The 144179-nt window shown below is 40.9% G+C and overlaps 2 protein-coding genes across 2 annotated transcripts in view; one reads left to right on the forward strand and one right to left on the reverse strand.

Annotated features, from left to right (window-relative positions):
- Window positions 1-9627: 9627 nt before the first annotated feature.
- On the forward strand, window positions 9628-95638 carry suclg2 (succinate-CoA ligase GDP-forming subunit beta). The gene is made up of 11 exons (XM_018680100.2): window positions 9628-9768; window positions 28014-28155; window positions 44535-44634; window positions 45719-45809; window positions 47507-47659; window positions 48745-48834; window positions 50400-50496; window positions 53820-53981; window positions 55253-55395; window positions 85735-85855; window positions 94465-95638. Exons 1-11 carry the CDS (start codon window positions 9685-9687, stop codon window positions 94575-94577), a joined length of 1296 nt encoding a protein of 431 aa, XP_018535616.1. The 5' UTR covers window positions 9628-9684; the 3' UTR covers window positions 94578-95638.
- A 41113-nt stretch (window positions 95639-136751) lies between these two features.
- The window catches only part of LOC108885657 (monocarboxylate transporter 2-like), a 16546-nt gene continuing 9118 nt past the window's right edge, over window positions 136752-144179 (reverse strand). Inside the window, 3 exon segments of the mRNA XM_018680101.2 lie at window positions 136752-137593; window positions 142185-142734; window positions 142736-143001. Of these exon segments, the coding sequence (XP_018535617.1) occupies window positions 137307-137593; window positions 142185-142734; window positions 142736-143001 (1103 nt within the window). The 3' untranslated portion in view covers window positions 136752-137306.

Below are 144179 nucleotides of genomic sequence, written 5' to 3' on the forward strand. Positions count from 1 at the left end.
TGTTGGCTGTTTCCAGCGAATAGAGAGAGAGAGAGAGGGGGAGAGCTGGGCAAGAAGAGGGAGAAAGTGAGCGTAATCCATTTGAGATTCTGGAATGGACTCAGTCCTCCCTGTCACTCGTCCATCCTTCCCAGGAAACACAAAGAGCATTATGCATGAAGCCCAGAAGGTCTCTGAGCACGCACCATGCTGTCGCCCCGCTCCTCCATACAGAGCCACTCCGACACCATTTCTCTTGGAATTCACAGTGCTGCATAACACAATAAAATATGTTCAAATCAATGAGAGGTTAAGGGGTGATAAATCTTACAGCTTTCAGCCTTGACCACCTCCTCGCTGCCCCTATTGAAGTGTGACTAACAGCCAGTCACCTTTCAGATATGACATCTCTTTCCCTGCGGGTGGAGGTTGAATAAAATATGGCATGCGGGAGTTATAAAAGATATTCAAATGCATTGTGTCCTTTTCTTTTGAAGTCTCAAAGTGCTGTCTTTTTCAGATTTTTGTGGATTTTCTCTTGGGTAGGGGAGCAAAACTTCCTTATTCTGCTATAAAGTTTAGTGAAGGGATGCAAGATACAGATGTGGCAACCACCCAAACATTGTGCAGGTGTGTTTTGCAGATAAAGTTGGAGTAAAACACACTGTGGGGGGGTGGATAAAAACCTGAATCAGATCATACACAGAAGGAGTTATGTGATGGCATGTCCCGATAAAGAGCTGGTGAGACAGAGCCACAATCACCTTTGTATGCATTTTTTTTTATATAAACACAACTACCGGCACAAATCCCAGCGTGTCAAGCAGTCTGAGATAAAACCAGTCAAAGATCTCTACCTCACCTGCTTGCAGACATGCATGTTTATGCTGACAGTTTTCAAATCTTCGAGGGACATATTTTATCTCCTTTTCCTGTTTTCATGTGCACAACTCAAGATTTCTTCTCATAATTTCTTTACTCTGCTGTTAAACATTACCTGAAATACATATCACGATGTAGTCTTGATACTGATGATTTATTCAGTATGTTTTACGGTATTAGTTTGCAATCAATACATTTGCAACTTAAAAGGGGGTGAGTCAGGGCCTTTAGACTGACTGACCTTAGACTGACTGATCAGAATACTGTTCATAATTTTCTTTCTGAATACCCTTAGCACCTTTAGAACATCTTGAGCTGCAAAGTCATTCATTTTATTATTGTCTTTCATGTACAGAGATTTTCTGTTTAGTTTATTAATATCACTCAGGGACTTGAGAATTTGTCAGAGTTCTGCTGCCTTTACTACTCCAGCCACCTCAACATGGTCCGTATGGGGTTACATATATACAGACAGGTGACGAATTAAAGGAAGAACATGAAAAATGAGTGACGAAAAGGGATGAAAATTCCCCCATCCATAGAGCACAGGGGGTCACTAAATGGTTTGATGAGTATGAAAATGATGTGAATCATATGCTATTGCCCTCACAGTCACCAGATTTTGACCCAGTTGAAAACCTATGGGAGATTTTGGACCAACGTGTTGGACAGTGCTCTCCTCCACCAGCATCAAAACACAAAATGAGGGAATATCTTTTGGGAGAACTGTGTTCTCCCCTTCCAGTAGAGTTCCAGAGACTTGTAGGATCAATGACAAGATGCATTGAAGCTGTTCTGACGGCATGTGGTGGCCCAACACCTTACTAAGACACTAAGATGTTGGTTTTTCCTCTGATTTGTCACCCCTCTGTATATTCCACACTGGAAATGAGGACTATATGGGCTGTTTTTGGAATGTGTACTATGTGGACCCTGACTCTCAGGGTTTAAGAAGACACCGTTCACCAACCACAAAAAACAGAGATTTAAATCAAAGGGATGTACCGGTCCCAACGGACTCCACTTGCAAAATGCAATTTACATAATACCACATTGAAATGTGTGCAAATTAGGCTGGGGAAAGATGCATTCATCCATTTTGGTTAAGAAGTTTCAGTACGTAGGCTCGAGCCCTATTCTGTGCAAGTGCTCAATAGTTAGCACTTTCCTCTCACAGCAAGATGATGTTCAGTTTCTTTCCCAGTATGGGAAAACATGCTCCCCCTGTGTTCACACTGGTTTCCCTCCACAGTCCAGACATGCAGGTCAGGAGAATTAATGAATCCAAGTTGCCTGTAGGTCTGAAGGTGAGAATGTTTTTTGCTGTCTGTGTTACTCCTATGTTGGACTGTAATCGATCATGGTTTTTCCCTGCCCTTCCCAGTGAATCCTTAAGTGAGCTTCATGCCTCTGTGACTTAGTACACCAAATGTGCACCATATTACTGTTGTAAAACCAGCCCTGGCAAAAGTACATGCAGATGCTATGTGGTCTTCTCCAATAAAAATATGTCTTTATGATACACATTCTGTTTACAGGTGTTCACAAGAGCACCATTTCCTCTCATAATAGGGCTGCCAAGAAAAATGCCATGTGATAACTGAGCTTTGTGAGGGGCTAAAACACACGTGTCACTTAGAATTCAGCTGTGTCACACCCTGGACCAAGCCAGTGCAGACAAATATTGGTTTTGTGTCAAAAAGCTACTTGAAAGTTGGATGTGATAATCTTCCTGCTAATGGCCTGGCAAAGGCCTCCTTATTATTCTGGCCCCAGCCTCCCTCTACTGAGGGTGTCTCCACAAGGTTAATTAGTGGAGGGTCCCCTGAGGTTCCCCACGCGATGTAGGCTTAGGATAGTGGAGGTGCCTCTACACAAACAAGGTTAATGGAGCCTCAGATAACTCCCTCCTTCTCTTTCCCTCATCCGCATGCATCCACATGGAGACTGTTACTGTGCCTTAGTTATTCGTCAGCCTTTAAGGTGGAAGGGCTTGCTGCCTTGGGAGTTAAAACTGTAGGTATTAGCTATTGAGATGACATTCACATCTGCTTGCGGTCATTGCATTATTTAAGTAATACTTCGGCTGGCAATGGGAAATGGCAGTATGGTAAACAACCAACTGCTATTTCCAGCTATATTATGTGATGAAAACCAAGATGTTTAATCATCATGTGTCAGTGTGCAGAAACAGCAACAACAGAAAACATTTTCGCTACTAAAAAATGCATTTGGATATCATTTCGCCTGGAAAACCATTTTTGGAACTATCATCCATCAATGATCTTGCAGTGTAGCAGCTTTTCTGATATAGGCAATAATGTCCTATTGAGCTAATCTTGAGCCCATGAGTGTATCTGTCATCATTTCCCGAGAGAGAGAGAGAGAGAGAGAGAGAGAGAGAGAGAGAGAAGCAGTAACACAAGGCTTAAATCAAAGAAACACACAGAGAGAACAGGGCCCTCCGAAGGTCACAGTGTCACAAATGATTTTGCATCAGGAGTCACACTCTGGATCGCACCCTTGAATAAAGTGTGTCTTCAAGCCACTCCTGAGGCGTGTGGCTGAGCAAGCTGCACCTTGGCATTCACACCCCTCTTCCTACCCCACCTGCCCACACCCTCCTCCCCCTCCCCCCACCCCTGCGACCTCCATCAGGAACAACATGATTTATCACACCAATATCCCCTTCAGCACCATCCTGATTGCTTTGATTTCTCTATTGACATTTCCTACCATCCCACCTGCATGCATTTTTCATGCTTGTCCTGGGATGGTGAGCATGCATCCACAGATGATAGTCATGAAAACACTCAAAGAAAGATGCCTCATCTGTCACAGTGTGCCTGGAGCTCTATGTGCAACAATCATGTTTACTTTATGTTCCATGGGTACAGAGGCTGGCCAATACAGCTCTGTCTGCCTCTGCACACCATCTTGTCCATGTGAAGATATCACCTTCAGAGAGAAGGGGATGAGAGGCATCCTGCTGCTTCTTCGAGGTCACAGGCAAGGGGGATGCTGATATGCTAGAGGTTTGTGAGGGGAATGAAAGGCAGGAGAGAAGCGGCTAAAAGTTTTAAAGCCTGACCCAGTCCCCCTTTGGTGACGAAGGTGGCACAGCGTGTGCTGAGAGGCTTGTGAAGAAATCTGGCTCCTCTTACTCTCTCATATGCACATCTAAGCATTTTCCCAGCCTCTGCTGGCCTCACCACTGTGTTTCTGAGTGTGTGTGTGTGTGGTGTGGGGGTGGGGGGGGGGGGGGGGGGGGGGGGTGTTGGTGGGCGTTCGCGCGTGTTTGTGTGTTTATCAGGTGCAGTGTTTGGTTTTGTTTGGGCTATGAATTCCATGCTCCCCAGTGCAGTGAGCCACGCTGTGTGATACTGAAGCCTGAAATAAAACAGGGCGATCTATTGAAGCCAGCATTTCAGATGTCACCTCTCCATGCAGTTGAAGTTTGTCAGCATTAGTTTTCCATTGTGGGAAATACACAAGAAAGCTGCCATAGCCCTTTCCTCTGCAGTGCAGCAAAAGCCTTTAATGCATATGATCTGCATGGTATCTCCACTGTAGTATAGATGTTCTGGGAAGCCCAGCAATGTTCGTTCCTGCATCCACTCACATACATACATGATTAACAGATCAATCACCTCCGCGAGTGCTTCTCTCATGTGATATCATAATATTATGTCTCTCCTGCTTTGATCCAAGCTGGTTATTTCCATCCAGGGAACTACTGCAAAACCTGCAGGAACATCACACACTACTAGACCCAACATTTCACAAGCTCTGTTTGATGGTTCTGTCTCCAAGCATGGAGACCCACTGACTATGTTATTCCACAGCACATTAATGGAGGGCCTCCAGCTGAGCGTGGCTGACAGACATCTGGGGGAGAGAGATAGCTAAGATGTGGCAGCTCCTGTCGCTGTATTGATTCACTCTCCAGCACTGACATTCAGAGCAGACACAAGCCAGGCTTTGGCAATCTTATGTTCTTGGGCTGTTATGGATTTTACGGTAGAAAAGTGAAAGTTATTGTGGGTGATGCTGAGGTATGGCAGTCAGCACTGGGGGGGTGGAGAGTCTGCCCTGCTCTTCTACTGGAGTGAAAAATGTTTACTGTGTCATAATCTGTCCAAACTCTTTGGGAGCAAATGGAAGGATGAAAGGAAGGGCTCGAGCTCATACATATGCATGACCGTGACATTGTGAACTCCGAGGGTTAGCACAGAAAATGATGACTAATTATGTTTGCCGTCTGTCATATCAAAAGATGTGCTGAGCACGGGGTGGCAATGACCGTCCCCTCCTCCGCCCATCTCTTTCACTTTCTGTCTGTGTCCGATCTCTGTCTCTCTGGTGTCTTGGTAGCATCTTTCTCGACTATTTTAATTTGCCTGTCAGGCGGCCTGCTTGCTGTCTGTGTGACTAAGCTGCTAGATTCCTTGCTTGTTGACTCAGCAGTTAAGTGCATTAATTCCCCATCTCTCTCTCACTCATTTGGTATTCTGTCGGATAAAAAACAAAACTGTTCTCTGGCTAGCTAATGCCACATAAATCTATATGTAAACAGATAGTAAAACACAGTCTAAAACTCAAGCTTTGAGTAGGATCACCACACTGTTACAAAGCTGAATAGCTACTTTCAGAACTTGTATGCACTGATTTGCCCTTATTCTTGTATGCACTATGTTCTTCTAGCCTCAGTGCGTCATATACATATATTCACAGAGGTCAAACCCAGTAAGTTGATTCTTGCCCATGCCTGCTTTTCTTAAAGTCTGATAGGCATAGTGTAGAGTGCAGTTTGAATAAAATGAAATGGACCTATCTGCATTCAGTCAGAGAAAGGGTCATTAAAGTGTCCAGACCCTGTCTAAGTGTGAGAGAGTGTGAGGCAGACAGAAAAAGCAAAACCTTTCAAATGCTTGCGGATTCTTCTTTCTTTCTCTGGTGATCTGCTATGCTATGCTGTCCAGCCAGTCATGTTAATGAGATGGGCAGAGCGTTGCTGTAACTGTCTCATTGACTTTTGAAGAGAGCCCTGCAGTCAGGAGGACTGTGCAGAATTCTCTTTTGAACCTACATCTGGGAAATGTGGTTAACAGGCAGGTCAGAGAGCGGAGGACGCACACAGAGGAAGAGGAGGAGAGAGAGTAGAGGCAAAGAGACACAAGGAGAACAACAGAGGGTGAGCAAAGAGTGGAACTAAGGGCAGCAAGTGGAAACAGAGAAAGAGGGAGACACCTGACACTGAAGTGGAAAAGAGAAGAGGATTGGCAGATAAACAGAGATCGACAGTGTGGTCCAGACCCTGGGTGTCAACTCCTAGCTGCGAGCCCTGCGGGTTGTTGGCCAAGCACTCCCGCTGCTATTTGAGTGTGAGGAACGGGTCAGACCTGACCACACAGCCTGTTGGGAGCTGTGGTTCTCCATCTCTGGTACTCTGACAGCTTGCAGCCCACTGAGTGGAAAGTGACGATAGATTATTGAGGGAAACCGCAAATTAGTTGCTCTGCCTCCACATTTGCTCTCATTCCTCAGGGGAGAGGAGCAGAGAGAGGAAAAGATGGGACAAGAAAGACTGGAACATTATAATTACCCACAGGACAACTAAGAATTGTTACAACAGGGAAAATAGTTAGAAAGTATGATGAAAATTCTAGCTTTTCACTTTTAGCGACTGAAATCAAGCATCTGAATTTTCACAGTTGCACACATCTACTCTGTATGCTGTATCTACCCACATACACTGTTTGTCTTTTCCAGTGTTAGTCTTAGCATTATTACTAAGACCTTAAATACTGTATTATTTAAATTCAGTGCATTAGATTTGCTTCTATATCCATGTTCTCTGTTGCATGATAACTGTAAAAACAATGCTGTTTTTTTTCTCTATTAAAGGTTTTGCTTATGCTTTGGGTTTTTTTTTCACAACTCCAATGATGAATACCTGACTCAGAGACATTTATAGAGATATACAATATGTTGGCATTTTATTTTTGCATCATTTGAATTAAGCTTTTTAATTATTCAGGGCCGAAAAGAAAAAAAAAACATACACTAAGAAGAAATGCAACATGTAAAATCATCTTATGTAATCCATGGCTTAGTGTGTTGGCTTTTATTCTTTGATTTGATTTCTGTTTTAATTAAGCCTTTAATGCAAGCACAAGAGCTAAATATCCTGCTTTTGTAGTGGTGTGTTTTACCAAGTGTATGGTTTGTTTTCCGCATTTTATTAATTCTGAAAGTGAGCGTGCATCTGAAGAAGCAATTATGAATGTTTGGATGAGATAATATAAAAATATAAGAGATATTACTGTGGCTTCTTTGTAGCTTTGTGAAATACCCATTGAACTGAAAATCCAAAATTTGTCATAGATTTAAGATGGTTTGTAAACAAGAAAAAGCAGCACTGGTTGCTTTGTATTCTGGGAGAATGATGACATGATTGCGATCACGCTGCAGAATAAAAACAGAGTTTTTGTTCTGCGAGACAGGACAACATCCCAAATGAGAAAAGTTGAATTGCATTAGTGAGGGCCATTGATATTCTGACAGTCCTGTCTGAATATCAATTCCCTGGTGAGGAAAAAAAAAAAAGTCTCTGGTGAGACAAAGAAAAAAAGAAACAAGAGCCTGAAAATGTTCAAGTGAATCATCTTTTAGTCACCCTGCTTGGTTTTGGCTCTTAGTGAATTTTTAGACTTAAGTTGAGTATGCCACTCTTCACTGGCACAAAGAGACAAGAGCAGGCGTTTTATGCATTCAGCAGGATTTGTTGACATACTGAGATATTATGCCAGAGCAGCACTTTTCACTTCATTTGTGCTCTTACTGTGGTTACGTTAAGAAGGCCAGCGACCAAAGAATATTTCCCTGTGTGGAATATGGATCAATGACTGTCAAAAGCTCTCACCCAAAAAAAGGGGGGTTAAGAACAAAAAAATCAAATAAACATGAGGCAAATTCTCTCCCAGTTGACATTAAAGTGGTTCACATTTGCACATTTTAAAAGTTTTTTTTTTTCAAGGTTTTCAGTATTTGACCATAGTAGGGCTTAGAGAAAGATTGCTTGGTTGTAGCTGTTCATCATCCTCTCCTCCCCTCTGTCTTGTCCTCTCTAGCTTGCTGACACTGATGGTTTCTAAGTGAGTATCTCATCCCTTTCTCTCTCCCTGTGTCATAATCACTGCTCTTTATGATCGGTTTGCCCTCTCTGCCCTTTCAAGATGCAGCATGTAATGAGGGCTCTGGAGGAATCTGTGAGTGGGCTATTTAGCTATTCAGACAAGATCAGCTCACACATCCCACGCTCTCTAACTCGACTCCCTACCAATACCCCTCAGCTGAGCACAGTGCTTGTTTGTCCCTCTCACAAGGTCACATATGCCGGATGGAGCTGTGGCTCAGACATGTTGGGCCTTTCTGTGTCTAATTAGTTCATGTAAATCACATGGTTAAAGTGAACTCCAATCCACTGACAGATACAAAGAGTTGAATAGCTGCAAAGACAAGTTATTAGAATCAGTTCCCCCAGATTACAAAAAAAGGAAAAAAAAAAAAAGATTTTATTTCTGTGTTTACTTTTTTATGGGATCCATCCCTTGTAGGTTCTTTAGAGCCTACCTATCTATCATTTTACAGCACAACAGCACAATATTCATTGCCTGGCAAACATCAATGTTTACTTTGGACTTACACTTTAAGTGTACAGAATAATGCCATAAATATGAATAAATAAATAATAAATAAGAATCTATGGAGGATGTACACTTGAACTTGAACTTTCCCATATGGGATTATTCAGACACATTACTCAGCAACAAACTAAAATCTCTATATTTATCTATACCCATTAACATCTTACAGCACAGCAATAAAGAAAAATAACACACTGGCCTTATGAATGTTTAAACATATACAGGCAACCTGCTTCTATAAAACCCCAAAAGATCTCCAACAATGGGATTTGAATAAATACATGCACACATCCCTGTGCATGTATTCATACATTCTTGCATGAATCCAAACATACATAACTAAAATACAAAAAAGCAAAGCCTATATGCACCAGTTAATCTAAAGTATCACTTTATGAGCTCAATTCAAGTCACACATATTGTAATTGTAATACACAATTAAATCAATTTCAGTTATAATGCTTTTCTCTGCCGTAATTTAGCTGTAATTTAGCCTGTTAAGTGTCCTGAATAACCAGGAAATTGTTTCTAGAGCACATACACCCCATCCCCACCCCCACTCACCCACCCCCTTATTGATTTACTTGTTAGATGTGTTTTAACAGTACCTCCTTCTCTGAACGGTTTAAGAAAGCCAAAGGTTTTGACTCTAAGAAATCCAAAATTTACCATGTGGAATATTTCAAATTTCATCACACAATATTGAAAACATGACCTTGATGTCATGGTAGCTTTGACCTGCCAGGGGAGGATTTTTCTTTTTAATTTGGGTGAAAAATCAAACTTTTTTTTAGACTGATCATTCAAAGAAAAACAGAAAAGATGAATATCATGCATTGGACAACATTTTGTAAGAGAAGTGGATTATTTGTGGAATGAAATAAAAAGTCCAGACACTGAATCAAGTACTTAAATTTCAAACTCTACCGCTGAACACGCTGACTGCACTGTGCAGTAAAATATGAACACACTGTACAGACACTTGAACTTGGGACCATGAGAGCCTGTGGCTCTTTCTGAAGCACCGCCCACATCTGCCTGTTGACCTATGAACGGCTCCTCCTTAACGCGCACATGCTCCCGACGTCATCTCTCTTTGATTTTCCGTGTCAACATGGCGGCATCCATGGCATCTCAGGCTGCAGCAAGAGGACTGAGGACAGCCACCTCAAAGAACATTCTTCTTGACAAACTCAAGGTACCGTTACTGGCCACATCACCGAGAATGCATTTCCCTCCTCTCACGGGTTGGCTCTGCAGTTTTGTGTCTGTTGTCATTGTCTTTCGGGGCTGTTCGTGTGGCTGCCTTGCTAGCAGGTTAGCATGTCAGGGCGCAGAGAGGTTTGACAGATCAAAGTTGAAGAGTGTGGCGGTCCTCCTGCCGATGTAACGCCACTCTCTTCACTGTAACCTACAAGTGCTGTAATAATAACTGTAATCATACATGTTCAGGAATAAGTGCCGTTCCTTAAAATTAGTTATTTGAAAGAAGCTTTTCTGAGGAAAACTTCAGTAAACCGGTTACTTATGCAGTCCTGTCTGATTGCTACAAAATGCTAAGTACAGCTTTTATCTGTCACTCAGGCTTGTGTCAAGTTTAAAGGTTTGAGATAATTTAAACGTTAAATTCTACCTGTACAGTGGGCTGTATGAGCACTTAGTTCATCATTAACATTGCACACACAGTACATGTTCACAGTGTAGTTATAAAGTCAGCTCAAGGTGATATACTGTGCCTGAAGTTTCTGACTGTAGCAGCATTTCAGATAAGACCACAGTGAAAAGGTTAACTCTTGCACTTTGATCCTCCAGTATTTGTGAGCTGGGAACAACAGCTGGCAGAATGCGTTCAATTTGCTTTGTCTGTGTATACACAATGGCAAATGATTGCAGTTACATCGTCATCCGTTTTGCAAACAAAGCATTAGACCTAATGATCACAAGCAGAATGCTGCCAAAGCCACAAAAAAGATACTGGAAATAAATCTCCCTGCCTTGTATTGACTAATGAACAAATGCACTCCTACAGAGAAGAAAGCAGAGTTGTGTTTTTGCTGATTTAATTTCAAAGCTTCAGGACAAGGGGATAAATAAATCAGCACGTTCTTCTACAAGCTGCGTCTCAGTGTGATATTTTTATTTTCAGTCAGTGGGAGAGAGTTTTATATAAATGTTTGTAACACCAATGTGGACATCCTGGATAGAAGGACAGCACAGGAGCCTGTTGATACTGTAAACACTGGCCCAGTCAAGTAGGCACACTCTGTTTGGCACTGTGTTAACAGTACAGTTAGACTTTGGCAATCTCATGTCATATTTACTTCTTCATATCTGCTTTTCCCGTTTTGCTATGATAGATTCTGGTACTGATGGAGCCTTTTATCTTGACACTTGAAACAGGTTTTACCTCAGTATAATAGGGTGTTTTTGATAGCTGGGGTTGAGTGTGAGTGCCATGGTTTCCTAAATGTATTATGTTTTATACAGCCAATACCAGCCAATTAAAAAATGCCTAGATAACACCACATCAGGGCAGCTAGAGATAATGCTAATTACAATGTTAGAACAGTGATTGGCGAGCAGCCTATTAATTAATCTTTCAGTTACTTCTTCCAATTAGTCAATTCATTTTTCAATCTATAAAATAATGATGAATGGCCAATGTCAGGGATTCTCAATCATTGTTAAATGCAGCACCTAAACATTCTTGCACAGCACCTATGAGCAGAGAAAACTATGCTCTCCACCACCATGAGAAGATACCACATTGGTATGAATATAATATGATATTTTTTCCAAAATTCGGTTCTAAAAAGTTGGTGTCATCTTATATTTGAGCTCAAGACAATTTCGTTTTTATTAGATCATATTTTCTTATTGAATGGGGAGAGTACATGTAGCAAGACTGTTGCATAATTGGTGTTTGTAGACTTTATACTGCTAGGCTAATGAGCATTTTCAAGTCCATCTATAATGAGTCTTTCAGAGTTAGTCAGCCCTTAAAGTGTTTATTCTGCAGAAGGTTACAATTAAAAACGAGTTAATAGCGTCGACTTGCTACAGTAATTCAGTCAGCTGCCTATACCCACTGAGAAAGTGACCTGACTACAGACGTTTGACTCAACAGAAATTTTGGTAAGGTGCCAAGTGCTGTTTCACTGTCAAATGGCTATGGGAGGATGAGGAAATTTCAGAACAAATCCATGCACTATAAGCCTTGTTTGACCAATGTGCGCCTAGGCCCTCCAGAAAGAAATTGTTTCTTCCAATTGCTTATTTGCCTGAATGACCTTTGTTTGTACTGGAGAAGGAACCAACAAATGTTTGGCATTTTTACAGAAATTTTTATCATGTTGATTAATTTTTTGTCAATTGAACAATTGTGTAATCTGCTAATTGTTTCAGCACTGCTAATGTCAGTGATGCACAATGTTCAGTGACTGATATACAAATGTAAAGGTCTGTCCAAATGAATGATGATTTGATTGTTTCGATAGTTAGTTTTTAAATGTGACCTTTTGCTGATTTAACCATGCACCAAAGACAAATTTTACTAGGGTTTGGCACTTAACCATTTTTTAATTTCCAACCCTGATGTAATATGTAGCAGATTTCCCTGTAGATCACTCCTCAAACAACTGAGAAATGTCTTATTGGAGAATGATTCAGTATCCTTGGAAACACTCTGTACACTGTATAATACAGAAAGCTGCTCTGAAGGCAAAGAGCAACCCAGTTAGGTATTTAAGTATGTGGCTGTTAACAAATAAGATTAAAATGAATATATTTAAATAGAAATTGCAAGAAATATCTAGAGGGTAGGGGTTCTGTCAAATTTAGACCAAACTTTCAAGTTCTTACACACACCCACTCTTTTAGAAATGATATCTTTATTATCCATCCAAAATTATCTGAATTTAATATTGAACATTTAAACAGGGAGGAGGATAATAACAAACACTAATACCCAATATAGTTATCATAATTTTATTATTGTTTAATTTTCCTCTTGAATGTTTCAGGATGTGATTTGCCACTGCATGCTAGGGCATACCCTTAGAAAGTAAACTCATGAAAAATCTGTAATGTAACTCTTACTGGCAGTTGTACCTGCTTCCCTTCTACTACTTCTGCTTATGTTTCTTTCTTCCTTCATTTCTTTTTTCTTTCTTTCGTTCTTTCTCTCTCTCTCTCTCTCTCTCTCTCTCTCTCAGGCCAGGTGATAAGAGTAATGTTCAGGGATTCTTTCTAGTCTGTAGCACAATATCACAGCCAGAATTGATTGACAACTAGGAATATCTACAATTGAATCAAATCAGCTATGACAGTATGTCAGCTAAGCTGAGGAATTCAATTTGTGATGATTTGTGGACAACAATGCTGAGGATATCACAATATTCAGATGGTTAGGCTGAATGCTTTTAAAGGGGAGTGGGATGTTGTGTGTGTGTTTTTTTTTTTTTTTCCACTGCCCTCTCTCTCACTCTCCCTCTCTCTCATAAATCAAATCTCCTGAATCCTTGTCTGCACAGCGAGATAATCCTCAGGCTGTTTTTCACTGTCGCTGCACAGTGGTGAATTTGTAAACGTTTGCTAAGTTTTTTATTTTTTTGTAAGGTGTTCCTGCTCAGTAATAACCTAGCGGTGTTGAAGCCCAGCGTGGTTTGTAGGGAAACACGGGGAAGAGAGGTGGCTCAATGAGACTCAGTCCTGAATATTTTACAGAGGGGGGTGGAGAGCCCTCTGCTTGCAACGACTTCTTTTGCTGGAACTTCAAACGACGGGCGGCTTCCCCATCTGTCTCAGCAAGAACACATTTACATTTCCTCCCCGCAAGGGATACTGGAGGACAAAGTTAGCTCTAACTGGATTTGAATATCGCTTCACCAAGGTTAATAGCCATTTCTGTAGCTGGTGAGGTGCTTAGGCTTTTTCAATAATTTAGAAGGGCTGCAGTCATTAGGAAATGTTGGCAGCCTCTGAAATGGGGAATGCAATGAGTGAATGCACTCATATCAGCTTAACTTCTGCTGTTGTTCCAGTGTAGATAATGAGGGAGAAGTGGGAGTGATGCTGAAAATTAGTTGAGAAAACAGTGTCAGTGATTGCTGACAGCTGTAATTCATTAAAAGTGCAGTGTGTTGAAGATTATGTTCAGCTGCCATACTATCTTATCCATCATCTTTGAAATTAGACCTTCAAACATATCATAAGTGTGATTTGGATTTCATAATTGAATTTGCCTGGGGCCACTCCCTGTAAATTTTCTTTTTTTCAAGTCATGCAGACCTGACTTGTCCTCATCAATGCAAGGAAATTTGGACTGGGTCAATCTGGTCACCTGATAAAGACAGTGATGGCACTGTTACTGTGTAAGTGAACACACTGTGTTATAGAGCAACTTGACCGCTGCCAGTGGCAATTAAGACACCAATAGCGAAGCTACCCAAAAATAATAAATTGGCTCCACACAACCAGCGGTTATTAGGCTTATAAAGCTCGGCATAGATGCTATGATTGTTATTGAAGTGCTGAAAACATATCACGTTAAAGGCATTTGGCTCTTTTTTGTAACATGAACTAGACAGGTATCAGCAAATTACTTTTTAAGCATGAGTGGATTGCCATTGTTGCCATAGTGATTCATGAGTTGTGGCTCCAAATAGATGTGGACCTGCATGTATATGGGACTGAACTTTAACTTAGTTGTGCATCCTTGTATTGCCGCCTTCTTATTACTCTGTTATCTTCCCCTTAAGACTTAACACCTTTCAATATGACTCCGTACACCCTCTCTTATTAACTATGCTAATTACTGAAATCCCTATCTGTAGAGACACAACAGTCAGGTTTTATTTTCTTAAGCCTGTCTGCAGGAGATTAGACCTGCCCTGCCTAAAGACCTGCCAATGATGCAAATCTCACTGATCTAAATCCTGGAGCCATGCTCTACTGCTCCCGCCTCTGTCTCGGCTCCTCTGTTCTGTTCCTGGATCTCTAACAGACAGATGTCATTTCTCTCTTTAATGGTCTGGGCATGACCTTAGCTTTTAAGAGGCAAGGACACAGAAATCTACAAGTGGATTGGAGGCAGTAATGAGAGCAAATCTTTTGGATTGTATGTACGACCATATATAATTTGTCCTTCTTGAGCTTTGCAGCTGAATGGTCAAGAGTGAGAGAGAGAGAGTTTAAAGCACCGTTCTGTAGGAGCAGACAAAAAGTATAGGCTAGTTAATCTGAATACCTTTACATACTTGAAAGTTTAAGTGCAATCACATACACAAGCCATCATGCTTTTGGTAAACAAAATGGCAAAGTGCCTTAGGTTTTACCAGTATTACATCCCTACTACTCGTGCCATTGCTTTTCATCCAAATCTACAGAGGCACTGCCAAAGCTGAGGACGGAGAGGGGAACTTCTGCCATCAGCACTCACGTACTTTATTAATTAAAGGAGACCAGGCTAAATGGCTTTCTGAATTAGCCCACTAATGCTTCATGACGCATGCTCCTGCTACATGGCTGGCTTTAAGTGGAAAAATGCCTGTGCTTCACACTGGCCTCTTTATGCAGAAAATCCACATCAACTCCGCTTCTTTGCCTCCTCCGTTTCCTTTACTGTGTGTCACCTCTATCATGGCTTACTACACAGTGCTTGCCTAATTGCAAGACAGCCTGTATTTATGAGTAGCAACTAAGTAACAAACTGCCACCTCATTAGCAGAAAAACATTCTACTGCAATCAGTACGGCAATGATTTTGATAGGCGCTCTGAGTACTGCTCTCTCTGATGTAGCCTGTGCTCATGGAAGTGGACACTATAAAATTCCTCTTTAAATTCTTCCCGGATGGTTAGCTAAATGGATGGGGAAAAGAGACGAGTTCATAACCTGAATGGGAACAAATCAATTACATAGAATTGGTGAACTGGCAATCTGTTAATTTCTTAAACATTTGATAATGCCCCTTAAGGAGCATTCTGGTTAATTAACTCTGCAGTCATTTGTCGTCACTAATTAGGCAGTGTCATTTCAAAGGGGTTAGGGTCTAGCCATGACAAGTAATGAGGATTTTAACCTCACCAGACATCTGGGGATACCGCTTCATCATATGAGATATTCAGTGCCTCTGGAAACTCCACTTGTCCCCCTCGCTGTAGTTAGCAGTTTAGAACAGAGTGCATAGTTTTGTACAGGGATTTTGTTTGAACAGGGGGAAAAAAAAATGCATGTTTGCTAAAAGGCCTGTTTTGTCTCATTCTTACTATTGTTTTTCTACTTCACTATTTTTCTGTGCTGTTTTTTTTTTTTTTTTGGCTATTTCAGGAAAAAATCCACTAAGACAGGCCATCTCAGATTTTGAAAGGCGGGGAATACCCTGTGGTTACTTGAACAACAGTCACTATGAGGACATTCAAAGTCCTAAAATGATCTCACAGGCCCTTTTGGAAACACCCATGATTGAAGTGCTGCAAGTTTCTCTTCTTGTTCTTAGTGGAGTGTCATGCAGGCCACATCAATGCAGATTTTCAGTGTCCTCATGAATATGCCTACTTAATATTGTGCCTTAGCTTCAGTAGTGTTGAAAGCAATAGCCTGTCTTTATTTTTGCACAGACTCTCTTAGGAATCAATCTGTTATTGACATATTGAAAATCCCTCCTAATGGAGCTGCACTATGTTTAGCCTTTGAGACTTGTTAATGATGATAGCCTCTGTGTGAGTGGGATGGTGTCTTGTGCTCAAGGTATACTCTGAATCCCTGCCATTCTTTACTTCCTTAATGCAGCTCTTCATGGTGCATATAAAAGCTTCATCTACATTCATAATTTATAAACGGCTGAAATAAAATGCCATAAGGTAATTTGTTACTTTTTTTATTGACTTCTGAAGGGTGGTGAGTGATGAAGGCTCTTGTTCAGGTGTCCTATTAGGTATCGATTGGCTCATACAGCAGCAACCACTTTGCGTGTGTCTTCCACATCATCAATCATAGTAGTCTTTCAACATGTCTGCTGCTGTTCTTCTTCTAGCAGAGCACTGAGCACTGGGTACCAGGACTTTAACTTTTTATTTGAAATTTGAACATTTGTCAGAACATGGGGGGGAAAAAAATAAATATTCAGACTGCAATGTTTGATTTCAAAATTTACAGTCTATAGATGCATCTGAGCTTTTGAAGTAGTTTCCATTAGGGTCCAGCAGATGATGATTAAAAATTTCTGGTTGACCTATTGCTGCCAATTGACCTACCAGTAAACTTAGCTAATAGATGAAAGTCGAGGAGGACGCTAGGTGTGAGTGGGAATGTGAATGGTTTTCTGTATCTATGCATCAATGTGTTGCATTTAATTACAAATGATTGATTGGTCTGTAAAATGCCAGCAAATAGTGAGTTTCCAGAGCTCATGGGAACATCTTCAGATGTCTTATTTTGTCTAACCAGTCCAAAACCCTTAAAATACATAGATTGCTATTAAAGAAGACAAAGAAAACCAGTTAATATTAACTTTTATTTTAAAAACTATTCAAATCATTAATTCATTATAAATATTGTTGCAGATTAATTGAATGTTAATGGATACACCAACTAATCATTTCAGCTCTACATGTAGGTCTGATATTGTGTCCTAGCCCTGTTTTTACATATTGAAAAAATAGTTGAGCTTTACATCACAATCATTTTAAAGATTTTATTAGATATTAACATATATATTACAAAATGCCTTACATGTGCATATTCCCATGCTGAGCAATCAAATTAATCTATACTTTTCATCTAATATGAATGTAATGATGTATTTGTAATTTACTACTATAGAAAGTAACCATGGCACTGCATTCTTATGTGTGAATTTTGTGGTATAACTTAAAGGCAGCCTGGGCTGTATTGTGAAAGCCACAGTGCTAACGTCCTCTGTTAGATAAATAGCCTGTGTTCAGAGATAATGTTCCCTTAGTGTTACAACTGCCAGGGCAGAATCACATCTTCACTCACTATTCACTGGATCCTGTCTAGCTTCACTTCCATTCAAGAAACAAATGCGTTTTTTGACCTGCGATGTCAACCCTTTGAATTTTTGAGTGACAGATTGACGAGCAGCGCAGCATTGACTGGCTGCTGTTTATGGGCTTGATCAAAGGTGATTGCCTGCTTTGTAACCTTCCCCTGTAAATTAAGGCTTATGGCTCTAATAAATTTCCAAGGGAGCCAGAACTACTCTGTCAGATGGTGACTTTTTGACATTGTTCCACTCTCTCACAGTGATAAAGACAACTGCTTTAAATTAGCCCTAGGATATTGACTCCTTAAGTTTAACAGAAGGGCAAACGACAAAGTAGTGGCATGTCTCGAAATGACTTTGCAAAGTGCCAAGATCAGACATCCCCTCACTGTGATGACACTTCTCACAATAAGTGTGGTTTGACATTGTGCATGTTGCTCTCAACCAAACATGAGGCTGCACAATTTTGTGCCTCTTAGGAGGAGTCCTGATGTTGCATGATGCTGTGCTGAATACCATATGGACAAGCCAAAGAAGTGTTGCTCGAGTATCGTTGACGATACCAAGATTTTGTCCTTCAATGCCACTCGTGGGTTAGCACAGCTGAGACGAGGACTTGGCAACCTGATGCAGTTGCTGCCATAGCACTGTCTGTCCTCTGTGTGTCTTTGTGTGAGGGTGACGCCACTCTGAGTGCTCTGTGAAGAGAGTGGCCGTATGGTGACATAGTTTATTCAGCACATTTCAACGTTCCAATGATTCCTTTGTTCTTTTTTTAACCTACACATGTCAACACAATTTAGTTTTTGTAAAGGTCTGTATGAGTTGTTGTGTTTAAGTTTGTTTACCAACTTTTCTGCTAGATTCTTTGTATTTATCTTAACATTAGTCCACAAATTTTATCCAGTATTATATGCTGCATAATTTTTAATGTTGGATTTTGTTTAACACTGTTCAAGGTGTGCAAGTAAACATCACAACTTTTTCAAGTGTAACCCCCTTTAAAAAAAAAAAAAAAAAAAAAAAATACTATAAATTTGTAAGTTTTTAAAAAACTTTTTCAATTAATTAATTTTGCTAACTTAATTGCTTAAGTGTTTTAAAACAAAACGCAATTTAGGCTATTAAATATCAGTTCAAGAAGAAAATACAAGCATATATTAATGATAGACTGCAAATTTCATAGGTTGCATGAATTTTGTGTGTCTTGTATCCAAAGACTTTTTTTCTTCAGCAAAAAGAAGTTTATTTAATTTGTTGCATCCTTGCAATGACTTAAATCTTTTATTGATTCAATTTTGTTTAATGTCATAATTCTGTCTCTTTTTATTTCGCCTTTGTATCTCATGATATAGTAAGTGTTGAACAAATTACAGCATATTTATATGATTTGGAGACTTCAGTTTTATTTTGAGCTAGTAATCAAATAGAAATCCATCAAGATAAAAATACAATGCACAAATGCGCTCCAATACACCATACTTTATTTATTCAATGTTGTCTCTGGTTTACTGGAAATGATTTCAGACAACCTCAGACAACAGCCTGTTAAATTTTGTAGGACCTGAAACTCCCACTGATCTGCACCTCACTGTGTGAGCATTCCCAGACTTAGGAACTTTGATCAAAACATTAATCAAAAGCACCATTAAGATCTGACTGAAAGAAGGACTTTTGTTTTTGGCTTTAAACAAAAAACCCTTTTCCAGGAGAGAAAAAAAAGTCAGTATTCACCTCTGCTACAGTGAATTGCCGTGACATTTTGTGATCATTCGCTGAATGTCAAGACTCTTGCTGCAAGCCTGCTGAAAGCAAAATTCTTCCACGGCATAAGTGCTTCCTCAATATGACTTCAGCTCCTTTCTCCTCTGCCAAGTTAGGATTTTGTAATAAAGGTTTTTGCCATGCCTTCGCATCAAAAAGGAACCGCATTTACAAGAGTGTAAAACATAATGGAGACCATGGTGGCTATTATTAGAGTGGTGTCCCATTAATACTGTATATCTTCATAGGTTGAGCCAAGGCATATTTTTACCTCCTGGAAATTCATGTATCCCTGACCTAAAGGAAAAACCAGGTACATATTTTGTCAGCCCTTTTGGAACCTACCTCTGATGTTTTGAAAGTGAGCCAAGTTCTTTGTCAGAGTGGCGGATTTTAACAAAAGCAGGAAAGTGGAAGGACACATAGTTTTGCTTGTTAATTCATAAGGCCTAATGACTAAAGGGAACGATTGCATTTCCAGTTTCTAACTTGCAGTTATTTTCTGTTAGTGTGATGATGATGATGTTAGTGCTCCCGAAAAATCCTATTTTGATTTGCAGAATGAATGAGTGTCTTCTTTGCCTTGTTTCTCCTCAACCCCATATATAAATAGAGAGTATTGCTGTTTATCATTGTCACCACTCCCTCCTGCCAACTGTGTCCCACTTCTTTTCACTTGGATACATTCATGAGAAAGATCTTGAGTGCTTTTGTGTGTAGAAGAGTTTGCTGTGAATACTTTATCCCATCTAGGACCCATGTCAGGCCATACAACTTTGTTTGTGCCATAGTGTGCACAGCCCATCCCATGTGTGCCTATTCTTGTCGTCTTTGTGTGTGTGTGTGTGTGTGTGAGTGTGTGTGTATTAAGAATAAGTAGAGCAGTAGTTAGGCAGAAGGATTGGGTAGGGTTGTCTCTAGAGAGCTGCTGATGATAATTACTGTAGAGAGAGTGTCTCAAGGGACTGGAGGCCAGCTGCCTGCTTGCCTGCCTTGCTGCCACACTGCCATCCGCCACTTAATACTTTCTTCCAGGGCAGACGTGTAGCACTTGGATTATTCCTCTCCTGTCAAGACCTCAGCAGTGTCATGATTTGACTATCTGATAGCATTAAGCAGAACCAGGAGTGACTGAAACCATAATTGTGGTCATGATTAGTCAGAGGAGGATTTTGAAATTGTGTTTTCTACAAGAGGGACATGGAGGGGAACTCTTTACACTATCTTGCTTCTTAAGGTGGAAAATTGATCTGTATAATTATTCTGTAAGTCCAGAATTGCACAATTGGAGGAGCTACTGGGTGTGAAAGTATTTTGTAACACTATACATTCCCATTTGAAACTTTTTTTTTTTCCTAGTGCTATCCTGTTCCTTTATTTATTTTCCTCAACACCTCAACATTTCTCCTTGATAATTTCTAATACTATTTGTTTGTGTTTTGCCAGTTTTATTTTGTTTCATTTTGTTCATCAATTTAATGTAGCAGTTTGGCTGTGCTTAATATGGAACCCCTGAGTCGTAGCTGACATTGATTAAGCCAAACCAGAGCCATAACAAATTCGAAATGGTTGGTCATTGCAAAAAGTTGCAAAGAAATTTTTGATTTCTACTAGCCCAGAGTCTGAAATTGGATTGATTGTTTTATGAGGTCTCTACAATGTGTAATCAGATCACTTCAGATCACCATTAGTTGTATATGAAACAGAATTTGAAGCTTTGTGGTTGGATATTTCTCACCACAATGCCCAGTGGGAATCAGAGTTAACTTCTCTCCTCACATTTTTATGTCCACAGGCTCGTACCTTTTTATCAAAGAACTTTTCTCTTTGTTTGAAGCATTTTATATTCTGGGCATTTTATGCCTTTATTTGGAAGTCGGAAGGAGAATGGTGATAGGATTTGGAAAAGATGTTCAACAAAGGTCCCTGGCTAGAATCCAACTGAGAATGTTGTAGTCATTGTATTTTGTATGTGTCTTAGCTACAAATCTACCACAACACCCCAGAACTAGAGATGTCCTAACACAGTTGTTTATCTTTTTTTTTTTTTTACTGATTAATGTAATGATAATCTTATACTGTCTCTTTAGAAATGAAAATAATCTTTACCTTATAAACCCTGGATGCCTGAAATACCTCCTCACAAATCAAATCTATAACATTTCAGTACTTTGAATGATATTTTTAGTAAGAGTTTTCTGTTAATTAGAGAAGCAGTGTGTTGCACTGTTTGGTGAAATAAGTTCTATTTTTATAAATAATGAGACCATCTCCTCTAGAATATATTGGCACGTAAAGCAACAGGTTTCCCTTCCGTTTTGATACTTAGTGTTTACTTCTAAATGGTGTTGAACCAGATGTGCCTTTATGCTGGTTTTATTGCAGCATTGCTTGACTTTGCTATGACAGATTTCATAAACAGCTGTGGCAATATCAAGCCTCACTTCATCTTTTTAATTAGGATTTCCAGCAGTTGAGAATACCTGCACATGTCAAAAAGTCTTTGTAGAACACTAGGAGAGTAGGAAACAATATAAAAATGGAACTGCTGTTGTGATTCACTGCTCGTTAATAACTGCGTTTCTGGCATCAGGCTGTCATCAGAGTATAATGAAGAAATATTCCACATGAATAAGTGATTCACACATAGGTGGAGTTCAAGTTCATTAAAACACCTATTTACATGGCATTATTCAGATAATCAATAATGGCACCCTTTTTTTTTTGTTTGTTTTTTTAAAAAAAAGGATCATTATATTATCATTATCCATATTTGATTTTGCTTTTCATCTGGTAATATAACCTGCATGCGCACAAATGTACAATTGTGTTATGTAAATGTGTTGTTCCAATCAAGTGCCATTTTATGCACTTTGAATGAAGTCCAAAAAAAAAAAACAATTACATGCCTCAAAAATGCTCACTATAAATATTGATTCTGAAGTTATTATGGTGTATTAAAAATAATCTAGTAAAAAATTGCACTTTGTTTCTGATTAGATTTTTCTCTTGCATCGGCAATCCATTCACACTGTAGTCTATACCTGCCAACCTAGTGTGGCATTATGATTTGCTTAAGTTAGTTAGTTGGGTAGCCCAGTTGTCACCAATGTGGAAAATTGTCTTCAGCTTCAGTGCTCACACTATAAATTAAAAACAAGAAATTGGAAACTTAAATATAATAAATGTAAGTGCATTAAAACATACCAATATTTAGACAACGTCTAATTATAAGTAAAGAATTCAATGTAAAATATAATAATAATCTAATTACATCTAGCACTGAGTCTGGTACACATTGCTTATAGAGTTTCTTTAAAGGTGAAGTGTCTCTTCAAAAGATGGGAGGTATTTCTACACATAATCTGAACAGCATTATTCTTTATATTTGATATGAATTACTTGCTCAGCTGATAATTCATTTGAGGTAATAGATGAGATGGTAAGGTAACAAGCATTGCATGTCTATAGGAAGTAAATTACTCACAGTAGCCTACACTGGCTACCATGGTCATAAACAGAACTACAAGTTACATAATGAACGAGTTATTTGTCAATCAGGCCACATTTCTAAATTTCTCTTTTAGTCACATTTGATAATTTATGTCTGACTTGTTTATTATTATTGATATATCATCATGGTTATGTCCACTTATAGGCAACATTGTGGGCAAGACTTCAACATCAGCATAGCATTGCGAAATAAAGATACATTACTAGATGACTAGCACCATGCAGCCTACATATCATTATACAGTGGCTTCAGAAATTATTCACATCCCTTCACTTTTGCACATTTTATTGTGTGCAGATTTAATTTTAAATTGATAAAAATGCCATTTTTTGCCCATCAGGCTACACTCAATAACCTGTGTTTAGATTTTATTTCAGTGTCATTAACAGTAACAATTATTTATCCTTAAGATGTGTGTAAAACTCTCTGTAGATCTTTCTAATGGTGAGGCACAGATCAGGGCACCATTTCTGAAGCTTTAAGTGTTCCCGTTAGTACAGTGGCCTCAGTAATTGTGAAATGGAAGAAGTTTGAAAACACCAGCATTCTACCTAGAGTTGATGACCAGCCAAACAGAGGAACTGGGCAAGAAGAGTCTTGGTCATGGTGGTGACCAAGAACCCCTGCGGTCACTCTAACAGAGCCTCTGCTAGAAGAATGACCATCTCAGTAGCACTCCATCTATCAGACCTTTATGTTGGAGTTGCGAGATGGAAATCAACTTGAAGCTTTTGGGCAGAACTCCAAACACTTTGTCTGTTGAACACCAGGCTCTGCTCATCACCTGGCTAATAACATGCCTATGGTGAAGCATTGTGGTGACAGCATCATGTTATGGGGGTACTTTTTAATGGCAGCGATAGGGAGACTGGATGGAATTGAGGGAAGGATGAATGCAGCCAAAGTACTGACTTAAGGGTTGAATACTTTTGTACAGGAGAGATTTCAGTTTTTGATTTTTAATAAATTTTCAGACATTTTTTCCACTTTGTTATAATATGTTACTGAGTTTAGGTTGATGGGTAGTAATTTTACTCATTTACAATTAAACCTACAATGCACTAAATTGTGCAAAAAGTGTAGGGGTCAGAATACTAATATGACGTGACTGTATAGTAGAGTGCCAAATAATAGCACATCTTTGATACAGATTATCTATGAGTCTGGTACATACTAAAATTGCCCTGGGTTCCTTTCCATTCTCTGGTGTCTTGCCCAAGGTAGCTGTCAGTGCCTGGAGGGACACCTCCAGCCCCACTTGACTTCTCCTGTAAGCAGCAACTGTTATTTTGGGAGGCTTCTTTCTGCCCTTATTGTCACTCCTCCTTTATTTGGGTGACAGAGGAAACATTTCAGTTGAGGTATGATGTATTTGCATTAGTTCCTACTTAGCTGTTTTGGTAAGGTTCACAGCATGCATGACTTTTCCTTCTTTCTCTACAAATGTGTGTCCTAATTTTGGCAGGAAGCAAGAATATTGTGTCAGTTCAAGTCACATTATTGTCATCCACCAGTAGATTTAGAAGTAGATTCCCCCTTGTTTGTCCATGTTTTTCTTATGACTCTGTGTATTGCAACAGAGCCCCTTTATCTAAAAGGCAGTCAATATTTCCTGTATTTTCAACTTTATTAGAACTTTCCTATATTGGCAAACATGGTTCAAATGAAAATGATCTTTTGTGATCAGATATGCCAGATTTACTGTTGTACTTTTGAGAATTTCATTTTAACTCAGTTTTCAGATCACATTAATATTTTCAGGCATTGTTATAAATAATTATTGGATAAAATTAATAATGCTGAAGACTACAGCCGGCATAGGGATTTATGTTGCTATTGTTATCTCGAACCTCCCAGTTCTCTAAAAGTGAAGCCAAAAGTGACAATAAAGTGTCGTCACTGCTTGGATTTGTTTCTCCAACGCCATGTTGTCATATGAGTTTCACATAGAAAAGCTTGGACCAGGAGAGTTGAGATTTGAGAGTGGCATTGCTGATATTGCCTATAGCTTTATCTGAGTAGTTAGACGTGTTAGTTAGTATGTCTCAGTGTGATCTGATATGTCCTTTTGAACATGTGTGTAATCTGGTCCTGTGACAGGCACTCATCTGCCATTTTCTTTAGTCAAATGTACACTAAAGGATGGACTGACATATGGAGACATGCACCCTGGCAGGAATGCTGATCCTCCCAAAAACAACTGTTTGAATGGCAAGGGAAGAGGATGTTTTAAGAGACGAAGCCCTGCAGGTACCTGACAGCAGTCAAATGAGTCCGCCAAACAGAGAAAACCTGTTCTGCAGCCTGGCTTGTTAAGGCTGTGTAGATCGGTTCTGCTAAAATGGGCATGCAGGCATAAGCGACAGGCAGAAAAAGAGCGAATGCTTTAAGTCTTATACAAGAAAGACGGACAGATCCATTTTGTCACGATTCATTTTAATTTTTCCTAAATTCTTTTTTTCTTAGATTTATTCTTATGTTATTCATATTGCTTTTCAGGTCTTTATGCAGTTCTACAGGTCATATATTGCCCTGCCCATGAACCCAGATTGTTGTGAGAGAGTCATATCATCAGTATTGGCTGTTATACATACAAACTACAATAACTGAAACATATGAACATAGTATCACAGCTGAAACTGCAGAGGTGCCCTTTGATGCCTGTCATTACTGTATTCAGCTATGTGAGAGAAAAGGATCAACATGTACTGTTCTCACAGAAAACAACCCATTTTGGCTCTAATGAAGTCTCTTGACAGGGTCTCACGAGGGTTGGAGTGGACAAAGCATGCTAATACAGTGTGCTATGGCAGAGAGAGGGTTGGTTTTGGCATGAATTGGGGATTACCAGTGATGCGGTTTCCTTTTCAGTCGAGGCCCATTGACAGTTGTGCTTAGTTTTAGATTATGTAAGGTTTGACTTGGCTGTTCCCTATTAGAGCAGCCATTTCTAGCTCATTAGCCTTTAATCGCTATTAACCACTAGGGTTAGCGGGGGTTACATTTCACTCCCTCCGTCATATAATGGTTGAGACATGCTGAACAAATACACTCCTTTCCGACACCCTCTAACACTTGAGTTCCCAGTCTTTTCCCCTCATGAATGATGGAGTGATGGAGAGTGGCCCCGTCATGCCCCATGCATCACTGAATCACGTTGCTGCCTAAGAATGCATGAATACTTTTTTTGGATTCCTACTGTAGTAGGAAACTTAAATAAAATGTTTGATTTGTTTGATCAGTTCCTCTATCTTTGTTGCTCTTGAGTCCATCCTTCATTATTCTTTCATTATCTACGCTGTGCTTTTAGAAGCTTTGTGATATGTTGGAGCTCATACATACATATAAAGGTAATCTTGTGGTATCTTCATATTTCAGTATAAATTATTATGCATGTTTTTTTGTATATCTATTTATTTATACAAAAATTGACACATTTTACATAATATGTTGTAGGAAAATACTTCATGTAAACAACAAAAACTATTGTCAGAGATGGTCAACTGTGTGTCCAAGCATCTGAAGACCATTTCTCTGTGGCTCCCTTCTACTTGAAGCTGTAAGCAATCCAGTTACCTAGCATTAAACCTATTGACTCTTGGTCATTCATGAAACATGCTCTGAATGCTGAATGTTACAGGTACATGCAGTTTAGTGTTCACATATCCAAAAGGAGACATGTAATTTTGCCAGGTGTAAAATTCACTGCTATGAGTGAACATCATGAAGAGAATTCATACTTATTTAGCTCTCTTGAAATAACTGTGTTTCTTGTGTTATCAATGACATCTGTGATCATGGTGAAAATGTTGCTGTTGACTGTGGAAGTCATTGATCCAGATTACACTGTATGCTAAGTTCATCTGAATATTCACACTAACGCAGGGAAGCCATTTTCATCTTAACCTTTGGTCACACCCAGCCTGTACGTCCATCTTCACAGGGTGTTAGAGCAGAATCATTCCAATTCCATCTGCCGTAATTTTCGTCAGTCAGTTCAGAAGGATCCCGATTCAATTTCAAGGTGTGGTGCGCCGCTTGATGCTTGAGTTCTGTATTTGTCCCCACAGTAATGTATTTTCTCCTACTGTCAAGCATAGAACCAACCTGAAAGCACTTCTTTAAAAAACTGTTGATGATTGTTAAGAGGGGCATATCGACTGCGCAGACTTAAGCACAGCTGGTGTGATGGAGCATTTGATTTTGCTGAATTGAACTAGCATTGACAGTGTATTAACAATATTATGGTAATATATAATAATGGTGAGATATGCCCACAACGCACTATACAGCAACATTTTAACAGTGTCACAAGATGTTATTATCTATTACATTATAATATGCACATGTGCCCCTTCTGTTCATGCAGACATCCTCAAATAACCAATGTCTTATGTAGCTGTAACAGATGAACAGTCAATTATAGCTTTGGTTAGTTTAACTTAACGTGGTAAGCAACATAATGTAGTGCAATCCTGATGTTAATATGTTAGTTTAACCCTCACTGGATAAGAAAATACACACACTGAAGCATCATTTACATGCTGAACCATAATTTACCTCAGCAATCCTTGTTTTCACTTTACTTTATAATGGCATTTCTCTTCTTAATGACTCCCTGAAGATCTTTCTTGTGAAAACATTTGCATGCATGCACACACACCCATACACGTAGTAGTGTGTGCTGGTACAGAGGGATTCTAACTCTAACACAGCCTGTGTCTCTCCGTCACATTAAAAAGCCAATTTCTTTTTAATAGCAACAACAGCTGGAGCTGACAGGGCCTGTGTCTGCTGATGGAGCAAACAGCTCCTGAGCTGCAGCTCAGGCCAGGCTGCTTGCCTCATTACAGGAGAAGGAGAGAGAGAGAGAAAGACTGTAGGAGAAGGTGGGGTGGGTGGGGCAAGGAGGAGGGAGGATGTAGCCTGTGTACTCCGTGGCAGGTGTTAGACATGTTTTGGTGTTGTATAATGTAAAACACCTCAGCAAAGAGTGCGCAAGCTTGGGGAGATGTTGAGCTGAAGAGGAAAAACTTTTACCATTAGGACATGATGGAACCCTTGAGATGGGTACCTTATAGCGCTGTGTTAACTCTCTTTTACTTATAAAGTCAGACTTTCTCACTCTGCCTCCATCCTTCCCTTCCCTTCCTTCCCAGTGCACCTGGTTGAGTCCCAGGAGATGGCTGAATCTGCAAGAGTACCAGAGCAAGAAGCTGATGCAAGAGAGTGGCGTGGCTGTCCAGCGCTTCTATGTGGCCGACACAGCTTCTGAAGCACTGGAGGCTGCAAAGAGACTGAGTGAGTAGGATAAACACACACAAAGAGCCATGCACTTTTGTCTGCAGAGAGAGGAGCAGCTTTCCTTAATAGGACTAGAAACTGATTGATACTGTTATGATAGAGATCTTTCATTAATAAGTCAATAAGTCAAGCTACTGATACTTAAGACATACCTTCCATTAATGCATTGCATTGCATTGCAGAATATTTATTTTGAGGAAATCCTTGTTTTCTTTTGTTTTATCCTTTTTGTTTATATGGTATAGTGTTGCCTCCAGGTAACATACCCATTGTTGGCCTTTCACACTCACACAATACATCCTCACTTATGATGCAATACATGAAGATGCAGGGCCCCAAAGAAACAAAAAGCAGTTTTTTAATTTGTCTCGTCTCTCTGTAGGCCATGTTGAATGCTTTTTTTTTTCTTCCTTCGTCACAGGTTTCAACTCCATCATGTCACCAAAATGGTGTGAAAACATCATTTTCCATCTTTCTTTTTTTGGTATTGTGTATTTAGGTTTATATATAGTACTTTTCAAAAACATAGCAGTAATTATAATTTTCCGTCATTTCTACAAATCAGCCTCAGTGATGCAGACACACATTTGACAGGTAACGCACATGGGAAACACACAGTTAACACACAGAGAAAACACACAGGTAACACACGTGCTTCAGAACTAATGAGAAATGCTTCCTGAATTCCCATAAGCAGTGTACCAAAGGTAGCAGCAACACAACAGATGTGGCAACCTAAGTCTGAAAAGACACCTCACTAAACTGAATAAAAGTATTTAAATGTAACACTGAAATGTGACTCACTGACCTTTGGAGGTTTATAATGGTTTGGTTTGACAATTTTATGGTGTAAAGTTTGCTGAAATATGCTTACACTCCACACACATTTCCACAAAAGCAGAATATTGTCTGAGGGCATTGTTCAGACAAACAAACTTATGAAAAGAGTTAATTTTTAATGTTTTTCAAAAATGGCATGAATTTTAAACTCATTTTCAGATGAGTGCTGTAATAGCTTTTGTTCAGATTTTAAGAAATGACTCCTTTTTTCATTCCTTACTGTTACAGTGCTTTGTTAATTGCACTATATGCAACAAGCTCTTGCTCCAGCAACACAAGGCTTGTTGAAATACATATCATCAGTTTATACCTTAAACATGTGGCCACAACATTGCTTCACAGCACAAGTATTTTCATGTTGCATAGTTACAAATAAGCTAATTCTTTCTCACTTTAGTGCTGATAATGAGTTAGATTTTGGGTTGTGTAAACTGTGATTTGGATGTAATTGCTGTGTAATTGTACTGCTACACACTGTGAAACCTCAACAGTCTCATTTGTGCAGCGTTGCGCTTCGACCCTGCTGCAGGACATGCAAATGGCTGTGTGTTAATAAGGGCTGAAGTTTTATCAAGTTTAATCGCATCTTTATGTGTTTGCTTATGTGTGGAAGCCTGTGTTTTTTGAGCTTAGTGGTTGTGCCTGCTCAGTTTTTCATCACGGCACTCATCCGCGCTAATTTGTTTCACAACCACTCGTGTTCAGTTTCTCACACTTTGGTTGTTGTTTTTTTTTTTCTCTCTCTTTTTTTCTTGTGTTTTAATTTATTTATTTTTAATCCTTGCTTACAAGTTGGGGTTTTTGCCCCCAGACACTCGCTCAAAGCCATGTGAGGTAGTGACTGGAACTCGTAATTTTGTTCTTGAAGCACAAATCTTCACAAATGCATATTATGCGCATGAACAAAGATGATTTAACACACATTTGTATGCACCCACACATAGCTTTCTCCTCCATCCGCTACCTTCCCTGTTCTACTTTCTTCCCACACACCTAAACTGCCCAACGCATACAGTGTATATTTCCACCCTCGAGCTTTATATTTTATTCAGCATCCTCTCCAACTACAGCAGTGGCTTTCTGATAGTGTATCCAGGTTGGTTGTCAGCCAGTGAGATGCCACTCTTGCTGCTTTCCTTTGGGCTACAGCTCCTGGGGCTCTGCTTTCAGTGGCCCTGGTTACGATGCAGACAAAGATAAACTGAATAGGAGGAAGAGGATATATATTTTCATGACAGTACCTATATTGTTTGGTAGGGAAAGAAATGGAGAGTCAGAAAACTTGGGACAGAGTAGTTAGAAGGGAATAGACAGCTTAATAAAACCCAGAATACCAGACGATTTACTTATGACTCAGGATTTTCTGTGTTTTTTTTTAGATGCTAACAAGTCAGATTTGTCCATAGTTATGACAACAATATGGTGCTGTGTAGACATTTTGCACTAGCAACAGAGAAGTGTCTCCACAAAAAATTGCACATATGGCTTATTGTAATATGCATCTTAGTACATTTCTGTGTTGAACAAAATAAATTGTGCAGAGGTGCAGAGGGAAAGGAGCTTGATGACTGAAAGTGATTTATCATTGCAGATTGTTCAGTGCAGCAGGGCTAACTGCATGACTGCAGTTCTTAAATATTTTTATTGGTCTCTTCAACCAATATTTCAAGGCCAGTAGCACAAAAGTTAAACTTTGTTTTGCGCTTCAGAGCTTTCCAGAAATGGACAAGACACGTGTTAAAACGCCAAGCATCCGGTCTTAATTAGTTGCAGCATGCTCAAGTTAACTCGACTGCGGCTGTGACCACTTATTTCACGAGTGTTAGTAAATTCCCAACTAAATGGAAAACAAGTGCCAACGCACATTTTTGCAGCTCTGACAGTAATTTGTGGTCGGCTTAGTAAATCAACCCCACGGTGTACTTCACAGCTACTTTGTCTTCTCATCTCCATCTATGCATTCAGTTTTGGTCAGTGTCCTTTTACTTGGTTGTACATTTCTCACACTTTTTGTATCCTCTTACTATTGCTGGCTCACTATTAAAGCATGCAAGAGAGCGTATCCTGACGCTTCATTTCATCAGAAACACAACGTGTCTGTGTGTGGCATACTCTTGGGTTATGTGAGATCATACACGAATGTGATAGAGAGTGAGATAAAGAGGGGGATCAGTCACCTCTGAGCTGAAATGCAAACTGAGACTGCCAAGCTCTGAATCCCAGGGGGCAAGGGGGAGGAAGGGTGTGAAGCCAGCTCTGGATGGAGCTCTGTTTCATGGCTTTCCGCCGTAGAGGACACTGGGTATGGCTGTGTACAGGGGATGCAGATGGTTGGGGTATCTGAGCTTACGGGGAGCGACTCAAATGGATTTCTGCGTGGTGCTGATATCCTGCTGTGAGCTCCTGATTCCCCGCATACACAATAGAGTGAACCAGTCAAGCATGGAAGCACAGACACAGATGAATGACATGCATAGAGTGAGCTAGCCCATATAAGCACACAAACACATAGATACTCTCACTCACATTCACACCAATCAGTGCTCTCCTCTCCGCTACACTCACTTAACCATGAAGTGGTTAAGTTGACAGTTCAATTGCAGCTGTGCTATATAGAAACTCCTCTCACTCCTCTCATGTGCTGTGGAGTGGTCCAACTCTCCTAAAGTGGACACAGATTGATTTGTTCTATTGCTGCTGAGGACAAATAGCTTAAAATCTTTCTCCTCCTCTATCAAAACATAAAAATAAAATATCCGACATGGACCATTGATTCCCTTTAACTTGAATGACAACTCTTGGTGGGGCAGTTTACATTGTGGCAGATGGGTGACTCACAACCAGCTAATGGCTCATGGAAAGTAGGGTTTGATTTCTGTGGCCCCATACTGGGTGAGCTGCACAGGGAGTTTTCAGAAAGTCCAAAGTTTTTGTAATGTGTGCTCCACTGGGACACTGAGAGAATGGCACACTAACTCCTGCTGTCTGTCCAAAACCAATGACCCAGATCCACAAGTCTCATATCCAAGTTTTTAATTCTGCTGTTGAGTTTGTGTGTGTGTGTGTGTGTGTGTACATCTGTAGGTTTGAAAAATAAACTTTTTGGACTTTGAAGTTACATAGCATAACTTTAATATTTAACTGTTGTGATTCACAATATTAAAGATTCTTGTTGGTGGATCATTGCTGTCTCTCAACAGATTTTAGCCATTTAGATTCCCAGTTCTTTCTGGATATAGAGGTATGAGAATAATTATTCATGCTGCCAAAAGTGTGTTATGCTGTTCAGGAGTAAATGAGAAAAGTACAAGTAGATGTCTATCTGGCAGAATCAATAATTAATGTGTAATGTGATGCTGCAGTCAAGTTTCAGCAGTACTTCTATTTCCGTTCTTCCTAAAATGTGACCTGAAAGAAGTAAAAAAAAAAAAAAAAAAAGACAACTATGCCACAGTTCTTTGTAGTGGTAACCCAACACTGTTCCTCCTTTAAATCTTCTTTTCACTAAGACTTCACATACACACACACACACTCACACACACACACACCACTAGTACTTGGCAGCACACACAAACACATACAATACATATACAATATATAGATGTGCGTGAGTTTGTGTGCAGGCTTTTAACAAAGGCCTCGTTGCTAGCAGTCTTGAGACATCAGAGCAACTCCAGTAATGAATATAGATTTTGTGTTTGCCTTCGAAGCAGATATCCACAGCCATGCACATGCACATGAATATACAGATACATATACACATACCTGTGCCCTGCCATAGCCAAAGAGAATGTGATTATGCAGTCCACTTTTTGTGTCGCCACCCGTTTGACAGATGCATCTGTTGAGCAAATCTTGATGGATTTTCAGTCTGAATTCTAAATCAAAACCACATTTTCCCTCCCCTTCCTTGCTTCGAAAGCCCTTCATGTCTGCCATGCCTCCTGCCTCCCCCAGCAATCATTCATTGACAAAGCGGTGATGGAAGAAAACATTGCTTTGGATTCTTATCTTCACCGCATGGTGAGCCTGTGTGATGAATGGGAACAACATATATTCATTTATATATATATACACTTCATATCAGATGAGTTAGGAATATGTTGTCCTCTTTACTGTTGTCATCTTCCAGGCTTTCCTTTGACAAATTTTGCTGCAATCTGTATCTTTCTGTTTTTGTTCTCTGTCTTGTTTTCAATTCTTAGTTACCTAATTTCTCCCACTCCTCATTCACCTCAGTCTGCCTCTGCTGCTCTTTTTCACTTCTTTGTGCTTAGCACAGCCTCACTGCCAGAATGACAATTAACAGAGGTAGGAATCATTTTAATTTATTTCACTGGGCTATGAATATTCAGTGTAAACAGAGCAGTTTTTATGCATGGCTGTCAAATCTCATGTGTGCTTATTAGAGGCATAGTTAGTTTGATATGTTCGCTTACTGAAAATAGTGAGCTACCTTGACATTAGCCAGGTCTTTGATGAGGCAGGTATGTGTGCGTGTATGTAGGCGTGCAGATTTTGTTGTGGTTTTGTGATGGATTGTTAGGGAGAGGGAAAGAAAGACATCTATGGGATCCACTCATCTCACAAACATGTGTTTATCAGTTTCAGTCTGCCTAGGTATTGCTGTTTTAAGTTGATACGCCTGTAAACACTCAGAAATATAGTTGGCTGAGGTAAGTATTACTTTCCTGCATCGAAAAACATAAAACATTTCGCTGACCATGCCCTATGTAGTGGTTTATTTTTTCCAGAAAGTATAAAGGCTTTTTCTTTGGTTACTGGGGAATTCCAAGAACCCTTAAGTCAAGTGAATGAGGCTCATACTGTGCCTTAGATGATGTGTAAATACAAGTACCTCAAGGCCAAGGACACTGTTGTTGTGTGTATCTTTAAAGTGATTGTTTTCAATCTACTCATTTAGTTGTTTGCTCTCTGTGGCAGCTCAGACCCCCTCTATGCCTCTGGCCTATGATCTGCAAATTGAGACTGATCTCACTGTAAACCAGGAGCTAGCATCTTTTCACACAATGCTGGCTTAAAGTGCATTGTGCTATGCTTGCTGTTGTTAATGCCAGTCTTCCCAGAGAAACTTTAGTTTCAGATACAATGCTCTATCAGATTATTTAACCATTATGTTGGCCAAGCAGGCAGCCTCTAACAGCATCAGAGGATCCAGCAGCCTCATTGCAGCCATCCTAGTGTGTGGCAGGTTTTGGTGTTGGCCTCTGGGTCAAATGTATGTAAAGAAATATTGGTGGACAGTTTACTAAAAAATTATATTTGATTCTCACATCAATAAGATGTGAGATGAGAGCATCTGAGGAATGACTGCATGCACTAGCAACCAAGGATGGGTGATATAATTTTATCTTTCTCAATGGAATCTAGTAGTTTGGGTTTTCTATTGTGCACTGAAGTGTGGAGGAGGCTCCCTGTGCAGCAGCCTGCCCTGGATGGACTCCCAGACTTATCCACTGCGTTTCCCCATCCCTAACAGTGTGGAGAGACATGGAATACACCAGACACAGAGCCAAGGGCATGTTGGAAGGACCCAGTGGTGTAGAGGGCTAGGGCAGCTGTAACTGTGATAGGACAGACAGGAGGTTCCCAGGCCATAAAACCCTGCATATTTACACCTTTGGTGTGGACAGGAAGGTACACCAGTATATTTCAATTCCTTCCTTACTAGCGGAAGTGGAACGAGGTGCACGGCAGGCACTGTATCTGCATGTCAATGTATTGCATTTGTGGTTCTCATTTGACCACAGATGTATGGAGATTAGCCACTGACCAGACATGAATGGTCAAACACAGTGTGTGCAGTGCATTTAAAGGCATTTCTGTATGTCATTACCTTTCTGCAGTTGGGAAATAAATGTGAGAAAAGATAGAAATTGTATGCATGAGAAAAAAGGTTAATTTTAACATTTGGATTCAGTGTTTGCATGTAATAAACATTCTAAGAAGTATATCCCTGAAAAAGGTTAGGTTAGGTTCTCTGTGGTGGTGGTACATCACACTTGTTTATTAGTGAGGATGAGAAATACGAAAATCACATGAGATATGCCATAACACCCATGCTCACACTTTGTGTGCTTCCATATTTTTTCTTTTTGCTGGGCATATCAACGGTTCCACTTTCTCTGGCAGGGTGCAGAGAAGCATTTACACCTCTGACTGGGCCTGGCGCTTATGTGTGAGATCATCTAGAGAGTACCATATGCTTCTCCACAAACCCAACACACTGCCTAGCCTGTACCATCTGTCACAGAAACGCTCCTCCCCACCGTGGGTATCACCAGAAGCCGTACGGAGGACTTCGTTATCCATGTGTGTCTTTTGCATCTTACTCGAATCCTCCCTCATACTTCCCTCTCTCCCACTGGCCAGTTGGGATTCTCTGCTACACTTTCTCACTTCTCTTTCTCTTATCTGCTTTTGTTTTAATGCATTTTTTCCACATTAGCAGGTTTGAGGTTAATTCAGTATAACAACCGGAAGGCCCCACCTGTTTGCTGTGGATGGAGACATTTTTAAGCTCTGATGTCTAACACTACTTCAGGGTAGACTTATTCTGTAATGAACATGTTTGGGGCTGTTGGTGAGACAACATGAAATGTGAAGATGCTGTTTTCCTGTGCACACAAAAGATTTATATGATACAAAGATGTGCAGTTTTACTTGATTATAAATGATGTAAGTGATTTGTACTGAACATTTGCTGTAATAGTTCCTATGCTGAAATGTTATCAAATGCCTCCCTACATGTAGTTATAAGATGTACAATGTAGAAGGACATCACAAATCAGTGTTGAGTAGTGATATGCTACTGTGGTACATTAGCATCATTCATGCTTCAGTTCATCTTTTATGTCATTGTGTTGCAACACTTGCTCAGTGATAGAGTCATTATCCTGATAATACTGGTCCTAAATTGCATGTTTTATTAAGGCTATTCCATGCTTCATAGAGCAGTGAATTTGTAAGAAGCAAACCAGTGATATTTTTCCCCATTGCTTCCCATCTGTGTGCCTTTTCCTCAATTTTTGCCTGTCTAAATTTGGATAGTGTTGTATAAGGCTTAGGTCCTTTGTCATAAAATTTTATTATGCTCAGCTGTCTGTGTGTGATACCAGTCCTGTCTCACCAATGACTTAGGAAAATGTTCTGAAACTATCACGTTAATAAATGACAGTCAAAGTATTGCTATACACCTTATGGACACGCGGGACTTGCTTCCTTTTCAACAAGGGACAGACAAATATATTACTGTCAAACAGGGTTAAAACATGGAACATGGCCAGACCTCTCCTCACTGCACATACCCTCTCTTCTCATTCACACTGTCCCCACTGGAGCCGCCTCGTGCGCTTCAACATTTCAAGCGCCTTTTAAGACCACTTTCATCTTCCCCCTTCAGAAAATGAGGCAGAGTCTCTGGTGAAAAGCGCTGACAGTAGCAGTTAGTGCTGAGAAGAGTTGGCTCAACCATGGCCCTTTCACTTCTGTCTGTGTCTGAAGTGGTGAGGGGTAAGACGACCCTCCTAGAGCTTTGTGTTTGTGTGCATATGTATACCAGCTGGAGCCCATGTCATGTCCTCCTCTCGTTGGTCTACTGGACAGAGGCCACTGAAGAAGCTACTCATCTATCGAGGCAACCGATCTTACAATGGGTTCTTGAACTTCAAAAGAATATGCAGTCTCAGTGTTATAGGACATTGCACTTGTATCTTTGCAATTCCCCATGCTCTTACAGCCATTGAATTTCCATCCATTGCTACCTTCACTGCTTCCACTATGAATGCTGTGGTAGCAAGGCTGTGCTAGAAACAGTGACAAGAAAAAAAGAGGGTTTGTTTAACGTGTTAATTTCAAATGGGTTTGCTTGTGAGTCATTGTGGGAGGGGAGGTTTATCTGGAAACATGATGGCCAAAGGACCACGTACTGTATATAGTGTCAGTTGGATGAGAGAGTGTTTGGTGGTTCCATCTTAGAAGACTTTAAGCTATGTGTACTTACAAACTCAGTAACTCTGGTGGTCCAATGGACATCCTTAGTCCCAAACACACTTGTCATATAACACATCGTATGATGCCACATCCAATCATCAAAATGACACATACAGCATATGTAGCTTAATACACAATAGATACAGTTAAGTGAATTTTGATTTCAGCTGTAGAATCAGGGAGTTTTTAGTGGGTACTCATCGCTTGACTACTCACCTGAAGAACCATCTCCCAAGCAACGGCTTGCCAGTCAATTTCTTGTTAAATATTATCTTCATAATTCCATGACTGGGGGTTATGGAGGTCAGGATATTGTTATAGCTCAACAATATGATTCTCTCCATCCATCCATTTTGACAGCTTTGAGATCACAGATATTCTCTCACTTCACAAGAGAAGTCAATATACAGCAGTCAGAATGTACCAGCATAGGGGTCAAGAAAGAAATTAGCATTGACCGGTGTCCAATCTGGAAAGCAGAACAGTGGCGTTGGCGCTATGTGTGGGTCTACTTACCGTTTTAGTGAAATTCATGATGTCTTTGTTGCTAAGATGCAGCAACATGAGCGACAACATTGTGTTGTGTTCCACACACATGCCCCTGTGTGAAAGAGACTTGTATTTGGATTTGATTGGTTCATGTCTTGAGCATTTGGCCTCTACTTAAACTGAGATGACTTATTTTTTACACTACTGACATTTGACTGATTTGTATTTGACCACTTGGTACTCAGTATATACTGTGTCTTTGAGTCAAATGTACACTGCAAGTGTGCACTTTGCAAAAGAACAAAATTATACATAATTCTAGAATAACAGATTGTTTGACTTCACATTGCTGCTGCTTGTTCATTTTTGAGGAATATTTGGCTATTATCGTTGGAGCTTATATATGCTTATGAGACTGATCTGGTCTGTGCACACTAATAAAAGAAATTCACTTGACAAATTTACAACCATTAACCATGCTGCTGCTGTTTACGTGGACAGAGTTTGAAACAAGTATTATGTTAATAACGTCTACGTAAATGGGTTGAGGTTCATTTACATAGCTATTAACTGGTAATGTCAAGTCAAAACAACATTGCTCTTCTTCTCCTGCATTTTACCCACACATTCTGACCTTTCCCTTCTCCTGTGCTTTACTCCTGTCTCTTTTTAGCCCTCTCATCTCTTATCTCTGTTCACTCACTCAGGTTTTTTTTTCTTTCAGTCATTTTACTTCAGTCTGTTGTTGCTGTCTCCCGCTTATCCTGTGTCTGTCGCTCTCTCTGTCTTTGTCTGTATTTCCCTGGCACCCCTCAATTGATGCCCAACCGTCCCTTAAAATAAACGTAGTACTACAGCGGTACCTCAGTGTCCTTGTTTGCCACTTTGATCACATTGTAGGGGAAATAAATGAGTGCGGGGAGCTAGCTGGAGCGAGCTGCAGGTATTCTCTGCCCCACCTCCCCACCCCCTCCCTGCAGGGCTCCCGCTGATGGACGGAACATCTCTCGTCCCTTCAGAGGGCTGGCCTGTCACGCAGGAAGACAGATGTTTGTCTGCAGTTTTCCTGTCTCTACTAGCTGCCAAGATAACACACACCCGCGGAGGGGAGAAGATGGGGAGGGGCTGGTTTGAGGCAGAAGGTTATTAACATGGGCACAGTGGCCCACAGACAGACACAGTACCAGCTTCATTCAGAAACACATTCTAAGCACAAACACTTGCATACATAGAAATTTTGACAATCTGCAAAAGCACACTTGAGCACATGAACAATGCAAGAGCCTGGACACAGATTTCTCTGGCCTCTCCGAGGACCTTTTGTCACCCCATACATTAGCTTGGCTCTTAGGTCTTTCGTTTGATGAGAAGAAGCCATGCGTCTGAAATTGTCTTAACAGCTGTAAATAGGCTTTGCAGGGTAAAGCAGCCTGTCTCTCAAAGAGCTGATTTCTGTAAGCAGCTTACTGTTTCCACCTCCTCATTACGCACCCTAACCTATTCATGTTGTGGGTGAGACGTGGAATTATTTCTCACACATCCCCTCTATCATATTAGGATGATACTAATGTGCCAGAAGAAGTGAACATGTCGCCTATTATTTGTTGTCAGAGTGCTTTGCATAAATGCAGCCTACCTAACTGGTGTTAGCATGAATTGGAGTTAAGAGTTAAGTCAGAAATGTACAAACGCCATTGTGCTTTGTTGTAGGGAGCTCCAACCATCAGGCACGCTTCATTACTCATCAGTGGAAATGGCTTTGCAACTAGTCCTCATCTGCTACTGTGGATGATGAGCTGATGAAAACTGCTCAGTCAATAATGACTGAATAATAATGAGAAGTGAGCAGCTCATGTTTGTGCACACTCTTAGTCACTCATTTAAACATTTTTATGGAAGATTTTGTTATATATAGCTCTGTGCTGTCTGTAACCAAAGTTGCGTTTTCGCTCTCATGATGTGGCTTCATTCAAGTAAATTCCTTTGCAGAGGCTTCATTCCGAGACAAATGATTCTCCCTACAGATATCCCCACGGTCATTTGGCACCCATCGTTCCACAACATCATTATCATTACCGTCACCCCTCTGGTTGTACGGCAATGAAAAACTCTCCGCCAGAGGTTTGAACTGCACCTCTCTGTCACCGGGAGGAGACCAGGGCCATCTCAGGATGTCATTAGAAGTGCTGTCTATGTCTGAAAGCCAGGTGGACTTGTCCTCTAATGAGGACTCAGCCGTCACGCAAGCAATGACTGGAGGAGGTGTCACACAGAGGTGCCACTGTCAGTCCGGGACGCTGATATTCTCCTCCGCTGAGTAACACTGAGATGGCATCATTAGAGGCAGAGATGGACACAGGGACAGGGGGATTAACCAGGCAAGACAGTGAGATGGTAATGATATATTTAGTTTTAGGGAACAAAGAAGTCAAATTGTTGTTATATTTGACTTTTTTTTTTTTTTTTTTTTTTGGTTTGACCCTTGTATAAGTCCCAACATTTGTTTTACGGACATGCCACAAGCAAGGTGGCTTTATAGAGCATGGGTAGGATTTATTAGTGTTTGTTGACTTTTCAACCTCAACTGAACAGGCAAACATATTAAGCTTTTAGAATTCCAAGGCCATTATATGTCAAGGTAGATGGAAATCTTTCCTTCTGGTTCACCTGCCATCACTGCATGAATGAAGAGCCATTTTCTAGCTGACCTTTTTGCAGCCTGGCAAAATTGGAAATGGTAAAAGTTTTATGGAAAGCTGAACTTGTCCAAGATAATATCAGCTTTACCACTGTGGTTAAACAAAATCATCACACAAGGACCAGTTCCATTTGCTAGCCCTGCCGGTGCCAAAGTGTAATCAAAACATAATGTGTTGGCAAGGCTTTTACACTGGATATTGTACAGAAATAAGCCTTGGCCTAACTTGAACTTTTTTATATGCACAAGGTGAAACAACATGCACATATTCAGTTCTCTTCTAATACAATTAGTAAAGCTTATCTGATAGCTCTGTTTTAAGTCATTAATATCCTGCCTTGCCCATGGTGCTTTTTGCTACAGTAGGTTATGAGTCCATTGTTCTCAATATCAGTGAGCCATGGATGTGACACAGCAAAAAGCCCTGTGGCGAAGTGAGTCAAAAGCTAGAGCTGCTCCAATAGCTTCCTGTAGCTATCAATATGCAGTTGACAACATAATTGAGGTTATTTAATGACACACCATGTGCCACTAGAGGGAAGCAAATGGAATCACAGATTGTTGTGCTTTCTACTTATAGTCCTGGAATGCCTCTGAATTATAAATTATATTTCAGATGCTGAGGACAATTTCCAAAAAGTACTGGGAGAAGAATAATTACGCCTACATTATTTTGTTTTAATGGTCTTAGAGACTGACATTTAGGACCTTTTTTGTTTTTCTAAAGACTTATTTCCACCTGTTTGGCAGTACTCTCCAGCATCATAACCAGGAGGTGCACTGTCATGATGAGCACAGATGCTGGAAGTTAAGAGGTCTTTGGGTTTTTTCTGTTTCTTTTTGCCTCTAGTGTTAATGGCGTTTATCCATAGGAAGTCTCATTCTCTCTCTGGTGTTTGATTGTGGCTGTGTGCGCTTGTGTTTGTTTTTGCCTCTCTCCCAAGAGTTTGATTAGTCTTCTCCATTTAGCCGCCACATTACTTTCATTACAGCACACATGCACACTGGGGAGGGCCTCCCTGATCTTTTTCTCTCTCCATGCAGATGGTAGCCACATCTTACTCTCTCTGGATTGGCGCACAGCCTACATCTGTCCCTTACCAGCCAGCATCCCCCTCATGGCACAGCCTCGAAGGCTTAATTAAATATCAGACCAATGCTAACTCTGCTGCTGGCCAGCCATGGGCTACATGGAAAAGGGAGAGGGAGGGAGAAGAGAATGGGGGACATATCAAAAATGCACAGAAGGAAAGAGGGTGAAAGAGACACTGACTGTAGAAGTAACATCCTCTTTGCCAGCTGCTGTCACTGGCAAGCAGACTGGGAGTTGATTTGCACTCATTACTGGGAAATGAGTAGGGCCCGAGGATGATGACCGCATTACTCCGATTGCATGTGATGTGATTGGAGATGTTGTGCAATGTTAATCTCCTCCCGTGTGTCCCCAAGATATAGAAAATAAATGGAGATGAAAATCTTTCTCCGCATCTCCACAGTGGGTCGTGTATGATATAAATGGAAGTAGAGAACTGATTATGCAACAGTGTCTCCCTCCCTCCAAGAAAAGCGTTTTCACTCTGCTAATAAACTAAACCATTTTCTGGAGGAGGTTTTTCTAATTGTTGTGGTTGCAACAAGTAAAGGAATGATTTATGTATCTAGTACATTTGTACTCTGTGTATTGCATACTCACAGTAATGAAACATACATTAAGGAAGTGTCTTGGACAAAATGTACAATATGTTGCTCTCTTATGTGTGTCACCCTTTCATTAGTGTGACCTCTCAGTTTACAGGTTTAATATTACATTTTTCCAGTGACTCTTTAACCGTGCTTGCTGGTGTCTTCACTGATTAACTTCAGACATGTGCCCTTCTTTCCCCTTGTTCATCACAGTGTCTGGGTTGAACATAAAAGCATGACTTGTCTCTCGTTTTACATACTACTACTACTACTTTTCCATCCACTCTCCACTTTGCTCAGCACTCATTAGGGACCAACCTTTTGTCTGAATGTTAGAGGCCACCTCGTGTCTGTCATACTACCAGATAATGGTCGCCCTGCTCTTTACCATGCACCATGTTCACTATGATCTTTGAGGACATCATTATCCTCTCCATGTACTCCAGCAGAGAGTAGTGTTTCAGTGTTAACCAGAGAATTTGGCATGATTATACAGGGATGTATTTTTTCTGTGAGAATGATATACTTTATTCATGATACAGTCTTTGAGATGCAGTGTGAATGCATTTTATCACAACACAATCTTGCTGTTCTCTACGGTTTGTCTCTTCTTTTATAAAGTTTCCTCTTATTATCAGCACATTGTTCCTTCAGTGCCCATTCATAATTGCTGATATTGCTACAATATCTTGTTGTGTGCCGCATAATAAGCAGGTTTTCTATCAATTACTAGTGCAGCAGGAATGAACACCTGCCTCGTTCTCACCCCATTACCTTCCCTGGCACATTACATGCCTTTTAATATATTTAATATGTCCTCACTTTAAAACTGTGCTTTTTTTAAGGTCCTCATCAATTTGTCAATACTCTTCCCTTTGTCCACGCCTCAAACAATGCAATCTTCCTTTTGGACCACATCTTTATTCTTCCACTTGTTTCTATTTTTTTCTTCTTTTAAAGCAAAAGTCATTTCCTCTGCACCGTCCCTCTCTGCTGCACATGCCCGCAGGACACTATTTCATCTTGCTTTGAACTCTTTTTAATTTTGCGCAGTAGCAGTTTTTTATTAACATATTTATTCATTTATGACTCCTCTCAAAGCCCTTTGCATAAGAGCACACCTTTATTCTCTAATTCTCTCTCTCTCCTTCTCCCCTCTCAGTTCTCCACAGAGATCGGGCCTCACTAATGCAGTGTTAGTTTAATCCCTGCCACCCTGTCAGAGGCTATTTTCTTGGGGTCCTTTTTCTTACTAAAGCAGCAGTGAGCACATTCTGAGTTCTTCTTAGGCTCTCTCAGCTCTCCAGCTCCTGTCTAGACATTCTCCACCCTGCTTCTAGAGTTCTGTGTTGTTTTTTTGTTTTGTTTTTTTGTTTTTTTTGTAACGCAGTCAAGGGAGGCACTCCAGCCCCCAAGGTCAAGGTGTCTTTCCAGCCAATGCACGGCAGATCATTCCCTTCCACTCTCCCCACCACCCACTTCCCACCCTGATGGCAGCCACCTGTCAATGGCTGAACTCCCCCACCTAGATAATAATAACCTAGCCAGAGACCATCTTTCATCACGTGTCCTCACTCCATTTAAATACAGGGAGATTGTGGGCAGGATGCTGAATAGACAGCGGAGCGGCCTGCTCCTGATGTGAGAGTCCTTGCAAGGTGGCAGTGACAGCAAAGGAGATGTAGGGTGGTTATATAATTGGAGCAAGGTCGAGAAGTTTTCCAGCAGTTATGCAGTTGCTTCTTGCACGCAGATTGTGTTCTCAGATGCCAGCTGTATTAGGAAACAGACAGTGGAACAGTTTAAGTGGATATTGTATGTGCATGGTATTTATTTTTCGCTGTTCTAGCAGTGTGGTTCTAGAGATGGCAACGCAGATTTGGCAATCGGTCAACAGTGATCCAAACTCAAATATCTCTACAACTATTGGATGGATTACCACCATGACTCTAATGATTTTTCCTGTAGTGACATTTTTGGATTTTCTGGAATTATCACATGGCTTGCCATGAAATTTGGAACAGATACCAATATTGTCCAGAGGATTTTGGGTGATCCTGTTACTTTTCTTCTGGCACAAAATTGTAAATTTTGTGTCCTATCCTATTGTTCAGTACACTAATTAGCAAATGTTAGCATGTAGCATGCTAAACTATGATGGTATAACATGGTAAATATTAAACCTGCTGAACAACAGCACCTTAGGATTGACACTGTGAGCATGTTAGTAAACTGATGTTGACAAGGCACCACAGTGCCAAAGAATATTTTGAGAGACTCTATGTCCATTGTATGTTAAAAGATCCTCTATGTCCATTTCAATATGGGTGGTTCTATACTACACTGTAATCAGCAGTGTGAGGGTAATTTTCCTTATGGATGTAAGCTGACCCCTGATGTGTACACTTTTTTTCTTCCCTACATAATCCCTAATCTTTTCACACATCACACTCACCCCTATTTTTTTTTTTTTTTTTTTTTTACTCTTTCCCCCTTTTTTCTTCCCTCAATCAGATAGACAGATGAAGTGGCATACTCAAGAGGGCATTCAAGGTGCTGAGCCTATATCTTAAGTGTTTTGTCTCACTTTCTCTCTCTTTCTTTCCCTCTTTTTGTCTCTCTCTCTCTATCTGTCCCTCTCTTTGTCTCTCAGATGCCAAGGAGATCGTGTTGAAAGCTCAGATTCTGGCGGGCGGCAGAGGCAAGGGTGTGTTTGACAGTGGCCTTAAAGGTGGAGTGCACTTGACTAAGGAGTAAGTATGCCCCCATGTGCATTTCACACTGTGAGTTACTGTATGAGATAGATTCATATTATTTTCTCCTACGACAGCGGCTTTTAGAGTGAGGAGGCTCAAAGAGCTCTCTGAAGATGTTCCCTAGGCGCAAAGACGCAGTCAGGATTACTTGTGCTGCAAATAAACAGTTTTTCTTTCTTCCAATGTCTTGTTTTGGAGCAACTACCCTCAATTAAATGTTGAAAAAGGGATTTTAAGGTCGGCAGAAGCGTTATGCACCCCATACTGAGCTTTCCTCTCTCAGGTTGATTGGGTTTTGTGCCGCTGCTGAGGTTCATTTTGTTGTAGCTTAGAATTACAAAGTGTGATAGCTGCATTCCTCCAATGAGGGCTGACTCAGAAATCTTCTGCATTTTTCAAAAGGCTAAACAACACATTGAAAGAGCTCAGGTGCTGCATTCCCCTCCACCAAGTTTCTGTGTGCTAGAACAATGCTATCTTTTTAGTAAAGGTATCTTCCACTTACTACCGCCTTAAAGGCAAAAGGGTGATTTATGACAGTTGTCCTAGACATGTATCATCGTCACCCTACTTCAGGGTTTGGAATGGCCGGAAACTTTTTCAAAGAGAGATATGCTGAAGTTCATCGTCCCCAGACAGTGACATGAGCACACAGTTCACCTTCCTCTCATCTATCAAAGGATGAGTACAACCCCTGGCTTCATTTGTATTCACTTACAAAACCAGAGCAGGCTTACAGAAGCAGACTCGGCATGCAGGCTGCTTTTAAACAGAGAGAATAAGTAGAGGCTCATTCACAGTGATGTGTAGATGTACCAAAGTGTCTCCAAAAGCTGTGCTTTGTCAGAATATGTTACATTAATGCCCAGAAAGTGCTGAGGCATATCTCTCTTCAACTGAACAAAGCTCTGGAGAGATAAAGAAATACTTATTCATCTGTCAGTTCACCTGCTTTTCTCATCTTTCATTTTGTAAGTGTATGATTTTCAGTGATTCTTTATATGTATATATATTTATATATCCGAGACTGATGTTTGAAAAAAAAAAAGGATATTGTTTGACCTAAACCTCTGTCCTTCAGTCCTGCAGTGGTTGGCGAGCTGGCCAATAAGATGCTGGGTTTCAACCTGACAACCAAGCAGACACCTAAAGATGGAGTGAAAGTGAAAACGGTGAGCCACTGCGCAGACTGAAGGGAAGAAAGATATACTTTCTTGTTGTTTTCTGACCTCATTTCAAGGCATTTTGAGTCCAGTAATGCAGTTCTGTAAAATTAATGACTGTGAAGGCAGACTGGCTCTATGTTTTTTTTTTTTTTTTGGCTGGGTTTAAATAGTAGCTGTCCACTGTTGTTTACTGTGGGCCTGTGCTGTCTGGTGTTATGGCTCATTGCATAAATTGAACTGGGCCCACTGTGAATTGAAAGTGTTTGGTAAACAACTGTTTCTATGTGCCACTAACAAGCAGGAATATCATTTTCTCTACTTGCATGCTGCATGCAGTACCTACTCAAAACAGACATTTCCAGGTGATGAAGCTTTCTCAGTCTGCGTCTTGCTTGTGGGTCCTGCACTTTTTCTTTGTCTCTCCCCATCTTTGTTTACCACTGCTACTCCCCACAGGAGCCCCTTCTCCTGCTCCTGCTCCTATTGTAGAGTTTGGGTGAAATCAAATGAGTGTCACACTTTTGAGTGTCAGACTTTTTTATTCATTTTTATAGAATTAACCTTTGGTAACCGACATTCAGGAGCTGTGAATTAATTCCATGTCTTGGAAGCGGAAGGGAAAACAAACAAAGTTACTAAACAAAAGTTAATTTGAACCATGAAAGACATGACTCCAAATTGGCCATTTAATTGTCTTGGCAAGAACATCCTCTACTGCCTGCAGCACTGAAGTCAGACCTGGCAAGAACAGCTGTTGACTGACCTGAGGGATCAAGTACCATCACAGTGTAGTCAGAACCTGGTCTGTCAGATGACAGCCAGACCTTCAGCTGTCAACCTGCCAATGGAATCTGCATCAATCGTTTTCCCATACTGCACCACAGAGCAGTGAAAACCAAAGAATCAGGGGCACCACTATTACATCTACATAGATTTGCTGTCATGCTACTGGTAGAGGGGTGCTGAGAGAAGATAAGGAAAGATTTGAGACATGGTTGTGGGAGAAGACTGAGAGACAAGAGCAGGGGTTTGAGGGGAGAAAGGAATAACAGGACAATAGGAATAGAATATGTGATATAGTGTGAATGAAGATTCAGGCTGCAAGTTAAATGACAAGGAAACTTAGGAGAAGGTTTGAGTGACTGGTGAAGACAACATTTGGACAAGGAGATAGGAGTGTTGTCTGTTAACATGGAGCGTAGAGAAGGCTATTCATCCTCATTCTCTGGGCGATAGGGTGGAAGCAGAACACAAGGGCTGTGTACGTTCAAACAAACACTCCATCTAGAAAACTCGCAGCCCATTAACCACCACACAACTGATAGTTTCCCGTCAATTTTTTTCCCCTTTCTTTGCCAAATGAGCCTCTTGCTTGCTTCCTCTCTCTGCTTATCTGTCTGATTCTCAGCATAAAGTTCCTCTCTATTTACCTTTCTCTCTCTCATTCACAATATATGAGATTTCCCCAAAGAGATGCTTCATACATTCTGTCCCTGCTTATTTGCCTGTGTGTTCTATCCACTATTAAATGTGACTTTTAAAGATGCACTGTAATGTAAAAATGCTAAATTTGTAAATACTAAGGGAAGTAAAGAATAGCCAACAGACAACAGTTGGTACACTTTACGTAATCACTAACTCACCCTGTTATTGTCGTGGCATTCCTCCATCAACCCCTTTTACTCCTGCTGTGCCATATCCAGGTGATGGTTGCAGAGGCCCTGGACATTAGCAGGGAGACGTACTTTGCCATCTTAATGGACCGGTCCTGTAATGGTCCTGTCATGGTTGGAAGCCCCCAGGGAGGTATGGATATCGAGGAGGTGGCCGCCAGCACCCCAGAACTCATCTTTAAGGTATATAATTTGTGGTTCATACCCATCACTACAATATCAAATGAGATGAATAAGATAATGATATTTATCTGCTTCAGAAACAGTACAAGAGTTGGAATTGATCAATCTTGTCTGGCACAGTGGAGCTCTTTAAAGATTGCAAACCCCTCGCTGTCTTTGCTCATAGATCTCATTCCTAAATTGACAAAAGTTTTATTTGACTTGAAATCATGCCAGACTGGTTTACCCAGTGGGTCTGACAGATGGAAGCTGTGCTCTGTTCGTATTTTCTGCTAATTCAATTAAATGTATCGTCCTGTCTGCGCACACACAGCAGCAGCTGAACAAAGCGCACGCACGCACAAACACACTGGAGCTTAGCATGAACAAATACACACAGACACACATGAAGAAGCCCTCTATGCATCATATTGCTGTTTATTAAGGTTTCATTTACAGAGCATGATTCACTGCAGTCACGTTGTTACTTGTCAGCGGGTCATTGTTAACAGATGTATGATTTAAGCATTGCAGATGGAGAAGTTCTGCATTTACAATTGTTTTATATCTTTGTTTTGTTGTAGTATACAGATGTTAGAGCAGATTGTAAAGATCCAGCTGAGATTTATATCATTCATTATTTCCACTGAAGATTATCCGTGGCGTTGCTATCTAACGCACATGATACCACAGTACACCCGTCACTCATTTCATCAAAATCTATATGGTACAGTAGTTTATACAGATTTGGTCCATAACAGCTTGCAACAGTTGCGGTTTTATCCTTTTGTTTCCTTCCCCACTGTGCACCCTGAAATGCTTCATCCATTTTTGTATCGATGGAAAAAAGTTACGCGAGCTTCTCACTATCTGAAAGTCAAAGATACGAGCTCTATGATCATAAATCCACTGTTTCAGTCCCAACTGCCGATTTGCTCCATGTCTGGCAGCTTGCCACTACTTAATTATAGTGTCTGCAGTTTAATATGAACATCCGCTTTGTGTCAAATTATAGCCCAGTGTTTGAGCCCGCCCGTTCTCTGTCTCCCCCTTTCTCCACTTATTTCTCTCACTCTCTTCTTTCGCTTTCACTGTGGATCTTATAGGAAGCCATAGATATATTTGAAGGAGTGCGAGACGACCAGGCGCTCCGCATGGCAGCTAATTTGGGTTTCAAAGGACCTCTGCAGAGACAGGTAATGGGTGTGGAGGGCTTTAAAGTCACAATGCAAAGAAGAAGTCAGAAAGATCTACAGTGCGCACACACACACACACACACATACACACATACACATACACAGACAGATGTGTGCTCATTCACAAACAAACCAAACTTTGGCTATTATTAGTTTTCCAGAGGCAAGTTGTGAAGTGTCATTACACGAGACTCACTTGCCAGGTGGTCTATTGTCATGTCTGGCAGTGACGCACAGCACTGTGCCAGGCTGAGGGAGCCGGCATTACTAATGATGCCATTTTTTGATAGAACATGCTGCACATAGATTTTGTGAGTGAATCATGCAGTAAGAAACACCCAATCTCAACGGACAGCCTATGATTTTGAGGACTGTGAAACAAACATTTTTTTCTTATCACCTTAAATTTTACAAGTCATGTTCAGGCAGCATTAGCCGGTAACACGAAACCAAGGAAAAACAGCACAGTGACACCCCCCGAGTTCAAATTCAGAATAGGTATGTGAGCTTAGATGCAGAGTTCATTTTAAAGCCATTTGTCTCTTGGCATCAGATCACTAATTTGTTTTCTTTTCCACAGGCTCCATGGCATGAGAAATCAGATTAGCTCAGAATCTTTGATACAAATGGAATACATATAAATGAGCCAAATTAATCTGCTTCAGAGACACAAACTGAGAGTCGAAGATGTTTTGAGCTTTGGTTGCATCCCATTGTATGTGATCCTTTTTTGCAGGATACTGAATGGGCATTGATTTTAAACGGGCAAGGAGAGAAATAGAAAGTGATTGGTTAAGTGTCTGCATTGTCAGTATGCTTTTCCTTGGTTGCTGCGAGTCAGCTGCCAGACTGTTTAATTCAGAGATAATTACAGCTCTTCTAAAATACCTTTACTGTCTTGAATGAGCTCTTGGATGACAGAATCTTTGTGTCGAAGCAAGTGTGTGTGCATGCCTATACTGGTGTGTGTATGTGTGACAAAAAAAATTTAAGTGAGATTGGTGGAGTGTGTGTGGAATTGTGCATTGAGAAGCCCTAAATGCTTTGTGAAACTGCCATCATAATTGAAGAAAAGTTGCCACAACAGAGATATCAATTTAAATCCTGTTTTTAAATGGGGATTTTGACAGTGATGCTTTAAGTATTGTGTCATTTCTGTGTTGCTGTATTTATTGGCCATTTTCATCTTTTGCCCCTTTAAATATCAATTCTGCATGAAAACAGACAACCAAAAAAAAAATGTACGGATATCCCCACCATATGAAATCTACTGAACTGTGTTTTATAATCTTACATTTATATTCAACCACATTCAGATGAAAGTGTGCTGGTCTGTGTTTTAATCTGTGTCGTATTTGCTTATTGTCACACCCTTTGAAACAAGTGAATTAAATTTTCACCTCAGACACTCGCACAGACTCATGCAAAACAAACCCAGACAATGTGATGTTGAAGGTGATTTGCCATGTTTTATGTAGCCTGTGTGGGAGGCTGAGTGGCCTTGGCGGGGCCGGCTGCTCTGAGCTGAACCATCAGGTAATTACTGTTCTCTGTGGACCACGCAGGCAGCAGATCAGATTAAGAGGCTCTATGATCTGTTCCTGAAAGTCGACGCCACTCAAGTCGAAGTCAATCCTCTCGGAGAGACTCCCGAAGGACAAGGTACCTTGTATCATAGAAAGTGCTTGTTTTGTGTATGTGTGTGTGTGTGTGTGTGTGTGTTGCGTCTCGTGTGCATTATGTGTGTCTATGCATCCATTTATGTTTTCTCCCTGTCAAAAACTGTCCCTAAATCACATTAAAGCTTTGCAATATTTAAACACTTTAAATAAAGAATTCAACTTGCAGCCACCTACTTATCACTAGCTCTGAGTTAAAGGCACACTATCTCCTCGGGTCTGAATGCATTTAAGAATGCGAAGTGTAATTGCAGCACACTGACGTCACCTTCTTGTCTGGATGACTTTTCTCGATCAAAATCCAAGTGGCCTCAGGGAGCAGAGCTTTCCATATTCATAACATGTTGGTGTTTGTTGGTATTTCCTAGTAACTGATGATTAACTAAATGAAGATTGAAGAGCTACAACTTACAGCAGTGGTTGCAGGCACATCCCTAATGTATAACCTCATACAATATCCATATATTGTGTGTATATGAAGGAAAACACACACACACACTTCTTAGTATCATACAAGGAGTCAGCAGGTCCTTAAAATAACTTAAATTCAGTTTTACGTCCTGTATATCAAGCCTTAAAAGTCATTATTAAATTTGCACTGAGATTTTACTACAGTGCAAACATTTTCAACATCAAATGTATTTTAATAATTTATTCTTTCTTTGTTTCGTTAATAGTTGAATTCTTCAGCAGCAAAATCTCTTTTTATCTGAGAATCAGATTAATATGAAAATATAATAGCATTTGCCCATAAAGCCTAATTGAGAAATAATTGTAAGACTATCAAATTTTTCACTTACCGCTTTCTTTTACTATTATTTAACAATGCACTGACCCAAAATTCTATTACTTACATTACTTACCTACACTGAACTGTCCTTGTGTGTAATGTCTTTGAATGGATCAAAGGGAGATTCTAACAAAAGGTTAAGACATTATAAGTCTCAGTACTTTACACATTCAGTGTGAAATCAAATTGAAATTAACTTTAAGTAATTAGGTTTAAATTTATTGTCGATTAGAGCAATAAATAATGTCTCTTTTGTCAGTCAGCTCCTTTGTATAATAGAAATTGTCAGGCTGAGAATGAAGTCCAAATTCATCTCATCATTGTTATACTGTGAAGGCTGTGTGAAATAGTGGTACTAATGTTAGATTAATGGAGCTTTAAATTGGCAGTTGGCCCTCTTCAACGAGTGACAGTGTCTGTGTTGTACAACACTAAAAACAATCCCAGAATTGCCCCTTCTTTTGTCACTTGTCAACTGACATCTCCCCACACAATTTGTTCAAAACATCAGATTTTTATTGTGTCTGGGCTCAGAAAGGTCTTTAAAAGTTCTAAAAAAAGGACTGATCTCTGCAGACGCCCCTCGAAGACAGCATAGCAGAGTACTTTTGTGTCAAATAATAGTTTGCATAGAGATTTTAATCACTATTTAGCTGTGTGTCTAGGTGCAAATCATGGGCCCAGAGTGTGCCTCAGTTCACTGTCTATAGCCTCGGCATAAGTTTTATTCTCTCCCGTTCTTAAGCGTTATCTGGCTGATGAAAAGGCTTTAATTCATATGTGTAAGTTACAGTCCCCTTGTTGCCACTTGACAGCAACTGGAGATTAAAAAGTTAACATCTCAAGTGCTCTCCATGCAGGTGAGAAAGCCATTATACGTAGTCACAACGCAAATCGTATTTCGTAGCTGCTGTGATGCTGCTTACGTTGAACTTGTACTGAACTTTGTTTTTCTCCCAAAGAAATAAAGAGTGATTGTCTTGTCGGTGGAACTGAACACAGATTGACTATGATGTGTCCTATCGAGACGTATTACAACACACTGGAGATGCATCACTTCTTTGATGTTATTTAGTCTCCTCAAAACAGATTCTTGTTCAAAGTATGCTTTATCAAAGATTGACAAAAGAAGTTTGTTGTTTCATGATTTCTTATGAATATTAATGAGTAAAATGACTCCTTTCCAAAGGTGGATTTATATTGAGAGGTACGAGTTTCCTCTTCTACCAGCAGGGAGAAGCAGTGGCTGTGACTGAGGCAGGCTTTGTAGACAAGCTTCACATTAAAATCAACTCATTCTGTGGTTCGATTTGTTCGCGTCACAAGGGAGCGCCGCTATTTTCCGGCAGGCATTCCACAGATGTGTATCGGGAAGGAAAATTTCTTGAGGGTGGAAAATTTGTATTTTTGTGTCTCATTTGGTAAAACTGAATTCATTTTGTAGATGGACTGCAATAATGGATGTGTGGGAGATCTACTTTACCTGGAGGACACAGTGTGTCTACTCCCAAATCCCTACAGAGTCTGCCTACTGCATGTTGTGCGTGTCTGTTTTGTTTATGTTTCTTTGTCTGTATGTCAATCCTTAAGTCAATTCCCATGCTTCTATATTTTGTTTCCTTTTCACACTATTACATGTGGTTTATCTAGCTTTCTCTGTTTGCCTGAATTTTTTTTTTACTGATGGTTACCAAGGCTACCATTACCACAGTTCTTCTTAAAACCATGATAGTTATATCATTAATAGTGGAAAGTTTACATGTAGCTCTTTAGTCAAAGCGTATAAAGAAATGTGTGCACAAGCAAATAACATTACACCGTACTATCGTCCTCTTGAAAACCACAACTTGTTTTTACACTGTTGTTTACATTGTTTTAACAATTAAGTTAATTAGTGAGTGTTAGGAGTGCTGGTGGGCAGAATTTCTTACTATTGAACAGAGCCAGGCTGTTTTTCCCCATTTCCAGTCCCACTAAGCTAACCACTGCTGGCTCCAGCTACCTACTTACCAAACAGGCATGAGAGTGGTGGCAAGCTCCTCATTTAAGAGAAAGCAAATAAGGGTAATATTGAAATATTCCTTTAAGTTAAAGGCAGTCTTAAGTGCAGTTGTGTTCACAGAAAGCCCTTCAACCACTTTATTAAATTTCTTGCCATATATTTTTCCAGGTAGCTTCATGAGTGTGCTTTGAAATGCTAATGCTTTGAAGTGTAAAGGAAATGTCCATTCACTATAATGGTCTGTCCCTTAGAGGCAGTGTCAAAAACACACGCCTTAGTGAGCCAACCTCTGAAGTAATTAAGACCAGTAGGCCGAGGGGACAACCCTCAGTTCATTAATTTCAGGTTTTAGAAATGATAATTAGTGGGTTTTTTATGTCTGAAATCCTCCTTCTCTTCCCTTTTCCCTTGCCTGCAATTTTCCTCTGTCTCACTTTTGTGCCTCCTCTCTTGCTGTCTTTATTCCTAACTCTCGTCTTTGTTATCTCCACATTCCTCCATGTCGTTGCCCCAGTGGTTTGCTTTGATGCCAAGATCAACTTCGACGACAACGCTGAGTTCCGTCAGAAGGCCGTGTTTGCCATGGACGACATGACTGAGAGCGACCCCACAGAAATGCAGGCAGCCAAGTGGGACCTCAAATATATTGGACTTGATGGAAACATTGCCTGTTTTGGTACGGAAACAAAACCGGAACAAAACAGAACAGGCTCATTCTTGCACACAGAAACAAAGTCATACACCAACAAGCGAACCCCTCCTGGCGTAAGTCTTAAATGTGTCTCTTATGTCACGTAAGTGAAAAGCTCGGACACAGTTAAAACTTAGTCAAAGTAAAAGCAGCCTGGGCTCTCCTCCAGTCCACATTACAAGCAGCTTTCTGAGGACTCCAGAAGGAATGCTGCCATAACCAATGCGTTCTAATTAGTTATAATCCGCCCAGAAAGTCTCCAGTGAGCCAGATTGTTAGCATTCTCATTAAAGGCCCCCTCTCTTGTCATAAATCAAAGCTTTTACAGTGTACAGCAGCACTAACAGGTGCTCTCGCTTCTTACCCCGTAGCCTCATAAACACATTAGATGTCTGTTAGCACTAACCCCCCCCCACATACACACATATACACACACACACACATGCACACACCCCATTCTGCATCCCCAGCTCCCAGCCTCTCTTAAAGTAACAACAGCTTTTAAGGCCCTGCAGCTTCCTTGAGAGCTCTGTAAGCCACCAAAGTGACAGCTGTTAAAGCGAATTTCCCTTTTATTGAGACCTCGGTCGGGGAGCTTGCCAGGACCCAAGTTCAGCTTGGCTAAACCAAATGAGGTAAGACATTTTTGTGCACTTGGCTCCCGCGCAACTCAGCAGGGTAGCCGCGCTGGCAGTTGGCTAAATGATGACACAGGCCGCAAAAAAGCGCAGCAGAACCTCTTTTAATCAACACTCTTTTCTCTGAAGTCGAGAGTCGAGTCATAATCAAATTTTCTCTGTGTTGCTCGACTTGAAGCATTGAATGTTCCTGATTAGAAGATTTCCAACTGATTCACTTTTTAAGTGTGACATTTTTTTCAGCTGTTTGCTCTTCTTTGGTTGATAAATTACGGCTAGATTCCTTTATGGGTGCTCTTACAGTACATGTCATCTTTCCCGCAGTGCTGGTGATGTTATTATAATTAACTCAAGGCTGTTGGCATCACATTTTACACTCAGGGGCTTTTGTTTCAATTTATGGAATTTAGACTGGACTGGACCACATTTAACTTTATTATACTTCATAAATACATATAATACCATATCATCAACATTCACTCAACATGCCCGACATCCATAAGTCTTTCTCTGAAAAGGCACAACCGTTTGGCTAAATATACAGTATGTCTGCTGTTAAGTAATCCTCTAGATTTCATTTTTGCATATTAACTGAACTGACACTGTGTCTTCTTACAGTGAATGGAGCGGGCTTGGCCATGGCCACATGTGACATCATTGACCTGCATGGAGGAAAGCCAGCTAACTTCCTGGACCTGGGTGGAGGAGTCAAAGAGAGGCAGGTGTATGAGGCCTTTAAGCTGCTCACAGCTGATCCTAAGGTAGGAACAAACTGTTGAACTTCTTTGCCAAAAGTGATCCTAACAGTAAAATACATGCTATTATTATGTTGAAGCACAACTTCAAAGGAAAACTCAGATTAAAAAAAAAAAAACTGGTTCACCACCTGTTGAATTATACTTGATATTACAGTCATGTATCTTGTCATATCACATTCATAAAGCCCCGTCTGTCTGGTTAGTGTTTTGTCACTGAGACAACAGTGCTCATTAGACTAGGGACCTTGGCATATGTCCATGTTTCACTCAGGGAAACAGACTCTGGGAGGCTGTGTGATTATATGCCATCATTTTCAGTTGCAGCGGCATGATAAATCTCTCCTCAGGTACTGTGAGAAAAAAAATAAAGATCTCGGCTTTTAAAGGCTTATTATCACATGTGCATCCATACATGCATATTATCGCACAAGACATGTTCACATTGCAAAACAAAATGTATAAACAAGTTTAAATCAAAGCATGGCTCTGGAAGTCTTGCAGCTCTGGATGAGTGGCAGCTTGGGGTGTTTTACAAGTGATCTAGCTCTATGTTCAGAAAGCTAATAACTCCAAACTAAACAATGTGAGCCCTGTAACGATACCGCAGTGCTGATTGTGTGTTGACAGTCATCACACTGCTAATTCCCCCAGCGGCTGTCACTCCTACATCCCTGTACTCATCTCCGGTTGCCTCTGGTTTAGCATCTCTGGCAAGGCTTGGTTGTACGGAATACAGAGCAGCATTTGATACCAGTTCAGTCTTCTGCGCCCCCCTTTTTAAAACCTCTGTTTACATGTGCTCATTGTACGAGGCAGCACACTCTATCAAAAAATATGTTTCAAACTAATTTTAAGATATATCTGTGCACTTCAGAGATCATTCAAATTCAACCACAGCTTTCCAGTACTGGATTTTAATCCTTCTAGAGATGGTCAACAACAGCAAATACACCTCAACTGTTTTTTTTTTTTTTGTTTATTTGTTTTGTTTTTGTTTTTTGGCACAAGGTGGTTTCTATACAACACTCACTTTGTCACTTAATTTTTGCTGTATATCTCTGCTTTCTAATCTTGCTACATCAAGGGTAGTTAAACTACAAATTAGGCAGAGGATACATCAACTTTGATGCAGTAACAATAGATATTCTGTCGGTATTACACAGGAAAACTTCATCCAAACCTAATGCACAGTAGTATAATTTTCCACCCAACTCAGTGTGAGTGGTGAAAGCCTGTGAATTGTAGCAGCACTGCCTCATATTTATCACACAGCAGTGAACAGACCATTGTCGCACACCTTTACAGATGAATGTTAAAATCACACCAACCTTAACTCCCCCACAAGTGATACATAGCCTTAGTCACATTTCCACTGTGTGTGTAGGTTATGTTTGGTCTCATGTGAATTCAACCCAGCGGTCCGTGAGGGGAAAATAAAAATGAATATGGCGGATATAAAAGAAATGTGATCAATAATAGAGAGAGAAAACTACAAAGACTTGTCATTCTCTCCTGGTATGGGGCCGTCATCTATTATTCTTGAACCCTTTTAAAACAAGGTGGAATTCTGCAGCAGCAAAATCAGGCTTTAAAGTCTGTACTCCCTCCCAAAAAACACTCTCGCACGGACAAGAGGGATGCTCCTCCACCCTCCTCCTGTTCCTCCTCCTCTTTCTGTCTTGGGCTGATTCCCCAGATCCAGATGGGGGAGTAAGCCCGCTGCCTGTCCCTCCTGCTGCTGTGTATGGAAATAGAGACAGGGAGCTCCTCCCTAACGGGGGGAAAAAAGTAGAATAGGATTGACATTAAACTGGGTTGGAAGCACCATTAGCATTTCAACCAGGGGAGCTGAGAAACCTGCTCTGATCTGTGGAGGGAATGTTAATCATTTCACAATAAGCGCGCGCAAGAGAGCTGCTCATTTGCATGTAGTTTCTTTTTCTTTTTTTCCCCCACAAATTACTGCTGCCAAAGTCAAAAATATGAGCAGAAATTGAAATTAAAATCACACTCTAAGCTATGTGAATGTGACGAGGCAAAAATTATTGATTTTGTGTGTCAATAAGTTATAGTGCGAGCACCGTTTTCCTTATTTGCCTTAAATATCAAGGTAATCAGTGCTTACGGCCTTCAAATATCCTACCCTTTGTTGATTATTTATTCACTGCTTGAAGTCCCAGATGGACTGGTTTACTTGCATTTCACATTGTTATTGTTCTACCATTTATTTATTTTTTTTAAGCAATTCTTTGTCTTATGAGAATGCTTACTTTCACCAGTACTGCATGAAACAAGTTTAGCAGCTGTTGTAGGGAAGGCAGTTAATGTTCTGCAGCATACATGAATATGTTCTTTTTATTAGAGACCACTGTGACTTTTTGACTGGAAAAGATTAAAATGGTTTATGTGTGTGGAAAAGAAAGAGAGTGCATTCAGCAGCCAGGCATGCAGTACAGCAAGGGAATAACCCTGCTGTAATGACGCCATACGTTTCCAAGAAAACAGGTATTTTGGTGTCTGTCTTTTCTCACAGTCTTTCTTTCTTAGTCGCTTTTACGCTTTTGTTTCCCTCCCTCCATCTTTTTCACTCTCTCTCCCTCTCAGTCTCTGCTTTGATGTCTCAGGCTCATTGTGCTGAGAGGAGTGGAAGTGATGTGAGTGTACTGCTGGCACTGAATAGCAGAGACGGAGCCTGAGATGACAAAGCCTCCTTTTTCTTGTTTACTCACTTCTCCACTATCTACCCGTACAGCATTCATTACCTTAAACATTATTATTGTCTGAAAGAAAGGGGGAGAGAAAACAGATGAAACTATATGTGAAGTGGAAACATAAGAAAAAAAGTCAAAATGAAAGGATTGGGAGGAAAAAAGTGAATGCAATTGTGTAGTCTAGTGTGTGTGTGTGTGTGTGTGTGTGTGTGTGTGTGTGTTAAATACGTGAAACGTTATGTAGCTCAGCTGGGTGTACTAGACCATTCAGCTTTGTTTGAATTTAGGCCTCCGGCTTTTTGAGCAGAGACATATTTATTTTCCATGCTAAAATAAATAGCCCCACTTTCTTCATATCCACGTATAGAACAGTTTGTTGACAGAATGGCTGAATTTATTGAGGTTTCCCTCACATCACCTGTAGGCAAGCAGGACCAAGCAGCAAATACCAACAGCCAAATAACCTCGTTATTGCCTTGTGCCTGTGCCGTAAAGAAAGTGGCAGATGGATGTTTTGTCCAACTCGACATCCATTTTGTTCTCAGGGCTTAAGGCTGTTTTCTGTAATTTTTATAGGCTAGAGTAAATGATGACATTTTTCTAAAACACACCCTTGTTGTTGGTGTATGTCGGTAGTGGGACAGCCACTATATCAAACTACTAATTAGAATGCTAAATAATTATTATATCACAATAACCAGAAACATTATCATCAAATTCATAATTAATCTTATGCTGTTTTTATAGCGCTTTAACTTTCTTCCCCAGCAAATTTGGCCAGTGTGTATTTTTTGATCTTTGGTGAAAATACATAATTATGCATTTTTATTTTTTCATATTGCAACATAACACAAACAAGAGCAACAGTGCACCAATTTAATTTTTCTGTGTAACAGATGAGACTGTGGGTGGAAACTGTGAAAATGAATTTTGAGATTATCTTCATGTTTTTTATTCACAATCAACAAATTATATATGAATCAATATTTGATTTTTCAGATTAAACAACTGTTAAAGACCAGCAGATTGTGACACCCCTATTCCATGTTAATACCTTAAGTACACATTCAGGGTCTAACAACCTGTTGGCTTGTTGCATGCTGCCGCAGTCTGCTGTCTTGCTTTGTTGTTTAAGGCAAAGCAAGCGTGCAGAGCGCTCTGCTCTGAGGTGAAAGAGGCACAGACTGGCAAATTAGCATTAGTTCAACTGGGTGATGCACCTCCCAGGCAAATATGGAGGTATGTTCATATACATGTGTTCATGTTGCATAATCACATTGCTGATCAGGAAACATCTTTTCAGCTCCCACTGGCATGTGTGTGTGATCTCAATTTGGAATGCTGAGACCCGTGTGTGTGATTTTTAGTTTTTCCTTCTCAGGTCTCCCCGCATTTTCACCTCCTCTCTCTCTCTCTCTCTCTGTTTTCATTGGATTATTATGCGTGTCCCCCCCTCCAAGTGTTTCAGCCATCATTGCCCTCAAGCAAAACATCAAACTATTTTGCTTTTTTCCAGCTCAGTGACTCTGCTTTAACTCACCTGTGGTCCCCCTTTAACCACTTTCCTCCTTGTCGCAGTGACACTCCTAACTCCCATCTCCCCCTCTACAGGGAACACACCACTATTAGTACCTTTCCAGCACTGTCCTCTGTTTCCTGTGAAAGAGCCTCTCTTGTTATTATTCAGCACTACCTATGTGGTGATACATACCTAGCCATTTATAGTGGCGCCCCAGTGTGGCTTCCTACCAGTCTCTCATCTTGCTATTTCCTCTGGTGGTTCTTTCCTTTCCCTCTTCCTCTCCATGTTCCTTCTTGCCACCTCTCTGCTTCTTTGTATCTCGCTTTTCTTCCACATAGCCTTTCATCTACCTAAATCCTGTTAAAGTCAAGTGAGGCGCTCCCCTCAAGTTGTATGCCTGCTAGAGAAATCCTGCAGCAGCCGAGGCACTGTCTGTCTCATCCCCATATGGAGGTGTCTGAGCCCATGTGTAATGTGCTTCAACATGTATGGAGCCACAGAAACCAGGTGAGCCAGAGAAAATGAAGAGTGCATCACCCTGTCCTTAGGCCGCAGAGGAAAGAAATAAAGGAGCTGTTTTACACGACTTTGTCCTAAGGATGGTACACCACTGCGATGGAAATCACACAGCTCAATCTGTCACAGAGCAGAAGCACAAATAGGTGCAAATGCGTGCTCGCATTGTCGCACCCACGTCATGCACACGTCTGCACACACATACAGCCCTCCGGGGACCCCGACAACTTTTAATCACAAGAGTCACCTGTGATGCGAGAGCCCCATGGTGTGCTATTTTAGAGGGAAAGAAATCACCTCTCTGCCTGAAGCCGAAGCCCTGTGGGAGATGCCAGTCCCATGTGTTATAAACACAAGCAATGCAGAGCCATAGAGAAAAGGAGAGAAGGGAGAAAACAAGCTACCACGGTAATGGAGTTCATTCCCAGCGCGCAGAATATTACACAAGTACTAAATAGGGGGCCAGCCATGGAGGGTACGAGTACTTAGCTCAGCGAACACACTGGGGCTGCCATATTGAGGCCAGGCCACAGGAAGAGTGAACATTGCTTGTAAAAGTCAGATAGTATGTGTGTGTGTGTGGGGGGGGGGCTTTAAGGGAGAAGTGGCTCTCTAGGTGATATATTTCTCTTTTTTTTTTCAGTTATGGGCTGTTAAGGTCATTGTATTGGTTTGCCATTATATGAGAAAGGCTCCACCTCATATAATGGTTTTTCTGCAGATTTGCTTACAGTGCATTAAAATCCTGTATTAGTGACAGATATAGGGTTTGGATTTTGTGTATCGTGGGACCTCTCCTGCTCTAGCACCTTTAAAATCACTGCAGCAATGTGGGAAGCTTATGTTATAGGCTAAACCCAGACTGCACTGACCCCGTGTTAGACCCTGAAATATATTCACCAGGAGCCTGATGAAATGTAATTGGTCTGTGTGTAGGTACATAAGAACACTCTCCTCAGCCCACTGTGTTATTGTATGGCTTTTCTTTTTCCATTTGAGCATATAGGCTCTGTGTGTATATTTCAAGGCTGTCCACTGAAAGCCTCCAGCATATAGGGCAAAAGTTCAAATGTCAACTGTGCACCTTATTGAAGCACATCTATAGGCTGACCTATTTTGATTTGGTGGTAGAGCATATGATCATAAACTAAGGTCATGCAGTCTCTAAGAAAAAGAAGCCCATCAGTCAGTTTTACAGCAAGATGAGGAGACAAAACACATCAAAGCTGTAGAAGTTTTTGAATGTGAAGGACAGTTCAAACTAACTTGACTCTCAGCACTGCTCAGTCTTCAGAGTTCGACCCTTCAGAACTTGCGTTGAACAAAGTGGAGAGAAGAGTTGAATCAAATCAACGTACATGTGCCCACATCTCTGAATAAGAGTGGAAAGACATGTCAGGTGATTTCTGGCTAAAAGTAGGATGCCTTATGAGGCAGCTACTAATGTAACTTCTGGTCATATCATTTAGAGAAATTTGCTGTGATATTTAAATGCAAAAATAGCCAAAGTTATTATGTCATTTTTGTTATTATGTAAAGTAGCTTTATATTTTTTACCATGCACATATTGTTTTATGTTTAAAACTGAGTGTTGCAGTTGACCTGAATGGTTCAGAGTAATGCTGCTCCTGACCAGGGCTGAATGTGGGTTGGACACCCACTGGCTTTGGTGTTTGGGAACGGGCGTTTGTAATATGGAAATTTCATTTAACATTGTGATTTTTAAACAGCATTTAGGTTTTGAGACAGATGAAGATACAAAAGGCAAGTAAAAGCTAGACAGAGCCAGACAAAGAAGCACACAAGTGGGCGAGCAGGAATGATTCCACTGCAGAGAAGTGCTTGTGTGTGTGTGTGTGTGGTGTGTGTGTGTGTGTGTGTGTGTGTGTGTGTGTGTGTCTGAGATGGATTGAGACACAATTAGCAGAATGCATTTTAATCACTTTATATTTCCAATTTCATGGGCCCCCTTGGGCTCGGGCAGAGTTACCGATCTCTAACTTGAATAGCGGTATAATAAGAAGGGGCAATCACATGTGAGGTGACATCAGAACTCGCTCACACACATTTCCCTGTTGCGTAAACTCTTGAACCCAAACTCTGAAAATACATTGCGTCCCAACACATCCATGCAGTGTGATTGACCAAATAACAAATGTATGCACACATCATGGTTTTGGGCAAAAAATGTACTTGCCGCTCATAAGAAGGAAGACTCAAGCCATAAGCGAAGGATAAATGGGGTTGTCACACTCCATATATTTTCCGTCTCATTCCTCTCCTGAAGGTTAATTTGAGAAAGTGAAGGAATTGTCCAAAGAGGTGCACCATGGAGCTGATGACTTGTCAGATTGATTTGCCCTTCAGGGAGCTAATGCCTTGTCTCCCTCTTTTTCCGTTTGATCTGGGTTAGAACAGCACAGCATGTTTTTAAAGACTCATGTCATTTTCCACTGCAACATCAGTAGACAACGCTATTACTTAACCATCATGTATGCATAAAAGACTAATGCATTCATCCTGATCCCAACATCTTGTCTGGCACCTATTCCATCCCCTGTTGATTCTCACGCAAACACACACACGCACAGACAGGTCCCATGGGCATGTCTGATTGAGCTTTCTCCTGTCTGCCATTCCTCATCCGTGTGAAATCAATAGAGGATCTGGGATTGGAGCTTGGGCTAATTGAGCTCTGCTCTCTCTGTTCTCTTATTGCTGCCAGGAGCATTTTGTCATCGCAGCACCTGGTTCACACCATGGGGCCAGGGGGAGGCAGCCAGTGATCAGATAGGGCCTTTGGATGCCACAGGGAGCGGAGCCGTGTGTGATTGAGCGACCTTGTGAAGTCGAGCACTCAGAGGAAGGGCATAGCAGAGAAAGGTTTCATTTATTCTCATGTGCCTCTATAGGAGCTGCTTGATGTTTCTTGCTCTTCAACAGATGATGGGAGGAAATAGAAATGTTCTTCTGTCGCAGTTTTCAAAGTCAGATCCACTACAGTAGTGATTAGCACTCAAAGCTTAAAGTAACTCAACTCTTTTAACTGCTTTAGCTGCTGCACTGAGGCAGGTCCTTGGTAGAACACTAGATAATGGTCATTGCATCCATTTCCATGTATTTCACATTTCACCACTAACCAAGAGGCATTCAGAAAATCAATTAAAATTACTTTGAACCATTGTCTTGGCAACATCACTAAACCAGAATTCTCTCTAGCTATAAATATCATGTTGTGAGACTGGGGGTTTTGCTCTGTTTACTCTTCACACATGGTTTCAACATAGTTGTGGATCAGTAGCCCATGATATTGCTTCATATTAAATGTGGTATTCCAGTGCTAGCCAGTGTTATCATTACAAACTGCTTTTGTTGTCCTCTCAGTATTATAAATGGAGATTCCTTCCATCCAAACCATCTGCTGTCATTGCTCCACCCTTTTCCACCATTCCAGTTCTCCATCTCTCCATCTGTCCAAGACTTGAGGGAGTATCATCATCATCATCACCATCACACAAAGCCCTGTCCAGTGCTGAAAGACACTGCAGCAGAAGTGCGACTGTTAGACCACCCCACCCCCATTTCACGCTCCCCTGGCGCTTATGTGTGCACATGGTGAGGGATTATATGTGGCCACTCAAACACCCAGTTGATGAGATCATTTGTGCTCTCTGAGCCATGTACTGACACCACAAACAGTGTGCCCTTTCCTGTCCTCTAGGGCAGTTAACGTGGGTGTTATTTTTGAAGTTGCTTGTCGAGGTTAAACCTGCGTCATTGAAACTCAAGTTATTTCCAGGGAGAGCTGTTGATTGTTGCTTTAAATTAATTTGCAGAGTACAAAAAAAAGCAGATAAACAACATGCCAAGGCTGTGAAAATTTATTTTTTCCTCGCCCCTTTGAATGGGGTTGATCAAAGTGCACCTTGCATCATTAACTGCAGTGTGACTCACTGTAAGACACATGATTCACAGGGGATGAATCACAGTGCTAATGTAGTTAGACCATCACGTTAGCAGATACTTAGCTAAATACACTCAGAAATTAACAAACTGTCATATCAAGAGGATATCACTCCTAAAAGGTCACTTTATGTAAAATTTTATAAGGACTGGAAATTGTATGGGGCAGCACTGTTGCTTCACATACAGAGGGTTTTCTGTGTGGAGCTTGCCTGTTCTTCCTGTACCTGTGTGGATTCTCTCCACAGACGTGCAGGTTAATTGGTGACTCTAAATTGCCCATAGATGTGAATGTGAGTGTGATTGGTCGTTTGTCTATATATGTTGGCCATGCGATGGACAGGTAATCTGTCCAGGGTCTTGCCCAGTGTTAGCTGACATTGGCTCCAGCCTGCCGTGACTCCTAAGGAGAGGCAGTATAGATAATGGGTGGAAATTATATGGCATTACTCTACAGGACTTCGTGTCTGACTTACTATAACGGGTAAAGTGAGCTTAATGTGTAAAATTAGTAGAATTTCCATTTGTTTTTTGTTTTTGTTTTTGTTTTGTTTTTTTTTGTGTGTGTGTGTGTATGTGTGTGTGTGTTGAACAGCCTGAAATAGCAGACAATTATCTGACCTCATTGAAAAGAGATGACACTCACAAAAGAGGGACAGAATCCTGCAGCGGATTGCTGTTATTGTGCCTGTAGGCTAACACTGGCAAATCCCAAATAAATTTTCAGTGACTCTATAATGTTATGTTGACATTTTTCAAATTATTATTTGTTTGAACAGAAGAATGATGAAAAACAGATTCTGTTACGACCGTTCCGAGTCCTCATGCTTGAACAGCACTACGGATGTTTAGCCTCATTTGACTCATTCATCTAAAACACTGAAATTGCTTGAAATATTTCATATCATGAGGCCAGAAATAGATGGTATTACTTATATAGAGAATACAGTGAGCATTGATGCTATTTCACAAACAGCACTACGGATATATGGGTCATTTCAATATTAGGTTGAATCTTACTCATTTGTCGCTGCTGTATGAAAACATTTGATCTATACAACTTAATATCTCTATATGCATCCAGCCATTTGCTTTTTCTGCAAATTACGTGCCTGTGCCAAATCTCCCGAAGCTTGTGTTTGTTCTAACAAGGCCACAGGCCTCTACCAACTCACATTAACCTTCTGATTTTAGTCAGACACAGCTCTCACATCCAACAGCCCTTTTGCCCTCTGTCTTGTTGAAGCCCCCTGGGTTCTGTGCAGGGTCATGGGATGAGATAACGGATAACGGTCCTCCACCAGGTCCTCTTTGCCATCCACCCCTATAACACCCTCAGTATGACACTTGCAAGGGCAGTAGAAGTGTTGTTCCTTCTTTTATTTTAACATCTTTGTCCACTCTGAAAAATGATGAAATTAATGTTTTCTCACTTAAATTGGCAGAATCATACATAACACTCAATAGACAGCCAACAAATACCAAAGCTCTCAAAATCCCTAAGGCACTGGTTCCTAAAATATGACTTCTTTTCTACCAACTGTGTAATGTAATGAGCAAGCATTCACAAATACACTTTGTCTGTTTAAATGTCCTGTCTTCCTTCAGTGCCCCTCCTCTCTGCTCGTCGTGTTTCAGGTATTTGTTGCTTTGTATGGCGAGACATGCCGGCAGCAGTACAGCGAGAGATTATTGTCAGTGTAATTGGCTTTTCCAGGCCTGATTTGATGCGAGCCTCTTGTCTGATCCACACACTTCTTTATTATGGAGCGTAATGGAAAGACGATGAGGCTCACATGAAACGTTCGCCTCATCATATCTCCAGAGAAATCGCCGCTTGCGTTTCATTTCCATGCTCTGGGTCAGGACAGAAAACAGTGTATCTATGTGAAGATGAAACACTCACAGTGTACCCACAGAAACAGACATATATTAGCTTTATACATAGTCCACAGAGAGAAGGAAAAAAATGGTCTTGAATTTTGAAAACAAATACTATACACCTTATATTCACTCACTGTCTGTACATTTAAACAGTCACACATATGCAGGGATTTAGCAAGAGTTAATGCTTCTCCATTATCTGTCTTCGGCTATTTTGCTCCACCTCACATTTCCCTCAGCCAGATCTTATTGTTCCTGTATTCCTGATAAGTGACAGCTAGTGGGAAGAATTTGGTATCGGATCATATGATCCAGTTAAGTTCCTAGTATGCTGTCCAAGCTGACATGACTGTCTGCTGCTGCAGCAGTCTGCCTTGTTCACAAAGCAGCAGAGGCAATGTCGAACACGGCTCCCCTACACTATTATCTCAGTCAATATCTGCTACTGCCAGAGGAGGATACAGATGGACAAGAGATTTGCACTGGGAAAACTGAGACACACTGTAAAGAAGGAGCAAAGATTTAGATGTAGCAGAAGTAGATCCTAGAGGAAGTCTTTTGTGGACACCAGTTACATATTTATGAAATCCCAATTCATAATAAAAAAAATGGCAGGTTTCCCCGTTAATACTGTAAAATTGTTGGTAGAAAATTTTGAGTGTTTGAGTGACAGATACAGCCGCATCTTTCTTTCTTTCTCTTTGTAAAATGTATTTGCCCAGGTTCAGAATAAACAAGACAACATTCATGTATTCTGCTTTATATTTTTTTATAGAATTTCTGTCATGTCCCTGTCATTTCTTCTTATTCATTGCCATTCTATCATGGTTATGGGTAATATGGCATTTGCTTTGCAGAGGTTTGGTTGCCAAGACAACAACCTCTGAGGCCTTTTACTCTCTGATTTATTTTAAGCACTATAACACACAATATCAGTACTCTGATTTATCAGTAAACACTTGATAAAGGTGTATAGCTTCCTTAGACTTGTGAAGATCAAAATGTGGACTAGTGCATCCACTATAAAAATGTTCTCTCACCTTAATGGATCCATAATGGATCCTGGTAGATGCTTTTGTTAAAGAAGTTTAAGTTTCCATTTTGATACCCACTTCAGTCCTATTTTGTAACATCTACTGCTCACTGTCTCCTTTGAAACAGTTTGATTAAATTAAGGTGAGAGTAAACTTTAAGCTGAAGGCACAGTGGCTCCATTATGTAGACATCTGGTTATATTGTAATATTGATTTTCTGAGAGAAGACAGTGTGATGCCATACAAGAAGAGGTTTTTATAAACCAAACAACGGCGCAGAAGAAGCACTATGTCGAAATCTGCAAGGATCTCCATCAGCACCCGGGATGACCCTACTTTCATGTCAAGGATCATCACAGGGGACGAGAGTTGTGTCTACAGCTACAACCCAGAAACCAAACAGCAGTCTTCACAGTGGAAGAACCCACAGTCTCCGCGACAACAGCGCATTGCTTCAACATTAACAGGGTTGTGCATCATGAATTCATTCCAGAGGCCCAGACTGTTAACAACAAGTTCTTCTGCACCATTCTGAGACATCCGAGGGAGAGCATTTTCCATGAACGACCTGAACTGTAGCACAATTGCAACTGGGTGCTCCATTATGACAATGTGCTCGCTCACAGTGCATTTTTACATGCAAGGTTTATGGCCACACCAATGCAATTTTTCCCTTTTACTCCCTGCTACTTCTTCATCTTCCTCAAAATGAAATTCGAGCTGATGGGTTGCCGTTTTGACACAATGGAGGAGATCCAGCACGCATCGCAGAAGGGTGCTTGACACACTTACAGAGCGAGACTTCCAGGGAGTATTCCAAGCATAGCAGGAGAGCTGAGAGTGGTGTATCACAGCACAAGGTGACTATCTTGAAGTGGAAGGCAGCCAAATTTAAGTCAGGTTTTTGCTTTTTATAAGCACCGTCTCTGAGCTTTTTGATCACGCCTCATGTGCAATGTGGTTCCAAATTGGTGGCAATTACAGAAAAAAACTGAATAGTGTAATTAAACTTTCAGATTATAAATGACACATTTAAATCTGTATCTGCCATCCACAGCTGAATGTAAGCAGTATGGAGGTCTTCGCTTTCAGTTGGTTAAGTCGATACAGCCATCTGAAAATAACACTGTTGCTGTGGGCATTCTTTCTGTAGCCTATGATAGAACTGTTCTATGTCACAATAAATAATCAGTTGAGAACTCATGACTTAGCACCATCATGTTTTCAGTGTCAGAATAGACTTTTTTTGATGAGTTATTTACTGCATATAGAGCTAATCAAAACTAATTGCAATGTTTCTCACTGAAATCCCAATTGGAAATTATGTTGTGATTATTCTCTATAATTAAATTATATGCCTATATTTGTGGTCAACATTAAATACGACCATACCAAGCATAATCACCAACATATCTTGTGTCTACATTTATATAATCAGACATTGGTGATTCTCAACAGTGACTAGAAGAGCATTCTTCTTATTAGCTGTTTGAGCTTCGCAGTTCTCAGTCCTGAAGGTACCGACTCAAATCATTTAAGTTGATAGAGTAAGAAAGAAATGATGTTAGGATGATCCTTAAGGTTTGACTGGGGTAATTCAAGCAGCTGTGTTTATCAGCAGTCATTTAAAATCGACAACTACTGAAAATGACTTGAAGCAATCATCTAGATTGCTGATATAGAAAAAAAAAACCCTAACCTGAGACACAACCTGCTTCTTATTTTTGTATTTATTTATTTATTTATTTTATTTATTTATTCTATTTATTATTATTGAACAGAGTGGTGTTTCCTCTTTAACAAAACAGTGTAAGCAGTACAGACACTTGAATGCAGAGAGCACATTAATCAGACAACAGCTGAGATTTCTTTTTTGGGAGTTGTAATTAAAATCACACTTTTTTTGCAGTTTTGATATAAAATTATTAAGCCCAAAATATATATTACATTATCTTAAATGTCCATTTTTTATTCCGCACCAAATCTTTACAGCAGGTTAAAGTATTAAGTTGATTGCAGTTGGTGCTTAAATCTGAACTTTCTATGTGATCTTACAAAAGGCTGTTTTTTTCCTGTTTAGTTGCCATAACTGGTGTCCAAATAGTTGTTTTTCAAACCAAGACGGCGCTGTCACTCATTAAGATTCAGCCTGTAGACTGCAGGAGCTTGCCTTGAAGATGCTCCCTCTGTCTCTCCTCCTTCCTTTTTTTGTCATACTTGCCTTTTGTACTGTGTTTGATCGTTTCCTTATTCCTACAACTGGCTGTATCATTTTTAACAGCCCTGCAACATTCATCTATTTTTTTCAGATCCAGGGTGTCTTTTTTTTTATTAGTAGCAGGCATGGGAATGGCAGAAATACTGTATAGGGAAAGGGAGATGAGTAGAAGAGTACTGACAGAGAGGGAGTGAGTGAGTGAGCGATAAAGAAAGGAAAATCAGAGAGTCCAGCGGGTGAGGAGTGAGGGAGGGAATGGGTGTAGAGAGCAGTAAAATAGGTGGAGGAGTTGGGGTGGGAGGTGGGGTGGGGTTCTAGCAGTGATTACATTGTCCATCAGGCCACAGGACGGCCTGCATCAGCCCACAGGATTGATGTTTGACAGAATAATTAGAAAACTGTCTCAGCCTGTAATCACTGGAGCTCATCTTGCCAGAGAAGACCTCCATTCGCTTTCTGCCACACATGCACGCACAAACACACACGCACACACAAACAGGCTACTTCAAACCATCCATGGCTGACTGGTATATGGGACAGTGGGTTGATAGAGTGGTAAGATGGGAGTGTTCCTGTTTATTCTTAAGGAACTGAAAGAGTCTATCTGCAGAGCTGGGGACGGGTGGCGAGTGTGGTACCTCGCTCATTGCTTCACTGAAGGCAGGAGTGGAGAACACGCTGGTGATTTTAAAGGTGCAGGAGGTAGGGTTTATGGACTGGAAAAAAATGGATTAAGTGGAGTTTTACTATAGCGGGTGGCAGAACGAATGAGATGTGGGACTGAAGACCCCATCCCCACCCCACCCCCCCACCATAGCTTAACTCTTTCAGTGCTGTGGTGTGTCCAACAAGGGTGAGAGAACTGTATAGACATGGTTGCCTGGATACTCACATGATAGATGCAACCAGTTTCTTCTGCAGCAGTGAATAACCCCTAATATCTATCACACACATTTCACAATTCAGCTTTGCCAGCTACATTATGGTTATAACGTCCAGTGGAAATCTTCACAGCGATTGCAACCTTTTTTGTGAAGATTTCCATGCTTTTCTTGCCTTTTCTTGCCATTGTGAATGGTAGCTGAGAGGCTTAGAGTTATTAATTAATTAGTAGTTAGTAATTGTGTTCCCTTAAAATAATGATTTTGTGTTTCTGAAACAACAGTTCATCCTCATACTGTCAAGTAGACGTACTGCTCCACTGTTGTAACAGACAGACCACTGTGGAGATAGAATTGCATCCAGTGAACCCAAACTGTAGGAAGTATGTAGTAATAAGTCTTAGATATTTCATGACCTTGTGGGAACAGCAGTTGACTGTCTAGTCTTTTAGAATAACATTTGTAACTGTGGTGTCTATTTTATTTATTTATTGTCTTGTCTGTCAGTATGGTACTAACCTGAGCAAAACAAATTGTCCTTTGTGGATATTAAAGAACATATATCTGTCTAACTATCTAAACAGTATTTAGTAGCTGCTCTGGAGCATCTGATCGTATCAAACTGTCAGACTTTCCTCAGCAGATGGAGTTGCCTGGTTGTCATGGCACTGAAAATGTTCAATTTTTCTTAGCACCTAATGGATTTATAATCCATATAATAATGTTGGTGTAAAAGTTGAGATTGTCTCCAAGGTCATTCTTGACCTTGGTCCAAGGTCCAAGGTCATTCTTGACCTTGGAGACAGTAGTTGAGAGAACAGTCTAACTGTCCTAACTCCATAAGGTTCATAAGAATTAAACAGTTGTGCTATATTATATTCCCTTGTCAAATTTGTCAGAAGAGCCAAATATGTATTTATTATAGACATCCACACAGTATATACATAGTATATCCAAATATACATACAGTATATTATATGTATGCTTGTACCATTATAGTAATGGCTCTGAAGTGACCTGAACAGGTCTAGCATAGATAGCAAGCATCAAGACAACAATGGTGTGAATAAAAACACTTCACTGAACTCGATGAGTCAGTGAAGACAGTGTCATTCTGGATCTGCCACACACAATATCAATGGAACATGTCTAAACTATGTTTGGTGAGCATTACGAGTAAGAGGGCTTACCAGAAAGTAACTTTGAATAAACAGATGTCACATTCCCATGTCAGTTATTCATAACTGAAAAATCTGTCCTCTGGATTGTTTCAACTTTTAATAAAGTGTCTTGTTGTGGACTCAGTAAGCAGGTATCTTTGCTTTGCTTTGGCAAGATTTCAAGCTGGTATCGATAATGTATTCATGATGATGTCAAATGCGTAAACACTGGCTAATTTAGTGATCTATCAATTCTGATTTTGAGAGATTGGGATTGGGTTTGTTTGTATTTCTCAGAGCCGAGTCAGAGCATTAGTTTTCACATGTTTCACATCAGCATGCATTCCAACCAAAGAATTTGCTAGTTGTGTGTTGGGTATTGGCATTTTAAGAATTAGTTTTCTTCTCAGTATGTAACTCTGACCAGAATAAGAGATTCAAAAATGGCAAAATTGATTATTTTTCCCACTGTTCCCCATCGTTACTGGTCTGATTAAGTAGTTTTCAAATGTCCACAAGAAATCAGGAAGATTTTAAGTACTGAAAGTCTTAGGTCCTCATTAGGATAATAGCCTCAGCATGCACCGACAGTTCAAAGGTCACATCATTTGTCCACCTTATACGGCCCTTATGACATGGAGCAAGCCCCTAGATGAGACTTACATCGATCTGGAATCTACTCAGCCTCTTCCTTTTCCTCCTGAGGCTTTTATTGGTTTCTCTGATCCCTCTAATACCTGAGCAAACCCTTAATGGCTAATTGATATGCTGCTCTGTTCTCCAGAGCTCCATCAAAAGTCTAGTGGGGCAAAATGTCAGCCTTGGAGCCATTGGTCACCCCCCACCCCGCACCCCCCATCCCCGAAAGACAACTGAAAATCCTATGCATTTGCATATGACAGCGGAGCACTTCTCTATTTGATGAGACATGAGGACATGGGAAAATTTCATGTAGCAGCTCCCACTGCAGCAAGAAAGTAATGGGTAAGCGCTCTAACATGCCCAATCAGTGTATCCGTGTCTGGCTTTTTGAAAATTAAACCCTGATTGTGCCCATCTGTTTCGACCAGGTTTGGGTGTTTCTGGCAATTTAGCACACCGCACACCCAGACCTCACAGCGGGGTGGGGGGTGGGGGGGTGAATGCGCAGAATGAGGAGAAGGCTGGAGTAGAGAGCAAGATATGTCTATTCTATCAATTTCAAAATTACTCATTTAGCCAGGGCTGAGTGCCGTCGAAAAACAGTCATCGCCTTTCAATCAGTGTTGCGATTTGGTCATTGACGAGCATGAAAAACAAATCAGTGGGCTTGTAGAGAGGGGTTCTATATATACAGGCAGAGAGGCTTGGAGGGAGTTGGCAATAGTTGAGAATGCCATATGAAGATAACCTCCCATTCATCAGAATTACAGCTCTCTGAAGTTATTCCAGCCCTGCTAAATTGCCTCTCAAGCTAAACATCCAGTTGCAGAAGAAATTATTAAGTTCTCTCCTCCCCCCTTTTTTTTTATTTCTTTGTGTTACATCACCTTCTCTCTCTCTCTCCCTTTGGTGTTTATAACAGCACCAGTCATCCACTTCTTACTTCAGCGCATCTACAAATTGGGGCGGCTGTTGCTCAGGAGGTAGCGCAGTCGCACACCAAACAGAAGGTCGGTGGTTCAATTCCCGGCTCCTCCAGTCCGCATGCCGAAGTATCCTTGGGCAAGATACTGAACCGATGTGTCATCAGTGTGTGTATGTGTTAGAAAGCACTAATGTATAGAACAAGTGCTGTATGAATGTGTGTGTGAATGGGGTGAATGTGATCTGTAGTGTGAAGAGCTTTGAGTGGTTGAAAAGACTAGAAAAGCGCTACATAAGAACAGTCCATTTACAAATTCTACCTTACTGAGCTTTTTTTTTTTTCCCTCAATTGTTGGCCATAAGTGACATACTCCATGTTGTGCATACATGTGGCTGATTTCACACAGTGAAATCTCACACTTGACTATTATCGTCTTCTTGTTCTCATCTGCTCTCACTTAATTGGCTGCTGTTGCATTCCCTCTCCTAAGGCATTGTACATTAACATGTATTCTTAGAAAACTGTTGCATTGTCTTGCTGCAAGACTCTTTTAATAGGCCTTAACGTGAAAATTGCAGGTATGCCACTAACTGTGAGTGGGAGGGAAGTGATGTCACGAAGTTAGATTTAGAGAAGCTCTGTAAACACTCATTGCCTTCCCCGTCAACTTGTCAAAGAGCCATTAGTACACTTTCACAAAGACATGACTAAATAGTTTTCTCATGCCTACACTGTGAATATATGTATTTCTCATAATTTTCTCCAGTTGACTTGTTGATTCCAACTTTTAAACAATTAGATGACTTTGTGCTCAGTTCAGATTCAGATGGCTACTGTTTTTGTAGCAGCTGACCATGGCTACCCCTACAGTATCTTTGGCTCTGTGGCTTCTACACAAGTTAAATGCTAAGTTGTTTATCCATTAACGGAATGCACTTCACTAAAGGTGAGTGGATGGCCTGCACATTTAGACATGCAAATGGTGGGGAGGTGACAAAAAAAAGAGGGTTGGGGCCATGATTTGCCTTGCAAAGCACACCCATCTGCCCTTTCGATGGCTCATTGGTTCCCAAGATCAGGTGCAATCTGAACTGGAATCATTTGGATAATTGACCTTCTGTGTGCATACATTAGAATAAATTAATTTTGATTGGCCGTGCAGCATTAGGAACAAAGCGGGAAATGTTGGCTCTTTTATATTCAGCTGCTGGTTTGTTGTACCCAGTCTCTGAGGTGATTATGTATGCCATTCCCCAACTATTATGCATTTCTTCAGTTTAATAAAATAATTCTCGCTCTGAGCAGGGTAGAGCACAACATAGTTAGAGACATAACCATACTCAAATTTTTAGGTAATTTTGAATGGGTGCTCACATGACTGTAAATTTGTTTGAAGGTTTCACAGGTGTGGGTAGGGTTTTGTATATAAATCTATGTAAGCAGAGTATTCACGCCTGCTTCATGTGGCTTCTTGTCCTCCCAAGGTTTTTCCAATTTCCATAAGTGACCTTGCAGTTCCAGTGAAAGTGCCCATACTGTGTGTGTCTACACTAGGCACATGCGGCTCTGTATGTCTCATTGCTGCCTGATGGACAGCCATTAACCCTTGGTGAAGGGGTTGAGGAATATTTATGTCTGCCTGTCAGCAGTGACACGACACCCTCTGGGGATGAATAATATGCCTGCCCTACACTGGCTGCAATTGCTGAGTCCAATTCGCAGCAAAGTGCTTTGTGTGTGTATGTGTGTGTGTATGTTTGCTGTACTGCTGTACAGTAAGTGCATGTGTGGGTTCAGGGGCATTCTGATACCCTGAGGTGAGCAGCAGGAGACGAGTTCAACATCCCTCACTGACATGTGACAGACCTCCCGCTCACCGCAGAGGTCTCTGTCTCTCTTCCTCACTCTGTCTCATGTATGGCATCTCTGCATTGTTATGTGTCTTCTCTGTCCTTTTCTATGTATCATTCAGTAACCTTTTAAACTCCCTAAAGTTGCTGGTAGGGTTGCTAAAAACATAAAACTTGTAAAACTTCAGTTTGTCAGCAGTTAGTACAGTAAAAGATCATGGAATGTAATTTTAATCGAACAAACCTTTAAATGAAAATGTCACTGTGGTTATAGTTTAATTAGCCTACAGCTAGTCTTAACTCATCCTGTCTTTTTGCCACTATTATGAAGTGGCAACCTCTGAGAATTACTATTAAAGACAAGTCACCAAAGACTGTCTGAGTAGGACAGACTTTCTTATCAACAGTCAGTTTGAGTTCACAGTTTTTACTTATTCTCAGGACCTTTAATAAATTACAAAACAGTGGAAGCGATTCAGTATTTTAGTGTGACTCACAGTTTACTATCTTTGTATAAGTCAGCAGGTGTAGACAACACAAACAACAGGGTGGCTCCCAGGAGGAAAGTGGTTATTGAGGAAATGATGGTTATTGATTTTGGTTTTGGGGACCATCAGTCACTGTTGGTCACATGACCTCTAAAATCATTAGCACATCTGTACCTGCTATAAATTTACTTTACTCATTCCAGGGTGTAATTTCCAAAGGGCATTATTTATTTTCACAGTTTTAATTTAGATGTAGTCAAAAAAGGAAAAAAAAAAAAAAAAAAAAAAAAAAAACAAGGCCACTACCTGTCCATAATTCTGAGGAAAGAACCTCTGTGTTGGTTAAAATTGTGGTATATTCGTCTGCGTCACCTCTACTCGTTCACTTCAGTTATTACCATGTGCTCACAGCAATAAGCTTTAAGAGCAGCTGCAAGTTTCCTCCTGGGATCACCTCTCTTGCTACATGCAGGCTAACCTAAACCTCTGATTGGTGATGGTTGTTGGGACCTAACAAGGAGAGCTGCAGATTATGCTAACTATAGATATAGAATAAACAATCAGTGTTTCCCCTAGAATGACTGTCATGGGGGTGGGGTGTTACACATAGATGTCAGAAAAGAGGACTAGGGCTAGCCTCCTTGCTGGCAAAGCCACAGTTGGCAGATAGAGTGTGTAAAAACACTAAGAATTTCTTTGCTCTTCTTGGGATGGTGGGGGGGGGTCACGTTGGCGGGGAGGGCCGCTGTGCCAAGACGATGGTAGTGGAAACATTGACACTTACTTACCACACTTACAATTATCTCAGTTTTGATTTACAGTTATTTTTCTCCCAAAAAGACAGTAGAATTGACTGTCAATTCAACATACAGCAGTATGGGACAGTGCTCTTTTTTTTTTTTTTTTAAATTAAAGATTCATTATATACCATTTAGACCAATGTGATTTCAAGCAAGGACAGTGCATTAAAAATACAACAATTTTCATAGAATTTCTTTTTTCTTTTTTTCTTTTTTTTTTGGAGTACCATTCAAACCTTCAAAGTCAGTTTCCAGGCTTCAGCATCTCAAGTGATACAAAACACAAATATGCACACCTAGACAATGCACACACTGTCAGTGACACAAAGAAAAATTTTTGTTAAAATATGTACATTATTAATGGAGTGGCAATATTAAAGTAATAGATATTACAGTGGGATTTTTGTCATATCATTCACCACATGTATTGCTAGAGTGTTACAATAAAATGCTAGAATTGAGACTGTTAGACAGCATTACACACAAGATGAACTACAGCATCTTCACAAACATATTCAGTTTGGCCTGAGGCAACAAACGGTTGGTCTTAAATTCAAACCATGTGAAGATGAAAGCTTGTTTTTTTTTTTTTTTTTTTTTTTTACAGGGGATTCATAATAATGTAAATGATCACTGGATGTCTTCCCAGTGTGTTGTTGGAAATTTGTTCACGGATATTGCTCTTTTTTTGAACTTCGTGTCAGGATGTGTCTGATTATTTGCTCTGGCTCCCATTTGAATGCGCCATTTGACGTTAAGTGAGAGGTACCAAAAACTCCACACACGACAGCACTGACTTGGTTCATTCTTCCACGGCCAGCATAAATCCTCTCTCAACTACATCCAGGAAGACACTGATCCAAGTTATAAAGCACAGATTACCTCAACATTAAGTCTCAATTGACTTCCATTAACTATTGCCATTTTTTTCAAATTGTTCACAATAGTTCTTTGGGTTTTTTTTTTTTTTTTTTTTTTTTGCTGTTGTTGTTGATGTTTACTGTGTAAGTGCTTCACAGTAAAAGTCTCCTGATGGTCAGTGAGGGTGCTATCTGTTGGATGGCAGTAATTGTAGAAATGTGGAAGTGGAACAAAACTCCACGCCACAGATATTATTAATCACACAGGAGCTATCAGAAGTACTGCCATATTAAACATAGCAGTGGTTCTTTCTCTGTAGCCACCTTCACACATATTGAGCTAGTCAGTTTAACACAAGACATGGCGTGACTGTCACGGTTTTGGCCTGATCCCAAACGTGGACACAGTACTTCAGGACAACACATTTATCCCCTGTGTTGAGGCTGTTGTTGAAATGCCTATCGTCATGGCTTGGCAAGCTGTGGTTAAAAAAATTTATACTAGGCCTGTGGAGAAAGGTCCTATTTTTTGGTTTTACAGCCCACAAATAACAATTTACTAGAGCACCTTTGGAGTTAGATGGAAAAGAATGTTTGCTGCATCGGTTTTCTGCCAAAAGTTTCGTGGAATTGGGTAAAACATGTAAAGTAACAGTTTTTTTACTAACAGATGAATGCAGGGAAACATCTGCAATCATCCATTCTCAGTCAGAGTACTGCAGTGGGCTCAACACTGGTTTACAGCTGTGGTTTAAACTGGGAACAATCCTTAAGGTTTTTGAATCCCATAAAGACTAGTCACCTTAAACAAAACAACTTATTTCTACCAACATTCACAGATTTTTAGGTCAGAGAGAATAACATGTTGAACTACATAATAAATGCAGTGGTAAACAGACTAAAGGGCTATGCAAGTAGACAAAGATTACATGTGCCACTATGCAACCCCATAAGTCCCATGAGAACAAAAACTGTTGCACGACTGCAGCAATAAAGGAATGTAGATCCATCAAAAAACAGCTTCCCTTTAACATATTTGCTGAATTTTCAGAGAAAAATCAAAGAAAAAATTGGAAGAAAAAAACACATTTGGATGACACGAGGGACGCATTATAAAGTAATACTCTCACTCACGACACACTGCACTATTTTTGTGTTTGCTCACCATTTTAGACAGTTTTTGTTTAATTAGTATTATTTGTGCTGCTCACACCTGTCAAACATGTTAACAATAATCTCAGTGGGAGTGCCTGGCAGTGACTGGCAAAAGGCAAACGAATACAATCATTAAACACCACATGCTGTATGATTTTTATCTCCCAACTGTCAACACCAGCTGGCCCAGACTGGAATGGACTTGATCCCACTCAGTCCAATCAGTCATTACACCCAAATCATTAGTGGCCCAAATATTGTAATGTGTGTTCCCCACCTAAAATAGCTGTTTGTTTTAATTTGCTGTCAGGGGTTTATTTTGAATGTGACAGAATCTCTAGCCACGGATATAGCCCCTGAGATACTCTTACTGGGACTGTGTTGTAAGAAACTTGGCCCCAAATCCACCAAGATGGCTCCCCTGACCTTAACACCACATATCCCCCAAGCTGCCCTGTCAACTGACTCTTCACCCTAAACCAAACCCTACCCACCTGATATGTTTGACTTTGCAGATGTGAGGAACTGTTGCTTTTCTAAGCCCGTATATCCACTCGAATCACTGCATGTGATATTGTGCTGCACAAATACACTAGACTTGCACAGAATCCCTATGTGTAATGACTGATTGAAAGGCAGTGCAAAAAAATCAAAATATGCTGCCTTACTTCTGTGACAGAGGATATGTCCAGAATGGTTGGTTACACACAGCTGTGAGGCAGCTGTCACGGCCCATGACCCCGCTGCTCACTCACAAGAGATGGCAAACCTTGAGGCAGTAAAGACCATCTCTGAGGTCCGTTCTCTGGTCACATGGGTTCTGCCATATCTCACCCCGTCCTCATTCCACTCCCCACTTTACTCTCTCACCCTTACCTTCGCACAAACCTCTTTTGGCTGGAGACGAAGCCATCCCTGCCTTGATTGGTTTCTATTCTTTGGCCTGTAGAGAAAAAATGGAGTCAGAGGGGGCTGGAGGTGGGAGGTGGCTGAGTGCTCATGAAGCACTCTTGGCCAGGGCAGATGTGAGAAGACTCAAGGATGTGGATAAATGCGGGCGAGGCATATCGATGTACACAAGGGTTCAGGCTGTGAAACTCCTCTCAGAACATGAGAACTCTGGAGTTGTAGTGTGTGTCTGTGGCTGCTTCTCATTCAGTTTTAAAAAGGAATCACATAGATGATGAGAATAATTTGTTTTCTGAAAGTAGAGTCAGGATAACTTCCCCAAAACAAACACATTCTTTGGAAATCTATGAAATTTATTGCATATTTTAGTCATTTAAATAAAGATAAAGATTTAAAGATAGTCATTAAAATATGAAATCAATACAAAGGCTTGAATTCTAACAGCACATATAAACAGGAGCTAATAAAGTGTATGTATGTTAATAATTACATTTTTATGTCCTCCAGATGAAACCTTGTCTGCACCAGGCATCAATCAGTCAGGTATCGAGCTGCTTGTTGCAATGGGTTTTTTTTACTGTCAAGTGAAACTTCAGATGCCTCTGTCTGTCAAGAGGTGTCTTCACCGGTGACATGGCCAATCTTTGACATAATGCTCAGTCTGTCTCTCCACACTCCCAAGAAGGGGCTGTCATGCTTCAGCAGGCCGGATAATTATTTCCCTCTTATCCCTCCTTGCCAGGGCCAATCCTAGCCTTCAATAGAAGCCAGGGACCGCACCACTTCCCATCACCTCTCTCTGTCTCTTTTCTTCTCCATCTCTCTCCTCTTCCATCTGTTTCACTTCGCCTCACTCTCTGACTTCAAGACCCTCTTTTCCCTCAGTCTGTCTTTGTGTCATTCTCTTTCTTGTTCTGTATCCTCTCTAAGAATAGATTTGCACAGGCAAAATAGCTCCTCAGTTTGACAGAAGCGATGCTCAAAGTAAGTAAACGTTCCACAAAGATTGCCACATGAGCATCTTTATTACATGGCTTGCCTTACTCCTTTGATGCTTCCTACACATGTGATGAAGAGCACATGAAACCTTGATCTTTCTTTCATCCACAGCCTTATCACGCTATAGTGACATGAAGCACAATTACACAGTGTGAGCAGTTTCAAGGAATCAGATGATCTAGGAAACTGCTGCCTGTGTCTTTAGCTTTATCTTCTGTAACAAGGTGGGAGGATACCACTTATGTGTGTAGACTGTGTAGACAAAGCTTTATGTCTTCATTTTTGTCATCTGTATTTAAACATATCAACAATGCCCTGCAGTGATAATGTGATACCAGAATAACTTTTTGTTTGTTGCTGTGTATTAAGCAGATACATCAATTTGTCAGGGGTTTGAAAAAAGATCATGAAAACATTCTCATTGACAGGTAGAAGCACAAGTCTAAATGAAACACATTGACCATAGAAGGCAGTTTACTCCTGCCTTACTTCAAACATGGACAGAAACAGAATAATCGTTCTTCATCGACAGCAGTCCCATCATTCCAAGATGTGTGATTAGAGCCAGCATGCCTGCCTTGATTTGGAAGCTGTGCATGTTAACCTGTGGCCTGAGGGCCGAGCACAGGGCCCCCAGCAGATTGAAAACAAATAAACAAGGCCTGCCAGAGCAGGCGGTGACAGTACAGGCTGTCTCCAGTAGATAAGACAGAACAATAGCCCTTAATAGGCCACAGAGAGACACACCCCCATCTCCAGCCCAGCCTTTTTCTACTCCTATCTGCTTGCTGGTAACAAAGGAAACAAGATGCTTTCCCTTTTCTTTCTTTCCTGCAGAGAGATTAGCAGCGCTTAACAGGGGTATGGGCATGAAAATGTGTATTTGAGTGATAATTCAGCAACGCATGCTCAACTCGTGAGAAGGAGTCTTGCAGAATGAGAAGGAATACAATGCTTTTTATTCCCTCCTGGATAGAAACTTAAGAGGAGAAAAGTACATCATGTTTGTTATTTATCAGTCTATGGAAGGAATATGAAGACTTTCTGAACATATGATGTTGCTTCTCATTTCATCTTCATATTTAGTCTATAAAGATGACCATCAGTGTATAATTTGATAGTTTTATAATTAGACATTCCAGTGTCTATTGTAACAGCACAGATATTTTGAGTATATGCAGGAGCAGAATACTGGGCCATGTGAGCATGTCAAATTGTCTGGGTTACATTTCTTTCTTGTCCTAAATGCAGTTAGCAGGGTGTATAATAGCAGGCAGAAAAGCCTGTTTCTCCTGTGAAGGCCCTTTTTTGACTTTGACACAAAAAAGCCTTGGCAAGGTATCACAATGCCGGCAGCAACGATCGTATTTTGTAAAATTCGAGTCATTTCACCGTCACCCAGGTAGAAGGCACCGGCTCATGCCGTAGCACTGCCTAAAAGAACACGCAAAGATCCTCTCAAAAAAGCAAGCTGGCACACTATACCTGATGCCTTTATGCTGAGCTCTGATGAAAGAAATCCACCCTGCTGCCAGTTTAGTTCACCTAAAATGAATACCTTTAAGGAAAGAGCCTGTACTTGGTTCTATGACAGGAGGTAAAATGCTACAGAGTGTGATGTTGGAGATTTTAGACGGATTGGAGAGTGCAATGCTATTTCATACCTTAAGGCTGGATTTCTGAGACGCTGAGAGCATGAATGGAGCAGAGCAGAGTTTAGACTTTTGATTGTAGAAGGCATCAAACTAAGGAGACCGACCTTACATGTGGCTCCCATTCTCTCAGCCAGTTCATCATTGTGGCATTTTAATTCCATACAGAGCGCTACCTTGCTAAAAAGAAGCAATATACTTTATAACTAATGTGCACTACGCAGTCTACCACAAAAATATGCTTGACCAAAGCATTGTATTGAATTTCAGAACTGAATGAGCTGTTCCAAAAGAGAGAACATGATTAGAAAGATGAAAAATATGCACACATTTTCGCCTCTTTTGCTCTTTCACCGTCTGTGTTTCTGCGTATTTTCAATTTAAGGTCGTGTTCCCTCTGGGCATCCAGTATTTAACCATGTTATCGCTCTTTAAAATGACAGCAAGGTGGTTGTGTGTGGTGTGGTAGCTCCGGATCTGTGATTTTTATTTGTAATAGCCAGAAGAGGTAGAACTTCTAAACGAAATGTCTGCCTATTTTTGGTTGTTGTTTCATACAGGGAAAATAACATCCCTTAGGCTGTACACTTGCTTGTAAACCTAAACCGGAGAAAGGATATGAAAAAATAAAAAAACAAACTTCCAGCGAAGTGCAACTCAGTCCTTACGACATCCATATTTCTATAAACTGCATTTATTTCTGTGCCAAGCAACATAAATCATGTCTTATGTATCATTAATATACATGGGTGTCAATAGGAGACGCATGAATGGAAGAAATATGGTTCTTCCCCAAAGAGACAGAGTTGAAAAATGGGCTGCAGATAGGGAGAGAATAGAGCCTTCCATAGTGAGGCTGCAGAAAGCCATCTAAATCTCTGCTGCCCCCCAGTGGGAATCCAGATAATGCTTTGTGAGTGTGTGTGTGTGTGTGTGTGTGTGTGTGTGTCCAACCGCGTCGCACACTTACCATCCCATGTTGTATAATCTCCTTTATGTAGATACATTAATATCATAAAGTGGCATTTCTTGAGGAGCAGTCTAACTCACTGTCACATACAGTCAGATATGTTCTACTGTTAACACACTGCACTTTGCATTTGCCAGTTATTGCTAACGATGCATATATAAAATAAGAAAACATTGTTTGTACTCTCTGCTGTGCTTCTATAAAGAGATGTTAGTCATGAAAATTCATATTGTAATACAGTTACAGCGTGAAACAGATCAGTGATGTTAAGGCTAAAAGATGTACAGTTTGTAAATAGACTCAAACCTGGGGCTATGTTCAATTATATTCAAACTCCACACATGCTTTTTTTTTTTTTTTTTTTTAATTAGTTGTGTACAAATTCCTAGTGGCAGCTGCGGTGTTGGTCTTATGCCCCTGCTGTGGCCCACACCTGCACACAGGGCAGCAAGGAAACACATACCTACGCATGTGCCCTAAGGCAGTGGAGAATATATTGTAGATACACATGCACACACACACAGTGAACTGCTGATCACACCTGCTGGGCTGTCTGAAGAACTGTTCGATATGACGTCTTAGATTTGAGAAGCCAACCTCATTTCACACTTCTCTTTCCATCTGCCTGCCTCAAACTGCTGAACTCTCACACAGTCTTTTCACACATGTGTGAAAAGGGGCAGACGGTTTCCAGGTGGACTATATCACCAATGTAATCTTTTTCTTTAAAAAATAGCGTGAATGTAGCTTTTTTTGTAGTAGTAGAACTGTACAGGTTGGATGTGTCTGTGAGTGCATCTGACTGTGCACCTGGAAGCTGCGATCACCCACCGTCATCCCTGCTGGGTTTGCCAGTCAACACACGCGGGGTCATACACTTCAGCGTGTGGCGAGTGTTTGTTGGAAGCAGCATCCCATCAGTGGTGTATTTTCAGTCCTAGAGGCGGTGACGAACAACATGGATACCCTGAGGCGTGACAACTTCTATTAATAGCCGTTTCACAGTAAAGGTGCATTCCACCAATTTTGTTACTCATGAAGATCAGTTTACTTGTCACATTAATGTGATCTCAGGTTGTGCTCGTGACTTGTGATTTTTAACATAATGAGTTACAAAATTTGGATGTGGACTTTGTTGTATAATGGCAAATGTAAGATCCAGTGTTTCTGGACCTTGACCCATACTAGATCAGAATATTTCAACTTCTGCGGCTTTGACTGTTCTTTTATTGATCTGTCTGAAAGTGCAAAGACATATTGAAGTTATGCACTTATAAGAAAAATATTCATTCTCTAAATAATAATATCAACAAAAGTTACACAATGATTGGCTGACAGCTCTTTCTTGTATGTCAGGACACTTGAAACGTAATTCTGTTCAAGAGTTTAGTTCTTAGTCTGAATGAGTACAGTGCTTATATGAAGCTGCAAGTAACCATTGTGACCATCATACATTACCTCAATGATCACATGAGCCTAACCTCGGTTGAACTGATTACAACAAAAGGTTATAGAATGGATAATAATTTGAAAGCTCTCTACTTTATATCTGTGGTAAGTGGACATCACATAAGTGAGATAATGCTTTCAGATGCGTCCTGTCATAGAAAAAAATCATTCCTGCCATTCTTCTCCTGCTCAGAATACCTCATCATGTATTATTACTTATGTAATCTGGAGGTCGTGATTCATTAGTTTTTCATTTGGACATCTGAGTCATGTTCAGTTGTAGTTTGCTGCTACTGTTTGCCTGCCTTTTCCCCTTGTTTTTTGCATTCCTGGTCACATCCCTGCATGATATACTTAATCAGCATGAAACAGTTCTCTGTGTTGACCTAAACAGCTTGCTCAATTTTTTTGCACGGCGTCTGAGTCTTTATGCTATTGCCCACATCTGTGTTTGCTTTGGAGCTCTCTCCTGGTCTTGTGTCACTTTCTGCTGTTTATAAGGAGATGCTCATTTGGATAGCATGTAGAGGACAATGCCACGGCTGTCGCTCTGATAGCTATCCAAGTCCTTGATCTTCTCTCCCTGTAAACATCATTACCACACACTGAAAACATACACATTCACAACAGGCACGCACACAAGCACACACACACCCACAAGCTGCTCATCCAAATCGGCGCTAACAGATTAGCAGTGATTATAAACAAACATGGAGGATTAATCCTGTGTGCTCTCAGTCTACTTTTCCACTGAGCTAGCCAGGGTAATTACCAAGCGCTAGATTGTTAGTGTAATCGCACACACACACATACACTAGCTGCCTTGCTTCACTACTTAGTGATATCAGTTTCGTGCTCATTTCGTAAGAGAGTTGAAGATATCTTTTGCAAAGAAACTGCAGTTAAAGTGGACATAATGCAGATGGTGAGGTTGTTTGGCACAACTTAGTGTGTTCAAAACTAAAAACTTTGTACCTGGTAGCTTTTAGGGAAATGCAGGCATATATAGCAAATGAATTTGAATTACAAGGTCGCCAGCTGGGTGTGAACTTACGACTTGATCTGCTGACCACTGTGTGTGTACTTAATACTATTTTACTCTTTGCTAGATAGTCTGACTTTACCACGCGTGCTATGTAAATCAGTTTTAAAGGCTAAATATGATTCATGGCTCAGCTACATTAGAAGGTTTGAAAACCAGCAATGTGTGCAGCTCGTGTGTCATGTCACCACTTCCCATTGAAATATTGCTTTATTATTTGGCTCCAGTTCTGCCTCTTTCACCTGCTGCTGGCCTCTTAACTTCAACAATACATCGCTTTGTTCTGCCTCCATTGTGACAGTGTTGTATCGCCTTGGGGTACATAGCCTCTAGGTGCATGACCTACTGTACACAAAGTTGGTGGTGAGGCTGCTGTACTGAATGTTTTCCTCTGTACTGAGATTTCAATCTTGAAAGTTAGTTTTGCACATAAGCTAAGAGCGTTCACAGCCATATTGGATTTTGCTGGTCATTGGATGCTGTGTTGTTTGTTTTATGCTGTTCACTCACCACAGTGGATTTTGGACAATACAGGTGTACATCTTTCATTCAGTGTTTCTTGGATTTGGCAGCATGTATTAAGAATATATATGGTGATACTGTGTTTTTTTACCATCTGTTAGGCAGATGCCAAATATGAAATATATAGCCATTTCCTTATTAATGAGTTTGCCACAAATGTGTTAAATCTTTTCTTTGTCTCCTCTCACAGGTGGAGGCCATCCTGGTCAACATCTTTGGTGGGATCGTCAACTGTGCCATCATCGCCAACGGCATCACCAAGGCCTGTCGTGAGCTGGAGCTGAAGGTGCCATTGGTGGTCAGGCTTGAAGGTAGGAAAGCAATAGCAATTCATGCACACACACACATACACACACACACACACACACACACACACACATACAGAAATCCAGTTTTGGCCTTCCTGACCCTCTCAGTAAGCCAGTCCCAGCTGACACTCCCACTCACACAATCAGACGCGTGCATCATCCCCCTCACAATTACAAACCATTCATCTCCATATCGCCTGTTTTGAAAACACTTGACCTTAATGAGTGTTTTGATGATGCTGGATAATGGCACTGGACTTAAAGCTGTGCTATGCAACCAAGTTCCTCCATCACACCTCCATCACTTGTCATTCATCTTGATGAGCTGTTTGCTTTGAAACTGTGGACATCTTGAGGCTTAGAGGTAACCAGCATCTGTAAGGCCAGCATATGCATTTCTAATCTAAGCTCAGTTTCTCTTTTTTACACCTTGTGTTCAAACGGGTCTTTTACTACACCTCTTGTTATCACTGTGACTTTCTTGAACTGTGCCACTAGCCCCAACTAGCCACATCCCACATGGCTACTAGCTGCATACAAGCACGAGCCAATAATAACGGATAATGTAGCTAATTATATCTGATTTTAAATGTATTTATTTACTGTTTTGAAGTGGCAAATGTGTACAGTATTTTACCACGTCAGTCTAATTGTTAGACAGCACGATTTGAAGTAGCTCTTTTCCACCTAATTTCAAACTTTGGAACCATTGTATTATTGCTGCTGTATTCTCTGGAGCCTATCCATCTTCATTGTGGCCCAGCGTCCCAGTAAGAACAGCAGTGCATTTCTCATACGTGTCACATTCTGCCCCACCCGTCATTAGCGCCAGCCAGAATAACAGTAGAGACGGCACTGATTGGTTCACCTTTCACCTGTATATGCTAATGAAATCTGTTGGGTTGTGTGTGTGTGTGTGTGTGGGATGGCAGCGGTGACTCCCGGAGGCGTGGGGCCAGTTGGTGGTTAGCTTAATTGTCAAGATCCTGCTGAGTGGTGTGTCTTCAGCATAAAGAAGAGAGGTATATTTGTGTGTGTGTGTGTGTGTGTGTGTGTGTGTGTGTGTGTGCATGTTAGCCCTCAGCACATCATACTGTACGTCCTCATGCACACTGCTAATGTGGTTTGTAGGTCAGGGCGTGTAAGCTGTTTCTAGAACCCAACTGTGCACAGAGGGACTGTAGTGGAGTATAGACACGGCTACTCAGAACCCCTATTAGGTGGAAAAAGTTTAATTGTCATATCTACATCTGAGGATTTTGTCCTCAGTCAAATGTTAACATATACACACCTGGATAGATTAATAAAACAAAGGTCAGACATGAAGTTTGGACAGTTATGAACATCCAAATGAAAACATTATGCACACACTGTTATCCTGTTCAAAGTTCTTCTTTAATTCTGCACAGACTTGACATACATAACCTCAGGTATAGGTGAGGGTGTGAAAAACCTTTTATATATAGACAACTGTGATACACATAAATGCATAAATGAAAAAGGAAAAATAAATGTGATCAGAAAAACTAATTATTTGCTGAAAAATTACTTAATTGCAAAATAAAATCAGATTCACTGTCACAAAAGAGGACATACATTTCAAAGAAGATAGAATGCATGTTAGCTCATTAAATTTTAAAATGATAAGAAAAATATACAAGCAGGAGTTAATATAAGGTAAGATTGGGTGATTGAGTGAGAATCAATCCAGTCCACACAGAATGTAACCTAAAAATATATAGATATTGAATAAGTATACTGTATGTGTTTGTAAATATTAAATACTGGACATTAAAGATGTAGTGGAATGCCAAAAAATTTTAATATGATAGGGGTGTTGCAGTATCAAGTTAAAAGTCCATGCAGAATTCAAGATGATCTGTGAACAAGACCGCAATATATGGGTTCTGTTTTTTGTTTGTGCCAGCAATTTCAGAAAATGAATGGAAGTGTGTGTTCCTCCTGAAATTTAACAGTGATCAACATCCCTTAAGAATGTTTAATGCTGTTTTGTCAAAAATAACTTTGCACCTGAACCAAAACTGCAGCTATAACAAGGGCAGGTGTGTGACTTAAATTCAAATTCCTCAATTTAACACTGCACACAGAGTTAAAAAAAAAAGAGAAATTGGTGTCAGTTCAAATAGTCAAGGTAAAGAGATGCACGTCTGTGTTACATCCACTGTCTGTCTTCATGTTGCTGATTGAGCACACAGCTGAACATACAGCACTTTTAAATTTGCCTTGTGGCTGTAGAGGCGACTAGATTAGCAATCAAAGCAGACCCTTAATTAGTCACCACACATTTCTCATGCTAGGGCCATGTAATTCAACCTGACTCACTGAGTCCAGAAGGTCACTGCTGGTGGTTGGTCCAACCACTTTTTCCTGGCCTGGGCCTAATCCAAGCTTTAGCTGTGGGTCATTACATCCTGGGCTGCAGTCTTGTGGAGAAGATTGGTTCAGAATCAATCAGCTCAGCTTGCTAGGCTGACCACAGGGCAGTGAGAACGGCCCAGCGCTCTTCAACAGGATCAGGATGGATTAACTGGCACACTTTTAATTGGGAAGGCTCTTTTCAAAGGACTGAACTGATTGCATTGGTGGAGAGTTATGTATTCTCATATGTGGAGGATGAGGGCCATGTGGTCTAGATGGCGATACGGTTGAATCAGTTGATATTGTAGGTTTACATCGAGTGTCAGTTGTGAGCTGAAATAAATACAAATGCACCTGGCCCGGGAGCTTCAGAATTTAGCGCTCATCTTCATCCACTGCAAATTCATGCAACGGATTGAGCTCAGACAGGAACTACAGACACTTGTACACACACTTGTTTAAGTATGATGAGTAGAGATACCTGCAGAAGTACTGTACTGCCCCCTTTGGCCACAGTGTGAACATGGGCATACTGTATCATTCTGTGAAGGTGCTGTCTGCCACTAAGGAAAAAATCCTCCTTAAAGAGCCCTCAGGGTCCAGGGAAAAAGGTGACTGCATTCGCTTAACTCTGTTCCCCAGCCTATTGATTTACTGAGCCATTTCACAAGTGTCTGTCAACCAGCGGAGGCTGTTTTCTCCTTAAAAGGAGATCTGGCCATTTTTTCTCCCATTTAATTAAAAAGAGGCATAAGGTCCTAGTAGAAAGGTTGAGATGCCTCCTTCAGTCCTGACAGTGTTATTATTGCTATAAATGGCCATCTGCTGCAGCCACACACACATAAACTGATATACATGTACACACACAAACATACAGATGCACAAATACAGATGATTTTGACACTGAGCACAATAAGTTTCTATAGCCTACATAACTCATAAGAATGAATGCTGTGCACTCGCTTCAGATTCACACACTGTGAAAGCAGTGATGTTATTTGTTAATATAATGAGTTACTTTATCAAAGTCAACATGGATGGAAAGGTAAATAACTTGATGAAAATTATGAACTCTCAGTGTCAGAGATGCTCTTTAAATCTAATATACTTAGCTATAGTGTGTCTTCCTCTTAAACAACAGTCTAGACAACATAAGAAACATGAAAGCCTTGATTAATGACTGGCTAACACATCAAAGGAAGAAAAAAACGTCTGCACCGTTCAGGAGTATTTCGCTCTGCGTTTCTAATGAGAAGCATTTGATGTTTGACACACAGGATGAAGGAGGGAGGAGCAGGGCTCATCCATTTTGGGCTGTGAAGGAAAAACTCACACTGTCTGGTGCTGATTATTGTGAGGATTAATAATGATGAAGTGATGAAAGGAAATGTTTTTACACCAATTATTTGAAGGTGACTGAGATAACTTTAATGTTAAGTGATATTATGGGATGTTTTCTGGGGAGGGGGGGGTGTTTGTTTTGTTTTTTAACACATATCAGCTGCTTGTAAAATCATCTACTTCTTTATTGACTCTCAGACTAGTTTGGTGCCAGTGGTGGTATCAAAAAACAGTTTAGGGATAATGCTAGTAATGAGCCTGAACGCCTGCCATAAAGCCCTAGCAAATGTTTCAGATACATGAGGATTCTCCTTCATCTGTTTCAAACTAACCTCACTAAGTAGCTTCATGAGTTGCCACACTGTACTGCTAAACAAGATCTGCAAAAAAGAAACAATGTAAATTATGCTCATTTAAATTGGCCTGGAAATATTCTGACACTAATATTAACCTAATTAGAAAGTCTCCAGACTGAACTTTTGGAAAGTATCATGAGTTCCCATTTTTTGACAGAAATGTAAACTCAAGGCTTTATGTAACTTTTTCTGAGCATCAGCCACAAGAATAATCAAATAATAGGTCCTTTTCATAGAAGACATTTTGACACATCAGTGCAGGAAAAGCAAAGGAGTAAATAATTAAATTAATGAAGACTCAATTATTGTTCATGCTGGTACACTGTTACAATGCCATGACTTACTGGGGTGCTTGAATAGTACAGACCCATTGTTATTGTTCTTAGTAATACCTGTGCTCAAAATGTCTGCTGTGACAAAGGCCCAAGGTAAATACTAACACTTAGACTAAAAGAAGCACAAGTAGAAAAAAGTCATGAAGTCCACAAAGTGGCTACACAGCAATATTTAAGTTTTAATATTTTAGTTGTAACTTTTGCTCACATTAGTTGCAGTTAGCTATTGGTTATATCAGGAAAAGTAAAGCTGCGTAGCTTTAACCTGAAAACAAAGTTCAGAGAAAATGCATCAAGCTAACATGGACACAAACAGTTGTAGATAAATCAGCAAGCTTTTCATCCTTTGTTTTTTTTAATCTTTAGCTCATACAGTACAAGAACACTTTCTCATGTCTGCCCATGGCATTTTAGAACTATAGAGTTACTCTGTGGCTCAGAGACTATAGTAGAGTCTTCTCCTCTCATCAGATCTTAGCTTCCCTAAGCTCAGCTTGTTAAGACAGAATCTGTTACAGTTTTAAGAGCTGCAGCATCAACAGAATTCCTCCAGCACAACTCTTTGGCACAGCCCCAAGCCTTATTATCCTGTTGAAATATGGTGGCCTGCAATTGACTCGCACATTAAAGTGACATTTTCACAATAGTCACAAGCAAGCTTGCTAATTAGAGCAGAGATCTAACAGAAATGTGTTGTGAAGTGGCAGTATATCACAAGGCAAGATACTGAGCACCGCTTGGTCTTTTGTTATTTTCGGGCTCGAACAGCGTGTTTAAAGCCTCGTGGCTGAGCTGTCTTGTAAGGCTGGTCAGTTGATCCATCGTTCAGCAATTTGGACAGCATTCAGAGCTGTGGGGAAGCAGTGATGGTGTGGATTTGGGATTGACATGAAAATCCAACAGATGCTTGTCAGAAAACAAAGTTCAGAACAGCAAGTTTTGCAATCCAAAGACCTCACATGCTTTAGTAATTAACAAGTCAGTGGGGCTGGTAAGTAACCCCATCTAGCCCTGGAGATAGTGCAAATTGTTATCATGTTGTGCTATAAGACAGAAAAAAATCTGTTATTTTTGCAGCTTTTTAAGACCCATGTTTTAGTTGCTCACATGGAATTTCATTTAAAAATAAAACGTCTTTTGGTTTGTGTGCCTTTCATGCTGCACATGCATTAAACTATATAGTATATGTCCCTATCCAGGCTGTGAGTAGGTCTCTGGCAGCACCTAGTGGCTGCAGGTGAACACACACATTCATATACTTGGCATAGTCTACACACACACACACACACACACACACACACACACACACACACATTCACACACACCTAGTGGTGCTGTATCCAGCCGGTCTCTGTCCTTGCCTGCGCTGCTGTGAGCTATCAGTGCTCCCTACTGCTCACAGTGGAACTGCAGTCAGCTCTACACAAACACACACACCCACATGCAGAAATAGACCCACATAAATGCATGCCCCTTCTTTCTCACTCCCACAGATGTGTGATTCTCTCCTCACACATTACATAGATAACACAAGTAACACAGATGCAGCATTGCATAAACAGTGCCGCACACGCTATGGCTGCTCATGAATATTTATGGCATGAAAAAACAGCCAAATGGTATGTGTTGTTTATTTTGTTTCAGTGCTATGTACACTTTCCATAGGTGTATTTGTCTTTTCAGAATATCTGTTGCATTATGTATTTGCTGTGGATACATATGGCTGTTTCTCCAAGAGTTTTATCTCCTGTTGTTTCAAGTTTGTTGTGCTGCTACTTTGTTTTAATCATGCGAGTGACAAGCTTGTCAGTATGATAATATGAATCTGTAAATCCCAATGAGGTTCAGAGGTCAGCCTATAGACTGCAAAGCATAAATTACTGCCCCTCTCTCCTTACTAACAGCAATGGCGACTGACACTATATAAAATCAAGTTTATTGTCACTTTATCATACATCTCTGTCCAAGGCTGAATGAGGGAACATCTCTCTGGGACCTAGGTGCAAAACATTAACAAAGCACTATGTACATTAAACACTGAAAAAGTGAAAACAATGACAGAATAAATAAATATGGAATAATTATGAATTAAAAACTGTATAAATGTATCCAGAATAGAATATGCAAGTTAAGAGTCTTTATATAAAGTGATGCAGCAAATAGTCACAGTGAAATGAATCCGCTATTAAGCATCCTGATAGTCTGTGGGAGGAAGCTGTTTAACAGCCTTGTGGTTTTACTGTAGGTGTAATATGCCTGATGGCAGAGGATCAAAAAATGTGTGAACTGGGTGTGAGGGGTTCCTGACAATGTTCAGTGCCTTGTGAAGGCATTGGTTCTGGTGAAGCTCCTGAATAGAGGCTAAAGAAACTGATGATCTTCTCAGTTCCCCTGACTACCCTCTGCTGGGCTTTAGTATCACTGTTAATGGAGCTGGAGAACCAAGAGGTGATGCACTATGTCAGCACACTCTCAACACACACACAAAATATTCTATGCTGTCTGATATGAGAATGACTTCGGACACACTATCCCCTCTCTTCCTGCTCTTATTCTAATTAATTACATTGCATTGATTGTTTGGAGTGTGAGCCTGCAGAAATGTGTTTGGAATGACTTATTATCTGGCTGGACAAAAGAGATGAAATATTAGGCGTTAAGTGGCACTGGTAATAGAATTCCTCATGAAAGGTCTATTGATCAGGGTGGCCGGGCCTCTGGAGAATTCACATATCATGCAGTCTTAATTACACGCCAGCTGGAAGAGCTAAGGTCAACCTGTAAGCGTCTAAGCGCACACACACACACATTCACACCTTCACACAGTTAACACTCACAGATTTGGTCAGAGTGAATGCAGAGACACCAGTGCGCATATGTGGCAATCACCTCACACATTGTTAATTACACACATACAGTAAATACTGTACAAGAGTTTAGGGCTGCAGCTACCAGCAGTTTTCTTTTTTGATTGATAGGCAGATTGTTTTCTCATTTACAATGTCAAGTAATTGTGAAATGTTTTTCAGAGCTCATGGTGACTTCTTCAGATGTGTTGTTTTGTCCAGTCAACACTCACTCCCCCCCAAAGATATTCAGTTTACTATCATTAAAGACTAATAAAACCAGCAAAAATTCAAAAATGTAAATTGCCTAGTAATTTTTTTGTCAGTTGACTAATTTTTGCAGCTCCACATGTATATCATAACATTTACATAACATCTGTAAATGATGAGCTAACTAGATCAGAGTTGTTGTTGTTTTTTTTTAATAGGTGTTTATTTGCTGGATTTTTCCAGACATTTGATAAAAAAGTGATTTCAGTTAAAATAAAATAATCAGATTACAGGTTTGAGTTATTCAGAGGTATATGATGACAATTTTCTTTAAAAATTGAAAGAAATTACAAAGAAAAATTTAAACACATGTAAGTCTCCACTCTAGACCGAGGCAAGTTACCAGATCAGACAGGTACTGCCTTTTTTCTTTTTGGTCGTACTCAGGTGTGAAATCAGTAAATGCCACATAAACAGGCTGGATTTAGTTGTTTTAGCAGTAAGGGGGCGATTCTGCTTCATTTGACCTTTTGCTCTGTCGCCATCTCTCTCACTTTTCATTCACTCACTCTCTCTGCCGACGTCCTCTCCCTCAGCGTGTCCTTCCGTCCAGTGCGGTGCCCCCTGCCCTGTGTTGTGACAGGCTTGTCAGGCTTGTGTTTGGCTGCGCAGTGTGCAGCGCTGGGAGGCAGCCAGTTCACTGCGTAGAGCCTCCAGGTTGTGCAGAGCATCTCCGGTTCTCTCATCTCTCTCTCTCTCTCTCTCTCTCTCTCTCTCTCTGCTTGGTTGCGGGTCTACCGGGGCATGGGCGACACCGTACCATCCAGCACCTGCTACCCCTGACCTCTGAGCAGCCAGGAGAGCACACACATGTACACATACACACACAAATTGCCCTTTTGCCTCACTGATGTTGTTCACAGACAAAGCTGCTTTTGGATCAGCGGTTGAATTTGCCACCATTCACCCATAACTCCATCCATCTGTCATGAGCGCGGAGTGATTCCTCCAAAGGAGCTCTTTGTCTTTCACACGGCGTGGTTTTTAACATGGGCGCAGATGGCAGATCAGGTTCAACCTTGTTAAGCCAGTTTTTGTCATTTTCATCTGTACCTGTTGTAACTGCGTTTTCCTCTGTCTGTTAGGGACCAACGTCCACGAGGCCAAGAGGATTCTGACCGAAAGCGGCCTGCCCATCACAGCCGCAGACAACCTGGATGACGCCGCCAAGAAAGCAGTTGCCGCCATCAGGAAATAGAAAGCTGTCAGTGTAACGTCACTACACTCTTCACACTATCCGCCCATCTCTAACATTCATTACAGCCTCCCATCTTCACTGTTTGCCTTTTTTTTTTTCACACATCCAGACCTCCAGAATTTCAAGCCTTTGCTCTCATGGGCTTTCACTCTTTTATTTCAACACTAGTTTCCAAATCATACTTTCATTGCCAACTCAGCATCCGTAATCACATGTTTGGAGGTGGTGTATCACCTCAGCGCCTTACAGAATGAAACATTTACACTCATTTCCCATGTGCAGTGCAAATTAGCAGCTTTTAACAATTTTCTAAAACACTTTTTCTATATTAAATACAAATTAATTCAGATGAATCACTCTGTAACCTTCAGGCTTGTAACTGTCTTACATCATGAAAGTGACAATAATCTTGTCATAGAACATCATAAAGCTTTAGCAGCCTCTGTCAGAGACCCAACACTTGCATGCATTCCATTGTCCAAGGCAAATGATGTGGCTCTTTATTGTGGCATTTATGTAGAATATTAATTATAGAGAGTAATTTTCCATTTTCAACTCCAGCCTTTGCTGGAAGTTCCTCCAAAGGCAGAGTTTGACTGAAAGACAGTCCGTTCATGAGCTGTTAAATTATTTGGTGGCATTTAGCCCAAATGAATAACTTTGGGTCAGTCAGCCTGTTTTCTCTGTGACTTTATTAAGTCACATTCATTAATCCATCCAAACATCACAAATGAGGTAGATGAAGTATCCTTGCTGTGAATTTTGTACATCATGTCTTATTTGTAAAGTGCTTCTTCACTCTATGATACACAGTGTATTGACTGCTTAAATCTGTGCCTGTTTCATGAAGGCCTAAGGGTTTTGTAAACTATCTTGCCAACTTTCAGTCCCAGCAATAGTTTCACACAGAGGTGTTGAGAGGACAAAATCAAAAATATAATAGTAGTAATTATAATAATAGTTTTTTTATTATCATGATTGTATTTTGAGAGAATATCTTGGAAACAGTGTAAAAACTGTGTATATAATTTGAGAGATTAAAAACCAACATTTCGGGATAAGTTTTGAGTTTATTTGTTCATTTCACATCAGAGTCTCCTGGGGGAGAAGACAGAAGCAGACAGAAAGTAACAAAGCCAGGAGAAATAAAAATTCAGTCTCTGCACCGGCTTTTTCTAGAGAGAGTAAATTTGCAGGATAAATGTAACGTCAGTAGGGGAAAGCAGACCCTCAGCAGTTTGTACAGTTGTGTGCCTTTGAGTCCACACTATTGACTACCTGAGCAAAGGAAAACGCTGTTCAGCCTCAGGGTAACCTTTGAATATACAGTAGGTGCTTATTCCAAGTAATTCATGTCACCTTTGCCAACATTACTACTGCATTAGGACAAGATGTAACTTTCACATCAACTTATGTTTCATGTGAATGCCACATAGTCCAGTATCTTAAATTTTAAACGAGGATTACAACAAACTATTTTCATGTTTGATTCATTTTCTATTAATCAATTGTTTTTGTCTCTAAAATGTTAGAAAATAATGAACAATTGTTAGCCTAAGGTGATGTATATAGATAACTTGTTTTAGTTTAACCAACAGACTAAAACTCGAGATATTCTGTTAACTGTTGTATATGACATAGAAAAGCATCAATCCTCAAGCAAATATTAGGCATTTTGACTGAAAAATTATTATTAATTAATTATCAATATATTGGCAAATAATTTTCTTTTAATTCAATAATCACCCTAGCCTTTTATTAAAACCACGATGAGATCCAGATCAGTAAGAAAATCCTGATATTTTAGTAAAATAAAAGAAGGATAGGCTTAATATGTGTAACACAACATTTTGTTATGATAGGTCAGGCCATATGGTAACCAACCACAAGTGTAGCTGTGGCACCAAAAAGAACAATTAATGTTAATTAATTGATTAATTAATACATCATGCATCTGTTATTTTCATTATTGAGTTTTTTCTCACTTAATTTTTTAGTCTATAAATGATCAGAAAACAGTAAAAAAAAAAAAAAAAAAAAGTCAATCACTGATTATCACAAGGTTACATCTTCAAATGTCTAATATCCACCAAAATGACCACACTACACACACACACACACACACACACCACAAGTTTGATACTGTCAGTAAAACACAGAGACTTTTATGGTATGAGAGTTTCATTGTGATACATGCGAGCAGCAAATCTTGACATTTGAGAAGCTGCAACTATCAAATGCTAAACAAAGAAGTGATTATCAACTAATTAGTGATTTTCTCTCAACTGACTAATCAATTGACTAATCGCTCCAGCTCTGCTTCACAAAAAATGAAACCCCAACTCTGTAACTTCTCAAGGAAGATATGCATTGATACATACACATACTCTCATGCAACACTCAACACACATTATTGCATTATGGGCAATAGGCTGTTGATCTACACTATTAAATTCAGTGTCAGTAACTTAAAAATGAGACAGATGAATAATTTCAAATGTTTTTAGAATTTAGATTTTGTCCTTAACACTCTTGTACCTTGGTCTTTGGTGGCTTAAGAACTTTTTAATCAAAGTTTATGTGAGGAGGAAGTGATACTAATTTCTACTTACGACTTTAATCTTTCTATTTATTATATTAATTAATGCGATGATTTGGATTAATCTGTAGCAGTGTAAAAAGATTGCCAATGAGCTCAGGTTTCCACTAAGAACTCGCTCATGTATATGCAATATGCAAAAATACACCACACAGCATATTACGTAATTCACACACGTAATTCCTCTGTGCCATGCTCTTCATCTGCAGATTGGTACACACACACAGACTTAACCTCCTTAAATCACCCACCTTCAGTATTCCAATGAAACTCAAGTGTACGTCGTCCCAAGAGAGACTTGAGAGGAGCGACTGTCCTTCATAGGCCTCTGTTGCAAGTGGCTCACAGAGAGAGACAGAGAGTTGACTGAGACCTCTTCCTGTCAGACACACTGACTGTGTGATGGATTATCTGTCAGGCAATCTGAGAGGACGCCCAGACACACAGGATCGACTGCCACCTCCATGAACGACACACACACACACAAATAGCACTTGTTTTGTTTTGTTTTTTTCCTCCTCTCCTGTATGCACCAGAGAGGAACACTCAGAGAAAACTGAGTCTCTGTGTCAAACTGGAGCTCGTCTCTCAAACACTAGTAACTTGTTTTTCTGTCGGACAAAGTCAAGGGGACTCCAGACGGGCCCTCTGGTGATTGCCGCGGTTGCTACACATACTTTATTTTTTGTACAGTTAGAAGTGACAGGGTGTGTATTAACAGCCAACCTTGACACAAAGTAGAGAAAGAGACATTAAGTGAAATTGTTGGCTAAGTGCTATAATTTATTTGCAGTGTATTAATTTTCAGCGTCCCTATCGCCAGGAGTCATCTCAAGACACAGACTCAGAGGTCTGCGTCTCTATGCACTGCACCGTGCCAGGCAGCCAAGCCGTAGAAATGGGCTGAAGGGTTCAATAATTGCCTTATTTCATGCTCTTCCCTCCGTGTGTCAGAAATATCCCCGCTGATGGATTGGACGGAGGAATTTAAGGCTTGTTAAAGCAGGCTTCTCGGGCCCTGATATTGTTTAATTCAGTGTCAAGCTGGAGGTCACAATGAAATGTGCACACTGATTTACTGGGCAAAATTAGTGCCGCTCCTTCATATAAATATAGATGAGGGGGAAGAAGCTTTGGAGGTCAGCCTGAAGACCTCTATCATGTAGCCCGCCGCTTTTAACTCGGCTAATACCTCTGGAGGTGGAGAGAGAGAGGGAGTGTTGTTTTAAACGACCCTTTGGGGCGGGCTGCTCCTTTAATTAAGCTGAATTATTATGCTGGGGGACTTTCATTTTTCACCCTTGGTGGTTCACTTTGTTTGTCTCTGTAATTGTCCATTTTGCTTTCTCAAACTGCAGCAGGTTTTTTTTTTATCTTTTTTTTTTTTTTTTTTTAGCGGTTCTGAATTGATGTCAAAACGGTAATTGCCACTTTATGAAGCTGCCTTCAGTGTTTAAGCGTGCTGGGAGAGATGGTACTCGTGGAAAGCATTCTTTCAGACAGCAGGGTCAAGGCCGTCTCTCAGGAAGTATTGGATATTTATTGAGTAATTTGGGAGCAACAACTATGAACATATTAGTTCATAAAAAACCAATAGAGGCATGAATTGCCTCCAGCTATTGTACTTCATCTTTCAGGGACAAGGCGTTGCTCAATATTTACAATTTTCTGCCTGTGCATCTGTCGACCAGTGGTTGGACCGATAAGGGCCATGAGTATGTGTGTGTGTGTGTGCGTCCGTGCATGTGATCGATTCTCTGCTGTGTGTGTTTGTGTGAGTGAGTGCCAGCATACTGATGCATCCGTCCTTGTATTCAGTATGAACAAGTGCCCATGCAGAATTTCTCATATAAACATATTCTTCCCCATGGGATCAGCCAAACACGGAAACAGTGCTTCTTTGTTTTCCTCTTCTCATTCACAGAAATCTAAAACGAGAGCAGGTCCGGCCTCACTTCCTCCACAGCCGTTACTGTCTCACTGCCAGCCTGAAATCATAAAAACATAGTTGTCGACAGGTGTTATGAAGGGAAAGCAACGCAGGCGCGGGAGAGAGTAAAAACGTCAGGAGTGAAGGAGGAGCCGAGCCTGTGTTACCGCGCTGCCGTTGCGCTCCTCGGCTTTGGCCTTGGCTCGCAGATGAGCAGAAAAATCCATTTCCCTCTCTCCAAACTGTTGTCAGTGTGTCTGTAATTGAAGGACTTAGAATCGATTTAAATTACCTTGGCTGTCTCCAGAAATTGAGCGAAGTGGAGGCAGATTTAAAAAGTTGCAATAAGCAACAAACCTCCTGAATCTTCCTTTTTCCACGACAATCTCTTGTTTTCAGACTCGTCTCTGAGCTGCTCGCACAATCAATAAAATCTGAGGGTCTCTTCTAGTGTCAAGTGCAAAGTTTCCACACACAAGTTTGGCCTGAAAGATTTTATGTGGTGTTTCCTGTAGAGCTGTCCGCCTTCCCATCATGCTTTGCTTTCCATCACTCAGACCTCCACCTGTCCTAACTTTATTAATCCATCCTTCAATCAGTACAACTGTACAACTTCCACTGTTGCCTTTCCTTCCACCTTACTGACCTCTTCTCATCTCTCCGATTGTGCTTTTTTCTTGCTTTTCAGTTTTCCTCTTCATTTTTCTTTTATTTGCTCATTTTATTTTTTTCTGTCTTACTTTAATCCATTATTTTTTTAAATTCATCTTACCTTATCCCTCTCTGTCTTGACTGAATTTATCCTCTCTTTCTCCTTTTCCTAAACTCCCATCTTGCCTCCTTTTAGCCCATCTCTCCATCATGCTTCCTTTATTTAAATGTAGGATGTTCACAATGCATCCTCCTTCCTTCTTTCCTTCCTTCCTGGCCTCACTTCTCAGTAAGCAGGTAAAAGAAAAAGCAACAGCTGACAGAAAAGGAAAGTGAGGTTGAATACATCCAACTCTTCTTGTCTCTTCAAACTCTTCTTGTCTTTTCAAAAACATCTTCTCATACTGGTTTTATCACTCCATCTCTCTATCATGTTTCCTTTCTATCCTTCCATTCCATCCATCAATTAGAGCTCCATTTATTCTCTCATCTATCTTTTGTAATTCAGGATGTTCTCCACTCATTCTGTCATTGTGCTTCCTCTGTCACATCCTCTGACAGAGAACACTTCACTGTGTCTTCTTGCAGTTTTTACTCTTGCTGCCATGCAACCTTGCTTCCTTCCTTTACTTACACCCCTTTATATACCCTTCCTATCATACATTTTTGTCACCTTCTTCCTTTTATTCATCAAGAATTTTTCCTTACTTCCTTTATTCCGTCCTCCCTCTCTTCCTTCCTACCTGCCTCCTCGCCTGGTAACCTCCTGTTATCCTTTGAGTAAGCTAATAGAGGCGATGGAGAGAAAGAGAGGAAAGTGGGGATAAATATATCCAACACTTGTCTTTTTAGACATTCCTTAGTTTCCATTTGCAGGATAATCTTTGTTGTTGTTCCTGGCAAGGTGCCCATGGCGCCGTCTCTTACAAAGCAGCATCAGCAGAGCAGCATTTAGTTTAAAAAAGAAAATGAATCCACTCCTGGAATGACAGTAGTTAAAAGCTCATTTGGTGTGACCTCTGCAAGCCGACGCCTCCTAATTAAAACAGCGGCAGAGGCAACAGAATGCTGTTTCAAATTGCTTGATAATTAGGCTCCCAAGTTATCCTGGTGGAGCGGCTCGGCAGGTGTTGGGCTGACACGCTCAGGCACTCCATTGTCCCACAATGCCGCACTTTCAGGCCTGTCTGCTGAGTGAAACTAAAAGTGAGACGCAGTCCTGAGGGGCCGACAGCGTGGGGCAGAGATGACAACACGGTGCAGAAATTCACAAATATGAGTTGTTGTTTTTTTATTTAGTCTTTTTTCTCCCCAACCTACGTGGTTTACACTTATTGTTCTCAGATGGCTGAGGGTGTGTTTGGTGAACAGTGAGGTGTGGTGGGCTGGTTTTGATCTCTTCTTTTCAAAAATAACATGCACTCACTCTAGACGACTTGATCCATCAACCTCACCAATCCTGCTACTTCCCAGCATATGAAAATGTGTGTGTGTGTGTGTGTGTGTGTGTTTGGCATGGGCTGTGCCTCAGGGTGAAGGTGACTTTGACAGTTAATAGCGATAACGGTAGCTTTTCACTGCCTTCTTTTCTCCCTCTGCCGTCTCATACTCAGAATGAATATATGAAACCTGTGTGTGTGTGTGTGTGTGTCGGGTGCTATCGCCGTCAAATGGCTCTGCCTGCAGCGTGCGGCTGTGAGGAGGGTTTGCGTCGAGCGCCCAGGAAAAGTGGCCTGTCACCTGTGATTTTGGCAACAATATAAAGCGGAGCAGTAATGGCAAGATGAAGGCTGCTGCTGCGCTGAAGCAGCCTCACACATCCAGCAATATAAACAGACACAGTAAACAAGGTGATGAAGTTTAGCGTGCGCGCTGGTGAGATCTGTCTCGTTGAGGATTTTTTTTTTTTTTTTTTTTTTTTGATGCAGGAGCTATGGGTAATCAGAATAGGTGTGTTTGTGTTTATTTTTACTTGTGTGTGGATGTGTGTCAGAACCCATATGAACATCAAATCTGTGCCTATTTGAGTCTCTGTGTGCGCCTGTGTGTGTGTGTGTGCATGTGTGTTGTGTTTATTCTTTGTGGGGCGATGTGATGAGCTGTTTGTGCAGTGAAATATGCTTGAAGGTTTGTTTGCATTCAGCGTTGCAAGTGAATTGCTTTTTGCACCAAGGTAAACTAACACCAGCCTAACGTATCTTGGCCTGGAATATTTAAATCATATGGTGGCAATTTGCATGAGCTGAATACGTTAGACAGCACAATGACTAATTGCAAACTTTGTCTTACCTTTGTTTGCCTGCTGCAGTTTTGCTGAGCACACAGGCCCAGTGTGTTTGCACTGTTCATTCATTAGTGTAAGATTCCACCCACTGTAGAGCACATTTCTGCTGGCTGCTGAAATGCTATGGTGGGGATTAAATGCCAGTGGACTCACTGATGGTAACTTGTCAAGATGGTGTTTATTCTGGCTGATTTATTCGGTGCAGTGTCTTGGCTCATCACAGTTCCTGGGCATTCAGTCCAAAAAGACCAGGAAGGCCGGTCTAAGTTGTAAATCCATGAGTCTGAAGGTTTATTAAACACTGGAATCACTGTGCAATGGTGAACAATACTCCAAGACAGGATTTAACACAAGTTGCATTCAGTTACCTCATCTAATTTTTCCATCTATAGCACATTTTACTAATTTACATTCTCACAACACAAACCTGAGTCAGACATGACATCTCTGTGTATTTACCATAAAACTAAACTAAATATAGTTTGTTCAATAGCTTTAATGCATAATATAGTAGTTTTCTGCAGCTAGGGGTCTCTCAATCAAAACAATAACAAAAGATGGAGTTTGATGATGGAGTGAAGTAGTGTGGGATCATTGAAGCTGTAGCCATTATCACAGTCAGTGTCTCCTGGTTAGGATTCCTTCAGTGTCATTTGTTCAGGAGGTGAACAAATGGTGCTAGCTGAGCTGCCACTAACATTTTAACTTAAAATCCAGACTTCTGATAAATAAAATCCTTCATCCAGGTTAAAAAGGAAAGAGTTAAACATGTGGCTTAAAAGGGGTATAAAAACCATGCATTTTGACCACTTCTGGCAGACAACTGCAATGCTGAAAGTATGAATTGCTGGAAACATTTGGGATAAGTACACAACTCAACAAAATATTTATATGTCTATACATTTTAATGCGGAAAAGTTGTATATTATACCTAGATAAAGTATTGGATACTGCACATTCAGTATATCGTAGTATACATCCATGTGCTAATGTGTGTGTGAGAAGAAGAAAGACAGATAGTGTAGGAATGAAAGCCAGGCCCACTCCCACAGATGAACACATTATCTACATCGGAAGGATATTTCAAACATTTCCCCTTGTAAAATTCTCCATTACGTGGGTCAATAGAGGGCAATGGGAGAAGAATAAATACCCGCACCTCTCCCAAAGACTGCAGCCCTCTCTGTTGCCTACACACACACACATACACACACACACACCCACCTCGGCTGACACTCGCTGTCAGCCCATCTGATTGCCTGTTAGGGAATCTCACCCACCACGACAAGTGCCCTTTTTCGCCAAGAACCATTTTCCCCGCCATGTCAGATATGGGGATATTAATGAATGCACAATGACAGTACTTAGGGAGCCAAGCAGCGATCCTGCCTCCGCAGATTTACCCGCAGGTCACTTGTGCACGACAGGGGAAAAAAAAGAAACTACGGAAACAAACAGGTGCGAGTCAGAATCTCATCTCCTCTCCCAGATTAAAAACTCATCTTTCAAGGCAGAGTAGTATTATTGAGGCTGATTCTCAGGACTTGTCTATGCAAATAGAGGTGTGATTGGACATGTGAAGGAGTGGGGGGTGGCATTGTCCCTCATAGTCCCGCTATCCAATTACCTCTGTTAGGATAACTGAGAGAGAGAGGGCCAAAGGTTGCCTCTGCTCATTAAAATTCATTCATGTACACACATACACACTCACCATGTGTTTGCTATTTGGTCAATTTAAAGTAACACATATTTAGTTTTTCATGCTGTACTGGACGATTTGCATCATTTGTTTACATGATAGTTGTATTGAAATCATAGTCTCTGTCCTCCTTTTAACCTTTGACATAACTTTTGAAGACAGTTATGAGCTGTTTTATATTTATGTATTGCCATCAACTAAAAAGCGGAAACCTATCTGGGTTAATATGTATATAATCATGCAGTACGTGAGCATTTGTGGATGGCAACATTAAAAGTTGGTTTGGGAATGGGTGGAGAAGTTACAGCATGTTTGCTCCACTGATCCACCACAGCTAAATAAGACTGAGCACCTCTTTGAAAAGGAAATACACGCTCACCTCCGTGTATGTGATGTAATGTACAATGAGGTGAAACTTTGATGAATTCACAGATCATTAAAGCGCCGCTTCTGATGCCTTTTTAATGAAAAGCCCCCCGATAGAGCAAAGCCAGCCAGGATAAAACGAGGGAGATTTTATCTGTCGTTGTTTCCTCATTAACCTTAAATTATGCAAACCAGCACAGTTCATATTCCAGCTCGTGGACAGCCCCCGTTCGCTCGTTCTTACAGTGCCCCCACCCCACCCCCGTCCACCTTCTCTCCCTGATAGCTGAGCACTTTCATGTTGCCTCCAACAATCCGAGGGTCATGTCTGCTTTTCATTGCCACCGATTCCTCTGCTGCTTTCCTCTGTAATGAGCTCTGGTAAGCTGACAAGGTCATATGGCACAGACACATGGAAATATATTTTCTTTTTCTATGTGCACACTGAATGTGTTTGCACAGGCTCATTTTCCCAGCTTTAGACGTGTGCTTTAGTGTGTTTGTATGTGTGTGTGGAAGCACATCAAGCCACAGAACTGCCACCAAGGTCGATGTAAACAGAGACTCATTCATCCTTGTGCACACATTTCTCTAGAATAACCCCACTCCCTTTCCCTGACACTTCAGGTTCCTGATCAGTTCTGCTATCAGATGGAGGTTCCACTGCAGGTGTGGCATACAGCTTCGTAACAAAGTATACATATTTATCTGGTCTGCTGCCATCATTGATTCTATCTGGATTAATGGGGATTAGTATTTCTCACCAAATCAGACGACACCCTGAGGCCTGCATAATGGTTAGCGAATGCAAGTTCCTATCAGAGAGTAATATAGGTATATGTTCTGCTGAAGCCATACATTAACGCTTACAGTGGTGGAATGGATGACTCTTATTTTCCTGGTCATCATTTCTGTTGGTTATGATAACATTATACTCACCAAAGTAATAGCTGATATCTGAGATCTGAGATGAGGTCAGACCTGACCTAAGCCACTTATTGTGCAGGCAAAACTGAAAGTGAGCAAACTCTCTAATGATTCCTCATTGTTGACGCTGAACCAGGAAGTTGGTTTTGCTAACTGTGATGGATGTTTATGATGGATAATATGTGTAATAAGTTGACTAACTCAGGGCTTTGTCATTGATGTCCTCCTGAATGGTCATCAGTGTGCATGTGTTTTGAGCTTTGTTGTAAATATTTGTAGTGATGTTGTCATGTTTCCAGATTTCAAATCTCAACACTGTTGGCAATGTAAAGCTTTCTAGTGGCCAAATCTCACTGCTCTTAAGGTACAGCTTAAAGGAGCTATTTATAAGTTTTGCTATCACTACATAGCAAACATTAGCAGTCACTTATTTGGTGCCAATAGATGTCTCCAGCGTTGGGAAGCAACAGTGATATTTTGCTTCTAGTTCTATTGCTTCTTTGCTTCTACCTATTTTAGCATGCCAACCAGCTAGCCTTGGCCTGACTGGTCTGTCTTGTCACTTTCCAGTAGCAACTTAGAAACCTAGCAACTGTTGCATCCAGACTGCCCTGAAAAAGTAGCGCTGTACATAGAATGTATTATCACCTTTTGTATTGTAAACGCAACAATAGCTAAAGCTCTTTGAACTCTCTGCCACATTCAGCAGCAGAGAAAAAATTGCAAACAGCATCCTTGACTGCAGGCTAATCATTGTAGCCAGCGACTTTGTCGGCCTTGCCAGCTGAAATGATAACTTTCATGACTGAGTCAAAACTCTGACTCCAGCTGACTTTTTAATGTTTTAAGCTGACTCATTTCTAACATTGAGAACCCTGTAAAAGGATCCTTTAAAAAAAGCATGATAGCCACATACATGATCTAATTCTAAAAGACAGGGTTTAAAGCTGTGCATCTAAGGCAAAAAGTCAGCACCCTCAGCATGATCCATATAGAGCTCAAAAATAAAGAGCAGCACTGGTTTTGTATTGCCTTTGTTTTGTTAGCCTTTGTATTAAGGTGCAGTATTAGTAATAAAATTGTAATATAAACGTTATTCACTGTAACATAATCCTGTTGGATGCTGCTTGGAAAAACACTTGGACAAGCAAGCAAAGTAAAAACACAAAGGAGGATTTTAACTGCTCTCATTGTTAAATATAGTATGTTACCATGTGATAGAAACACCGGACATTAAATATTAGCAGGCATGGCATTTTACAAGCCACTACGGTATAAAGGAATTAGTGTCTACAGATATAGTAAACACTCGGACCACACAGCAAAATGACCCTAATTTACCTGTCAGATCACTGGATTAACGTGTCTGTTCACCCACTGTTCTTCATGAGTCATTTCACTGTCATTCAACAGAGAGAAGGAAAATAAGAATTTCAAATCGGGCCTCTCAAGCAGTGAAACAGCTGTCAATTTGCCGTCTTGGTGGAGCTTCGAAGCGACAGCAGCGAGCTGGGAGATCCCTCCTGTCTTCCTCCACCTGGATCCATCGCTCTTGATGCACACTTCCAAGGACACCTGACAAACTCTGTGGTGGAGTTTGATAATGTAGGCAGCGATCCCGAAGAGCCCCAACCAGCAGCTGCTTAGGCATCCGCTCAGGGAGAGGTGTGTGTGTATGTGTGTGTGTGTGTGAAAGACACATAGGAGAAAGAGCATCTATTTAATAGAGATAGTGTTTATGTAGATTTATCAAGCGATCCAAAAACAGCTTGTGTGTGTTCTTAATTTGTAAACGAGATGATCCCAGGGGGAGTGGGTCACTTTTAGAGAAAAAAAAAAAGTCATGGGACAATAGAGAACAAGAGAGTTAAAACACCTACAATACAATTTAACAGGAAGCTCATCATAAACAATGCTATTTTTAGCACTTCTAATATAGAAGCAGAACACTGCCACATTTGATGTGACAGTTAAGCCTGTTCTGTACATATTTAGTACCACCTGCTTAGCTGCAGGTGACGCAGTAGTACAGTAGTTAGTTAGATGTTATTTGTTGTGACATGCATTTCCAAGTGCCAGCCACACAGGAACTTGAGACACCAAAGACACAGTTGCAGTGGTGTAACAGTATTTAGCAGGAAAAACATCACTTCTCATGTATACATTGCAAGCAAAGAACTTTGTCTCCTTCCCAAGCTTTACAAATCAAAAATCTGCCCCCATAAAAAAGTTTCCCTCCCTAAAAGCAAAACTCAAGTAACAATGGCCATAGTATAGCCCTTAAACGAACAGTTTGGGAAATATGCTTATTCGCTCTCTTGCTATAGCCAGGAGGCAATTAGCTTCACTTAGCATAAAGACTGGAAACACAGGGAAACTAGCCTCCTATCTGTCCAAAGGTAACAAAATCCACAGCAGCACCTCTATAGCTCAACAGTACAAAAGCCTAAGTGTAATTTTGCGATTTTAGACGGACTTATGTGCCAGACTATTTATTGGTCGCGTACCACATGGTGCTTAGTCCCCGGCTTGACTGAATGTCATGAATTGTACTCTACAATCTGTTTTGAAATATAAAGAAATGAATCAGACAAAGTAAAGATTTCACCTTCCTAATCAAGGAACATCCATGAAAAATGTCAATTTTTCTATAGTGAGCTGCTTTTCAGGCATTTATAATGTCTGTCTAATTTTACATCAGCCCATTATAAGAGATCCTTAATGTGTGGGAGGTGCCATGTGGAGGCCTCCCCAAACAAAATACTCCATGGTTTGACTGACCAGCAGGCTATTATGTCAATGAAAGTGACATAGTGGTATCGATGGCAAAAAAGAGGAAACAATAGCAGAACAGATCAGTTTAAATATTTTACAACGTGTATTGATGGATGTTGATATTCTCAAAAGAAGTGATGGCGCTCATAAGCTGCCGGTCCCTGTCTGAGAAGTTTAGGATCATGTTGTGGCATCGCGTGGCACAAAAATTATGACTTAGAGTCGTACCACAGGTGTGCTGAAGCAGAGCATGGCAGTTTGTCAGATCTGGGGAAAAACAACCACATAAAATGAACAGTTCCATCACTTTCCTCTCAAGGATAAAAAAATCCATATGGACCCTCTGCAGAGAAACTGTTAGTCTGTGCTGCTGCCTGACAAGGTCAGAGTTTGGTTATGGAGACCTCAACAGCTGATGGGAATTATTCAACAATGAGTGGTCAATTTCAATAAACTGATTAAATGGCTAAATTTCTCTTGAAGTGTTCAGGAGCCAGAAAGGGAAAAGACAGGCTGTATGCCGTCTACATATACAGTATGTATGTGTGTGTGGGAGTGTGAAAACCGAGCCCTCTTTTCACCTCCCTTCACACACACACCCCCCTCCCACCACGTCAGAGCAGCAAATGACATTTCATCAAATATTTATGAAAAACAATCTCCGAACAGCGTAATTAGAGGCCGGGTTTAATGTCGGCCCTAATCCTTGGGCTCCTATTTCGCCGCCGTCCTCGCTGTGCGGTTATGGGAGCCAGTGCCGCAGTGTCTACAGCCAAATGGGCGGGCCAATGAGCACCCTGCCTGAGTTATGTCATGTAGAGCACCTCGTCAGTGCCTCACCTATGAAACAATGTTTGATTTCTCCCCCCTCTCCCCTTTCTACTGTCATTCCTATTTATCTCACTCCTAGATATGCATAAGGCAGCCGCATTGTAATGTGCTGACAAGACATGCACACATGCTTGGCAGCAGCCACTACATTTCCCCTGAATGGTTTGCAGAAGAAGAGCTGCTGCTGAGCGCATTATTATATTTTCAGGTTATTAATTACTTTCCAATTACTTAAACAAATATGCTACATTGAGTGCCTAATTTCCCTGCTAAACTGCAGCAGATGGATGTGGCTTTGGCTTACGCCGGCTATAGCCTGGTACCTCAGCATAAAAGAAAGCACGGAGACGGAGAGGAACATCATGCACTAGCAGCTCCTGTCTGCTGTCTTAGCTGTAGCACATTAGTTAATTAGTGAACCCTATAGCAGGGCAGCAGGACTTGTGTGTTTTCTGCGCAGCCTAGCAGAGAAGCAGCCGTTATTTATTATTCCTGGACTTTGAAGAAGAGAAAGTTGTGGTGATGTGACCCTTTGTGCTCAGTTTTGCCAAAGCTATATATTTGTCATAAATTATATGTAGCTGTGATGACTGTTTATCGTCACAGTGTTCTTCACATTAGCGTTTAGTGAATGTATGCATATACCACATGTAGCAGCAGCCCGCGTTTGTGTTTGTTTGCTCATCTATTTACCCACACACTGACTCTCGCGCAAAACAGGAGCCAAACTCTTCAGTCACATTTAAAAGCCTAATGGGAAATCTCTCCCCTAATTAAGATGCATGAATAATTCAAGTGGTGGCACGCTAATTAGTATTCCATCAGTCCTCTGTGGCGATGACGGCCTGTCGAGGCACATCGCAGCTAGTTACAGCCCATACGCGAGGAGGACGGCTGAAGTGAAGGAATTCAGACACCTTGAGAGCTGCTTGACAGAGTATCCTATCATTACTGAAAAGAGCATGACAAGCTTCCTATTTTCCCCCTTTGCTATAATCAACAACAACACAGACCCTCAGTGTGCAGAGAATCTGGTGAATAAGATATAATTTGAGAGGAAAATGAGCCTCGGGAGAATGACTTTTTTTTTCCCCATACATCTAACTCCAGCCAGGGAAAAGCAATGTTGCATTTATTTGTCTGAGCTTCTGTAGTTTCCTAGTCACCCTGGGTGTAGTGAAACTTCCATATACACATCGAACTGCTTTAAATGCATGATTTAGCAGTGTTATGGCCCCGCAGTTATTGCCTCTCTCTCAGAGGGGCCGTTTAATGCTAGTAAAAGCAATAAAGAGGTGTTAAGATGGAAATTAAGTCTGGATAAATCACTGAGGTTAACTCTGCTTTGGCTCACAATTACAGCCAGCCTTTAGTGAAATTCATTTCTTTATTTACAACAAGAGTATTAACCCGCGTATGGAAATGTGCTAATGTAGCTGTCATACTGTATAATCCCTCACTGTATTGTTTTCACTGCAAGAAGTCTGACCCAATGTCATCTGTAATTTAATTACAGCTAGTTATTGTAATGAAACGCATTAATTATGACACAAAATGTATGAAAAACAGTTCAGCAGTAGCTTCTGTCAAGGCCCATGGTTGTGGCACAGTATTTGAGGATTCACCGTTTTGTTGCCATAAGGCACACACACACACACACACACACACACACACGGAAAGAAGAAAGGCTCCTGTGAGCTCTTGCCTATGTGAGTGTATGTAGCCCCGGGGAGGCAGGCTGAGGTTTTGTGGCGTCTTTGTGCTGGGTTTAACCTTGGCTCTGGGCTAAACACACAGGGAATGTTCTGAGAGGACCTTCAGCCATCAGCAGCGGCTTTTCATATACTGCTCCACTCCTGTGGGAACGACGCCACAAACACAACTATTGATCCACTGTCATACTCTCACACACTCCTCCCCTTGGCGTTTCTCTTTTCTCTTAGCCGCCTGGGTAGTGAGTGTGTGTGTGTGTGTGTGTGTGTGTGCGGTGTGTGTGTGTGTGTGTGTGTGTGTGTGTGTGTCAGCCAGGCTAAAAAGTACTCTCCAAAGTGGTCACAGATCCCATGATGTGGTATTGGGGGTATTGATGTGTTATTGGTGTCGTGTGTATCCTGTGGGCTTTGACTTTTGCATTATGTTTCTGTTTATTTTCATCTATTTTTTAACATCTATTTATAACCATCCATGCCCTGCAGTGGATGTGGTCAAAATATGAACTATGATCATTTAGACTCCATTATATGGAGACTTCCTGGAAAACAGTGAATCATTCGTGGTGACCTCATGTTGATTATTGCATTACTTTTCCCCCCTTTTAAAATGTTTTAATTCAATAATTTTTTTGGTATCACGCTACTCCACTTCTCCTATAGAACAAATCAATTCAAGTGTCATGACGCTTGTATGTGCTATATTACCTAGAATATATTACCAACAAGAAATGCTGTTAACACTTAACTTTAGGTGTCTGTAAACAATATCCAGTGATGTTTCCTGGAAAAAACAATGTCATTTGGTACTGATTACAGCAAACAGAGAGAAAAAATTTATTTATTTCAAATTTTTCTACCTAGTTTTATTGAATTTATGTTTTGTGGTTGAAGCTCCTTGTAAATCAAAGTAGATATTCATTGATTATTATTTTTTGCACAAACTTTTTTCATGGTTTAATTCTATGTTTGCCTTTAGATACATTTTTCATTTTTGCATGTTCAGCAGACCTGATGTGCACTGACTAAAATACTCTCTACTGTAGGTTACACTAACAGCAAATTGGATTCATTAAGTGTAAGTGTAATAATTTAGCACTGTCTCAGTTGTAGTTCATTTCCTGAAAAGCTTCTAGGAAGATATTAATAGTTAGGAAATTACAGAGAGTCACTGAAATGTCATTCAGAGCACTTTAAGAGCACTTTTTTTGTTAATGTGTTAATTAGAGAACAGTTCTTCTCTCCCCTATTTAGTTCAGAATAGATCAGAGCAGCTCTGATTTACTTCGTGTCGGTAGATGGAAATTACTCAGTCCCATAAAACCAGACACCTAAAATAAGACAGACAGAAGCAGCAAATGCAGATTTTAGTTGAGAGTTGCCAATCAAAAATATTCTGCGACCACACACACTTACCAAGATCTATGACTGCGTCCAATGATGAATCAGAAGTTTTTCACTCAGATCTGAAGGAGGATTTGATTAACAAAAATATTAGCATATACAAATTGTGGGGAAAGTATGTAATGATTTTCCATCTATTTTAGTGGACACACACTTAACAGTTGAAGCAGGATATTTTGAATGAAGACTGTGTGTGCAGGTGGGTAAAAAGGTTTCCTGTGCTTCCCTTCTGTAATAGCTTCTGTCAGCTTTCATGTCACCTGGATATACCTGCCTACTCCTCTATTATCCAACTGCCAGCTGCACTAACCTGCTTAGTCTTTCTGCACCATCATTTCTCCATCAGCAGCCTACCACACATTACTTTCACCACACCAAAATAGCACAGGTATCATAAAGAATTTAATAATGACAATATCTTTGTAGTGAAAATTCTTCTTGTCCGTGTGATATGAAAAGTAAATATGTTTTTATTTTCACTTCTCTTTAACCACTTCTCTCAAACTTTTTTTTTTTTTTATCACGACCACCTGACCCACAGGTACACTTCAGGAGCCTCAGACTGTGAGTCAACCTGTGCATCAATAATGTAATAAACTCAGAGGATTGTAAGTGCACAGGGAACGTTTCAAAATATGGACAGGGGAAATCCTGACAGATAGTGAGGCAGAAAAATAAAAGTTAGAGAAGGGGAATCAAATGAGAAGGAGGAGAAAAGAGTTGAAGAGGGAAAAAAAATAGATGGAAAGAGAAGGAGAAAGAGGAGTGTGAGGGACTACGATGAATCGCCTCCACATCCTCTGTGCGCTGAATAAATAGCAGACCATTTCCACATCATAAATATCATCCCCGCTTAATGTGCTGAGCTCCAAGGTGGGCTCAGACTGCGCTGCCCTGGGGGGGTATTTTGAGGAGGGGGTGGCGCCTGCTACAGGAAAGGATCCCTTTACCTGCAGCCTCGGGAGACGGGGCGAAGGGCAGCTTAATCCCTGAAGCGGGTACCATATCTGTCCTGGTCCCAGCGGGGCAGATGTGCTCCAGATGCCAGGATGGACAAAAAGGGGCATTAATCATTTTCAGCCTGATGACTCTCCCCTTCATCGCCTCAACCTGGATGTGTGTGTATATTGGTGTGTGTGTGTACGTGAGAGAGAGGGAGAGAGAGAAAGAGAGAGGGGGAGAGTGAGTGAGAGACATGCACACACATGCAGCACTACAATTCCTTGTCATAGGACTGCCAAGAAGGCCAATCTTTTGGGAGTGACTGTCAGAATGTGAACAAAAATAGAAGATATTGTATAGATACACATTTTCTATCTCTTTTATCCCTTTTGAATGGAGACCTCTCGTGTTGAGCAAGTCGGTGACATTGGACTCCGATACGTCCTGACGTGCAGAGGGTTGAGCTCATTTTTCTGGATGTCAGGCCTTGTCCCCTCTGATGAATCCTGGGGCCTGAGGCCTGGGCGGATTGGCTTGCGCACCGGCTACAGGCAGGTGATTGATGACTGGAGGAGTAGTCTTCAGCTTTGCTCTGATTTCCCCCGACCAGCCTATCTGACAGCCCCAATCGCCAGGCGGACATCTGAATCGGGCCCTCCGCCATCCAACGCCACAACCACTGGCAGGTCTCACAGCTTGAACCGCCTGCGCTGCCCTGTGTTTTGAAGCAGTGGAAAATCTAAGCTATAGAAATGCCTGCGCAATGAAAGGCTGTGGTGTATTACACCCACGTAGACATGAAATAACAATAAGCTGGCTGTTTTCCACATTCAAGAGCAATTAAGATGGATTTTGTAGTATATCTGGGGTCCCATTCAGACTGGCTTCTCTCAGCATCCGCTTGGGCGAGGAAAGCAGTGAGCCAAAGCCTCACTTCACAGCCTAGTTTGAAGCCCCTGCATCAGCTATTTGGATGAATGTTCGCCTTGGAACACACACAGGTGGTGTATCGCCTCCTCAATTAGCACCTTGTCCAAAAGCCCCCCATGTCCCATTCCCTCCCACAGTACGGGTGTGAAATTTAAAATCCTCCACCAGCGTGATTGCTCTTCTCTTCAGGGCCCCGCGCTGCTGAGGCAGCATAATGACAATCACCACAGTGGCCCAGGATGGCAGTGCTACAAAACAGAGGTGTTTACTGGGGCAAGAACCGTGAGCCAAACTCAACAAGGAGCAGAGGCAAGACAGCGACTTAACAGTGAAATTAAGTAACGTACTGTGACTTTTAGATGAGTCATCTGGTTTTCCTCCGCGCCAGTCCCGAATGTCTGTCTGTCTGTCTGCACGAAAATACCCCTCATTTTCCTCCCCTCCGCCCTCCTCTCATTTCAGACTCCTCCCCACCTCCCTGTGTCCCATGGCAGCTTGCCAGGTGGGCAAAGTTGCGCCTGGCAATTACCGCCCACCCGCCTGGGAGCGAGGATAAACGTCTGCTTGGTTTGAAGAGGCGTGATTGGCTGCGCCTGTCCCTGCTGATGGATGGCTTTTTGGGTACCTTTGGGCATCTCAGTGGAAGAGGTAGCAGATGATAGTGGGTGAGGGTGGCATTTTCTTTTTCAGTGTTTTTTATGGAGGCATTTTTATCTTTTATTCAAAACTGGAGCCGCTATTACTCTCTGGTTTATTTCTTTCAGCCCTCAGATCTGTCTAACTTTGACTCTGGAGGATGTAAACAGCACAAAAAAATATCAATCACACTTTAGAGCTTGATTCACAAAAGAAAAGCCCCCCCCCTGATGTTACCTCCATTAGTTGTGTGAAAATGCCATCTCCCGCTGACTTTATAGCATTTCAAGCGGACTCATTTTAAAACAAGAAACTTTAAAAGTGTGTTAAATGTGTGTTTGACGGCTGCATACCTGGTGGAAAGGGGGGTGCAGTGGCTGGTATTGTCGCCTCACAGCAAGAAGGTTCTGGATTCGAACTGTGGTTTGGCCTTTATGTGTGGAGGCCTGCATGTTCTCCCCATGCCTGTGTGGCAAAAGACTTGCAGGTTATGTTAAGAGGCAAGTCTAAATTTCCCATAGCTGTGAATGTGAGCATCAGTGGTTGTTTGTCTCTGTACATATGATGCCCCTTTGATAGGCTGGCCACCCATCCAGGCTGTACTCTGCCTCTCTCCCAATAGCAGCTGGAATTGGCTAGCCCACCAACTATACTCAAAGGAGAAGAGGTATAGCTGATGGATGGATGACTGTATACATTGTATCATGCTGCAGCACTGAGGTTAAAGCTGCACTGTCCCAGGACAAAAAGTCAGCATCCTCACCAGCTGATGCGTGTAGCTGACTTGGAAATCAAGAAATAATGTTGTTCCTGTGTAGATAGTTAGTAGTTGTAGTATTAATCAGGAAAACAGTAAGATATGACTTGTAATTTAACATAACCCTATTTAGCTGCTTAGCTTACATAACTGTTCATATAGCCAGACATAATGACATTTGGAACAGACACTGGAACTGTTTTGTTTAGTTTTTTTCCTAACCTTATTGTTTTTGTGTGTTTTTAAAATGCTACAGTCATACATTACAAGTATCTCTTTTATTAAAGCATCAAGAACACTGGTTCCATAGACTGTGCACACGCATCCCTAACCAAATGGATCGTCTCATTTCTTCTATGAACACAATCCAACCAATCGTCTTCCCTAGCCCAGGTGAAGCCATTAATTCCTCTGCTGACACCTCCACTTTTTCACCTTCAGACGCTTATACAGCCAGGCCAAACATTTGTCATGTTGTTAGCATCTTTCTGACAGCCCACAGGAAGCGTGGGGTCCTGTTTCCGGGCCCCCAGACCCCATGGGCAGCAGCGCCAAGTAGCAAATATTATTAAATCATAACCTGCAGCTAGATGAAGATGAGAAATAGGAGGAGGGGAGATAGAGGGAGAGGGAAGAAATGCACCCTTCCAGCCAAGCCCAGACACATTACTATGGCAGTCTTCCCAGTGTCCTGTACATCAGAGTCCAATCAAATATTCTATTACATTATTCTCCAATTTCTGCCCCCTATCAGCCTCGGGGGCCCAGGGGCCTCGCTAGCACCATCGGCTCAGGAAATGTTTCCTCTGCAACCATCTGTGGTGATAGGAGGACATATTGGAAATCAAAGCAGGAACAGGAGGAGGGTGCAGAGGGCAGATCCCCTAGCTCCTCTTTGGCCAGGAATTACTGTTCCATGGAAGGAAGTAGTGAGGAGAGGTGACTGTGTACACTGCATACACACATGTGCTTACTGCACTGTACATACATGTGTCAATGCATATGGGTAAACATTATGCATACAGAAGTGGAAATACAAGCCAGCACATTTTTCTTTTCTTTTCTTCTTTTCTTTTTTTTTCAGTTTGAACTACGTGGTGCTGTCATATTCCCAGAATCCCAGTTGTCATAATTTGAAAATGGAGATGGAGACAGTCATATGGGACTGCCCACACATTTCACACACAGCAAAATAAACTTTAAGACACACAGGCCAGGATCAACAGAGTCAGACATCTTCAAGCTCAGGAATCAGACAGCAGTGACGAAGCCCAGAAATAACAAGAGAACAAAACTGTCGGCAGAGGCGAGGTCAGAAAAATAAACACAGCAAAACTGAAAAATAAGAAAATACTGATGGGTTGATGCCAAGACGTGAGAAAAAACAATCTTGAAAAAGCCATAAAGGCTGGCGAGGACACCCAGTGAGGGCTCTCGCCAATTAATCCATCCTCTGCTCCTCTGCTCGAGCTGCCCACTGCCTCCCTCTGAGCGGGGTTTACTGAGCACTCTGTAATCTTCCCCAAAAAAATCCCCCTTCAGGAGACACTTCCTAAGGCCTTGACTCGTATCTCTGCAATACAGTTGGTTGGCGTCGTGGTCCCGGCTTAGAAGCACAGCTGCCGAGATTTTGACTGCTCGCTGAATAAAATCAAGAGGTGTCGTTCACTGCAGGAGGACAAATAGTTTGGAAATCAGTTGTTAACAGGCAGAGTCCTGAAAATGTACACTTTGTTATTTCAATACAGACTTATTCAAACAGGATTTAAGAGATGCTTTGTCCATTTGTCTCAAAAAGTATCTTTATACCACCCACGCACGACTATAACATCCTGCTTCCTCTATCTGAAAGCTACATATTGTAGTTCTTTATTGATATTTGGGAATTCACTATTGACACTAAATAAACATTCTAATATACTATTGTATGTTTTATTACCACCTGGAAGCAATATTTTAACAGTGTTCTTTAAAGTTATGAAGTCCTAGAAGCCCAAGTAACACTACTAGGAAAATTCAATTCAATTCAATTTTATTTATATTGCGCCAAATCACAACAAAAGTCATCTCAAGGCACTTTTCATATAGAGTAGGTCTAGACTATACTCTTTAAAATAGGTATTTACAGAGAGAAACCCAACAAATCCCACCATGAGCAAGCACTAGGCGAACAGTGGCATGGAAGCAGAACCAGAGCAGAACCAGACTCGGGGTGTGCGGCCATCTGCCTCAACCGGTTGGGTTAAGAAGGAGAGAGAGAGGGGGGAGGGGGTAGAGAATAGCAAGAGAAGAACATAGCATAACACAGGTTCCATATAATGTAAGGTGATGCCAATAATACAGTAGTAGTAATGATAGTAGTGATAATTAAAGTATTAACTGCTAATTTAACACTAATTTTAATTATAGCAGCAGGTGTTGAGTGGAGTTGTAGGCACAGAGACTTGTCATCACAGTCAGACTCTACAGCTCCAGAAAAGTAAACCAACCTAGCTACCTGCCTGCAAAACTGAACCCAGGTAAAAGAAACCTACACATTTCCCCCAACTCTGGCACAACTGCTACACTACCAAACACTCCACTTGTGCTGCTACAAATTTGATGTTTGAATTTGTAGTAAAAATATAAAATGTGTTGATTTTCACCTTATTTATTATGATCTTATTAGGATCATATACACGCTGTAGATCTCTAAAAAGGTATCACTGACTGATTAAGCCAAAGTAAACTCAAAAGTGGAAGCACAGTTTTGGGGTGTACCACATATGACAAACACACCACACCCCACACCATCAATCCAGTCAAGGGTTGGAGTGTGACAGAAGTTGGTTGGTTGTCAAAGAAAAAAATAATACGTGAACACTTAACATTTCTCCCAAGACACAGGATGAGTCAAAGTGTGATTGACAGTTTGTGATTCAGAGAAAAACATGTCAGGAAGTACGAGCAGAGGGAATGTGAGGTGCGTTTCTCACCTCTGGACTAAACACCACCGCCGCCGCCACCACAGCTCTCCCTCCTCCTCCCCACCACTGCACTGCATGTTGGTCATGCTAGCTGCTGCCAGTGCGTAGCAGGTGATCACATGACTTGTCCAGTAGCTTTATGAATTATGCAGCTTGAACAAACAGACAAGCCACTGGGTCACTCGAGGGGAAGGGCGTTTTTTTGTTTGTTTGGTTTTTTTTTTTTCCCCTCCCCTCAGTCTTGCAGGTTTCCATTCCAACCTTAGGAAAAAGACTGAAGTAATGAAATGGGGGAGATGGTGGAACAATAGGGAGACAGTGGACAAATTATCAGCTGGCTGTCCACTGCTCATGTCCGTAGAGACACAATACGCCCCAAGTCCTTTTTTCCTCTACTTCAACTCTACACTCACACCGTGCCCCCCAACTCTGATCACCACCTCCCAGCTGCCCAGCAGGGGTGTTCTCATAGCACCGTGACAGGACAGCAGGGGCCTCAAGGTGGGGGGTCAGAGGGACAGCAAAGGTTAGTGTGTGTGTGTGTGTGTGTGTGGAGAGAGTGTGGTGTGCAGCCGCTGTGTCCATTAACAGTGGCCAGGCCTGAAGATCAAGCCAAGGGCACTCCAGCCAGCTACTCCTCCAGCCAGCCTCGTCTCTAGTGGCTCAGCGTGTGTGTGTGTGTGTGTGTGTGTGTGTGTATATGTGTCTCAGTGAGGGAGTGGGTGTGTCACCACACATGGATCTGTCTGTGTATCTGTGTGTGTATCTAATAGCGTGCGTGTGTGCGTGACTCACCTATGACCAGCTCTGCTTGCTCGGAGGCAGCTCTTTGTCTTTGTGCTGACAGGGTGAAGATGATTGAACGTTCTGCTCCTCCAAGTTTACGCTACAGAGACACAGAGCTTTACACAGAGAACAAGGAACTATGCACCGGAACCTCACTCTGTTTCCACACATCATCATTTGCAATATATTCATTTCCAAATGCTATACAAATAACAAAATGTAGGAAACACTCAGCGTAAAGTGCCAAATCCCTGCTGACCAACAATAGAAATGTTGCAGTATTTTCTATCTGGATGAATGACTATATTATACATTTGGATTATATTATATAATGTCCTTACTTTTATTCATTGACAAGAACTCCTAGAAATGTAAACAATATCTGTGTCTTTGAGACTTTATCCTTCAACACTTTATCTGCTTTTTTTCCAGCTAGGATAAGACTGAATGGTACAAGGTTCTCTGTAGGATATGCGCCTGAGCAGGAATGAAAGAGGTGCGTAATTGTTAGCTGTACTCAGGTAGACATAATTGTGATATTTGTTTTAAAATACATTTGATTTAAGATTAGGAAAAAATTGTTTTTGCTCCTCTGTGTCCGAGCAAATCTTTTCTCAGTGTGATTTGTCTTAATGAAGTAAATTACTGTTCATGCTTAGGGTGTTGTATTTGCACAGTGACTGCACACAGAAACAAAAACAGTAATTAGGTACAAAATAAAGTGCAAGAGGAGAAAGAGGGAGAAACAGAAAATTAGTAAAACGGTGGCACTCCGGGGGGATAAAAACAGCAAAAGCATCACCTTGTGTGTTGATCTTGTGGGTAAATTTATTTGTAATCAATAGGCTGATAAATCTGCTAATGTGTTTCAGCAGGAAGCCTTCATTAAAGCAGGAACACCATTTTAATCCTCCCTTTGCTCTCAAAACAGCCTCAGCACTTTGTTGCATAGGTTCAACAAGATGTTGGATGTTGAGATTCTGCTCCATGTTGACACCACATCCCACATCTGGTGACCGGGAAGGCCAATGAAGTACACTCAGGTCAGTCTCATGTTCATGAAACCTGTGTAACACGACTTTTGCTTTGTCACATGGTGCATTATCATTTTGGCAGTAGCCATCAATAGATGGTAAACTGTGGTCATAAAGGGATGAGCATAGTCAGCAACAATACTCAGATAGGCTGTGGTGTTCAGATGATGATTGATTGATTGATTGCCAAGAAAACATGGTGAGCCTGTGCCCCATTGCAGCCTCAGATTTCTGTTCTTGGCTGACCAGAGTGGAACCTGACCTGGTCTTCTACTGTTGTAGCCCATCCGCCTCAAGGTTCGACATGTTGTGCATTCTGAGATGCTTTTCTGCTCAGCACAATTGTAAAGAGTGGTTATCTGAGTTACCGTAGGTCTGTCAGCTCAAACCAGTCTGGCCATTCTCCTCTGACCTCTCTCACCAACAAGGCGTTTCCGTCCGCAGACCTGCCGCTAACTGGATGCCTTTTTTTTAATTTTGAGCCCCGTTCTGAATAAACTGTAGACTGTCATGCGTGTAATTCCCAGGAGATTTGCAGTTCAGAAACACTCGAACCAACCCATCTGGACCAACAATCATACCACAGTCAAAGACTGATCAAATTTTTTCCCCATTCTGTCATTTGATGTGAACATTGCTTGAAGCTCCTGACGTGTATCTGCATGATTTTATGCATTGCACTGCTGCTGCCGCACGATTGGCTCTTTGAATAATTGCATGAATAGGCAGGTGAACAGGTGTTCCTAATGAAGTGCATGACAGCAGGAAGCAGACAACAATAACACTGTTACACTTGCAGGAAGAACCATCACATCCTACCTACAAGAGAAGAAAAGGAAGACAGGAATATAATTAAATCAAATTAAATTAGAAATTATGAAAAGGAAAAAAAATGCCAGTGACAAAGTGAATTACAATACAACTGAGCCAAAATTTGAAATTCAAAGTGGGTATGATAATGAGAATTTGCTAGTGGACCTTTCAATATTTTTGCATTTTTCTCACTGGTTTGCATTTTTGTTATAATGGCATTAACAATGTGGTGGAGGCAATGTCATGGGTTTATCTGTCACTGAGGATAGTAACAAATCTACAGCTAAGAGAAAATGAATCTGTTAAAATGCAAACATTTTGATAATCAATTAATTCAGTTGTGAGTTTTGAGTTTGAGTTTTGGATTGGTAGTAAGGAAAAAATAAGACAGTTCATGATGTCACCTCATGCTAAGGAGAGATTGTGACAAGGATTCCTCGCTGTTTCACTGTTTATAGACCAAACAATTAATCAGTGGATCAAAAAAAAAAACAATCTACTGATTGAGCAGCAAATAATGATTCCAGCCCTGCATGAGTCCATTTTACAATGATGGACTTAAGTAATACACTTCTCTCATTGTTTGTGGAAGCAAGAGATGATGGCAGACAGCAGACTGTGTTTGTTTCCCTCTCACGTAATATCTTGTTTCTAAGACTGTTGATACTATTATGTTGACAAGTGTGCGCTGGAATATGTAGTTTGGCTAGTGTCCCTGGAGAGCATGTGCTGTTGGAATGATTAGAAAAGCATGTAAGCAGCCTGCATCTTGTTGAGCCAGACAGACAGGGAACATATGTATGTGTGCTGGGCCTTGTAATCAACACATGGGCTTTGAAGCTGCCACTACTACCAGGAAATGAAGGCACTTCTCTCCAAGGGTCCAGGAAAATAAAGTAAACCACGCCACGACTGTATCTAAATCACACACGTGTGCAAACATGTTCGGATACAGAAGCCAAGAGGCAATAAAAAGCAGGTTCATGGCTCCACTGAAAGAGATAAACAAAATCAGATTTACAGTGTGTGAACAGATGGGATTATCCATTCAGGTTTTACACCCACACAAACGCAGACAGGCACACACTCACATTGACAAACAAATCCAAACACAGTTCTCATTTGAATACTACTAACCTAAACCGCGTTATAAAGCTGACAGAGGCTATTTAATTTCATTTGCAGCTCAATTTTCTCTCTCTCTCTCTCCCTCTTGTGAGCCCCCAGTGTATAAGATGTGATCAGTATTCATCTCTGGTTGTCAGTAAACTGAGAGAGTGGTGTGGCAGTGACCCTCTGGGTGCACACAGACCCCACTGCCTCCTCACTGCGCCTGCCGTCCCTCCCCTCCCGCCGAAGGCTGCCTGTAATTAAGAGCCACACACAGGAGTAGGAGTGTGTACGAGTGTGCATCTATCAGTGGGACGTTAGTGAGTGAAATGAACTGGAAAATCTTTTTTGATATATTTGAAACTATATTCTTTTTCTTTTGTGTCATAGAGCTCCATTGTTGTCCAAACACTATTAAAATCACACCGCCGCTGTCATCATAACACTTGCTCATGTGCAGCCACATGAAAGAGAAATTCCCACTGCCTTGGGTTGGACTTTTTCTTCTTTTTTTTTTCTGAGTCTGAATTACATTAATTTTGGACTTAAACAAAACTGTAAGGCAGTACAGCCAGGGTACACTTAATGGAGTAAACTGGCAACGTAAGGGTGTTTAGGTCAGGGTGGTTTTCTCTGACTTTCATCTTTTCTTTTTTTTTCCTTTTTTACTGGAAACACAATCTTTCACTCATCATAATCAAGTGTGTTAGTTGGCTAACTTAACCATAATCCTAGCATACATGGTTGATTTACCATAACAAGGATCTTTCACTAATATTAGCCATATCAAAGTTGTCATGTGCAGTCAATGAGGAAAGAAACATTGTCAGTGGAAGTTTAAAAAAAGTTTTTCATTTAACTTTATCCAGGAGTTTTCAGATTCATCCTATATCTCTGAGTTTGCAAGTTCTCCCTGTGCCTGTGTGGGTTCTCTCTGGGTACTCCAGCTTCCTCCCACAGTCCAAAGACATGCATTAGTTTAACTGGTGACTCTAAATTGCCCATAGGTGTGAATGTGAGTGAGAATGGTTGTTTGTCTATATGTGTTGGCTCTGCGATGGACTGGTGATCTGTCCAGGGTGTACCCCGCCTCTCACCCAATGTCAGCTGGGATAGGCTCCAACCCTACCCTTTTTAAAAATCTAAATTCTGTATTAGTATCAGTATTTTATGAGCTGTATTTAAAGATTTACATCTTCAGTTTGAAAAAAAAAAGGGGGGGGGGGGGGCTTTGGGATGAGTGCAACAGAGAGGGTAGGGAGGTCAAAACATATTGAGAGAAGGATTAACACCTCGTTATTTCTGGTCTTTTCGAGAGGTTTGCTGCCAGTAAGAAAAACACAGCATATACCAACCTCATCCTTTAAATAAAAGCTAATAGTGTAACCATGGTAACTATAACAGGATGCACTAACGATCCACTAACAATCCTGTATATCACATACAGTACAAAGAAATGAATATCCCTGAAATACCAGAGCAAAAGGCATATAGTCAAATATAACAGTTCAGTCAGTCTCATGCTCAGCCATAATGCATTACACTACCTTTAACAGCACACAGCACGCTGAGTACGCATGTTCATCATATATTAGCTGAAGTAAATTAAGGTCAAATGTCTACTTACGCTACTTCCCTGATGTAGACGTCAGGTGAGGTGAGAGAGGAAGATGATGGGCCTCACTTCCTGCAAACACTCTCATCAGCGCGTTGCATCGATTGCATTAGTATCTCCTCCGTGCAGATCAATGAGTCTCTGTGCTGTCCTGCGCTGTGCTCAACATGCTAGGATTTCACCTTACATCATCACATCAGCACATCTCCCTGGACTCTCATCTGTCTCGCTGCTATTTAGACCCCAGTCACGTGTGGTCTTTTTCTCTCCCTGCCACTGAGCATGACCGGTAACAAATGTGTACACTAACTTGCATTTGTATAGAAAGCAACACAAGCTACTGTTTTGATGATCTATCTAGATTCAAATTTATTTTCTTTTACTTATTTTATTTATTTATTTATTTATTTATTTGGCCTTTCTTTTTGCCTCGGCACATCCTCATTATCCAGGGAGAAAAGATCAGAAATTACTGCAATAATCTGACCCTCAACTGTGATATGAGTTGTCTTTCTCTGATGCTCTCTCCATCTCTGTGACAGGGAGGCAGGTGTTAGGTGAAATAGAGAAGATGAGCTCAGTGGAAAGACCCATTAGACGCCAGCAGCAGGGGCTCAATTGAACAAATAGAAACACTGCTGTCGTCTCAGTTTCCCACAGCCAACTGAGTACAGCCCCATCAAAGGATAAACAGGAACAGGCAAACACATGCAGTCACATACAGGTATGGGGACATGATTTGTAAATTATCCCTGCTCAGTTGAAAGAAGCACAGAATTAGAGATGTACTGTTCTAATGCAAATTATTGTGAGGCATTATCTAGATTTTACGTTACATTAAAATGACTGATTTTCTTCATTTAGCTCCAAAAGCTGAAAGGAAAATTGCTCTCTGTTTCAGATACTGCAGCAAATGTGTTGTGTCTGTCCTGTTATCCATCACTTGGTTTCAGTTTCATTGTTTCACCTGTAAAATCAACAGCCACAACAATCCCCACCTGCAGGTTACTGTAAATCATTTTTATCCTGACCTCCTTTTGCTCTCTATCTCTAGCACCAGCACAATAGTTACTGGACCGTACAGTATGCCATCTCTCCTCCTTCTCCTCCTCCTCCTCCTCTTTCCTCATCTGTCGACTTACTGTCACTGTCCCGCTCACCTTCTGGCACTGGCATGTGTGCTGCTGAAATCCTCAGAGCTACTTCAACCCCCCCCTCCCCCACACACACACACACACACTTCACCTAACTCTTGCAAATTTATTAATATGATTTACATAAAGTTAAAGTTCTCCCAGCAGCCAAGGAGGCCACTCTAAAATAAGCTGTGGTGGTGACAGAGCCAATGCGTTATGTGTGTCGTAGGCCCGGGGGGCTCCAGGGGCTGTTGTGTAGGGGTCCCCGGGGGCCCGTTGGCCTGGAAATGACACGGAGTGAGGGAAGAGCCCCCATACCCCAGAATCAGTCATCTCATCTGCAGGGGGAGAGGAGGAAGGACAGAGACTCATTGCCCCACCGCCGGGCACACACACACACTCACCATGGGAAATGCATGCATGCCATTTTTCTTTCACACACACCCCAGATATAATATTTTATGTGTGATTTTTAAATATGGCTTAAGAGAAGGATTATGCCAGGGATGATGCGGGCCGATTATGGTTTCAGGACATTAGGGACAGTTCATCTCTTCAGAGATGCCCGGCACTGGAGTGCATTTATTCATACAGCATGCAAATTTGCAAAGCAGATGTCAAATTTTCTGCTTTTAAAGGATCTGGAAAAAAAAAAAAAAATCATATTTTTTTCCACATACCTCTCATGACCATCCAGGTAACTCTGGGTTAAAAGCGTTTATCATCTAATGAGAAAATGATCTTGGATTAAATGAATTTCTACTAGGTGAAAAGGGAATGAAAATTTACACTTGTGTTCTCTGTTGTGTCTGTGTTCCCTGGCTTCTACATGTGTGACTTAAAGGGCTCATAATCACGTTTCACTCACCACTTTGTTCGGCCTTCTGACACAGGATTGCGACAAAATCAATTGTTAACATGGCCCGATAATCGCCACATCTGCCCGCGATGGGCCGAAAATAGCCAAGTGCGGTGTAGCTTACCTACCGCAAGGTCAATATCTGCCCCCACCTGATGACAGCTGACTGATCTCAAACTACACTGACAGCTTTTTGATGGGATGATTTTTGAGAAACCACCATCAAAGCCCCGGAGGTTTGGGCCAATAGCACACGGGAAATACAATCCAGTGTTAAATGGGACAGAGGAGGTTTAAAAAAAAAAAAGAAAGAAAGAAAGAAAGAAAAAAAAGACTGAAACCTCCCTGGAGGGACACACAATACTCCAAGCCATCTAGGGGGAGCTGAAACATGTGAAAATCAAGAGCTATGAAAAGCATTCTGTGACAACCTATAAGGAAAAGGCTTTTATTTTTTTTCTGAGGAGAAATAACTCTGCATGGCCTGTGTTACTTCTTGCCATTATCCGGCACAGCTGTGAAATTACCCCAATGTGTTTCCACTGAGGTGCATGACGATGAAAAGGCAAAATGTCAACACCTTGTTTTCCCTGCAAATATTTAAGAAAACCCTGACTTAAAGGAGATGTCCTCAGAGAGGAAACACAGAAAGTGTGTGTGCAAGGGGGGGAGGAATTAGCCGAAACATTCATGTAACATTTTCCCTGATGCTTCATCTTAATTACCGTCGTGCAAGCCATGCAAATCCGATTGGCCGTTTATGCCAGGAAATTCATAACCACAGTGAGATATTAATTACTCCGGTAGGATTCGTGCTATATTTGATATGCACCAGGCATCGCGGCCATTACCAGCCTTGTGTTTCAGCCTCAGCCCTGCATGTCAGCGGTAATCAAATCTAAACGTTGACAACAACACACTCGCCAATCAATATAAGATGGGAGGGATCCTTTGATGGTGGAATTTTAATCTCTTCTCGCTCATGTGTGTGTCTTAATCTGTGTCAATATCCTGTTAGCATCTCTCGCACACAACTCTATTAATTCCTCGCTCAGATGTTGCTCATTGGGTTTCCTCATTTAAAGCACGTCTTTTATGTTCCATTGTTCGCAAAGCCATTAGATTAAGTGGAGTCAAATGCAATTACAGAGCACGATTACTCAGTGAGAGTAACTATCTCCTGTATTTGAGGGAGGAAGGGGGAGAGAAGATATGTATGCCATACTCCTAAAGTGTGATGCAGTGTTAGATGAATGGGAAAAGTGAGAATGAGAAAACAGAATGAGACAGTAAAGAGCAAAAAAAAAAAAAAAAAAACAGACAGAAAATGAAGGATGGCTGACAGACAGATAAGAAGAAGAAACTGGCCTTTAACTTCATCAATGGAGCAACACTGACCTCTGCTGGCAAATATGCCTTTTTTGTCAGCGTTTGTTGCACGCTTTAACTCTCCACCAGTGGCTTTAAAATTGCTTGCTTAAATCATCCGCCATGTGAGTGAGAGGGAACATAGATCAAGCACGCTGAGGAGTAGAAATAATAAAAAAAGGAAAAAAAACACACACAAAGCACTGTGCCAATTACTGGCTCAGGTTCTACATTGCTCTTATAAAAATGTAATCAATCACCTGCTCCAATGTGGGCCACCCAGAATGTAGTCCACAGTTTAACACCCCACCGCCACAGCCACAGGAAAAGGTCACCGGGGGGGAGGTAACAGTGCACTATTGTTAATAACATAGCTACAGTGCACACCTTTTTTGTGAAGTTGGAAAACAGAGCTACGGGGAGAGGAGCATGCAGCATGACAGACAAGATTCACTCTCATCTATGTCCCAAAAAGTAAAAAAAAAAAAAAAAACAAGAACTCATTCCTCTTTCCCTTCAGGATCCACTGGCATGGCTCCCATCTCTAAGAGCTTCAGTTGATTTTCAGACGGGCACTGAGGATGCCACCTCAAGCTGCTAGCAGTTGGAGAGGAGAGGGGATGGAGAAGAGGGTTTCCCCCCAGGGGTCCTCGCAGGCCCAGACGTGCTCATTAATATCTCCAGTTTCGCGGGACGCCACGGACAACAAAGAGCGAGAGCAAGAGGAGCCAAAAAGTGGTGACACATGCATTCATGTAAAGGAATGTATAGTTATGAGGCCATAATATACTCTCATACTGACCAGTTTTTTTTTATCCGTGTGCATATAAATGTACACTTTCTGTCTTTCATTCTGTTTAATATGACTATCCATGTGTGTTCCAACTGCACACACATTAAAAGAAAAAGAAAAATCTAGCTCATGTGCAAACAGCTATCAGAGACCATTTCAAAATCAGACACCCCTCCACGTGTCTCTGCGTGTACGTGTGTTCCTGTCTCACAGTCATCCTCTGCCTTGGACTAATGATGTACTGGCATGCACGGCGTGGCTGCGTAGCCATTCACAGGGCTGGCATGTGTTAATGTCCCTGGCACCCCACGCCCACGGTAAAGTGATACATCCAACTGGCTTAGAGGTGCACGCACACAGTCAGGACTGAACAGATGCCACTCATTTGTGCTGGCCAAAGTGACCCAGCAATCAGCTGGCTAAGCACCTAAAAAAATCTCAGCAAGCTAGAAATGAGAGGAATGAATGCTCCACTGGGTGACAGCACAGCGTGGAGCCTCGCTACAGTGGCCGCCTTTCTCCTTTCTCTCTCTCTCCTTCTTTCTCTCTCTCCTACTTTCTCTTTGTCCTTTTCCTGCTCTTGCCAGTTTTGGGGCTGATCCTTACTTAGCTGATATTTTGCTGACCCTCACCCAGTCTCCATCTTTTTCACTCTTTTTCTTTTTCATCCCTGTTCCATCCTCTTCCTCTCTAATCATTTTCACTCTCTCATTCTGCCATTCCATTTGTCTCATTTCTAAAACTCATTCAAGATCTTTTTTTTCTTCTGTCCTGCCATCCTCTTGCTGGGCAGCACTGGTGCGTGTGTGTTTGTCTGAGTACATGCCTGCCTCTGCGCATATGTGTGTGTGTGTGTGACTCCTAGCCGATGCACTCTATGACATATTGAGGTAATAAAAAGCTCCTCCGCAGGGATAGCTGTGGCCCACTAATTAAACACCTCCTATGCGACCTTATTGCAGGCGCCAGTTGCCATAGAACCCAACTACATCTTCTGAGGCCCTGCGTCAAACTGCATCTCCCATCTCTGAATCACAGGAAAGTGGGGGAAAGAGGGAGAGGAAGGGGAGGAAGAGAAGTTGCAAGGTCATTGTCTCGGGAAACCAAATTACATTGTACACACAGTGATCTCCCTGAAACAGAATGGAGGTATTGACTTGCAAGACAGACTTGTTTTCACAGCTATATTAAAACATTTAGCTGGACGATTTTAGAACAATTTGCTCATGATCTGTCCGCTTCATCAGCATAATATTCAGGAGGGCGTTTCAGTTCTTCTCTCCGTCTCATGAGAAGAAAAACACAGAGTGCGTGACTTTTGTGCAGATATTTAAAACTGTTCATTCTTTGACTGTGTACTTTATTAATTAGATTATATTCACCTCAAGGACAAATCCAGCTCCAGGATTTAAAAAAAAAATAAACAAAAAAAACTTGTATCAAAAGACAAAACTGGTTTCACAAGCCTTGAATCGACCATGTAGTAGCTGTGATGACGGTGGGAGCCAAAGCTCTCTGAGAGTCCTCCTGAATTGGTGTCTTGACACTTCGAGTATTACATGACAAAATGAAAAAACAAAAGAAAGAAAAGTGATCTAAAGAGAAAAAGAAAAACTGGTGCTGACTACATCTGGAGCGAAACAATTCAACAAAAGCTCTAAAGAACTAAAGATCATAAATTTAATCACAGCCCCAGGTGACGGAAATGTTTTCTGAGCTCCTTAATGAATTAATTAAATAGGCCTTTGGCATTTCATGTTCATTCCTGATGAGAGCGTTTCTACGGCAACTTCATTCATGTCTGCCTGCATTAAGTGCACAGGGTGTTTCAGCGTCTACATCAGAAGGTGTACTAATATAAAAATATTCCAAGGTGCTCCACAGAACATATACAGAACCAAAAAAAAAAAAAACAGGAATACTGATGTTTTTTAATTAATTTCCGACTCTAGTATTTTTCAGATAGAAAAGGCACAGAGGGGGTTAATATTTTCAGCTATGTAGAAACCAAATGTTTCTATAATTGTAAGCATGGAGTGAGCATGCTTCTCTACCAGCTTGGAGTTAGAAAATAAATGTAAAGCCAACACTGAGTCAGAGAGATTTGTATGTGTATTTTAGTGTGTGTGTGTGTGTGTGTGTGTGTGTGTGTGTGTGTTTGTGTGTTCTGTTTCTGTTAGGGTCAGGTCCATTGGATGAAGGTGTCCTCTGATTTGGTCCATTGTGGGTTAGGGGTCAACGCAACAGACGACTCAGCACCTGTCAGCAGCCGAGTCCTTCTCATCAGTCACCACCTCCATATGCTGCCCATTAAAATCAGACATGTGGGCACCGGGCTGGCAAGGTCCAAACACCTAGTGACCCTCACCACATCTGTTGACAAAGCCTTAAACACATGCAGCATGGAGGGGGGGGGGTAGTCAATAGGGGAAGGAAGGCAGAAGAGAAACAGGAGCTACATTTTAATGCAGAGAGTTTTTGGCTATTAAAATAAACTGGCTTAGTTAGATAGTGACTAGATAGTGAGGTATAATTATCTGGAAATAGTTTGCAGAGGTTACTGGTGGAGTTACTGCTGTTTTAGTATAGAAAAATAATGGAGAATGTCTTTGTTTAAATGGCCGGTTTATTCAAACTACCTATTTGCCTGGGTTTTAAAACACAAAGTTGGTGATATTCTAGATTCCAGATTTCTTAGTGTCAACAAATCCCCTGAAACAACCAAAACCAACCACCATCCCACCCTGCCTGTAGGACTGCAAATCCATTAAATCGTGCTGTAGATGTAAATCTTTAAAAACATGTTTCAAATACAAATGTTTATTTTTCAAAAAAGGGCTTGTAATCTCCTAAACAGCTGAGCATTGTAGTTTTTAGCAAACATTATATAACAAGAGTAAATAGTGCATTTCTTTGGGACTACTTTCAACTGTGGATGAATATGCACTAGTGAGTATTTCTGACAGCAGACTGGTATATGTGGGATCAATTCAAAATGAATTACTCAATGCTAATGCTCATCTAGTGCAATAGTGTGACTCACTGGTGTGTATTCAATAGTTATGTTAGCAATAGAGGTCTATGCCATAGAGAAATAAACTGACCTTGGCTACAGAGACAATATTTTATACCAGTAAGTAAAATATTGAATATCACCACTTATTATTTGAAACATTCCCTTGTATTCTCCACCACCCCAATACAATGGAGGTAAATGGAATATTGATTGTGGTGCCCACAGCACTAAAACATTAGATGCAACAATGTTGTGTTTTACAGTACAGCTTTGCTCTAGTACACTTTTCATTTGTGTATAGTAAATGTTCACAATATACAGTATATAGTATTTTAGATTTGATTTACTTTCCTTTTTTTTTGCTTTATATTAATCTAATCTTAAACCCTGTGAACCCTATTGATAGCGTATTCCTGGGATTATTTAGGGTAGTGGTGACATTGTTTCTAGAAAGACACCTTTGTGCTAGGAGTGAGGTAAGAAAACAGTTTTTTGTAATTTAAGTGAGCCAGCCCTTTAACTGCTTTATTCAAGGCAACAACAGGAGCACTCACTTGTAGGGTATAAAAGATGCATGCAAGTAGTGAATTACACCTTTACTGGAAAATGGCCAATAGCCAGAGCAAGGCCATGCATATAAGTGCAAAAAGAAAGAGAGAGATGAAATGAGGGAGTTGGAGTTTAAAGTGGAAAAGAAATCCTCTCTTTATGCCGGTGACACAGCTGAAATTTGATGTACAAGGAAAGCACACATGCATGTGTATTTGACTACAAGTCAGTGTGTGTGTGTGTGTTGTATTATGTGTGTGTATGCATGAGCAATTGCAAACATATTTCTACATAAGTCTAATATGCCTGTGTGTTTGTGTATGTGCGTAAATCCAAGAGAGAGCGCGAGAGTGCTTGAGTGACTGTGTAAAAGAAATGCAGAGGGCATTCTCTTCAAACGGATGGTATTCAAAGAGCAGGGAGTTTCAAAGGGAGACAGCACTGAGGGCAGTTGGGTTTGAACTGTGTTTGTGCAAAGCAGTCTGCCTTTTAAGAGAAAAAAAAAGAAAAGAAAAGAAATTCCTGAAGTGCATTTGCTGAGTTTTCTTGGAGGAGGAGAGAATATTAGGAGAAATAAAGAGAAAGTGGTGGAACCAGACAGACAGGGAGAAAGGGAGTTTACTAACCAATCAGAGAGCAATAAGGGGGGGTGGGGGTGGGGGTGGGGGGCAAAAGAAAGGCAGAGAGGGAAAGAGAGAAAGAGCAGGACACATAGAGGAAGAACATTGGCCCGGGGCACTGCTACGTGCTGCGTCTCCTTTCTCCCCTTTTCTTCAGGAGACTCAGAGAGAAGGAAAGAAAAGGAGAGGAGACGAAAAAGAACAAAAACCCACTTTCCATCCGTACCTATGGGAGCGCTGAAGCCAGTGGTGCCCCATATAGCTGCACCAATCTGACCTCAGCGCTGCAGGAGTGATGGCTAGTGAATTACCATGTCAGTGGCCCGGTGCCCCGTCATGCCAGCTCCCTCACACACACATAATAAACACACTCCATCACCCACTCGGCTCAACCACACCGCCCAAAGAGAGCATATTAATTATAGATGTACGTTAAATTACTTTCATTACCTCCCCTGCTCAGTGGACGGGACAGAGACAGGGATGATAGATGGAAAGGGGTTCACTATATACCTCCCCAAGTAGTAAACGCCCCTTTTACTTTGTCTAACCCTTTGTATGCCCTTTAGTTCTTTATCTTGTACCAATTCCTCCACATTTTGTGGTTCTCTTTATTTTTTTTGTCACTCTTTCCCATGCAAACATTCTTCATTTCCTCAAATAATCCTAGCATAAACACTGAAACAAACAAGTGACTGTTTTTCTTATTGAGACAAAACAGACAGTGAGAGGAATAGTAGGTGGAGTTGTAGGGGTGCTAAGCTTATTCCAAAAACAAACCCTTTTCTTCTGATGTAGTTAAAGAAATACCCTATTGAAAAACTATCTCAGTCTCAGTTAAAGGCCTGAAAGATGGTTCACAAACCTACTATTTTGTTAATCGGATTTCATTGATGGAAAATAATTGTTTTAAAGGTGCTATATCCAACACCAACATTAGCATTAGCTGTTTACTTACCAGTCTAGAGGAGGTACTGTGAGTTCAGTATCAAGTTAACCCTAACCCTGGGGCATATTCTAACCTTTTGTCTTGTAAACACAACAATGCCTGAGGCTCTTGGTAAGTAAACAGCCGTCAATGCTTTGGCAATGTAGTGATAACAAAAACTTACATATTGAATCTTTAACAAGACTTTAACAAGATAGCACTAGCAGGGTGAGTGCTGACAAGAGATTAGAGCTAAAGCATAAGGAGGAACAACAGTCATCCTCATATTTCAAAGATTTTATTTTCAGTCTGTGTTTTTGTATATTCATTCATTCATTCATTCTATATACTGTATATTGTGGGAGCTTTACACAGTTCAGCTGTTAACACTGTAGAGTATATAACTGAACAATCAAGTACTTAATTGACACTTACTATGTCTCCCATGGATTTCTAGAAGGTGACTTGTGAATGAATAAATGAATATGTGACCATGTTACTTGGGCATGGACACTACTTAATCTAAAGATTTAGATACCTCAACGTTTTAAGCTTAAGTTTTGACATCTGTCCAATAAATTAAACATACGGTTTTCTGGAAAACAAATATCACATTGCTGGTGTGAACATGTTCTGACATTTTCAGTTGTGCTAACTGAAACCTACTATGTAAGCCCTCTTTGATGAACTTTTGCTCAAATGTTAATACTGAATCTCCAATGGGAACCGCATAATACCTGACATCTAAAAGTTCTAATGAAGACATGGCTAATGCAGAAATGGCACGCTTCTAGTGTGATCTAGCATTATCCCTCAGTGTACTCCCTGAGCAAATAACAAAGCAACACATCTCTTCTTCAAATCTAAAGGCCACTGTAGGATGCTCAGTGTGTGTGTGTGTGTGTGTGTGTGTGTGTGTGTGTGTGTGTGTGTACACTTGTCCTTGCTTCACTGTGTTCTGTAAGTTTGATCTCACTCCAGCGACGGAAGCATTACATTGGTAGCCTGTGCTTGCTCAACACCCTCGGCCTATCTAATCTCTGCTGCTCTGAAACATCCCATTCAATTTCTTCTGCTGATAGATGCCAGTGCTCTTTGAGCCCTCTGGGAGCACATTCTTTCCTTTCCGCTTGTCTCTGACTCTTCGCTTGTGTAAGACCACTCCAGATTCATCAGGTCAGTCCCCTATTGTAAACAACCCAGATCTGATTCGCGCAGATCCAAAGGTCAGGAGAAGGGCTGATAATCAACGTCCAGACACCAGTCTCTTATCTGTACTCAATCCGTTAACATAGGAAGATGCTGATGAACAAAAAAAAAAACACACATTTGGCAGGATGAAGAATGATATCTAATTACAATCATGCACTCCCAAGTTGGCTACTTGTTTAACAAGAAGTGACAGTTAACTGAGAGCTGTCGATTAGAGTTAGTACATGGTGATACATTCTAATTGTAGTCCTCATTAAGAGATGAGTAAAACACATGCATTCTATATCACAGCTACTCACTTTTTTAATTTACAAACGCGGATGCCAGTCAGCGTGTTTCAAGCTGCTTTGCAATTAAATTTTGCTGCAGCGTCAGCAGACCACCTCTGAAGCAACCATCCTACTGAGGAGTCTTTAGCAAGGCACTGAAACTCAACTACAAGAGCTCTGAATGCCAAAGGGAAGGAGAATTTCTACACTGAGATTCATATTAACCTTAGAGAGAAAAAGATATATGTGACTTGGCATACTGGCAAACAGTATTGCTTAGTCACCTGACCACCCCCAAGACCCTCCAGAGACAAGAAAGTCTTTTTTACCATTGAGCATAAAGGACAACAGTCATGTGGCTCTGCTGGAACACACATTATGGCCTGTAGAGGGGGGTCAGCAGGCCAGAGGGGAGCAGGAGGTGAAAAGAAATATAATAATGATAAACAGATTCCCAGCCGCAGCGCCCATCGCTTCGTCTCCGGGGAAACTTTCCACCTTGTCACATCCGAAGACCTTGCATAATATTCAGCTAAGGGACAGGAGATAGCAAAAAATGTGTGTGTGTGTATGTGTGTTTGCACGTGCATTTCTAATTTATTGGCCCACTGATTTGCTGATGTGTGTGAGGCTGCATGCAGCTCAGAGCACTAGCCTGGAACATTCGGGCCTTGCTTCATTAGGTGCTCACGCCCTTAAGCTGCTGACATTTCCAAACTTGTTCCCCAGTCTTCTAATTGTCATGAAAAATTGGACGCAGCCACCATCATTGAGAAGTTGAGCGGTAGATTTTGATTTGATGGGAATTTCTCTTGTGTCACTTGCCTCGCTGCTTGAATATGGAATGCAAAATCATGCTTTCATCTGTCCTGGACACTGTAGTAAGTGATGAAGGAAATGAGTTTTGCAAAACGAAACCATCACCCACAAGAAATAGATCTGACTTTATCGGTACAAGACCAATTTCTGAGATATGAGAAGAAGGTATATACTTAAGAAAAAAACAGACAATAAAATACATATGGATTTTATTGAGTTAATAATATAGTGTTATCCATTGTATCAATGGCACATTATATACTACATGTGCATGTAAGATGTCAAAAGTTGAAATACAGCTACAACACTCACACTTTCATCATTTAACCCTTTAGTAAACTAAAGCTTTCATTAAATTCTCTGGAACACAGAATTCAAAAAGCTGCCATCACCTTCAAACGTAGGCTACCTTATAACAGATTTTGGATTATTTGTAAAACACATTCTCTCCCATTTTGTCACTCATTCGCACTTCGACAAACATGTTCACTCACATGCGCAAATACACACAGCATCAAATCAGTTAACAGTGCATGCAAATCCATTTTCGCCCAAATAACAAATGTCACTACTAAATGTCAGCACCAAATTATTACGTTACTGTGGAACACACTCCAGTTTCTAATGTGTTTTGGCACAAAAGTTCAAATTAAATAAATACTGACAAATATTTAAAAAGACTATTATTTGCTATTAATTAGAGAATGATCATAAGTCAGTAGCACTTCAGTAACGAGTTTTGTTACTGTATGTTCATTACGGACTTCAGTACTTAATGTAGAATGCATTAACAGTAACTAGTAAAGAGGAGGTAAAGCATCAAGTTACCTGCAATATTTCAATGTCTTTACTAGCAGCTACAGTATTTCATTGTCAAAAGTGCAAAATGTCTCAGTTCAGTCTCCCTGAGGTTATGCACATTACCACAAGAACAGTTAATATTTTTATAGACAAATTAAATGAATATGAAATGAACATTAAGGAATAAAAAAAGAAAGAAATGCAGATGTGTGTTCATCACCCTCTGAGAGAAAGAAGTCAACCATCCCTGCATTTCACTCACTCTCAGACATTAAGACTGACACTCAGTCATGAGGTAATAATCAAGTAAAGCATGACACAGTCAGCGTATAAGAGTAGAGGTAGTACTGATCCTGGTTCAGATCCTGGTTCATCTGCACACACTGTCATTCCTCCTAATGACCTCTAGGCGGCAAACAAACAAACTGACAATGGGTTGATGATCTTAACTGAACTCAGGCTGCAACTAACTGATCAACTAATCTGTTGATCATTATTCAATTAATCACTTAATTCGTTGGTCTGTAAGACAGAAAATCATAATTTCCCTGAGCCAGTGTTTTGAATCAACGATCCAAAACCAAAAGATATTTCTTTTACAATGACTTTAAACTGAGAGAAGAAGCACATCTGGCACCTGCAAATATTTGGCATTTACCATTACCATGGTAATGTTGCTCAGTCAACCACTTTGGTCCAGACTTACTCATTTGAATAACTATCAGATGGTGAAATTTCAGTACACATACTCTTCTTCCCCAAATGATGTATCCTAGTGACTTTTTGTGATCCTGACTTTTCCTCTGGCACCACCATGACGCTGATATTTAAAAAAAAATTTTTAGTGGAATATCTTGCCCTGTCCAGGGTGTACCCTGCCCCTTGCCCAGTGGCACTTAGGATTGGCTCCAGCTCCCCTGTGACCTTCAGGATAAGTGATATTGCTAAAAGATGGATGGATAGTGGAATATCTAAACAACTGCTGAATGCATTACCATGAAATTTGCCAAAAATATGATGATTTCTTTTTTTTTTACATCAATCTTCAGAATGAGGTTCAGAATGAAATGTTTCAACAAGTTTAGATAGGATTGCTATGAAATTTAATAACACATTTATGTCTACCTCAGGATGAAATGTGGGAACTTCAATGATTCTTACATTTTTCATTGAGCACCATCATCGGGTCAAACTTTTTAATTTGTTGTTTATAACTTAATATCTGTTAAATTCAGGCCCAGCTGTCCTCTGTGTTTAGGACTAATTATGCTAAAATGCTAGCACATTACAACTAAGATAGTGAACATGCTAAACATCAGCATGTAACTGTGACGATGTACGCATACTGATGTTAGCTCAAAGCTCCTCTGTATTGATGTAAAGCCTCAAAAAGCTGCTAACATGCCTCTTAGTCTCATTTTCTTGTTAAATGGCTTTATGGTTAATTGAACATCAAAACAATTGTTTTTATCTTAACAAATGAAACAATGAGTAAATTAGTGTGTGAGAAAGCTGGAATCAGTCATTGTGTTGTCTCAACACAAGCACACTGTCATACATGTATCCCTAACATGCATGTAAAATAGGAATTGTATTTAATTTGGTGTTTCTGTGTTCTCCAGTCTTGGACCTTGCTGGGCTGCCTCTAAGATGCTCACCTGGTCCCGGTTCTCCTGGTTCTCCTGGTTCTCCTGGTTGTCCTGGTTGTCCTGGTTGTCCTGGTTGTCCTGGTGCTGGTGCCTGTCCTTTGCTGTCTTCTCTTTTTCCAGCATGTGATAGTTGCAGGTGTTCATAACAAAGAGGAAGAGTCCACCAGCCACGATCACAGAGCCACACATCATGAAAAGGTACTTGTAGTCTCCATAGATGTCCACCAGTAACCCTGTGTGGAGAAGGGCAGAAGGGTGCAGGGAAATTATGATATTTCAAACCCAACAGATGTCAGTTGTACCTATCCGTACAGACATGGTGATAGATCGAACAAAAACACACAACTATACACCATGACAAGCAAAACACAATATGTCACTGAATAAAATCTTCATTCGACCACTTTACAAGTTTGAGGATGACAGGCAAGAACTCAGACTTGGCTTGTGCTTGTGCTTGTGCTTGTGTGTGTGTGTGAGAGAGAGAGAGAGAGAGAGAGAGAGAGAGAGAGAGAGAGAGAGAGAGAGAGAGAGAGAGGAGAGTGAACACAGGCCAATTTGAGGAGAGCCATGTCGGAAATGACAGGGGGGCCATTACACCCTCCCTGGCTCTCACCGCTTCTCTGGGAAGGCAATTTGGACGGCAGCTACCAAAACGAATCAGAAGAGAGGCCCATTCTCAGAGCCAGAAAATATCGAGCCCAAGTCTGCTGAAAAGTGACAAATGTGGTTTAGATCAGATTTAAGCCTCCAGGTTTTCAGAGTCTTAACTGCACCGGCCTGTAACCCCACCGCCCCACCCTCTCGCCTCCAGACGCAGATCGAATGGGGGAGTGCAGCTATCTTTCCTTCAGTCTAAGCGTGTATGATGGTCCTGTCTGTCTGTCCATCTCAGCATATTACAATCCCTCCTTTAGACCATTTTAGAGTCTTACTGAATCAATGGAAAGGGTTTTTCAATATCTGAATAATTTTGGGCAAGAATATGTTCTCCCTATGGTCCTTAAAGTTGAACCTGGTTCAGTTTTTTCTTCCTCCAACCTTCAAGAAATCTTTATTGTGTACCATGTTATAGTATCTTGTCTCAATCTATTAATTTTAAAGGGCCATTTCCTTGATAGATCCTCTTAAGTACTCCAATTATCATCTTTACGACAAATAATAATGATAATGATGTTTGTGTGTGTGCCGGCACTTACAGTACTACACTGAAGGGGGGGTCACTTTGCATTTGGATCAGTTTCAACCATCTCAGTGAAGGCTGCATCATCTGATTGATAGCACTCATCTCATGTGTGTACGTCAATGACCATCACCCTCATTAAGACAGTCCTTGATTGGCTGAGCAGTAATTAAGTCCATCTGGCATAGTCACCTCTTTTTTTTTTAATATATTCACAGCTTAATTATGGCCCAGGTACAGGGCTTTAATGACGAGAGTTTGAACTGAGCGTCATTAAACACCCAAAGCAAAAGGCTAATTACACCCACTTACCTCACTTTCTCCTAATTGGATTGACCCGCAGGTTTTGGGGGAGCGGTAACAAGCAGACTAGTTAGGGGAGACATAACGATTGTGCCCTCTGGAGGAGAACGTTAGACGTGCAGGGAGGCACTTATTTACCCTATTAAATGAGCGCCTCAGAACAGGGTCGCACCAGACAAACTGGGGGGCCTATAAATTTTCACCTCATCAAAACTCAGGTTTGAGGCAAAGGAAAAGTTTGTCAGTGGGACGATATGCACAACTGATTAAGTCATAGGCAGGTACACAACGTCCTCAGTGTATTTGTCTAGGACACTAAACAGGTCTCCCTGAGTGATGCACAGACAGACAATTTAAACTGCATAACACCACTACTCATTGTAGTTGGTATGGTGCATATTTTAATGGGGACTTCTTGAGGAGCACTGCTGTTTGGAAGAGACATGGAACATAAAAGACGTGGTGCATGTGACTAATGTAATGCCTGACACCCACATGGCCTCAGCAAGAAATGATTTTAACAACTTCTACATTTCTCATTTTTTCACGGGCTTGCCTTAACCTCATCCATCAAAAAAAGTCACGAGTCAATGGCCATAGCAGACAGCACACAGATAAACTCTGCAACATATTGGGAGTTTAACTTAGCAAAAGGCCAGTTTGTTTCTTAATTAGTGTGACGACAGCAAACTTCATATCCTGTTGCAGGCTACATTTGACTATGGTGCAGCATAAGTAACAGTGGTCAAAAGTGCTGCTGAGCCTAGTAAAATTTCTATAAAGATCAGTCACGATATAGCTCATATTGTGAACAATCAACAATTGAATTTTTGCTACTGCAAGTAGAGGTTTTAGGATTTTTCTGTCCCTTGTCCAAACTGAATATCTGAAGATAGAGGATAGACTACAATATGTAATATTGATTGTAAAAAGCTCTGAGACCATGCAACTCACAATTGTTTCCATTACTGATTAATCTTGCTTGCATCCTTAATGAGTGCTTAGTAAATAAAGTTCCAGAGCCCAGGTAATGTCTTCTAACGTCCACCAAGATTGAGAGATTTTAGTTATTTGATTTTATTATTCTTTTTACTTTAAAAATTACTAGCAAAAAATAATGAATTGATTTTCAAAATAGCTACAGTGACTTATCGACTGACCAGCTATTACTTTCAAATCTAAACTTGACCTCTCTTTATTAATGACTAATGGTGTAACGGTTTCCCAAGTCATTGTGCCACACCTTCACTGACAAATCCAAATGTCATTGCTCAATATCTACAGTGCACTTTTGACGTGCAAATTTTCACTTAGACATTACTCAATGCTCTTAACTTTCAGAAGAACATTGTCTTTTTCTTTTTCTTTTATATCATGAGATCAGCATGTTATTCATAGATAGAGTGAACTCAGTGTATGTACTTTATATTTATCAGTTTGTTAGACACATGTCAAGACAGTGAAACTGTGTTTCACAATAAAGTCGCTACATCAACTGCAAGCATTAATAGATTTACATGCTGCCTCTATGGCAGTTGTTGCAGGTTCTGATACCAACAACAGGGCCTCAATTCAAAATGCTTTTGTTCTATTGATGACAAATTGTCACTACAAAATAATTTTCCCCAATGGCTCCTTTTTCAGAGACTGTCACTGTCACTGTATACAATGCCGCTGTTTTTACTGAAGCAACAAAAAAATGTTTTAGAGTGGGATTTTCAAAAGTGCACTAGTCTTGAAAATGGCAAGGAAGCAGAGAGAGTAAACAATATCCCTCTGATTACACAGTTATTTAGACCATGAAGATAGCTGTCCAACACTTCAATCTAAAGCCCTATCAGAGGCAGAAGAGTTCTGGAGATGCAAGTCATCGGATGAAAATGGGCTTTTTCTCGTATTTGATGGGCTGAGTTCAGTAATTCAGCTTATAGGTTTATGCTGAGCAATAAAAAAAATAACATGCTGAGTTTGACCCATTACAAAAATCCCTACTAGCAGCATATATAACAGGGAATCACTTGATTTATGATTAATAGTGTCTACTATGTGTACTTTTTACATTACCATTAACTAGAGTTCATTTAGCTATGCAAACAGAGAGTAGCTTTAGGATTTGTTGTGCATGTTGGTGAAGTCATCTTAGGCTCTGTTGAAGTATCAGTCATACAAAAAATACTGTAAAGAGAGATATACTCTTTATACAGCTCATAGAGGCAGTTAAAATATATTAAAACCTTTTAGAGCCTGATTGCCACAATTTGCCACAAAAAGTCCCACTCCTTCTTGTTGTCATAACTCTATCAAATAATTGAACACAGAGACGTGTGTTTACTAAGGGTGTAACGACTCTGAAACCAACACCAAAACCGTGATACAAATGTCAACAAACTCGCATTGCGATATGGATAGATGGGTCGATGTCACAATCTCAGTAAATCTTTTACAGTTTATCAGTTTGCACTTATTCACAGGGCCATACTTTATACTTAACAGGCTTAAATAAGCAAAGTCATCAGTATGGTCCTTTAACTAATATCTCCTTGTAAACACACAACTCTAACATTTGTAACAAAAAAAAAAAAAAAAAATGCCAGCATAGCAGCTGGGGGTATTGTAATTCTGTGGTGCTACTGTTAGTGCAGTATAGTGATGTGGTGAATGTAAAGAATGTACACAATCCTCAGCTTCTTTGCTTTTCATTCCAAAATTGGTATGGAGACCAAATCCTACTGTAGACATGCCATGAAAACCTGAGCAATGAGTGCAACCAGCTTCTTTACAGTGGTAAATAACCATGACCAATTATTACTTTTCTGTTGTGCCCTCATGTGCCTCAAAGCACCCCATTCACCAGTGATAATCCTGCTCTGTCTTACAGCAACAACACTCTGGAAGTAAATGAGCTCTTGTGCAACATAATGCACAGCCTGTGACTGAGAAAGAGATAAAGGCAAAAATATATAGAATTCAGTTTGCTGCATTGTTTGCAAAGCAGCTTTCTTCAAACTGGCTATTTATGTATGCTGTAACAATAGAGGATTTTTTTTCCCAAGTCGGTATTTGTATAGTATGTTTGTAAGTCTACATTATTCACTTCCCCTTGGCCTTTCAGTTGCAGAAAACAGCAACATAAGGTGTGTATTAACAGTCTAAAGTGAGTTGAGAGTAAATACTTACCTGTGTAAGAGAGGAACAGAAAGAGAGCGAGAGAAGGAGAGAGAAGAGAGATGGATCTGTACACGCAATGTGATTACTTGTGCACAGCTTATCAAATTCAAAAAGTGTTTTTCTGTCTTGTCTGAAAATTGATAATGTTTATGTTCAGTGTGCACAGTTACCTGCAGTAGGTGGGCCCAGTAGCATGGGGAAGCACTCGATGATGGTGACCAGTCCAACAGCACTGGGGAAGCGTTCGTTTCCCATCAGGTCCATCAGGCATTCAAATATTAGGGCAAAAACCATGCCAAACCCAATACCAAAACATACTGCATAGGCCACCAGGAGGGCATGACTCTTCAGCAGTGGGCACACTAAGTGGCACGTTCCATTGAAAATCATAGCAAAGCTGAAAAAGTACTGGATTCTGGGCCTGATCCACTTGCTGTTGGCCACTAGGCCAGTGCCAGGACGAATAAACATGTCCACAAAGCCCATGATAGAGAGCAGATAGGCTGCAGCGTATTCTTCTACACCTTGGTCTATAGCATAGGCTGGTAGGAACACAATGGGTGCATAGGCACCGAAGATGAACATCATATTTCCTATGAGGTAGATAATGAAGCCTCGATCCTTGAAGAAGGTCAAATCCAAGAACTTCTTTGAATTCTTCACACAGCTTCCTTTTAGCTTAGTGATGCTGTTATTCGGCTGTTCCTCCACCATCTTCTGTGTAGGCACCAGAGATTGGCTTACAAGGTGCATTAACAGGTCTCATCAGGGCCCCAGCAACGCAACAATTGAGCATCAGACCCCCTAGGATAAGCAGACTTCCTCTCCAGCCAAACTTATCAAGTAAGTATTGGTTTAGAGGGGCCAAAAAACACAGAAACACTGGACTCCCAGCCATGGCCAGGCCATTGGCTAACGGCCGCTTGGCCAGGAAGTACTTGCTGATGATGGTGAGAGATGCATTCAGGTTTAAGGCAAGTCCACAACCTGTGTGCAGACAGATGGAAAAATACACAGTCATTCAAAAAATCTTCAGGAAGAAACCCTTCTTGAACCTGAACTCCTGAGGGTACTCGCTAAATTAAATTAGGAGTGATTCTGCTTGTTGCTCATTAAGGTTCCATCTCATTTCAGTTTTGCCAGCTAAAATCTCATCACAGAACGCTGGAAATTATTTCAGAAATAATTCCTCCATTTAAGTAGAAATAAATTAAGAGAGCCTAGGTAACACCTTCACTCTTTCGCCTTTTTACCCACAATTCAATTTAAGATGAAGAGCTACAGGTAGTTGGTTAGGCTGCTATATTCTTGTCAATTTAATCTTCTTCTCTTGCTCCATGAGACAGCTCATGAAAAAAATGTTTTTGTTGTTTTGTGAATATCTCTATTCAAAATGGGTCCAGAGAATTACCATATAAAGTTTTATAAAAGACAGTGTATTTCATCAACAGCAAAGGAAACAGCAATCTTGACTTTACAGTATCCTTATATGTATATAAAAACTTACCATAGAAATTAAGCATTATTTTTCTTTTTTTGACTTTAAAATAACAATAATTCATAGAGCCATAAAAAATGTGTCATCTCTGAGTCAGTGGATTACTGTTTTAAGTCTCTGTTACATAACAAGTTACTGTGTGTTGGACATCTTATCAGATTTGCAACAGTTAAGAAAACATTTTGGATTTCTTAGCAGCTGAGGAGATCTTCGGGAAATCTAAAGACCAAGCATTACAAAGTGGCATCTTACTGTATTGTCTGTAGGAAAGCAAGAAGAATACAATTCAATTTAGTGTCTGGAAACTTATGATATTTAGCTGAATTTATTCTTGTTAAAGGAATACGCTACTGTTTTTCAACATTATATCAGTGTCATCCATCCATCAGCCAACATAGCCACAGCCAACCAAAGTACCCGAGACTGTCCACAGGCTGACACAAGCACTTGAACAACAAAAACTACAGTATCATCAAGAAGGAAATTTTATACTTTCATTAGTGCAATCATAAGGACATCTATGCATCCATCCATCTACCATCTATACCACTTATCCTTTGAGGGTTGCAGGGACTTGGAGCCAATCCCAGCTGACACTGGGTCAGAGGCAGGGTACACTGAGGAGGAGACACTGGAGACACTGCCTGCCAGTCTATCACAGGACTGA

Source organism: Lates calcarifer, linkage group LG12, assembly GCF_001640805.2.
Source record: "Lates calcarifer isolate ASB-BC8 linkage group LG12, TLL_Latcal_v3, whole genome shotgun sequence".
In the NCBI taxonomy this organism is placed as follows: Eukaryota; Metazoa; Chordata; class Actinopteri; family Centropomidae; genus Lates; species Lates calcarifer.

What these genes read in the sequence shown, in the direction of transcription:
- suclg2 (XM_018680100.2), top strand. Translation starts at nt 9,685, where the DNA reads ATGGCGGCATCCATGGCATCTCAGGCTGCAGCAAGAGGACTGAGGACA. An exon ending in CCCCAGAACTCATCTTTAAG is followed by an intron (nt 47,660 to 48,744) that starts GTATATAATTTG and finishes TGGATCTTATAG; the next exon opens with GAAGCCATAGATATATTTGA. An exon ending in ATTGGTGGTCAGGCTTGAAG is followed by an intron (nt 85,856 to 94,464) that starts GTAGGAAAGCAA and finishes TCTGTCTGTTAG; the next exon opens with GGACCAACGTCCACGAGGCC.